The 121896-nt window shown below is 38.9% G+C and overlaps 3 protein-coding genes and 1 long non-coding RNA gene across 5 annotated transcripts; 2 read left to right on the plus strand and 2 right to left on the minus strand.

Moving 5' to 3' along the window:
• Window positions 1-12768: 12768 nt before the first annotated feature.
• XKR9 (XK related 9) lies at window positions 12769-39487 on the minus strand. Its single transcript, XM_022595239.2, has 4 exons — window positions 38367-39487; window positions 32854-33395; window positions 21497-21717; window positions 12769-15284 (listed from the first exon to the last, which is right to left on the minus strand). Exons 2-4 carry the CDS (start codon window positions 33123-33125, stop codon window positions 14656-14658), a joined length of 1122 nt encoding a protein of 373 aa, XP_022450947.1. The 5' UTR covers window positions 33126-33395; window positions 38367-39487; the 3' UTR covers window positions 12769-14655.
• Window positions 39488-41533: 2046 nt separating this feature from the next.
• LACTB2 (lactamase beta 2) lies at window positions 41534-77087 on the plus strand. The gene is made up of 7 exons (XM_022595243.3): window positions 41534-41757; window positions 47918-48081; window positions 53292-53418; window positions 64607-64785; window positions 66694-66842; window positions 70387-70468; window positions 71275-77087. Exons 1-7 carry the CDS (start codon window positions 41636-41638, stop codon window positions 71316-71318), a joined length of 867 nt encoding a protein of 288 aa, XP_022450951.1. The 5' UTR covers window positions 41534-41635; the 3' UTR covers window positions 71319-77087.
• Window positions 54881-84442, minus strand: LOC111185569 (uncharacterized). The gene is made up of 3 exons (XR_002647584.3): window positions 83464-84442; window positions 80892-80952; window positions 54881-63431 (listed from the first exon to the last, which is right to left on the minus strand). It is a non-coding gene; the product is annotated as an uncharacterized LOC111185569 (long non-coding RNA).
• Window positions 84443-91003: 6561 nt separating this feature from the next.
• Window positions 91004-119929, plus strand: TRAM1 (translocation associated membrane protein 1). Of its 2 annotated transcripts, XM_022595236.3 has the most exons (11): window positions 91009-91252; window positions 99141-99204; window positions 100904-101025; window positions 101141-101257; window positions 102655-102713; window positions 104386-104470; window positions 110564-110634; window positions 110741-110845; window positions 111663-111806; window positions 112155-112315; window positions 118358-119929. In XM_022595236.3, the coding sequence occupies exons 1-11, from the start codon at window positions 91130-91132 to the stop codon at window positions 118429-118431; spliced, it is 1125 nt and encodes a 374-aa protein (XP_022450944.1). In that variant the 5' UTR covers window positions 91009-91129; the 3' UTR covers window positions 118432-119929. The 2 variants fall into 2 exon arrangements, with proteins under 2 accessions (XP_022450945.1, XP_022450944.1); XM_022595237.3 differs by lacking the exon at window positions 111663-111806 and having other exon boundaries at window positions 91004-91252.
• Window positions 119930-121896: the final 1967 nt, after the last annotated feature.

The raw sequence follows: 121896 nt of genomic DNA on the forward strand, positions 1-121896 counted from the left end.
GGAGGAATGAAGAATTACTGTTTAATGGGCACAGAGTTTCTGTTAGAGATGATGAGAAAGTTCTGGAAGTAGATAGTGATGATGGTTGCATAACATTGTGAAGTATTTAATGCCACTGAATTGGATACTCAAAACTAGTTACAATGGTAAATTTTATGTTATGTATACCATAACAAAAAAGAGGATAATAACTTTTATATACTAGAATAATGCTTCATAAGGGGCTTTATAATAATGTACAAAGCTGGCTTCCCTGGTGGCACAGTGGTTGAGAGTCCGCCTGCCGGTGCAGGGGATGCGGGTTCGTGCCCCGGTCTGGAAGGGTCCCGCATGCCGCGGAGCGGCTGGGCCCATGGGCCATGGCCGCTGGGCCTGCGCTCCGCAGCGGGAGAGGCCGCAATGGTGAGAGGCCCGCGTGCCACAAAAAATAAAAAATAATGTACAGAGTGAAGGCTCCAAGGTATACATGCTGTGTAAATAACATATCTTACTTATTGACATGAAACTCCAACAGGAACAAAGACTAATCTGTTAAAGAGTAAACAAGTAAAATTTAAAATAAAGATCAATGATGATTCCCTTATCAGAAGCCTTAGCAATTTACAAACTAGTATGTGGGCAGTGTATGTTTTGCTCTTACTTAGAAGTAAATTGAATAAGAATGGATATATGTTGTCATCACAGAATTTGAAATAGCTATGATACCTGCTAAAGATTCATAACTGAATAAGTATTTTTAAGTCACTAGATTCATTTTGTAACAAGTACCTTAACAAGTGAATACTAAAATCTTTATTTGAACTTAAAAACATGAAGGAATATGGTGAAAACAAGCAAGTTAGAACACTAAGTCCTCTAAGGAGTTAAAATAAGCTGTGTTCTTTGAGCAGTCACCCTCTAAAATCGTGTCTTCCTAAATCTGATTCCTTTATAGAGTGTTTTTGATGATAGGCAATTCTTTGTTGAAAGTTAAGTGCTCTTTTATATGAATAAATAGAGAAGGCTTTGGTTTGAACTAATACATTATTTTGACAAATGTTTATTGGAAACCCAATTATGGGTTCATAAATCAGGGTTCTTTGTGGTCCATCAGGTAAGCTCACCAGTGCCACCAGATGTCACAGTACATACCAATAGGGTAATTAAAACAACTCCTTGGAATGCTGTCCCGCTCCTACACAATGACAGAAGGAAAAATAGCTTATTATCTTTAATTTAACTTACTAAAAATGTAAGTTGCAAGATGTCATGATCATACCATCCAGGGGAAAAAAAACATTTGTTTTCTATTTACTGTTGGATTAAAAGGACAAGGTTAAGGATGATGTACGATCTGTCAGACAGATGATTTTCAAACATTCCTCACAATAAAAAGGGGAAAAAAATCTCATCTGCATATATCCCATGACTGAACTATGTCCTTAGAAAACTGATTCCTTTTTCTTTTTTTCCTTCCCTTCCTTGTCCTCCACTCCCCTTTTAAAATAGCTGTTATTTCCTGAAGAAGTGAGTCCTGTTAACAACGCTTAGTGTACCTGGGCCAATACACATTCAGCTGTATCATTGCATGGACCTGAGCTGGATGAAAAATTCCTTGATAAAAGCTTATATTCTTCATTACCAGAAAGAAAACAGTTGGCAAGACAATTCTGGCAGAACAACAAACCCATTTCAACTGAAAATTGGAAAGACTTTTAATTCTCAAGACTTTTGGAAGTCCCTATATAGCCCAAATGTACTAATCATGAAAAGGGAGGGGATGAAGTATTTAATGAAAGCAGGCATTTGCATATTATAACCAAGAGTGGGAAATTTTCTTGACGTTTGATTTTCAAATCCCAGTGAAAGATGTAGAAAAATCAGACCTGAGTGATTAGCATAAACCTAAGAATTCTGTCTCTTACCAATATTGCCAAATTTGTTAAAACTATCTCTAACTATTTTAAATTTTTCCTTGTTATGTAAGTCCTTAACTGACTCAGTTTTGCTTTCTAGGTAGGCAAAGTATCTTTTCCTTTATAGAGAGAATGATACATATGATTTAAGATATTTGAGTATATTCCGTGACGGAAATAGAAATTTTATGGTTCCCTATACAATACAGTTAAAAAGGGCTTCTGCCCTTTTTGTTTACACATCACTATTTAGCAGTGGAAACTCAGAGATCTCTGCCTGTCACAAACTGCTAGACAGACCTCTACATAATTCATCCCTAACAATCACAAGTAACACAGGCCAGAACATCAGGGATTTGCCTCTTGACTAGCCAGGCAGCTCCATATGAAGTGCCAGTAGGGTAAGGCCACACATGCAGTGCTCTGCTATTACTCTAACTGCACTGCCCAAGCCTGCTGGCTTGGCTATTGCTGATAATATAAACAAGAGGGTGAGCGACAACTTAAAATGCTAACTGTTGAACTACTCTAATCTCAACCCCAAGAAATTATGTCATCAAGACTGACTGACTTAAAAAGGATACTGTCTAAATACAGCTGTTATTTGTGAAAGACAAAAAATGTTACCATTGTATCATAGAAAAGTGTTTAGAAAGATAGAAAGAACTGAAGTGGGAGCTGGGTCTCCTAGAGCATCCTAGATTCAAGTTATCTGAGCAGCTCCATTATGAAGAAGAGTTATGTTTAAATGGGTGCCTGAAGGGCCCTGAATTCCCACAATGGATCAAGGAACTGTCTTATTGGCTTGAGTTTTATGAATCTTCATAATGTCAGGCTAGTGGACAGTTGTCAAGAACAACACACTGCTGTGAATAGTGGCATGTCGGAATGAAGGGCTCCACCGAATCACTCCCTAGTGAAACTGTGAGAATTATTAAAAAGCAAGCAATTAAAGCCTCTGGAAGTGGTCCTAAATGTAAACAGCAAATGAAGAAACATCTGTTCAAGAAAACCTAAGAAAGTTTCTAGAAGAAAGGTGAGAATCTGTGGTATTTGAATCAAGACCACTCTCCCCACTCCACACCCGGCACAATGAAGCAGACACTCCACTCAAGACTCCTGCAGCCAGAAACACAGGGCTCCCTCTTAGCGCTTTCTTCCTGAGAGTTAGCAAGACTTCAGTTAGCAAGACTTCAGTGTTCCTCATCTTGCACCCAGCTGCCTGTGGCTGGGGATAAGTCTCAGGCAAGCGCAGTCAAGAGGTGGGGTCTCCCTACTTTCACCCCACTCCCACTTATGGAACTGAGGCAGTGGGGCTATCACACAGAGAGAAGCTTGCCATTGTCCCTCCCCACTCAGCTCCAGGGCCCTGGCTCAGAGATTTTACCTGGGGGAGAAGCAGTCATCAACAGATAGCTCCTGATCTCTTCCCATAGAAACTGACTTCATTTGCAACAGAGCTTGGAGAAATTAACCTAAGAGCACTCTCAAGAACAGTGGAGGCTGTTGATGAAAGGCACCTGGGAGGAGATTTCTGTGTGTAATAAAGAAAAAGCTTAGAGTAGGCTGGCTAATTTGCAGGAGAGAAATGGGCAATAAGGCAGCTAGGGGGAGTCTTTCTGGGGTCAGACAAATATCAAACACTGATCTCAGAAACTTTTCTGTCCAAAAAGCCATAATTTGATTGGATTCATTTGTAGAGCAATTTATGCTCCAGAGCATTTTTGTAAAAAGTAGAGCAACCAGCCAACGCTTAGTAGAGTTTTAACAGCTGAGCGTGGTCAGGGACAGAGAGGAAAAGACCCCTATGAGTGCTGCAGTCATCCCAAAGTGACTGTGGGCAAACCTAAAGCTGTGCCTAGCAGCATCAGAGGCTTAATACTGCGGGTGGAGGGTGGGGGAAGGATGACGTCACTAAAATGATCCAGCCAATCACTAAACAAATAAGCAAACAAATAACAATAACAAGCCTCAGAATGAAGGGACCAGTGCCCAGAGTTGCTACAACATATTATCTAAAATGTCTAGTTACCAATAAAAATTATGAGGCATGCAAAGAAACAAGAAATTATAACCCCCTACTCCAAAAAAGATAAAAGGCAACAGAAACTTCCTATGAGAGCAACCAGATGCCTGAGTCAACGTAAAAACTTTTCAAAGTAACTATTATAAATATGTTCACAGAACTAAAGGAAACCATATTTAGAGAAATAAAGGAAAGAATACTGACAGTGTTGTACCAAATGGAGAATGCCAATAAAGAGAGAGAAATTTTTTAAAAAAGAACCAAATGGAATTCTGGAGTTAAAAGTACAATAACTGAAATAAAAAATTTGCTAGAAGGGATCAACAATAGACTTGAACTACCAGAAGAAAAAAATGGTAAACGTGAAGACAGATTGATAGAGATTATGTAAGCTAAAGAACAGAGAGGAAAAAGAAGGAAGAAAAATAAACAGAGCTTCAGAGAAATGTGAGAAACCACTAAGCACACCAACATACAGATATAGGCAGTACCAGAAGGAGAGGTGAAAGAAGATCCATGACCAACTAGGATTTATTCCAAGGATTCAAGGTTGGTTTAGCATTTGAAATCAATTAAGGTAGTACATCATATCAATAGAACAAAAATCACATAATCATCTCAACCACATAATCATCTCAAAAGAATTTGAAAATAATACGTCACCCTTCATGATAAAAACATTAAACAAACCAGGCATAGAAGGGAACTTCTTCAACCTGATAAAGAGCATCTATGAAAAACCCACAGCTAATATCATAATTAATGGTGAAAGACTGAACTCTTACCCTCTAAAATGAGGAGCAAGACAAGGATGTCTGCTCTTACCACTTCTATTCAACACTGTATGGGAAGTTCTAGCCAAGGGAATTAAGCATGAAAAAGAAAAGGCATCCAAACTTGAAGGGAAGGAGTAAAGCTATCTCTATTTGTAGCTGACATGCTCTTGTATATAGAAAATCCTAAAAAATCCTACCACTAAAAAGCTATTAGAACTAATAAATGAGTTTAAAAAGGTTGCAGGATTCCAGATCAATACACAAAAATCAGTTGTATTCCCATACATTGGCAATGAACAATCTGAAAATGAAATCAAGAAAACAATTCCATTCACAATAGCGTCAAAAAGAATAAAATACTTAGGAGTAAATTTAACAAACACGTAAAATTTACACTCTGAAAACTATAAAAAATTGTTCAAAGAAATTAAAGATCTAAATAAGTGGAAAAACATTCTACATTCAAGGACTGGAAGATTTAACATTGTTAAGATGGCAATACTTCCCAAACTAATCTATAGATTCAACACAATCCCTATCAGAATGCCAGCTGACTTCTTTGACAAGTTGATTCTAAAATTCATATGGAATTGCAAAGGACCCAGAATAGCCAAAACAACCCTGAAAAAGAAGAAATAACTAGAAAGACTCACACTTCCCAATTTTAAAACTTACTACAAAGCAACAGTAATCACAACAGTGTGGTACTAGCACAAGGACAGACATACAGACCAATAGAATAGAATTGAGAGTCCAGAAATAATCCGATACCTCTTTGGCCAACTAATTTTCAACAAGGGTGCCAAGACCAGTCAATGGGGAAAGACTAGTCTTCTCAATAAATGGTGCTGAGACAAGTGGATAGCCACATGCAAAGGAATGGCACTGGATTCTTACTTCACACCATATACAAAAAATAACTCAAATAGATTGAAGACATAAAGGTAAGAACAAAAACTATAAAACTCTTAGGAGAAAACATAATGGCAAATATTCACAACCTTGGATTTGGCAAAGGATTCTTAGGTATGACGCTAAAAATACGAGTAGCAAAAGGAAACATTGATGAATTGCACATTATCAAAATTCAAAACTTTTGTGCTTCAAAAGACACCATCAAGGAATGGGAGCAAATATTTTCAAATCATATATTTGATAAGAGACTTGAATCTAGAACATATAAATAAACCTCACACATCAATAATAAAAGGACAAATAACCCAGTTAAAGATTGAGCAAAGATCTGAATAGACATTTCCCCAAAGAAGATATACAAATGGCCAATAATACCTGTATGAAAAGATGCCTGACATTATTCATCATCAGGGAAATACAAATCGAAACCTCAATGAGATACCATTTCTACCCACTAGGATAGCTAAAATCAAAAAGTCAGATAACAATTGTCGGCAAATACGTGGAGGGACTGGAACCCTCATACACTACTGACAGTAAAATGTAAAATGGTGCAGCTGCTTTGAAAAACAGTCTGGCAATTCTTCAAAGAATCAAACATATGACCCAGCAATTCCACTCCTAGGTATATACCCAAGAGAAATGAAAACATACATCTACACAGAAACTTGTACCAAATGTTTATAGAAACATTATTCGTAATAGCCAAATAGTGGAAACAATCTAAACATCTATTAATGGGCAACCAGATAAACAAAATGTGGTATATTCATACAATGGAATATTATTATACATAGAAAGGAATGAAGCACTGATACATGCTACAACATAAATGACCCTGGAAAATGTTACGTTAAATGAAAGAAGCCAATCACAAAAGACCACATATGATTCCATTCACATGGAATTCCAGAATAGGAAAATCTATAGAAAGTAGATTAGTGGTTGCCTAGGGCTGGGAGCAGTGGAAGGGAAGATGGGGAGGCCGGGATTGGGGAGGGTGGGTTATTAGTTAGTGTTCTCCAGAGAAATGAAACCAATAGGATGTGTATATATGGAAAAAGATTTAAGGGATTTACTCATGCAATTATAGAAGCTGATAAGTCCAAAATCTGAAGGGTGGCCAACAGGCTGGAGAAGCAAGATGAGCTCATGCTGCAGTTCAAGTCCAAAGGCCAGAATTCCCTTTTGCTCCGGAAGAGGTCAGTCCTTTGCTCTATTCGGGCCTTCAACTGGTTGGATGAGGCCCACGCATGTTATGGAGAACAATCTGCTTTACTCAAAGTCTACCTATTTAAATGTTAATCTTATCTAAAACCATCTTCATAGAAAACCCAAAATAATGTTTGACCACATATCAGGGTACTCTGGTGCAGCCAAATCTACACACCAATTAACCATCACAGGTGTGATAAAGGTACTGAAGTTCTTTTTGAGGTGATGAAAATGTTCTAAAATTGACTGTGGTAATGGTTGAACATGTCTGTAAATATTCTAAAAAACACTGAACTGTACACTTTAAGTAGGTGAGTTGTATGTGACATATCTCAATAAAGCTGTTAAAAAAAAAAAAAGAACAGACTACCACAGTAATTTTCCCACAATTTTTTAAAAAGTGCTTTTTATCCATAGACCACCAAAACACACAAATCACTCTCTGGAGTGGTGACCAATCAATTAAGAAACAGGTATTTACTAAGCCTTATCCTACCACCGTGCTGAATACATAGACAGCGCTCAGAAGTACAAACTGCTGGATTGATTAATTGCTCCGAAGAGGAATAAGATGACTTTCCTAGTAGTCTATTGAATGAGATATATTCACTTTTCCAGGGGTTCACAAAAAGTAACAGTACTTTGTTGCTATTGGAAACTCCTGAAAACTCTATGCAAAGACCTCCAAGCGGGCACAGAAATACAATCCCTGATCTATACAAGCTTATAGTCTAGTTAGCAAGCATACTGTTAGACACATAACAAAAACTATAAGTAAAACTAATGTTTAATCGTAAAGCAACCATAACTAAGGGGTTCTGTGGTCCAGAAAAATAAGAGAAATAATACTTACCAACAAATATTTAATGAAATCCTACCATTCATTAAGTGCATGCACACATCTACACCCCACACACACATATTCATGTATACTTCCAAAGGCCAGAAAATGATTTGCAATTTAAGCTTCATCCTGATTTCAGTACTAACTAGTTGTATTTAGCAGTCCCTGTAGATTATATTTTCTACATATCAGGAACAATACTTACCACACAAGAAAAAACTAATGAAAAACTAAGATGTTACATGCAAAAAAATTAAACTTCTTTGCCATATAATTCCAAACTTTTTATATGAGTATTACTGTTTTATACGTGTGGAAGCAATTTTACAAAGGTATAACAATGGCATCAAAACCAAGTTCAAAATATACTGCATGCTGGTGGAAGTATGTCAAAAATAGAAAATTTCAGCGATAGTTACAATCTATAAAATACTATCATATATAGTATCTCACTGATTTTTCACAGCAGCCCAGAGAGATAGTTGTATTATATAATTCTCGCTCTACATATATAGAGACTGAGACTTAGAGAGATTAAATCATCAAGGTCATCCAGGTAATAATGTCAAGGCACGGAATAACTCAGGTCTTTGGGCTTTCAAAGCAAAAAGGAAAAAGAAAACATAACAACACCGTGCAAACTACATCTTTTGATTTTTCTCTAGTCCTTTTGTACCATCAAACAATATATCTAGGAGAAAATAATTACAAATTCCCTATACTCTGTGAATCTTTATGTTCTGTGAATTGAGGTTAGTGTATACTAGGTTTAACATTTTTTTAAAAGTACCTAGGTCTCATTTTCACACAATAAAAAGTGCATGTCTTAAAACAATAAATACCACTTAAGTATAGAATTATCTCCATAACAAACTAAACCTATTATCAAAATGTAGTCTCTTTGGGAAACCACAAATTGTTCATGTTAACCCCCCAAACTACTAGGTATATATGCAAATGCCCACTTAGAAAAGTCCAACTTTTAATTTATTGTGATCACAAAACAGGCATCAGCCAGAGTTAGAATTGCATTATACTTCTATGACCCCCGCAATCATAAAGACAAGCTTTGATTTATATTACAGTTGAGAATGAGCCTCAAGATATTGTACAGGAAATTAATGTTTGGCTTCAGTTTTCTTATGGCTTGCGCCAATACTGTAACTGATAGCATAAACCAGGGAACCTATTAAGCTGCACATCCAATTTGTCTGTGGTTCCATTGCCCCCTAGTGGCTATTTTAGAACTAGTTATTAACAGTTAAATATAACTGTTGCCTTCAAAAGTCAGCAACAGTTCTCAAAGCCGGATGGGCAGATCAGCAGCATTAGCAACACCCAGGAACTTCTTAGACATAACAAAGTTCAAGCCCCACCTAAGACCTACTGAAAAGAAACTCTGTGGATGGTGTACAGTAACCTGTTTTAATGGCCCCTCCATGTGATTCTGATGTACACTAACATTTGAGAACCACTAGTCTAAAGGAAGCATTCTATTTGTATTTGAAGTAAATGTGGAAGTATATAGGCGCACGTAATGGTTAATGTTATGGGTTAACTTGACTGGGCTAAGGGATGCCCAGATAGATGGTAAAACATTGTTCCTGGGAGTGTCTGTCAGGGTGTTTCTTGAAGAGATCAGCATTTGATTTGGTGAACTAAGTAAAGCAAATGCCTTACCCAGTGTGCGTGGGTGTCATCCAATCTGTTGAGGGCCTAAATAGAACAAAAAGTCAGAAGAAGGGCAAATTCGCTCTCTCTGCTCAAACTACAACATCTATCTTCGCTTGTCCTCAGACATTGGTTCTCCAGGTTCTCAAGCTTTTGGAGTCAGATCATTGTTTACATCATTAGCCCCATGATTCTTAGGCCTTCAGACTTGGACAGAATTACACCACAGGCTTTCATGGTTCTCCAGCTTGCAGAGAGCAGATGGTGGGGCTTTTCAGCCTCCATAACCACGTGAGCTACTTCTTATAATAAATCCCCTCTTACAGGCATCCATATATATCCTATTGGTTCTGTTTCTCTGGAGAACCCTGACTAGGGCAGTGCATATGAGTGCTCTTTTATGAGACTATTGCTCATAATTATTCATAATTATTCCTAGGCCCTTCATATGTGCGGAATAATCTAGAAAAAGCTGACACTTAGTTGGTGGGGGATTTAAAAGTGCTATAAATCTATAACTGAATGATATAGAAAATAGGATAAAATGAATAAAGGTAAATTAATTCGATACTAAAAGTTTACTTTAAGAGCTGGCTAACTAGCCAAAACATCTGACCAGGATCCAGGATCCATGTTGGTGTGCTTAACCACTACATTGTTTCTTTGATATAAAATCAATGGAAAAATGTTTGTTGAATGGAATGAATATTCAAGCCAGGTTTGGATGGGGCATTTAATATTCAGACTCTTTAGTAGGTGTATATTATTTTCTTCCCATTTTTCCATTACATAAATTGCTACTTCCCATTACATATATTGTTAGTTGAATTATTCAAACTACCAGTGACACAACCTCAGCCCCATGCTGAACTAAGGCCAAAAAATATTGGGGCCAGACTTTTAAAAAATTGTTTTGTGGGCAAATGAGTAATTTAATAATAGTTTTAAAATCACGTTTAATTTAGTACAGCTCTAGGCTGCTGATGGTCAGTTCATCTATTTATCAGATAAAGAACAGAATGAAAGTAAACTAGACTTGACGTCAAAAGTTATGAGATTTGATCTGTGTGAACTTTGGTAAGTTACTTAAATTCTTTGAGGCTTGCTTTTCCCAGCTAAAGGGTAGTGATAATAATAATAACTATATTGCCCAGTTTTTTGTGAGGGTCAAATAAGTAAGGATATGAGAGGATTAAATGTTAAACAAAAGGAATTTACACATCATTTTAAGCAAATATCACAGAAAGAATACAAACATTACAGAAAGATTGCTGAAAATGTTACTGGTTAATAAAAAAGATGGGTATAACTCCCACTGTTTAAACTCTCTCACAAACAACCATTGTAAACTCTGGACAAAATATGAAAAAAACTACCTGAAAACACTTGACAGCAAAAAAGCAGGCAGACATTGGAAAGCAGTCAACATTGGGGAGAAGGAATGGCACTGAGTGAAGATAGACCCCAGTCAGTACACTGTGTACACAAACCCAGATAGAAAAGCTGCAGTCTTAATGGTTTAAAGTCCCAGAGGACAGAGTATGGAGTGATCACAGCAACTGAAAAGTGATGGTTAAAATCCTAGAAAGGAGACAGCCAACACAGAGACAGCCTCATTCCATATATTAACTCTTCCCCAATCTCTGACTGACTTTGAACTATATATACATGAGGAGTAGGCTCCAAGTAGTACACTGAAGGTTAAACAAATAAAGGCTGTTTAGAGTTCAGAGTTTAAAGTTCAAGTTAAATGCCTGCTAAAAAAAAAGAATACTCCTCTAAAAAACAAACAATCAAGAGGATTTAAAGTACATCACTCATAGCATCCAGGACACAATTCAAAATTAGTGGACATAAGAGGGAACAGGAAAATGTAACCCATACTCAAGAGAAAAGGTGATTAATAGAGACCAATCCTGAGATGACCCAGATATTGGAATCAACACGCAGGGATTTTAAGCATCTATTATAAGTATTATCAAAGATATAAAGGAAAACATGCTCTTAATAAGGAAAAATATAAAATCTTAGCAGAGAAATAGAAGCCATAAAAAAGAACCAAATGAAAATTCTAGAACATAAAAATATCTGAATTTTTTTTTAAAAATTCATTGGATGAGCTTAACAGATTAAATGAATGAATGAAAAAGTCAGTGAACTTGAAAACAAATCTAATATGAAGGACTGAGAAAATAAATTGGAAAAAAATGAACAGAGCCTTCGGGGTCTATGGGATAATATCAGTAGGTCTACCACGTGTTAGTGAAGTCCAAGAAGAGAGATAAAGTGATAGAAAGAATATGTGAAGAATACCAGAAACATTAAACATGGTAAAATGTACAGCTTCAAGAATCTCAGACAACCCCAAGTAGGATAAATACAAGCTATACCCATAAACATAGTAGTGAAACTACTGCAAACCAAAAACTAAGGTAAAATCTCAAAACAGCCAGAGAAAAACAACAAATTACATATCGAGCGACAATGATTTGAATTATTACTAACTTCTCAACAAAAACAATGAATACTACAAATTAGTTGAATTATCTTTAAAATGCTTAAAGGAAAAGGGGCTTCCCTGGTGGCACAGTGGTTAAGAATCCACCTGCCAACGCAAGGGACACACAGGTTTGAGCCCTGGTCTGGGAAGATCCCACACGCTGCGGAGCAACTAATCCCATGTGCCACAACTACTGAGCCTGCGCTCTAGAGCCCGCGAGCCACAACTACTGAGCCTGCGTGCCACAACTACTGAAGCCTGCCTAGAGCCTGTGCTCCACAGCAAGAGAAGCCACTGCAATGAGAAGTCCGCACACCACAACAAAGAGTAGCCCCCGCTCACTGCAACCAGAGAAAGCCTGTGTGCAGCAACAAAGACCCAACACAGCCAAAAATAAATAAAATAAATAAATGCATTTTTAAAAATGCTTAAAGGAAAAAAGTACTGTCAACCCAGAACCCTATATCCAGCAAAAATAATCCTGTAAGAATGAAGGAGAAATAAAGACATGTTCAGATAAAGGAAAAAGAAAAAAGAATTAATCATCAACAAACCTAAACAGAAAATGCTAAAAGAATTTCTCATGGCTGAAGGGAAATAACACATGGACATCTAAATCTTTAGGAAGGAATAAAGAGCACTTTCATTTTATGACTCAAAGTCTCTTGGTCTTTTATGACTCAGAGGTTCTGACTCAAGTGCTGCTAAATGAGCCTAACTTTTCCCATTTTTACTGTCTCAAATATACATGTATACATACACAATAAAACATGCAGAGAGAGGGAGAAATACAGTAAGTGCGATTCACACATACCAAGATCATGTGCCCAAAGTAAACTCTAGATTCTCTAACTCCTGCAAGAATAAATGGTTCTTCCACATTGCCTAACTTTCTCAAAGAGTAGTGCAGGGGACATCTGACACTCTATGTAGGTATATAAATATAACCACTTCTGTTATTCAGTATTTATTTGTTTCATTTAGTGTAAAATCAAAATTGAAAACAGTAAACATTCAGAAAGTCAGTTTCTATAAATGCTCAGTACGTAACCTTCTCAAGGAACATAACTCTATTCTACATTTGTTTTGTATCCACAACAGTACCTAACAGAATGCTAGGCACAGAGTTAATGCTTAACATACTTATTATTTTCTAATAGCTTTGGTAGTTGAACCCTTCTTCCCAAAAGCTATACAGCAATTTTATATTAAGTTACAAGACTAAATATAGAAATGGACATTTTTTTATCTTGGTGATAGAGAAGGCTATTGTTTGGGGACTCACTCATTAAGAGCTGACCCAAGGAAAAGAAAGGGTAAAGAACTGAAAAAGAAAGGATAATTCGATGGAAAATGTGTCATTATTTCCAGGAGTTCAACCTAACACAACTGGTTTACGTATTACTCCTAGGACCAAAATTTAGTTCTTACTAGAAGGAATAATACAGAAAACTATTTAAATATGATTTGGTTACTTCAAGTGGTTTCCCCATTTTTTAGTCAAGTTTTTGGGTGTTTTGTTGTTGAGTTGCAGTTATTTCTATATTCTGGATATTAACCCCTTATCAAATATAGACATTTCCCCAAGGAAGATACACAAATGGCTAACAGGTATATGAAAAGTTGCTCAATATCACTAATAATTAGAGAAATGCAATTCAAAACTACAATGAGGTATCACTTCATACCCATTAGGATAGCCACTATCGCCACAAAAACAAAAAACAGCAACAGAAAATAAGTGATGGTGAGGATGTGGAGAAATTGTCATCTTTGTGCACTGTTAGTGGGACTGTAAAATGGTGCAGACATTATACTAAAACGGTATGGAGATTCCTCAAAGGATTAAAAATAGGAAAACCATATGATCCACCAATCCCACTTCTGGCTATATATCCCGAAGAGTTGAATGCAGGTTGTTGGAGAAACATTTGCAAATCCGTGTTCATTATAGCATTATTCACAAAAGCCAAGAGGTGGAAGCAACCCAATGATGGATAAATAAAGAAAATGTGGCATATATATATACAATGGAATATTATCCATCCTTTAAAAAGAAGGAGGGCTTCCCTGGTGGCGCAGTGGTTGAGAGTCCGCCTGCCGATGCAGGGGACATGGGTTCGTGCCCCGGTCTGGGAGGATCCCACGTGCCGCGGAGCGGCTGAGCCCGTGAGCGGCTGAGCCCGTGAGCCAGGGCCGCTGAGCCTGCGCATCTGGAGCCTGTGCTCCGCAGCCAAACGGGCCGCGGCAGTGGGAGGCACGCGTACCGCAAAAAAAAAAAAAAAAAAAAAAAATGGTTAAGATGGGTTAAAACGGTCAATTTTCTGTTTTTTCTTCCTCTTCCCTCCTTTCCCTTTTCCTCTACTCAATCTGTCCCCAACTCAAAATATATTCACTGAATCAAGAAAATAGAGGAAAGAAGAATGAGTATCCTGCTCTTCTCTTCCTTTTATTTCCCCACTACGAGTACATCAGTTTTAGTTCAGAAACAATGAGGGAAAAGTTGGAGGGAAGTTCAATTCCAGCCTTCTAATTATGGGAATGAGACCATTTCTTTCAGTTCAGGCTCAAGATGGCAACTCTACCAGGCCATAGGCAAATATATCTAAGTACCCAAGATCTTCAAAACCAAGTGAGAAATTAACTTAGATAATAAGAACATTATTATACCCTCTAACATTCATAATTAATGTACTAGAACTGCCCTCAAATTAGAGAAGGCAAAAATAAGACATAACACACATATACACAAACTTTTTCTTTACTAACCAATGAAACAAAAAATAAGAAAACATATCTCTTAAGTGAATACCTTATTCCATTAGGAAATACTTCATTCTACAATCTCTTTGAACTGGTTTTCCATCAACTTCATCCAGTTTTGTTTCTTCACTTCTGTTTGGGTGTAAAGTCCCGTAATAAACAATAAGAAAAATAATTCCAAGGAGAAGAGTAAGAGCTATAGTGATGCTGACAGGTATAAAATAGTCTGAATTAAAAACAGAGAGTGGGTAAGACCAGAACACAATCAATATCCCCAATGTGGCCAATACCCTTACAATATAATAACAAGACATTGGACATTTGGTATTCTGTCCCTTAATATTAAAAAATGTAAAGACAAGAATGAATCCAACAACAATCCTGTATATGAATTCCATACTTATGGAAGCACAAAAATCAGTTTGTTCTTTAAATGCCCACAATATACCTAAAAACCAAAGAAATAACAACAGGAATAAAGCAATCTTAACATTTAAGAATAAAAGAAGCACAACACTCAACATCCAAGATAATAATGTAAACAACTTGTAAAAGAGATATACGAGTTTAGGACAGGGTCCATTAAGGAGGTTTTTATCAGGTAAGGATTTTCTTAAAGCTACTTGATAATCAACAGTCGACCAAGAAATAGCACAGCAAGAGACCATGATGGCTGCATCTACAAAACAAAAATTTTTTTAAGATATAGTTATAGGAATAATAATAGCAATATTAAATTACTATATGCCATACATGCTTCATCTGTATATACACACCCATAAACACATCAGGTACTTTATATACTGATCTCATTTAATCCTTTGAAATAGATATTAATATTCCTGTATTACATATGAGGGAATTAATGCTTAGAGAATATATATACATTTCTTGACCCAAGTCACACAGCCACCAAGTTTCAGAGAGATGAGATTTGAACTGAAATTTGCCTGATTCCAAAGTTGGTGTGCTTAACCACTACATCAGACTGCTTTATAAGATTGTGAATAAATTCACTGGACAAATTTTATTGAGCAACTGGTACAATGGAAACTGCATACTCTGGAAGTTCTCTAAGAGACTACAGTTATAGTCCTAGCTTTTCCAGTCTTTTTGGCTTTGACCTTGGGCATATACCTAATTCACTAGGAAATGACATCATGAGAGAGAAGAGGGCAGGAAGAAAGGAAGGGAGAGAGGTTAAACAGAAAATTTAATGTAAGTATGAGGTATCAACAGCTCAATTTCCCATATCTTTAAGATGATGGATCAAATGAACAAACACGATCTAAAACTTACAAATTTCTGTAGGCTTGGCACCTTTATCCCATTTTTTCCCCAACAAATAACAGAAAAGTAAGTTCATTACTACTTTGGAAAGGCATGTCATTAGCCCCACTCTCAAAGCTGGAGACTGAGATTAGCTCAAGATGGTAGAGTAGAAGGATGTGAACTCAAAGCTGGGGACTTATAAAACTGAAAGCAAAGATATTAGAGAATTAGAAGGAAATAATTTGGAGTAAAATAGAGAATGCTCATCATTCCCATTTAGCCTCACTGGAGGGCTATATATTAGGATAGGAAGGCAGACTTAAGATAGATCCTCTAGTGAAGACGATTATAAATGTCTTTGTCAACTCTCCTGGTTTTAGCATATACCACTCTGAACTGCAAAATTAGTTGGGTTTCTTTTCTTTCTTCTTTAATTCAAAAATATTTGAATTAAAACATCACTTTCCCTTAAATTTCCCTGTGATATCTTTTTTATAGTTGGTTTTAATTTCTACCAAACCAGTACATATACATTGTTTTTGAAAGTTGGTAAGTGCTAAAGAACTTATAAGAAAATAGCAGTAGACTGCTCTACCCCTTCTCACCTCTTAGCCATGACTCTCAGAAAAAATTACTATCAACTCTTCTACCTTTACTTCTGACATGTATTGCCATATTTCTAAATGAAACACATACTGTGTTATTTCTTAATTTATCTACTTTAGACTCTGATTATTAATTTCCTACGTGGGAAGGGGAAATTTTTGCACATGCACACATATATACACACCCTCCTTCCATTTTCCTCTCCCTCCTTCTACCCAAAAGACTAACATCACTATTTTTGGTAAAATCAATATTCAGTGTTTACCCTATTATGACTACATAAGTACAGCCTCTTTGACTGCTCAGCCAAGTACTACATTCTGATCATATTTCCTTTCTTTTAAAACTTTTCATTGTTACTTACTTTGCTTAGTTTTTCATGACTCTTATCAGTATTTCTCAGCAAATTCTTCAAATTAATTAATTAAACTCCCCTATATACATCTATTAGGGTTTTTTTGTTTGTTTTTTGTTTTTTAATAATATGATCCTTCTGCTTAAAGGTGGCTGCTGTCAAGGTTTGCTTCCTGTCTTCCCAGAACTTCCCTTCACCTCTCTTCAGTGCTGACTTCCTGTTTCCTGTTCCAATATTTCCTTCTTGCTTCGTTCTCACGGTTTGATCAAGCATTCTCCAGACATTCCTGAGAAAAGTTGTACCTAAGCTAAACTTTTGAGACCATGTATGTCTCAAAATGTCTTTATTCTACCCTCATGTTTGATACACAGTTTCAACAGAAATAGAATTCAAAGTTTAAAAATGTTTTCCATTGAAACTTTGAAGTCATTGATCTATTAAATTCTAATCTCAAGTGTTATGGTTAAGAATTTCAAAGCCATTCAATTTCCCTATCCTTAAATGATCTTTATTTTCTCTCAAATCTTCTAGAATCTTATCTTCATCTTTGCGTCTCTGAAATGTTATAATGATGGACTTGGTATGGGCCGTTTTTACCAACCTTTCAATCTAGTAACCCACATCCTTCGGAGATATGCTGTTTTTATTCTTTGATGGCTTCCCTAGAAATCACAACATGCATATTAAACATATCAAAGTTTAAAGTTAATCAGTATTTTTACCTCACAGGTAGATTTATCATGAAGGTAGTGAAGCTTAAATTTCAGGGACCTACACTTGCCCAGACTCCTTCCAAGCCTGGCAAAGCCCTGGCCATGTGTTCACTTTGTCATATATATTTTATAAAAGTTGGAAAAATAAGGTATTTTCATTGCAGTTGCTAAAATTCCCTGTCTCTTACTTTTCCTCTCTCCCATTTTCCCTAGGTGCATTGAAGCAAGCTGTGGTCATTTTGGGGATCTGGCTAAAGGGAAATTGAGTTGAGAATAGTTTAGGCTTAGGGGGATATGTTTACAAGATTTGCTTGAATAATTATGATTAGTAAGTAACAGATCTAGGATTCTCAAGTAGTTTGCCTGATCTTAACACTTCACTATCTTGCTGTCAACAGGCCTTTGATTCCTTAATATTAAGGCATGATGGTCTATCCTCATCCAGCTGGCACTATTAGTTTGACATTATTTCCCATTTCCCACTTACCTACCTGTTTCCAATATTTTTTCTCCTCATTTTGCTAATCTAATCTGTACATTATACTCTATCCAAAAGGAATTCCTTGTCTTTGCCAAACCACGCCTTTGCTTATGCGTTTCTCCCGATATGAAATGACCTTGCCCAATCACATCTATACAGATTCTTATTAATTTCTTCTGATTTGACATTACTGACACCAGTAAAGAAAACAAAAGACTCCCACTATTCACTAAAGGACACATTGACAATAAACAAGTGTTGTCAATTCAAACAGTATTTAAAATTAGTTACTTCATCAAAAAAAATCTTGATATACTCTGATCTTATACCACATTATTGAAGACATTGGTAGAGTTGTCCCCAAATGTGACAACAATCAAAAAATATACTTATAATATTATGAATACTTTGTGAAGTTGAAACTTCTCTAAATTAAAAATAAACAAAAAACTAATTTCTATTAACTATGCTAGAAAAAAAGATTGAATTTTTCTTTTCTCTCTGTGGAAATTATATCATAAAATCATTATCAAATCAAAACCCAATCAGAGTACACAGCCAAAAGAATTAGATAAAAGAGTATTAAAATCATAAAAATATATTACTTTTCTTTCTCTTGTGAAATTTGTGGTATTGGTCAGCTTTCTTATCCCTGTAATTTACTGTTCTTTATTTTCTTTTTTAAAAAATGCTTACTTTCATGTCTTTTATGAATTGAACTGTGTTCTTCCAAAATTCATATGTTAAAGCCCTAACCCCCAATGTGACTATACTTTGAGATAGGGCCTTTAGGGAGATAATTAAGGTTAAGCAAGTTCATAAAGGTGGGGCCCAAATCTAATAGGACCGGTATCCTTGTAAGAATAGAAAGAGATACCAGAGATCTCTCTTTCTCTCCATACACAGAGGAAAGACATGTGAGGACACAGCAAGAAGGTGGCCATCTGCAACCCAAAGAGAGTCCTCACCAGAAACCAACCCTACTGGCACCTTGATTTTGGATTTCTAGTCTCCAGAACTGTAAGAAAATATATTTCTGTTGGTTAAGCTGCCCAGTCTATAGTATTCTGTTACGGCAGCCCAAGCACACTAACATAATTCTGTTTTCCTAATATTACATTCTTCTTTTCAAAAATAGGGTCTAATTGTTTTTGTTTTACACGCAGATCCACTTTTGCTTTACCTTTCTCCTGAACTATACAAGGAATTTAAAACAGTTTAACTCCATCCATCTTCCACCTGACTTTCATGCTACTGCTTGTCTTCATTCTATCTTTTTCTTAGCCACATAGTATTATTTCTGTTTATGCAGTCAAGTTTCATTTAGAGGTAGGTAACTTCACTTTTACCCTGAGGAGGGTGACTTTTGGAGTGCCAGTTTTACGGATTAGGATTTTCTACCAGATGTCCCTCCCTTGTGAAGACCCTGAGTTTTGTCTCCAGTCCTCCACACCCTGGGAAGCCATCAAAACTGAATCTGCTTGTTTATAAGGTTCAGTAAAAACCCTCAGGGTATAAAGCCTTCACAGTCCTACTCAACCCTGCTGCATTCCCACTTTCATGCATATTTTTGCCTGTTGTATCAGATTGTTTTAAGCTTTTATGAAGACTTTTGAAAATACTTAACCAATTGTTTTAGATAATTTCAGGGGGAGAGTTGATTCAAATAATCTAGCCTTTTAGTGGTGGTGGAACTGATTTGAATAACCCAAGTTTTCTAACTGCTTTCCATCTCCTAAATATTTGTTGACATTTCTAATCTGCTATTCTGCTCTGCATTCTCTTTGTCCTTATGGGTTTATACTGTTTTTACTTGTTACTCTCCTCTTTAGCATGATTTCAGAAGGAACAAAGATAAAAGTATTTGTTCAGTCTTCTGAAGTAGTTCTATATATAAACTGATTTTTTTTTTACATTTTGAATTATTCTTCCTGATTATCAAAACAATACATGGTTACTGTAGAAAATTTGGAAATTCAGAAAAGTATAAGGAAGATGAAATAGATAAAATCATTCACAATCCCACCACACAGAAGCAGCCACAGTTAACATCAGTAGATCTACCATAATACAGGTTGTAAACTCTATATGCTGAACTTTAGCTTCAGGGACTAATAAATCCCAACCCACAAATTCTTTGCATCACAAGGAAAAAGAGGTCTCATACACAGTAGGTTCATTTCAGTGGTGCACTAACAATCAAAGTAAAGGTAAAAATATTAGAAGGGGCTACAATCTAGAGGTTTGTGGGAAACTGGGACCAAGAAGACTGTTTGGGGAAATGAAGTGTTCTCACAGGTGAGTCTAGCATAGAGGGAACTCCAGGGGAGAGGACAATCTGTTACTCTGAGGTGAATCCAAGTCTGCATGGAATCCTAGTCACTAATGAAAACTGGGACTATTTTTAGCAAATAAATAGTTCTTTTAACATCTCAAATTAAACACCTATTAAAAGATTTTCTTAATGGAAATACCAAATTGTCCTTTAAAAATGTACATTTAACCCTAATGAGGAAATCTGCTATAAAAGAGCAACATATCAACCGATTTGCAAAACTTTCATTAGTTTTGTAGCACTTGCACTTTCACCCAATGATTGCGATTCTGGAATTTACCCTATGGCTAAACTTCACACATGCAAAAGAATGCATGCATAAGACTATTCACTGCAGCTTTTTTGCAACAGTAAAATATTAGAAACCACCTAAATTAACATAAAGAGGGAGCCTCTTAAATAATTCATGATACATCCATAATTTGTAATACTATGCTGATAAGAAAAATAAATGAGGGCGCTTTTTCTGTACTGATATGTTTAGATCTCCAAGATATGTTAAGTGCAAAAAACAAAGGTGGCTTTTATGCTACCATTTCTATAAAAAAAAGAGAGAGAGAGAGAGAAGGAAAGAGAAAGATAGGCTTTTACATTTTTTTTTCTGAAAGAATCATCAGAAAGCTGACAATAATAGTTTGTTTTACTACTGAATGTAAAATAGTTGGCTGGTGGGAAGCAGCAGCATAGCACAGGGAGATCGGCTCGGTGCTTTGCGATGACCTACAGGGGGTGGGATAGGGAGGATGGGAGGGAGGCTCAAGAGGGAGGGGATATGGGGACATGTGTATACATATGGCTGATTCACTTTGTTGTGCAACAGAAACTAACACAGTATTGTGAAGCAATTATACTCCAATAAAGATCTGTTAAAAAAATAAAAATAAATAAAATGTTCAAAAAAAATAGTTTGTTTTCTGGGCAAAGGAAGGGAAAGGAAGAAGGGGGAGGGAGACAGTATACCTTTATATACCTCAAAGTACCTTTGAACCATGTACTTCTTTTTCAAAGAAAACACATAATTCTAAAAAGAAAAACAATAAAAATAATTCTAAAACCTGCCAAAGAGTTACACAGTTGACATAAAACATCAGTGGCATCCATCTAACACAGGCTATTAAGAAAGACCTACACTGAGTGAAATTTTCTTGACCATGTTCCAGAAGGATGTAGAGCTGAAGAGCAAGTTGTGGGCAGCCTTCCAGGTAGGTCTCAAATAGCCTGAGCATGCTCAAATCTGTCACCCTATCTATAACTTCTTTATGAGGATCGATGTGTTCTTCCACGAAGTTATCCGTTTTGCTGGTGTACTTGAAAGCCACATGATAACCCTTTTTCAAGGCAAACCAATACCTGTAAAGTAAACATGAATATTTATCTTCAGTAATAGATTCTTTATAACATGTGTGTTAATTTACATAATAATTTTGGGAAAAAAGCAACATGTGTTTAAGAATAGAATTTTCCCACAAACTTTCTCTACCACAAATTTCTCTCAACTATGTAAATATTTCATTGTAGCTTTATTGAGGTTTAAGCCTCCACAATTTTTATTGCATGTCTGATGTGCCAGTGTGTGCTAGCACTGTTAAGCATACATGGGCTTCTCTCGTCTTCACAGTTATTATGAGAGATGAGTAGGTATTATTCCCAAATCACAGACAGGAAAAGTTAGGCTGAGAACAGTAGAGTGATTTGCTGAAAGTTACGCAGAGAGGAAGGGGCAGACCTAAAGTCCAAACCTATATCTTATCATTCCTAGTCTTAACCACTATTTTCTGAAAGACAAACTGCAATTTCCACTTCATGCAATTTATCTTAACTAAAAGACAAATACATGCCCTTATGATAATGTCAAGGTTGAAGATGAGATTCAATCTTCTTTCAGTTTAATCTAGCAAATAATTACTGTTGACCCTTGAACACGTGGAGTTAGGGATGCCAACCCTCTGTGCAGTCAAAAAATCCACACATAATTGATAGCTGGCCCTTTGTATCCTCAGTTCCACATCCGTGGATTCAACCAACCTCAGATCGTGTAGTACTGTAGTCTTTACTACTGAAAAAAATCTGCATATAAGTGGACCCACACAGCTCAAACCCATGTTGTTCAAGGGTCAGCTGTACTCCATAATCTACAAGGTGCTAGGCTCTGTGACCATTACCACCCTGGAAAACATAAAATTTCAAAGACTCCTAAAACATCCTTGCTCAGGCTCTCCTTTACAAAGAATTTTTAAATGAACATGACTTATCATCATCCAAGTAAAATTAATAACAAAAATAACTGAAACACTTATTTCAAAAATATCTGAGGCTAGCAATAAGACAACCAGGATTCTAGCCCAAAGCTTATCAAAACTCTTTATCTACACCTCAGTTTCCCCATATATAAAATGAGGGCAGTGATATATATCCTGTTTCAACTTGCTCCTTCTGTCAATGTTTCCCATTTCAGTAAATGGCACTAACATGCACCATGTTGCTCAGACCAAAAATGTGGGAATAATTTCCAACTTCTTTCTTTTTCTCATACCCTATAAAACTTCCTCAGCAGGTTCTGTTGGTTCTTAGCTCTAACTTCAAATATATCCAGATCTAAACACATCTTATCACTTCCACTGCCTCCATCCTAGTTTCAGCAGCCAACATCTCTGGCCTGGATTACTTTGATAACCTCATAATTGGTCTCTCTGATTCTACTCCTGCTTCCTATACATCCTATTCTCTACACAGCATCTAGATTGAACCTGTTAACCATAATTTAGATGTTATCCCTCCACTCGAAATGTTCCAATGATTTCCATCATACTTAGACTAAAACACAAAGTCTTTACCCCATCTTACAAAGCCCTCCATAATCTGCCTTTCCCTCTAATTTTCCCACAATTTCAGTGTACCTTTCTTACTGTTTTTCCCAAGTTAAGGGCCTTTGTCTTTGCTACTCCCTCTTCCTGGAACTCTCCTAAACCCCAGAGATTTTGCAAGTTTACTCCTTAACTTCATTCAGGTCTCTATTCAAATACCAGTTCCTCACAGAGGTCTTTCCAGATCACACCATGCATCGCATTCTATCTCTTTATCCTACATCATTTTTCTTTATCATCACTTGACACATTTTTGCTTATCTGTACCTTCTCACAAGAATGAAATCTGCATGAAAGCCGGGACTTTGTTTTGTTCACTGCTATATCCTGAGAAACTAAAATAGTACTGGTACATAGCCGCTCTAAGAAAATATTTACTGAATGAATGAATAAATGAGAGCTCATGACAATCTTTCCATAAAGATAAAGAGACAGTAGATATGAAAGGACTTTGGAAAGTTGAAAGTAAAACACAAATATAAGATATTCTCATTTTAAACAAGATGTATACATATATGGGTATGCAAAGATTCTTCACCTAGCAAATAAAAATATATTTTTACCATCACAGTTTTAGAATAACATGGTCCATTATATTCAATGCGGACTAGATGCCAGGGTAGAATGTCTACAAAAATGATGAAGACATGACCTCCACTTTCAATGACCTTACAACCTAATAGGAAGGTCAAGCCTATAAACTGCTAGCTGCAATACAAGGCAGAAGAAATAACCACTCAACAGAAATGTAAATACTATGTTGTAAAAGTATAGGAAAAAAAATGATTAACACTGTCTAGGATTTATAGGTGAGATTTGTAAGTGAATTTATGTTTGAGCCTTTTCTGGGTATCTGGCACAATAGGGAGTTCCTGTATGTATATTATGTAAGACTGATATGTAATACAGTATGTTCTTAAAGGTATCTATCCTTTTAAAGCAGGAGGATAGATACTGCTAATTGAAAAACTTGAAAAATTCACAAATATTAACAAGTACATGCCTAGAACAAAATCAGTACAGACACATAGAGTGAGAAAGCCAGTAGAGTACAGTGATTAAGTGTACAGACTCTAAAAAAGCCAGGACGCTTGGATTCAAATCCTTGCTCCATCACTTCCTAGTGATGCCTCAGTTTCCTCATCTGTAAAAGGGGGTAATCATCATATCTACCTCATTGGGTTGATATGAGGATTAAAGGAGTTAATACATGTAAAATGTTTAGACCAGTAACTGGCACATGTTAAGTGGTATATCAGGGCCTGTTAAACAAACAACAACAACAACAACAAAAAAAGATGGAGCTGTTTACAGATGTGCACATTAATATTTCCAGTGACTTTAGAGAGGAATATTTTCCAATTTTGTAGCAATTAATAGCAAACCTATACAAAGTTCTGCTTATCTGAGGATAATTTCATGAGAAGGGGAGTATGAATATAATTTTTTAATCAATAGGATATTGTTTCAGTTTTATGGGAGAAATGATGAAGAGGCCAAAGAAAAAGAAACAGAAGGAGCTTTCTTAGCATATTTTATCACAATGTATTCTTTTATTTGAGATAAAGAGGAAACAGCTTCCAGTGATGAGAGATTCCCTTGTATCAAGCTCACCTTCCTACTGATGACAATGATAAATTACAGACAAAATATTAAAGAAAACAAGGCACTAAAGAGCAACCAAAAGTAGAAAGAAGGATGAGGGCACTTAACCCTTGAAAGAAGGGAACCACACTGCATGAGATGCATTTATCTGGCTTTTCCTCTACCAGCATCCCACAGTCCAAATGGCAAAAAGTAGATACAGCTCAAGCAGAAAGTCGAATTATTACTGGCTCAAAGAGTGAGAGAACTAAGGTTGAATCTGCCAGAGTGGTTAGAAATTAAGAGGGATCCTAGAAAAGAGGGAGCCACAGAGTAAAAAACCTCCCAAATCTGCATATACCCTCCTTAAATCCTTGGCCAACCCCTTACTATGTATATCTAGGGTGAGGCTCCAAGGAACTGAGGAAAAATGGCAAGAATGAGCAGAGATTTTGGCAGCTGTCTACCACAGGGAAGAGTTTGGAGTTTAAGTTCCACCAAACTGGAGGGGCTTGGTAAATACTTCAAGCATCCCACTGAAACGCCAAAAGGGTGATACGTTAGGAGTAAAGACCATACTTCAGGTCTGTAAGACTTCCCCTAGGACTAAGAACAAAAGCAAAATAGACCTTCCCTAGCAAAGCCTAAAGCAAGCCTCTGTATCATGTCAAGGTAATTTGCCAATAATCTAACTATGCTTTCTCTTCAACGGAAGATAACAGAAACCAGAGTCTCTACAAGGTATCAATCACAATGTCCACTACACAATAAAAAATTAAGTGATATGCAAATTTAGAGGAAAATGTAACTTACGCTAAAGAGCATAATCAGTTAATAGAAACATATCAGTTAATAGGAACATAGCCACATATGACCCAGATATTGAAATTAGCAAACAAAACACAGAGAGAAAAAATTAGTGAAAAAAATTAACACAACCTCAATAACAAAGGTGTAATTGAAGTTCCAAAAGAAACAGAGAGAGAGAATGGGGCAGGAAAAAAAAAAAACTTGACAACATACTGGCGAAAAATATTTTCCAAATTTGATCAAAAACAACATAAAGCTCAACGAACCCAAACAGAAAAAATAAAAACAAAACAATATGTAGGCCCAGAAGACAACTATATCAATAATTACAGTAATATATGAAATGTAAATGGATTAAAAGTTTCAATAAAAGATTGTCAAACTGGATAAAAAAATCAAGATTCAACTCTATATGATTTGGAAGAGACTCTCTTTAAACATAAAGACACGGATAGTTTGAGGGACTTCCCTGGTGGCACAGTAGTTAAGAACCTGCCTGACAATGCAAGGGCCACGGATTCAAGGCCTGGTAGGGGAAGATCCCACATGCCGTGGAGCAACTAAGCCCATGTGCCACAACTACTGAGACTACACTTTAGAGCCTGCGAGCTGCAACTACTGAGCCCACGTGCCACAACTACTGAAGCTCACGCACCTAGAGCCCATGCTCCACAACAAAGACAAGCCACAGCAATGAGGAGCCCGCGCACTGCAACAAAGAGTAGCCCCCACTTACCGCAACTAGAGAAAGCCTGCGCGCAGCAACGAAGACCCAACGCAGCCAAAAATAAATAATAAAATAAAATTAAAAAACAAAAAAGACACAAATAGTTTGAAAGGAAATCACAAAAAAATAGTTAGTATGGCTATATTAGTATCCCAGACAAAATAGATTTCAAATCAAGGAGTATTAACAGAGATAAAGAGTCATGTCATAATGATATAAGAATCAATTTTTCAAGAAGACATCTGAATGTACCTGATAATAGCATTTGAAGATACACGAAGCAAAAATTGTCAAAGTGCAAGGAGAAAAAGATAAGTCCACAATATTAGAGTGTTTTAACACTCATCTCTCAGTAATTGAAAGAAAAGGTAGAGGCCAAAAGAAAAAAATCAGTAAGAATATAGCAGATTTTAATAATATGTTTAATAATATGTTTAATAATAATATGCTTAATAATATGTTGATACATATTGCCCTAATTTATACATTTATAGAACACTACACTCAACAAGAGCAATTTACAAATTCTTTTCAAATGCACATGGAATATTCACCAAGTTAGACTATATGTTGGGCCATAAAACAAGTCAATAAATGTAAAAAGGCTACAATCACACTAATTATGTTGTCTGATCAAAACAACATTTAATGAGAAATCAACAACAATAAGATACCTCGGAAAATCCTCAAATATTTAGAGATTTAAGTAAAGGGCCCAGATCCTCAAGTTTCATAAATATTGCACCCTAGGAAATTTGAACATTACCAGATGACCTCTCTCTAAAGCATTTTAAATAGAAGAATAGGTAAGAAAAAATGTTCAACTATTTAATGCCCATTTAAGAAACTCCATAAAGAAGGGCCCAGGGACCTGCGGAAGGAAGGAGACTCATCTCCATTGTACTTTCTTTCACACGATTTGAACTTTTTTTACCAGTTATTTTAAAAGAGCAACAATAACTTCCATATTTTAAATAATACAAATGCCTTTCATATACCCATCAAAGGAAAAGTCTCCTTTGGCAAGGAGAAAGGTTTTATCACAAATAGTACATAAAATGGAAATACAGAAGTGTCATCTAATTTATATTCTGGAAAATGAAATGTTCTACTCCACAGACCCCTGAGCAGTGAGAACATACTTAGTAGCAACAGGCACTTACACCTAATAAATAATTCATGCTGACATTCCTTGTCTTTCATCTACCAACACAAACTCAATTTATCTATTCTGTAGGGAAGTGAATCTGTAGTTCAGTAAATCTCAGGTTTTTCCATACTTAGTTTAGACAGACCCTTGGATAATTTTCCCATTTTTATGAACTTATGTTTTAAATTAATTATGTTTTAATTTTTGCTCATTTCTCACTATTCATCTCAGTATTCTGCCACTTCCTGCACTAAGAAAATACAAAGAAAAAGAAAAACAAAAAGAGGGAAGTGTCTGTTTATCAAGAATCTGTTTATCACTAATAGCAAACCTAATTCAATTTTTCCTTTTCTTCTTTTTTTGTTTGAATAGGCAAAATATTCAAATAATTCAAACATTTTTAAAAAAGTTATTCGCTGAAAAAACTCCATGCCACTCCTATGACCTAACTACCCAGTTTTCACCCTCCCCTATGACCATGAGAATTCACGGTTACTACTTTCATGTGTACCCTTCTAGAGTTTCTTTATGCATATACAAGCAAGCGTAAGTATATATGCCTTTTCACCACTTTGTTTTACACAGACTGTAGCATATCATACCTGCTGTCTGCACCTTGTCTTTTCACTTAAAAGTACATATTGGAGATCTTTCCATTTCAGTACATAAACTACTTTATCATTCTTTGTAATAGCTATGTAGTGTGCCATTGCATAGGTATACCATAAACTCTACCAACAGACATTTCAATTGTTTCTAATATTTTGCTGTTACAAAGAATACTACAATTGAAAAGCTGTGCATATGTCATTTTACATGTCTGCAAGTACGATAAATTCCCAGAAGAGGAACCTCTGGCCTAAAGGTATGTGTATTTGAAATATGGTCAAACTGCCCTCCACAGGGATGGTGGGCAATCCATACTCCCATAACCAATCCATACTCCCATCAACAAAGTATGAGAATACCTGTTTTCCCATGCCTTACCAAGAGAGCGTATTATCATTTGGATTTTTGCAAGTCTGGTAGGTGAAGAATATCTCAGCGAAGTTTTAATCGGCAATTTTAAAATTATGAACAAGGCTTAGCATCCTTCAGACAACTTAAGAGCCATTTGCATTTCCTCTTCTCTGAACTATCCTCACTGTTTTCCCATGTTTCAATTGGGTGGATGACCTTTTTCTTTTTGACTTCAGAAGCTCTTTAAATACTAAAAGACTAGTCCTTTTTCTATTCAAAATTGCAAATATTTTCTCCTGTTAAAGCTGTTTTCCTTTTTGCTTTGCTTTTGTTTGTTTGGGAGATTTTTGCTTTTTTTAATTAGCATGCATTTTTTATTATCAAATCTATAATTTTTATAGCTTAGGGATTTTAAGTTATGGTTAGAAAGGCTTTCCCCATTTCAAGGCTATAAAGGAATTTTCCCATGTTTTCTTATAATATAAGTATTTTTACATTAAATATTTGATTCATTTGAAATTTATCCTGGTGTCTGGTATTTTACCTAGATGTATGGTCCATAACATGCAATCTGAAATTATCCCAACTCTAAAGTGAATCAAAACCGTTACTGTTCTTATGCTGCATATACTGGCCATTGCTTCCTCTTACTTCCATTCTGGTCAATTTCTACAATCTGTGGTCTGTCCACTTGAATGGCAAACAGGGGAAAAAACTATTTTCTTGTCCTTGTGGTTTGGGATTTAGTGTTGGGGGTTGGGGAGGGGTGGGGTGCCTAGTGCTGCTCCAGAAACAAAACTCTGCCAGTTTATCCTTTCAGATTGTCTTCTGGTTAGGAGGAGTTAGAGCACATGTTCTGTCATATCAAAGACTGAGAAGCTGAAGACATAAACTACAACATTTTAAAACTCTCCCAATACTGTACTCATCTCTATGTTTCTATCAATATACTTCTAAAGATTTCACCTTTATCACAGAACAGGCTAAACTCTTTTCAAGATCACGTGCCATGTTAGAGCACAGGCTAACCCTGAACTTTGTGTGAAGGTCCAGTTATAATTCACATATTTTTTTCCAAATGGCTACCTACTTGTCCCCACATCCCTAACTACTAAGCAAAGAAATCAGTAAGAATGAAGAATCTCTGTATGTACAAGGGAACTCCCATAAGACTATCAGCTGACTTTTCCACAGAAATTTTGCAGACCAGAGGGAGTGGCGCCATACAGCCAAAGTGATGAAAGGAAAAAACCTACAAGCAAGCATACTCTACCCAGCAAGGATATCATTCAGATTTGAAGGAGAAATATAAAGTTTTACAGACAAGCAAAAGCTAAAAGAGTTCAGAACCACTAAACCAGCTTTACAAGAAACGTTAAAGGAACTTCTCTAAGGAAAAGAGACCACAACTAGAAATATGAAAATTATGAAAGGAAAAATCTCATTGGTAAAGGCAAATATACAGTAAAGGTAGTAGATCAACCACTCATAAAGCTAGTAGGAAGGTTAAAAGATAAAAGTAGTAAAATCATCTATATTCACAATAAGTAGTTAAGGGATACACAAAACAGAAAGATGTAAAATATGATGTCAAAACAGTAAACATGGGTGGTAGGAAGCAAAAATGCACGGTTGTTAGAAAGTGCTTGAACTTAAACCATCATCACCTTAAAATAATCACTTATCAGTATAATGATCAGATTGTTATACATGAACCTCATGGTAATAACTAACCAAATATCTATAATAGATATACACACAAAAGAAGAGAAAGAAACCCAAACATAACACTAAAGATAGTCATCAAATCACAAGGGAAGAGAGCAAAAGAAGAAGAAAGAAGCCAAAAAGAACTACAAAACAACCCCCAAACAGTTAACAAAATGGCGATAAGACATATCTAACAATAATTACTTTAAATGTAAATGGACTGAATGCTCCAGTCAAAAGACATAGACTGGCTGAAAGGACACAAAAACAAGACCTGTATATATGCTGCCTACACGAGACTCACTTCAGATCTAAAGACATACAGACTGAAAGAGAGAGTATAGGAAAAGGTATTCCATGCAAATGTAAATCATAAGAAAGCTGGGGTAGCAATACTTGTATCAGACAAGATAGACTTTAAAACAAAGACTGTAACAAGAGGCAAAAAAGGACTTACATAATGATAAGGGGATCAATCAAAGAAGAAGATATAACAATATGGGTATACATATGTACCCAACATAGGAGCACCTAAATACATAAAGCAAATATTAACAAACATAAACAGAGAAATTGACAGTAACACAACAATAGTAGGAGACTTTAACAACCCACTTACATCGGTGGAGAGACATAAGATCCAGACAGAAAATCAGTAAGGAAACACTGGGCTTAAATGACATTAAACCTGATGGACTTAACAGATTATATATAGAACATGCCATCCAAAAGCAGCAAGATATACATTCTTTTCAAGTGCACATGGAACATTCTCCAGGATAGATCACATGACAAGCCACAAAACAAGTCTCAATAAATTTAAGAATACTGAAATTATACCAAGCATCTGTTCTGACCACAATGGCATGAGACTAGAAATCAACTATGAGAAAAGAATGCAAAAAACAAAAACAATATGCTACTAAACAATCAATGGATCACTGACAAAATCAAAGAGGAACAAAAAATACCTGGAGACAAATGAACATGAAAACACAATGATCTGTGGAACACAGCAAAAGCAGTTCTATGAGGTAAGTTTATAGTGATACAAGCTTACCTCAGAAAACAAGGAAAATCTCAAATCAACAATCTAACACGTAACAGTCATGTTAGATACAGCAAGAAGGTCTACCTTAAATTTGTTTGGAGTCCCAGAAGGAAAAGAGACAGAAATATGGTAAAGAAAATGTTAGAAAAGATAATGGCTGAGAATTGTGCAGAATTCATGGAAGATAATAATCTATAGTATCAAGAGAACCAGCAAATCCCCAGCAGGAGAAATAAAAGTAAATGTATACCTGGATATATCATAAACTTTAGAAACCCAAAGATAAAGAGAAAAATCATAAGAGCAGCCAGAGGGAAAAAAAGAAGACAAAATACTTTTAAAGAGCAACAGTAAGACTGACATTTAACTCTTCAATAGTGACAATGGAAACAAAAAGATGAGAGAATATAATATACAGAGAGAAAATAACTACTCATCTAGAATTCTACTGCCACTAAAATCCTTCTCAGGAAAGATGGCTATTAAAATGGCCCAACTTCAGGGCTTCCCTGGTGGCGCAGTGGTTGAGAGTCTGCCTGCCGATGCAGGGGGCACGGGTTTGTGCCCTGGTCCGGGAAGATCCCACATGCCACGGAGCGGCTGGGCCCGTGAGCCATGGCCACTGAGCCTGCGCGTCCGGTGCCTGTGCTCCGCAACGGGAAAGACCACAACAGTGAGAGGCCCACGTACCGCAAAAAAAAAAAAAAAAAAAATGGCCCAACTTCAAAACCTAACTGTAGCAAAATAATACGTTATCCTCTTAATATGTCTTTATTTTTTTTACACCAGTCTTTAAACTTTTATTTCACACCATGCAAGGTCAATTATAACATTAAAAAGTGACAACAGCTATAAGCTGCAATTTTATACATTGTAAATGTCCATTTTCAAAAGCTGAATTACCATGTTGCCATAACAGCTAGGCTTCAATTCAACTGTTTATACAGATAAAATTTACTATGAAAAACAATGATTTTATATCTGTCTTTAATTCTTCTCTTTACCTTTAATATATATATCGCTTTGAACAGAATTAAATCTCTTAAGATAATGAAGAAAAGGTCATATGAAATTAGGTATATGGAGAATCACAGAATTCTCAAGGCTTATTTAGATTCTATTTCCTTTAACCAGAAAACAGGCTTTAAACAACATGATTCTTAAGGTTGTTTTTAGTTCTGTGGATGATTCTGTACCAAGCTAACCACATGGTTACTGCGTTACTGCAGTAAAAATTTCACTTCATTAAATCAATGGTACAATTAACTTAAAAAATTAAGTGCTCTATCAGAGTTGCAAGTGAAAGGCTATATTTACATAATCAGTCTTAAAATATAAAATAGATGAGAAAAGATTCACAAGACATAGAAATGAGTCCTTTTCCTTCTCATAAAAAAGTAATAACATATTAGAAAAAGTAACTTAATTAGGTAAATTAAAACATTATGTTAATGAACCTGGAAAATTCTGAGAGTTCAATGACTCACACAAGCTCTGCTAGTGAGAAGCAAGTAACCCTTGTGCTACATGCAAATAGGGAACCTTTGTACATTTGACTACCCAGATACAGAAAGGTAGCTTCTGTCTGAAAAAAGAATAATAGTGTTAATGATCAAAAGTATATGCTCACCTTGTAAAAACTCCTCCTTGCAAGCAATGAAGTAGAAGAAAACAATGCTGACTTTCTTGGCCTGATTCCTTTAAATCGTCCTTGAACCAAGAATAACTAAAACACTGGACCACAAGTGTTCCAAAGAGCATAAAGCTCACTGTTAAAATACCGAAAACATACTGTCCCTCATAGAAAAACCTGACAGACACCCAGATATCCACAATTAAATCAGTTACATAGATTATAATGCCAAGAACAGACATCATAAAATTTAACTTAGTATATTTCATTATGAATCACTATATCTCTTGGTTATCTGCCTCCTTCTCTCATACAAAAAGAAAAAAAAAGAACAAATATTAGTGCATCCTTTCGTGTAGCACTGAATTTTAATTTCTACTCCCTAAATCTATTTAAAAGAAAGAATAAATATTATGAAATTGGAACACTAAAACCAAAGTGACTAATTTTAACTTTCTTTTCTAAACCTCTAATCCAGTTGTTACAAGGCTTTATTCAATCTTCTGTCTCACAGTGTTCTTCATTACAGCTGCCAACACCTAAAATGAAACATCATAAAAGATGCTAAAAATCTTGAGTATAGTATTAAAAACCCTAGGCCATGACTTTATCAAAGTCCTACTTTTTCTAAAAATAATATATTACCACTAAATATACTTTTTATAACATATAGCTTTGGGAAAGTAAAGTGTCAGAGATATACTTAATAGTTGACAACTTCCTCTCAGACTACTTACCTTTTAAAACACATAACCTGCTCACAAAGACATTTACCACAGGACCATTTATAGTGGCAAAAAACTGGAAATCATCTAAAAGTGTCAACAAAAGGAATTAATAAATAATGGTAGAGTCATAAAATGGATTACAAAGCTACTAAAAATATATTTAACAAAGGTACAGTAGCTGTGAAAATTCTTAATATGCTTTTTTTAAAGCATTTTTTTAAATTTATTTGTTTAGTTAGTTAGTTTTGGCTGCATTGGGTCTTCATTGCTGCGCGCGGGCTTTCTCTAGTTGCAGCGAGCGGGGGCTACTCTCCGTTGCAGTGCACGGGCTTCTCATTGCGGTGGCTTCTCTTGTTGTGGAGCACGGGCTCTAGGCACATGGGCTTCAGTAGTTGTGGCACGCGGGCTCTAGGGCACAGGCTCAGTAGTTGTGACACACGGGCTTAGTTGCTCCGCGGCATGTGGGATCTTCCTGGACCAGGGCTCAAACCCGTATCCCCTGCATTGACAGGCGGATTCTTAACCACTGCGCCACCAGGGAAGTCCCGAAAATTCTTAATATGCTTTGATACAGCAATTCCATCTAAGAATCAAGCATAGGGAAATGCTTAGAAATGTGCAGAAAGATATATGCTCTTTGCAGAACCTTTTTTAAAATAGCAAAAAATTGAAAACAACCCAAATGACAACTGAGAAGCCTAATTCAATAAATTATGGTACATCCGTACTAAAGAATACACCATGCAACCTTTAAAAAGAATGAAGTAGCTTTGTATAACCTACTTTGGAAGATCTAAAGACACATCAAGTGAAAAAAGCAAGTACCAAAAGGATAAATATAGCATATTGCAATATATGCTTCCTAATTATACATGGAGAGGAGAAAGGAGTTGGGAGTAGGAAGCAAATGCAATTTTAATCCTTTAAATATTCTTTCATATTGTTTGAGTTTTTTACAACAGACATGTACTAAGGTATTATATAATTTCTTAAAATAAAAACAATAGTAAATGATATTTATAAAGAATTTTGATGACTGGAGAAAGTATTTATTCTACTAATAATAGCTAACATTTACTTACCACTATGTGCCAGGCATTGAGCTAAATGCTGTACATAAAATGTCCTCATTTAATTCTTACATCAAACTTAGGAGGTAGATATTACTATTGTGAGCCCTATTTTATAAACGTAAGCTGAAAAGCAATCCGCAGATGAGATGTGTGTGACTCAACAGTGGTTTCTTTAACTGTCCTTTTTTTTTTTTTTTGGCCATGCTGTGCAGCCAGGGATCGAAACCATGCCCCCTGCAGTGGAATCGCAGAGTCCTAACCACTGGACCGCCAGGAAAGTCCCTAATTAATTGCTAACATTTCATACAAAAATCTAGAATTTTCCCTGCTACTGAAAAACTCAAAGATCTGCTACAGTAGACTATCATTCCTTCATCAGCAGTGGGCACCCTCCAATGGCATAGGCTCTCTCAAGTTCACCACAGTAGCCAGCCACCACACTTCAGTCATTTCAACAGCTGGGTCTCAATGCCAATTCACCTACCTAATAGCTGTGTGGCCTTAAATATGCTCCTTTACCTCCCTTTGTCTTATTTTCTTCCTCTGAAATATGGAGATAATAATGGTATATACCACAGAGGGTTACTGTGAAGGTTAAGAAAGATAATATATATAATACATACAAACCTCTAGAAAAGTACCTGGCATAGTCAGGGCTTAATAAATGTTAGTTATCATTATTATCTTGCCTGTCTGCCTGACATCTGTAAGCGTCTGCATTTGCAATCTTTGACTTCATTTTAAAGAATGTTAAGTGAAAAAATACTATGTTATAATCTCAAAGCTTTGAAAATGCAAAGGAAATATGACTGGAGAAATACAAAACATGTTAGCAGTGATTTTATCTGGGGAATTAATGGTATTATAGATGATTTTTTTCTTCTTCATTCTTTTCTATATTTATGGGCTGAATACTTTCCCCCCAAAACTCATATGTTGAAGTGCTAACCCTCAATGTGACTGTATCTAGAGATAGGTCTTTACGGAGGTAATAAGGTTGAAAGAAGTCACAAGAATGGGTCCCTAATCCAATAGGACTGGTGTCCTTATAAGAAAGGACACAGCAAGAAAGGAGCCATCTGCAACCCAAAGAAAGAGGCCTCACCAGAAACCAATCTTGCTGGCACCTCGATGTTGGACTTTCAGTCTCCAGAACTGTGAGAAAAATTAATTTCTGTCATTTAATCCACCCAGTCTGTTGTATTCTGTTAAGGCAGCCTGAGTAGACTAACACCCTGTGTTCTATAAAGAACATTTATTACTTTAAAAACTAGGAGGAGAAAGTGTTACTTAAAAAGAACACACAACCTAATACTTAACAGTGTTCTTGTCATTTTAGCACTTTTAAGTATTTTGTTTAAAAGTCTTCAGAATAATATTAAAAGATATTTCATTCTTCTTACAGAAAAAAACGAAAGCTCATTATCACTACTTTTCCTGTCAAGAATGTTGTGGCCAAACAGGATGGAAAAATAATTTTAAAATCTGAGTATTTCCAATCTAGCAGGCCACGAATTTCCCTGCAATAAGTTTCTAATCTTAAAATGAAAGACATCATGCCCAGTATAAGCATGGAGCTTAGGAGGATGAGATTTAATCAAAAGGTTCTGTTTAATTGAATATTTACTTAAACCTACCATGTGCTATTTTAAGCTCTTGAGATAGATCATGTGACAAAAGAGACAAAAATCCCTGCCATTATGGAACTTACATCCTAGCAGAGAAAGATAGTCAATCAACGATAAAAATAATAAGTAAATTAGGTATCATATTAGAAGGTGATAAGCACTATAGAAAGAACAGAGCAATGTTAAGGGAAATCAGGAGTTGGAGTAGAGGCAGGTGCACCACAGGTTGCAATTTTAATTAGAATGGTCAGAGCAGGCCTCACTAAGAAGGTGGCATTTGAGTAATGAAATTAGCCATGTGGCTGTCATATGAAAAAGATTGCCAGGTGGAAGGAATAGTGAGTTCAGAAGTCTAATGTACTAGATTTTGAGCATGTGGAACAAAATTCCACAGAATATTGGCAGATGCCTTAACATGGTTATATTGGATGTGTTTAATGTGTACCCAAGTCCTGTTTTAACATCATTTAAAAAAATGTACTTTCCTAAGCTTTACTATCTAGGAAAAAAAATATTGCCATATATAGTAGAAGAATAGATAGTAAGAATAGTAGCTACCACTGCTGAGTATTTTCTATGTGTGAAGTGTTTTACAAACTTTATTTTATTTAATTCTCACAAATTTCTATAAGAAGGGTATCATTGGTCCCATTTTACAGATCATGGAACTGAGGCTTAGAGATGTTGGTATTTAGGTGAGTTATCTCTAATGAGTAAACTGATTTCAATATACAGGCACACCTTGGAGATACTGCGGGTTTGATTCCAGACCACCACAATATAGCAAATATCGCAATAAGTGAGTCACACACATTTTTTGGTTGCATATAAAAGTTATGTTTACACTATACTGTAGTCTATTAAGTGTGCAATTCTGTCTAAAAGGCTGTGCATTAAGTGTGCACTGTGTCTAAAAAAATGTGTATACATTAATTTAAAAATACTTTATTGCTAAAAAATGCTAACCATGATCTGAGCCTTCAGCGAGTCAAAATCTTTTTGCAAGAGTAAAAGTTCACTGGGACTTCCCTGGTGGTCCAGTGGGTGAAACCCCATGCTCCCAATGCAGGGGCCTGGGTTCGATCCCTGGTCAGGAAACTGGATCCCACATGCCACAACTAAGAGTTTGCACGCCGCGACTAAAAGATCCCACGTGCCGCAACTAAGACCCAGCGCAGCCAAATAAATAAATTTTTTTTTAAAAAAAGAGTAAAAGATCACTAATCACAGAACACCATAACAATATATAACAAATATAACAATAATGAAAAAGTTTGAAATATTGCGGGAATTACCAAAATGTGACAGTGACACAAAGGGAGCAAATGCTGTTGGAAAAATGGTGCTGGTCGACTTGCTCAATGCAGGGTTGCCAAAATCTCCAGTTTGTAAAAACCACAATATCTGAGAAGCACAATAAAGCAAAGGGCAATAAAACGAGGTAGACCTCCATGTGTGCATTTCTTAATCACTCTCCCCACAAAGAGAGCTTCCTTTACCTGGCATGTATAAGGAAAACACTAGCCATTTTGAGACAAGATTTACAAGATGGGAAAAAATAATTTCTAAGAAACTTAGAAATTGCATTACTGGCAGAACATCAGACTCAATAAACTAATCTGATCTGGCAACTTCTAAATTCCTAATTTAGTGAAACAGAACATAACGCCAACTAGAAGGAAAACTACACAGCAAAGTACATAATAAACATAGCAGCTCTCATAAAAAAGGGCCTGCAGCTCCTTCAGTAACCACATAGTTGTATAACTTGCATGAAGGATAGTTCATCTTTATCCCTACACTTGATCACTGTTCCAATACCACCTTAGCAGAAATAATGCCACCTACAAAATTTGACTTCAGTTAGAGAATTCAGGACACTTACTGACGTAATAGGACAGTTTCAATACAATTTCATTCAGAGGTCAACCCAGCTATGTGGCTACCTGGCTGCCAGCCAAAATACATAACCTTTGCCCACTGTAGATGATCTCTTCACAATAAAGAAGATACCTGAAAGAAATACAAACAAGCAGACTTTCATTTATCAGTCAAATTTAACATGTAAAATACAGGCTTACTTGTTACATATAAGAAGCCTTCTTTAACTCAAAGTCCCTTCTGGAGAATCTTCATCTTGGGAATCTTTCATTTCTTCTTCACTGAAAATAAGCATAATTAAGGGATGCGTAAACCTTGAACGTCGAAACTAAAATGAAACTGAAATCACCTGTTAGTCATATGTGGGATTTTCTAATCCAGTGATAACAGAGTCTGTATCATTGTGACCACAGTACACTCCTTTTTAACCATCACATTGGGGGAAGGAATTACATGGCTCCTTTTACAGGTTGACTAGGTTACAAGCCTTTACTGTATTATCAATTAAGTTTTAAGAAGACACAACTTGCCTCACAGTATATCTAAGTGGACAATTCATGTTTGAAAGGGAGAGAGAGATTCTTGAATCTGAAATACTCTAATAAAGAATTTATCATTAACAGAGCCTACTTATTTTTTCAAACTGTATATACCTTCTCAAACCCTATGCCCCAAGAATATATGATTGTTGGTTTCTATTTCGAAAATAAACACTACAGTTCTTCTATTTCCAAGCCTTTGCTCAAGTTATTTACTATTTACTTCTACCTCCATCTTCCTGAAGTCCTATCAGTCTTTAAGAATCAGCTCAAAACCCACCCCCTCTAAGTTTTCCGAGATCTTCCCAATCAATTTGATTCTCTCCCTCCTCCTTGCAATCCCATCACTTCAGCTATACTTCTCTAGGATTTACCCACATATGTTTTAAAATAAGATCATATACATCTCCTTCCTGGTAATACACCTCTAGAAAGCTAACTATCTTATTCATTTTAACACACACCCACACGTCCACAACAGTAAATGTAACTGAACAGAATGTAAAAATCATTGGTCTTATTTGTTGGGGAGGAACTTAAACTTCAAGTCTCATTGCTAAACATATTCACAAAGACTCAATTTTCTCTCTGTAGCCTATATCTTTCTTCTGAGCCCAACCCATATATGTCTGTAGATTTCTTTATGGGGATATCCCACAACCACCTCAATTTAAACTAGTCTAAAACAAGTTCATTACCTACCCTCTGTTCCTCCTCTTCTGCTAGTGTCTAATGTCTCCTTCTATGACCCTAGTCACTTAACTTTTAAATTATTTGTTGGGCCCATTTCTTCATCTACCCAGTGAAGAGCTTGACAATGAATTCAATGAAATCTTGATGGAAGGCACAAGGGAAATTTTAATTTAAAAAAAAAAAAAAAAGCTAAGGGACAAGAGAATGGAGCTGCCCATGTAATCAGTTCCACCCTCTTTTCAAAGGTTTGCTGACTTTCCAGCAGAGAATTTTTAGAAAGGGAAAATAGCTTCTTGCCTGAAGAGCTATTAACAGATAGCAGACAAATAAATAAATATTGGTAAGCTGAAAATACCTGATGTAGGGAATTTTGATGGTTATTCCAAGCAATTTTTAAAGGACTTATTGCTTGCCTTCCCGTTGCAAAGGGGATAATTTACATGATTATTTCAATGAAGGTTTTTGAAACACAGGAAGAAATAGACCTTTGAGACACAGGCAAAGAAATCTGTCACACATAATCCAGGTGTGTTTTCAAGAAATCTGGAGTATTAAACTGATGATTTGTAAAATAAATACTGTATAAATAGCAAGAGTCCTTCCTTCAGGAATTCCTGACAAAAAAGGATGTTAAAAATGCATGTCCATGTTTATTGCTAGTAAATAAAAACAAAATTAATCTTTGTATATTAAAAAAAAAATGCACGTCCAAATTGTAGAACCACAGGCATCTCATGTGTCAAGTTCTCACTTGTTTTGAAAAAGGGGTCTGGGGTGCCGGTTACATAATTGCCATAACTGGATACAAGTGATCATGGGATCCGTGCATTTCCTTTTAAGTACACTGTAACTCGACTTTTTTTTTTAATGGGGAGGGTTAGTTAACACTGGGGTAGTTAACGCTCAGCGGATTAGAAAAGGACTCCTTACAAAGATAAGTACTTCACGTCCTGGACCCAAGCCCCCAACACGCAGGCCACCCTGCTTCTCTGGGTAGGCGAGCGGCACGAGGCGGGAGAGGAGCTCCCTGAATCCGCGGGCACGGGGCAGGTGCTGGCGCAAGGCAGCGAGACGAACAAGGCTTCAGACGCAGGGCTGGGCTCACAGAACGCTCACCTGGGCAAGTCCCCAAGTCTCCGTCTTGCGTTTGTGAAGTGGGCATAAAAATAGTGCCTTCCCTCTTCACGTTGGGAAGCTTAAATGAGAGAATGGCACTCAGCACAGCAGCAAGCACTAAATAAACCTTCGTTACTGCTGTTTATTGTAAAAGGACACACACACACGACACACAGGACACACACAGGACAACCACACACGACACAGGACACACACAGGACACACAGGACAGCACACACAGGACATACACACGACACACAGGACACGACACAGGACACACAGGGCACAGGACACACCACACACACACACGACACACACACGACACACACACGACACAGGACACACAGGACACACACACGACATAGGACACACAGGACACACACACAGGACACACACATGATACACAGGACACACACAACACACACAGCACACACACAGGACACACGACACACAGGACACAGGACACGCGACACACACGACACACGACACACACACAGGACACACGACACATGACACACACACACACACACACACACACCCTCACCCTCGCCTGAGAACCCGACGAGCGATCCTTCCCGGGATTTCGTCCTCAGTAACTAACCCCAAACCCCTCGCTCCATCACAAAACTTCCCCGGTTAAAAGGTCTCTCGTGCACTTGAATGAACTCGCCTGCCTGGACACAAACTACTGCGAAGGCACCACTTTCTATGACAGGCAGCAGCGCCCACAGGCCGGGAACCCAGCCTGACCTCGGGGCGCCTCACACCACACGCCCACGAACTCCCTCGCGCTGCGGCCCGCGAAACCTGGGCAGTGTCACGTGGCCGCTGGCCCCGCCCCTCGCGCAGCAACCGACTCCCCTCCCTTCCCGCGCCGCTCGCGCGTCGTCACGTGCTCGCGGGCCCCGCCCGCGGCACAGCGGCAGATTTCCCCCGCCCTTCCCTGCGCCTCACGTGACCTCTGCCCCGGGCTCAGTAGCCGAGACACAGCCCGCTCCGCACGCGCGGCGTCACGTGACAGCTGGCCCTCCACCCACCACCCACCCCCCCAACGGCCTGGTTGCTTGTTCCGCGCTCCGGCGGCTCTTCTAGTTCAGCGCGGGCGAGCGGCAGAGGGGGAGATGGCAGCCGCCCTGCAGCGCGTGGAACGGCTGTCCAGTCGGGTGATTCGCGTCCTGGGCTGTAACCCGGGCCCCATGACCTTGCAGGGCACCAACACCTACCTGGTGGGGACCGGCCCCAGGTAAACGTTTCCCCCCCACAACCCCGCATCCTACACACCGACCCGCGGGACGCACGGAGCTGGGGCTGCGATCGCTGCTCGCCGCGGGCGGAAAGGCTGTGCGCCCGCAGCCGGCACCACGGCGTCTCGCCCCAAGCGGGCGGGACCACCCCCAGATCACGACCACCCTGGGTGGTCAACTCTCTAACTTACAGCTGGCTAATGAAAAAAACCACTTCGTGGTTTTGAGACCTAATTTACTTTGCATGATATTGAATGCCAGGATGAGCGTGTTTAAGCTGTTGAGAAACTAGAAATCGCCTGGAGTTAATCCAGGAAAGCGTTTACTTTCCACACCTTTCACTGGTGTTTGGCCCGGAGTTTAACTTCGCTTCGCAAAAGCGATTCGTTGTGCTGAGGCCTTTTTCTTAACTCAGCAGCAGAGGGCAGGATTTTCTTGCTTCAAGTTGCTCGAGTCTGTTGAAGAGTCCCCTAGCTCTTGGGAAAGAGAAGCTAACTTTGTTTTTGTTGCTGTTGTGTGGCCTTATTTAAATTACTCTGCGGAGGGAATAGCCTGTCTGTATTTCTAAGATTTTTCTCTTGTTCAGATGCATTCTATTTTAGTGGAATTATGCAGACATGGGAACATGTGATTTACTGCACAATAAGTGCATTGAGCAATTTTTGTATGGTACTTAGTCTTTAGTATACTCTAGATAATAGAAAATGAAAATAAGATATAGTTCCGCTTCAGCCCAGAATTTAATTGTTCAGCCCAGACGTGTTACAATTAGTAAAATATAGTTGATTACTAAAAACGGTTTAATAAGTATAGTTTATTGGGCTTTCATTTGAAGTATCCACTGTATTTGCCTTTTTCCAGTAAATCACAATTTTAGAAGCAACAGGATGGAGGGTCTGGAAGTACTGCACATCAAGCAGAAAGCAACAAGTTGAGTCCAGGGTAAACAAGGCAGGGTCAGAGCTTTGAGCTGCTTCCGGAATCGAGGAGAAGAGAAAATTAAGCAACAAAAATACCTGATATCTGGCGTAGAGTCTGGGTTAGCTGAGACTCCCTCACCCTAGGAAGTCCATAGATATGCTCTTCACTTTTCAGTGTGTCATCTTAAACGAGCTCTAAAAGACAGTACCTAACATGAAAATGGCATGTAGTCAAAATTATCCTAGAAAGTCTCTCAGGAAAACACTATGTTGGAGATCAGTGTACTCTCTCTGTAAGTTCAACACAGCCTGCTTTTCTTCCAGCGGTGAAACAGATGGCTGGTTCTGTTTGAAAACCAGATGAAGAAGTTGGCTTAGGTTTAGGGGCCGTGTTGTATGAAAAATCCATACTGTGTCTTTAAACACTAGAATCACACTCTGCGTGGCAAGGTGCTGGTGCTAAAAGACATGAGGAACCTGAAACTGATTGAGGGAAGAGCAGATTCACAGCCTTCCATCTTACACTGCTTAGACTTCTACCCACATAAGCTTAGGGAGTGGAACGGCCAGTGGAATCACTCATAGATGAGAGAGAGGTGATGGTGAACCCATGTAGTTGAACTAGAATAAGTTGATGTACAGATGCTGCTGCTCTGCTGTATAAAGTAGATGTTAGGTGGCTAGGAATGAATATTAGTTGGGTCCAAGTAAGTGGTTCTGATAATGGTATCCATCTGTTCCACTAAGATCACAGGTGCCTCCTGTATCACTAAACCCAATGGCATTTTTCCATTCCCATCTTACTTGAACTTCAATATCTTTTGATGCTATTTACCACTCCCTCCTTGATTTGCTTAACACCGCATTCTCCTGGTTTCCTCTCACCTCTCTAGGTACTCTTATACAATTTGCTTTCTAGAATCATCCTCTTCACCAAGTATTTTAAGTATATGAGCCCTTCACAAGGCAATCCTACTCTTTCTTCTGTTCCCATTGTTATGTTCTTTACCTAGGGGATCTTGTCTACTTCCTTGGCTTCACCTGTTTTATTCATTAGTAACTCCCAAATTTATAGCTCCAGTGTAGACAAATCCAAGCTTCATCTTCAGACTAGGATAGCCAACTGGTTTCTTAAATCTCTAGTTGGAGCCTCACAGCCACTTGAAACTCATTGTTTCCCACTGGTCTTCTTCCAGTCATCCAAATCTTGGTAAAGAGAACCATCCCCACATTTGATCAAGGCAAATACTTACGTACCCTCCTTGACATTTTTCTTTGCTTCCTGCACACACGTATCCAAGCCATTAAGAAGATCTCAGCATTTTCACTGCTGTCACCCAGTCCAAGCCAGTACAACTCTTGCTTAGGCTTTTAAAGTAGTCAGTCTTTTCTGCATCTACTTTTGTCCCTGTTCAATCCATTCTCCCCCACGTAGCCAAAGGAGTATTGTGGGGTTCTTGTTTTTTGTGTTCTGGTCTCTTATCCTGCAGCAGGGTAGCCTAGCTTATTCACTGGCTAGTTTCAGGGTTCCAGTGGAGTGAGAGGAAGCACGGAAAGAAAGACCTGGAGGCTGAGGCTTACGAATGGCAAGCCATCACTTTCATGTCAGTCTTTTCAGTAGGAAAACCCAGTGTAAGTCCCTACTCAAAGGATGCGGAAACAGACTGCCATCCTTGATGGGAGGAGCGTCAAAGTGACATTTCAAGGGACATTATTATACGTAGGTGAAACATGAAACTTTTTTTTCCTTGCAGTATGCTTAAAATGAGGTCTGTTTGTAAAGTAGTAATACAACTTGGTCTTGATTAAGTTGCCCTTTAATAAAACACCTCTGGTATTTTTAAAAAGTTTTTGGAGACATAATATTTCTTACAGACTCTTTTAAATGTTATTTGATAAAAAAGAAAGCCTTCATTCATAGTAGAAACATTTCTAAGTGCCTACTGTGTCTCAGGCAATATACTAGGAGTCTCCTATGGACTTGGTAGAAAAAATACACACATAACAATAGTTTTGCTTTCACTTGGCTTGGCGAATTGTAGATACCATAAATCAAATAGCCCCCAGGGAATTCCCTGGTGGTCCAGTGGTTAGGACTCCGTGCTCTCACTGCCGAGGGTCTGGGTTCAATCCCAGGTTGGGGAACTAAAATCCCACTGGCTTCAGTGTGGCCAAAAAAAAAAAAAACCCCAAAAACACATAGCCCCCAAAATGGATATATAATTTACCATTTGACGAGGCCGATGAAGAGTAAGTCTAGAGTTCTGGCACCGTATAATTAAAGATTTTAATCTAGTCACTGTGGAGAGGTTTCGTAAGGGTGTGGCAATTCAGTTGACATCAGAAGTCACAGAAGAGATGTGTCTGGCTGCATTTAAAACTTTGTGATTCACCAACATAACAGAGTTGGATTTTTTGGAAAATGGAAACTAGAAGGCCTTGAGATATTCTGATCTCCGATCTGTCATCACCCTGAGTCAAGCTTCTCTCCCATCCCGGCCACATGGGCTCTATCCATTCCGCCTCAGAGCTTTCATGCCTCCTTTCCTCTCTGTCTCCCACTTATCCTTCTCTTCACCCAGCCAACCTCACTCATCCTTTAGAGCTCTGTTAAAATAACATTTCCTCAATAAAGCCTTCCCTGACGCCTTACACTGTGATAGGTTAATGTAGTACACTGCCTTAGCATTCCATACTTGTCATGGCCCTTATGTCAATAATAAAATGATTTTTTGTGTGTAGGGAGAAGCTTAAGGTATTTCCCCAACTCCACTCCCCACTAGAATATAAATTCAATGAAGGCTTATTCATTACTATATCTCTGGCACCTAGCACAGAGCCTTGTACATAGTACAGTAAATATTTGCTGAATGAATGAGCATTCTCTTTTTCCCTTCATTTGCTCTGTTAGGATTCTATTACTGCTGGATAACTGCAGTTTTAACCAGTCTTCCTTCCTCTTTCTGATCAGCCCATAGATGCCAAATGAATTTCCCTAAAGCACTCAGACTTACTGTGATGCCTAGTACAGAGGTATTCAGTAAACATTTGAATGGACCAATAATAGCTAGGTCTTCCAAAGAGTATTTCCACATTCCTCCTCTGCCTAGAACCTCTAAAAGATGGAGTTTTAATCTTTACTATTAAAATTGTAAATACCTTGAGGGTGAGTATACTATTTCTTCTTAATAGGAAAAGGCAGTCTAGTGGACTAGTTGGGGTTAAGACGCTGGGCTCTGATTATCAGGTCCCAGTACCTGGCTCATGGCTGTTGATAAGACAGTCGATTTCACTAAGCGTCAGATTCCTTATCTATACAGTGAGAGTTGTATCGTACCCACCTCAGACGGATGTTATGAGGATTCAGTGAAATTTAAGTGAAAATTCATACCCAAAGTACTTAAATTCTAGAACGGGGAAAGCACGTCAGCTATTACTTTACTCACTTTTTCCTCCCTTATAACATCCAGACAATACTGGGTTTATAGTAGGTGCTCAGAAAGTACTTAATGATTTTGTAAGAGGGACAGCAAATTGACAGAGACCATTTAATAGCTATCTCAATGTTGATAGAAAATACCTAATTGAGAAAGTTGATGCCACTAACTCCCGTTAGTTGAAGAATTTTTTTCTCCGTTCACGTAGCAGATTGTTACTGCATGCCAGGCCCTGTGCTCTGGTGAATAAATTGGTCACAGACCTGTACAGGTTCTTCTGCACTCTTCTCTTGTCCCCTGGATTAGCATAACTCACATTTGCAAAATGACATCCTAAGATAGGGTATTGTCTGGGCTGTGAAGGACACAGCCCACCTAGAGATGACAGTGTCTGATCCTCTGCACTAATTCTTCACAGACATCATTGATAGACTTGCTGTTTGTTAAGGAGGGAACAACCTTTTTTTCCATTTTACAGCTGAGGTTGGACTTACGCCACATGAAGAATGATTGTAGGTGCTTCCCATGTAGTCCACTTCCTCCAGAGACCCACAGTGTGTCTTGAATGGACAAGTGACTGTGCAACTGAGTCCCCCTAAAGCCACGTTTCCTTACCGAGTTTATGACTAATCTCTCTATCCAAAACTTTATTCCCTTTCTTGTCCCCTCTGCCCTCAGTCCTGTGCTACCTAAATATTCATCCACCAGAGTCAGATGACTAAAATTGCTGTAGTCAACAACATCGTTCATGTACTAAAATTGCTGTTACAGGTGTCATCATTAACATACAAAGTCAGGTTGTTTCTCCAGGGCAAGATGGGTTTTTGTCTTGCAAGAAAGGCATGGCACATAGCAGATCATTCATAAACAGTTACTGATGAATTAATACACAAATAGAATGACTGAAACTTCGCATCAAGATGAATCATCTCTCCCCCAGTCTGAATTCGGGAGCGATTCCTGTGAAACAGCATGAATTTAAGAAGCCAGTGAATTGGTTCTGGAGGAGGAAAATGTCACCCTGATTTCTTCCAGAAAACTTCAGAGAGAAAGACCATCATCCCATAAAATAGTGAGAAAGGGCAAACAAAGTAGAAGGTGGGTTCAGAACCACAAGCAGAAAAAGATAACTAATGAGGTGGTCTGAGTAGAGAAAGGAAGCAGCTCAGAGACTCCCCGACACTTCCTTGCTGCCTGCACTTTCACGTGAGGCAGCCCGTGTAAAACTTCGGGGATCGGTTTTGTGTATAGTGCAGAAGACTGGGTTTCCTTAGGGATACCATCGAATCAGATTCTTTCATATCTCCGAGACATTTGAGGATGTTGTAAAAGATCTCAAAGGCAGCGTGGATAAAAGCGCGTCTTCTGGCGCCAGAATACCTGGGTGCAAATGTTGCTTCTGCCCTATCTTTGCAGAGTAACCTTGGGCAAGTTACTTAATTTCTGGGTATAATAATGAAATGCCTACTTCAAAACGGTGTTACGAGAAATACAATTGTTAAAATATGTCAGGTCCTTGGAACAGTGCCTTATCTCTTTCAAGTGCTATGTAAGTGTTGAATACCATTGCTATTATTCCTTGTTCAGACTCACATTTATAAGTTTTTTTTCAGAGAACTTTCTGAAGGTGAGATGATTATAGTTAAGCTGAAATAACATGCAGCTGCTTTTCAAGCACGTTGGAAGCAAGGCAATTTGAATTTGTGTGGTTTCTTAAATGTAATGTAAATTATCTGTGTGAGAAACATGCTGATACAAACTCTGTGTTCCGACTGTATGATTATTTTCCATTTAATTTTCAGGAGAATCCTCATTGACACTGGAGAACCAGCAATCCCAGAATATATCATCTGTTTAAAGCAGGCTCTGACAGAGTTTAACACAGCCATCCAGGAAATCATAGTGACCCATTGGCACCGTGATCATACCGGAGGCATAGGAGATATTTGTAAAAACATCAATAATGGTAAACAGAAAACATTCATTAAGCTCACTGAAGAAAACTGTGTCTTCGGAATAATTTACTTCGGTTAACAGAGCTAAGTAAGCTGGTAAACCATTTACTAGCTTACTTACGTATTTAAATGGTACTTTCAGAAATTACTGTAACTTGAACACTATCCCCAGTTTTAACAGAGGAGGCAAGGAAAGGTCCTATTTTCTATTTCAGATCTCTTTGCCCTCTTATTTTTCCCCTTTGCCCAGTGATGAAGAGCAGTTTTAATTTAGTTTGCATGACAATTACTATTTCAGATTTAATAACTAACTACTGTTGAGCACTTACTGTGTGCCAGGCACTGTGCTGAACGTTTGGCCTGAGTACTGTGAGGTGGTATGTTCTTGTCCACATTCTAAATGTGACCTCACGTCTTCCATAACATAAGGCAATTACCACAGTAAACTGAAATACTGGGGAAAGATCATTGTATTGATAATTCTCTGTCCCTGAAACCTATTCAGTACTGACACCTTACCATCTCCCTTATTCCCTCATCCCACCGTCACACACATAGATTCATCCATACATACATACATTCATCCATTCGTCCATCCATCCATCCATTCTTTCCTTTAGTGAATACTGGAGGCACTGCTAAATCCAGGTGCCATTCTTGGCACACAGGACCTAGCAGTGAGCAAAACAAAGACCGCCTTCATGGAGCTTCGTTCTAGTTGGAAAGGTAAATGGTAAATGAATCTTAGGTCAGATGGTGACAGGTGCTATGAAGAAAAATGAAGCTACATGAAGGCAAGGGGGGAGAGAGTAAAGCGGAGGAGGGTGGTAGCAGTGGTGTCTGGGGTGGAGGGAGAGGGGGTGAGCTGTACGGTATCTGAGAGGAGGGCACACCCAGCAGAGGGCATTGCCGGGGCAGAGACACTGGAGTGGGACTTTGTGTGTGTCCAAGGCACAGGAAAGACAAGGAGGTCAAGAACGTTCATTCACAAAAGGGATGCATGTAAACATTCGACTAGTATTTTTTAATGTTTGTAATTATCTTTTTAGGCCTTGAGACTATAATTGGGACACCAAGATATTCTCAGGCACAGCTCCCAATATCACCAGGAGGCCCATTGTAAAGACCTGTCTCCCCTCAGTCTCTTACCCTCTAACCTCCTTTCTTCCAATCCGAAGGGACTGCCCTCCACAGGAAATCACTCTGTCTTAGTCTGACCTGTCCTCACCTTTCTTTCTCTTGTCCATCATTAAATTTTGTGAATTAAAAAACTATGCCGAGGATCCTTAATTAGCTTTGGGCAGCTCTTTTAGCATGCAGGTCAGCTTGAAAAATTGAAATGTTTATGGCCCCCTTTCTCTCCTTCATAAATCAGCTTTATTGAGCTTGAATTTACATACATAAAATGTACCCATAAAATGTATAGTTTGGCAAACACCTATGTGACCACTCCAATCAAGATAAAGAACGCTCCCACTACCCCAAAGAGAGGTCCCCTCATGCCGCTCTGCAGTGATTCCCCCTCCAGCTCCAGCAACCACTCATCTGCTTTATATCACCATAGATTAGTTTTGCCTGTGTTCTAAAGTTTTCTAGAATGGAAGGATACGACATCACTCTTTGGCTTCTTGCACATTAGCATCTTGTTTTTGAGATTCACCCGTTTCATGCATCAGTAGTTTGTTCCTTTCTTATTGCCAAGTAGTAATCCATGGTAGAAATATACCACCATTTGTGTATCCATTCACCTGTTACTGGACATCTGACCCACTTTCTTTAAATTAAAAATTAAAATAGTTTGGGGTTCCCTACAAATAATGAATATTTATATGATAGATTACCTATTATGTTGATTTAAAGAAAATCAAAAAGAAATTTGACACTGCTTCATAGCCATGAAAACTTTAATACTTGTTTGAGAAGTGGCTTGTTGTGTTTCATTCTGATCTTTATTGAAGCTAGACCAGCTACATGCAGACCTTGAGTTCCTCAGCACTGAAATTGTTCGGGTGTACCTTTCAGGATCTCTCCCCCAAAGTTCCATGTATTTCTTCATTCTGTAAATCCTTAATCACTAGCATTCTTGTTCCATTTTGCTTTATAATTTCTTTTTATTCCATATTTTAATAGTTTAAATTTTTTATAATTTTGTTTAACTATTAGTATGGCAGAATTTTTCAAGTACTTTACAATGCTAACTTCCTGTGTTTTGTTTTGTTTTGTTTTTTGCGGTACACGGGCCTCTCACTGTTGTGGCCTCTCCCGTTGCGGGGCACAGGCTCCGGACGCGCAGGATCAGCGGCCATGGCTCACGGGCCCAGCCGCTCCGCGGCATGTGGGATCTTCCCGGACCGTGGCTCGAACCTGCATCCCCTGCATCGGCAGGCGGACTCGCAACCACTGCGCCACGAGGGAAGCCCACTTCCTGTGTTTTTACAGGCCACACCAAAATTATGAATGCCATTTATAAGATTTCTATGGGAAGTTAGGGTAACTCTGAAGTAATCTGCCTGCAAAAATTTAAAATATGATCAGTGTGTGATTTGGGAACTCCTAGTGGCTTACAGGGAGCCAGAATTTTACCAGACATGAGAACTGTATAGCCCCAGGGTGCTCAAGTTTTTTGTTTTGGCTTGGTTTTGGGTAAATCTTGTAAAATATATTTTGTTATCTAATTATTATTATTTTGCAGCTGAAGTTGGGCCTTTGCCATGTATTTAACATCCGAGCCCTAGGAGTCAAATGTTTGCTTCTTGCTATTCAATTAGAATGTTAGAAAGTATTATACATGAGCAATATCACGTTTGTATCAGCTTAAATAATTAGCATTGGCAATGATATTATAATCCATAAACCTTAACAAATGACTGAGGGTTTCCTCCTGTTAAAATAATTACACAATAGAGACGGAAAGTTGATAAGTGGTTGCCAAGGGCTGGGTGAAGGAGAGAATAGGGAGTGAGTACCATTGGGTATAGGGTTTCGGAATGTTCTAAAATTTTATAGTGATTATGGTTGTACAATTCTTTGAATACGCTAAAAAAAAAACTAACAACAGTGAATTGTACATTTCAAAAGGGTGAATTTTATAGTATGCGAATTACATCTCAATAAGCTTTCATTTAAAATAATAACTACTATATGATTGATTTCAGCATGCCCTTCTCCATCTTGCCTGTGTAGATTGCTCTTGTGAATAAGATATGTGTTTTCAAATTTGCACATAATTTTAAAAACCGGCACGGAGTTATTTTATAGTGTGAAATTTGTTTTGTAATTTTGAGGCAGTTGTGAGTTTTTGGGAAGGATCATCTGCCTCATAACTAGAGATGTAGTGTCTCCACTTCTTTACTGAAAAACAAAATTATGCAGCTCACAAATAAAAACAAACAAAAACACCTTGCTATCTCACTCTAAATTGAAGACAGCCTTACTGTGTAACGTCAGTTCCCAGAATAGCATATTACTTTTTGCTTCAGCCTCTCAAGATACAAAGCAATGGAATTTGGCACTGGAGAGGGAAGGTCTAGTTGCTGTTGTTTTATTTTTATTATATTTGTGATATTTCTATCCTTTATCCTTCCTACTAGCCAGATTTCTATGCCTTGTCAGTTTTCCTTTGCATGTGTTTTTCTCCCTCCGCATTTCCATTGACACCACTGTAGCCCTAATGCTCCTTACCTCCCAGCAGGGTTATTGCAGTCACCCCGTCCTGGTCTTTCTGATCTCTCCCTCTCCAGTCTCCCCATGTACAGCTGCCATACTAATCCACCTATTAACACTATTTCAGTTTCTTACTAAAGAGTGTATGGTAGCCACATACTGTAAAGTTTAAATCCCCCTGTTCTCTGAAAGGCACTTTAAGGCCCTCCATGATCTGAGCTCACCTTACTGTCCCACTCTTTCCAGTCAGGGTTTTGCTTTAGGCAAGTTGGTAGCATTGTTTGGCACATATGCCACGCTCATCCTCCTTTCTCTGCCTTTACTAACACTGTTTCCCTTACCTACAGGTCTTTCTCTGAACCCTTTGCCATCTTTCTAATTGTTTCTCCTTTCTCTAAACACCTGCTGCTTTTATTAGCTGAATTGTCCATTTAGTATCCCTTAAGTGGGACTGAGTATAGTTCTCTAATTATTGCCTGTTTGTGTTTTATTTCCCCCAACTACGACAGTTTTTAAGCATTTTGGTGTCATGGTCCTTGTATTCACTGTACATAGTATACTGGTTAGATGACTGCCACTCAGCTATTGATTGGTTAAGTAATTGATTTTCTTTGTGTCAGTGAGGGTACTATGGGTTACATTTATTTTAATGGTTTCATATCTTAGCCCCGGGTTTGGGGCTTCCTTTCAGCTTTCACAGAAAGAACTTTATACTATTATCCTTTTATTATTAAGTACTGCCGTGATGCCATAACCTCTTTTATTCTGTGTTAGGCACCTAGATAGGGAAAAGTTCCCAGTTTGGGTATTACTGCCTCTTCAACACCCATCTTTTTTTTTTTTTAATCTTTATTTTTTTTTGGAGTCTAGTTGATTTACAATGTTGTATTAGTTTCAGGTGTACAGCAAAGTAATTCACTTATAGATATACGTGTATCTGTTCTTTTTCAGATTCTTTTCCTATATAGGTTATTACAGAGTACTGAGTAAAGTTCCCAGTGCTCTACAGTATTCAACACCCATCTTGATCTCAAACCTAGCTGAGACTGTGAAGTGCTACTTCCAAATTTTTATATAAAAGAGGAGTGACGGGCTTCCCTGGTGGCGCAGTGGTTGGGAGTCCGCCTGCCGATGCAGGGGACACGGGTTCGTGCCCCGGTCCGGGAGGATCCCACATGCTGCGGAGCGGCTGGGCCCGTGAGCCATGGCCGCTGAGCCTGCGCGTCCAGAGCCTGTGCTCCGCAATGGGAGAGGCCACGGCAGTGAGAGGCCCAAGTAACGCAAAAAAAAAAAAAAAGAGGAGTGACTACAAAAAAACAAAGGCTTTTATGTAGACCTGGAAGGACATGAGAGAATAAAAAACTCTTTCGTTAAGGTGGAGGAAATAGTTACCATCCCAGAGATATGCTGCTACAATTCATCCCATTTTCTGTTGCCTCTTACCGTTAAGATTTTTTGCAGCCAATCTCAAGTGTTCGCCGTATGGAAGTTGATCTCTTAAAAGGCTAAGTTATCATTTAAAGTGTGACTTAATATATTTTACGTGTTTTGTGACTAGACAGTACATACTGCATTAAAAAACTCCCACGGAATCCCGAGAGAAAAGAAACAGTAGGAGATGGAGAGCAACAGTATGTTTATGTGAAAGATGGAGATGTGATTAAGACTGAAGGCGCCACACTAAGGTACGTGAACGTCCTTAAGACACGGAAGGCGGGGCTGGGGGGGAGGGGTCTGTGTATATGTGTTGTAAAAAGACAAGACATATTTGCTTGTCTGAGTGAAAATACCTCAGCAGATCCAGAAGATCTGCTAACATTGGTTTCTCTGGGAAGAGAAATTGGGTTGCTTGAGAAACAGTGGAAAAGAGGAGTTTTCACTCTATCTGCCTTTTTAAAATTATTTGTTTGAATTAGTTGATTACCTTCTTTTAATAAATTAAATTTTAAAAAATAGATTAGCATTTCCTGCTAGGGTGATTTAGGGATTTCTACCCATCAGTTAAATTCAGGGTTCTCTCGTGCTCTCACTTCCAAAAGGTGACCCATCCCTAAAGTAAACACGTTACTGGCCAGACCCATAATCCCCCGTGACCTATCTGAGGGATTCAAAAGGGTGTTTCAAACTCGTCAACTTTGAATCTGAACTAATTCTGGTTCTCTCTCCCCCACAATCTGTACTTGTTTTTTGACTTCAGAACATCTACTCTCTCAGTACTTAAGATTTTTTTTTCCTTCTAAGATAGAAGCTGACTCCTCTTCACCCGCGTACTCCCCTGCATCCCTCCCCGCGGCCCTCCCCATCTAATCAGGTTAGTTCTGAACCTCAGAAATATTTGGCAATGTCGCCTCTCTTTCTCCATGTCCACGACCACTACTTCTTGCTCAGTCTTCCTGTCTGCAGGCTCCCCCCTTTCCAATCTGACCTTCATTCCCCGTGTCAGTTGAAGCCTGGAACAGCCCTCACTGCACACAAGGTAATGTTTGTTCTCCTGACCGTGTCACAGTCTGGCCCCAGAGTTCTCTGGTCTTCGCTCCCATCACTCCCCTCACAGGCATAGTTAGCAAGGACGCTCTGTGCGGCCGTGCTTTTGCTCGTGCCTTCCCCTGTACTAGGCATTGCCCCTTCCCCACAACTCATCTCCCTGACAGACTCTTATCTGTTCATGCTTCAGACCTACTCCACATGTTACTTACTTCAAGAACCCTTTCCAGGCATAATTCACTATTCCCTCCACTAACTTTCCTATAACCTTTATTATTTTGTATTAAATTGTATTGTAAGTTTTTTTGTATGTAAATACCTGAAAAGGTAATCAACTCCTTAGCTTCACAATATTAGTTAATTCTAGTCGCTGTGGTCAACCAACCCAGAAATGCATAATGGCTCAAACATGAAAGAAGTTTACTTCTCAGTCACATAAAGTCCAAAACGGGGTGCTGACTAGTGAGTGACCCTCCTGTAAGTAAGGTTTCAGGCTCCGTGCGTCTTGTGATTCCATTAACCTCACTCCTTGGCTTCCGAGGTCGCCGTGCTCACCTCCATCAACCCAGCGGGTGGAGAAAGAGCATGAAAGGGATCTTACCTGGAAGGTTTTCACAGACCCGGCCATCTCTTGCATTGGCTATAAATTCAGTCATGCACCACTCCTGACTGTGCAGAGACAAGGAAATAGAGCTTAACTTCGTGCCCAGGAAAAAGAGGGAATAGGTTTGATTACAAGCTAGCCACTGTGACACAGGCAGGTCCCAGATTCATCTTTAGATCCTCAGTCCCTGGCACTTAGGAGGTAATGGGTATTTATCCTACACATAGTAAATTTACTACCTCCAAAGAGGCGAGTAAATGAACAGAAGAATGAGAAAGAGAAAATAAGTCATGGGTATCCATGCCACCTTTCAAACCAGCGTTCCCTTTTCTTCAGTATGCAGTGATTGACAGAATTTAATTTATAAACCAACTAATTTCTGGGAATATGCTTTAAATGCTCTTGTTGAAAATATGATAGTATCTCGTATAATTTGCTCATGGTACCAAAGGAAAACAAACATCATACAGCTGCTACTTCAAAAAGTATTTGGTATTCTCGGACAATACAGAATTTCGCCCATCACACACCAGACCTAGTGAAAATGAAAGGGGTCGAGACAGTAGGTGGTTCCTTGAGTCTTCTGTCTCAAAGGCGTGGGTATCACAGTACTGGCTTATCGGTTATCACAGAATTATGGATATTAGATCTATACCTAATTGCGGATTAAGAATACTCAGTGCTTGGAAGTTACTGCCACCCATCTGCCATGAACAGACCACATACTTTAAGCTTTTTATTAGAGTATCCAAACAGAAAAGCGTACCTATCATCCGTGTGCAACGGTGAGTTGTTACAAACTGAACAAACCCTATGAGCAACACACAGATCAAGAAACAACAATATGGTGTAGGTACAGAGAACAGAGCAGTGGTTACCAGAGGGGAGGTGGGGGCGTGAAATGGGTAAAGGGGATCAACCGTACCGTGATGATGGAAAATAAATTGGTGGTGGGGAGCATATTGAAGTAGAAATATAATGTTGTACACGTGAAACGTATGTAATGTTATAAATCAATGTTACCTCAATTAAAGAAAAAAAAATTTTTTTTAACCTAAAAAAAAAGTAGGAAACAGTATCAGTGCCCCAGAGCCTCCCACATCTTGCTTCCCGTCACCACCCCCTCTCAGTGGAATACTGTCTCAGATTCATGTAGTGAATTGATGCCAAGGAGCTCCATATTATATGAATTCTATTTAAGTTTTGTTTTACTGCCTTCTGATTAAGATAAAGTATGAGAACCTTATCTATTTTAAGATTTGGGAGGAAAACTAATACAGAGAATCAAAAAAGTAAACTCACTTTTTTAAGGAGACTTTGTAAATATTTTCCCAAAATATGAATTCTTTTTTTTTTTGGTGGTACCCGGGCCTCTCACTGTTGTGGCCTCCCACTGCGGAGCACAGGCTCCAGACGCACAGGCTCAGCGGCCATGGCTCACGGGCCCAGCCGCTCCACGGCATGTGGGATCCCCCCGGACCAGGGCACGAACCCGCGTCCCCTGCATCGGCAGGCGGACTCTCAACCACTGCACCACCAGGGAAGCCCCAAAATATGAATTCTAATTACGCTAAAATCTGAATAAAATATTTAATTTACTGATGACCATGGCTTCCAATTTCCATTTTTATCAAGTCAGTAAAACCCAATTATTTTAAATATTAACAAGAAGACTCATTGTTAAGCAAAAGTTCTGTAAGAAGAAGGTTAAAATTTACTAAGTCTCCAAGTGTTTGATGACCAGTTTATCTTTTTTGCTTGCCAATTTTGAAAATAAAAAAATACAAAAGAGAGATAATATCCACCAAGAACCCTTTAGTAAATAGTAGAAAGTTAGCAAGGTTTTTCAGTAAGGATTTGATTCTGGATGTAACTTTCAGGAATTTTCTAGTGAACTAAGTTTAATTTCTCAGAGAAAAATCAGTCCAACAGCTTTTGTTGACTGCTCTACATTTTCTAAGACAGCCATCGTTACAAAGTCTGTCTGTCACAGAAGTGGCAGAACTAGATCAGTGCTCTACCTGATGCATGGGAAGGCCACCGCTGCAGTTCCTCGGATCTTTCCTAAAGCACCTCTGATGTCATTTCCTTTTCCCCTCCTGCCTATGTGAAGAGAATTTTAACACAGTTTTTATGCAAGTTAAAGCATTAGCCACGCAGGTGACTGAAGAATTGGAATTTCTGATCCCCTGATTTAAGAAATCTTAATTGCCTTCAGCCTGGAAAATATCAAAGAAAGCCATAACTGAGCTCTGGCATGGAGAGTGGGAGGGGAATAATAAAGGAGGCGTTGCAGGCACATTGACGGATAAGGCAATTTGCAGACCCTGAAAAAGAATGGTTCTCCCAATGAATTTTTGTAGATTATAAAAAAAAAAAAAGATTGGGTTCTGCCCATAAATGCATTCTATGTATGATTGTTCATAGGATTGGCTATAAGATAGGATACATACCCACACCTACATATTTTTTTCCATGATGGTTTGATTTACATGTAATATGATTCAGCTAATATCTGTCATATCATATAGATACAATAAAAAGAAGAAGAAAAGAAAAATTTTCTCCTTGTGATGAGAACTCAGGATTTATTCTGTTAACTTTTTTACATATCATACAGCAGTGTTAATTATAGTCATCATGTTGTACATTATAAGCCTGGTACTTACACTATAATTGGAAATTTGTACCTTTTGACTACTTTCCTCCAGTTCCTTCTCCCCTCACCAAGAACTTTATTGAACAACGTATTCACCATTTTGTTCCACTACCTTCTGCCACTTTTCAGGCAACTTCATAATTCCATCTTCCCAAAACTTTTTATTTTTTTGAGCAAAGAACTGTACCAGGTGCCACTTATAGTCTTCCAGGGAATTGAAATTTTTTCCATTAAGAGAATTTTATAAAGACTGAAATAAATGGAAATCTGAAGGTGCAATGTCTGGTGAATACAGCAGATGAATCAGAACTTCCCAGCCAATCTGTAACAGTTTTTGCCTGGTCATCAAAGAAACATGCAGTCTTGTGTTATCCTGATGGAAGATTATGCGTTTTCTCTTGAATAATTCCGGATGCTTTTTATCAAGTGCTGCTTTCAGTTGGTCTAATTGGGAGCAGTACTTGTCGGAATTAATCGTTTGGTTTTCCAGAAGGAGCTCATAACAGAGGACTCCTTTCCAATCCCACCACATACACAACATCACCTTCTTTGGATGAAGACCTGCCTTTGGTGTGATTGGTGGTGGTTAATTTCACTTGCCCCACAATCTCTTCTATTCCACATTATTGTACAGTATCCGCTTTTCATTGCCCGTCACAATTTGTTTTAAAAACAGAACGTTTTCGTTACGTTTCAGTAGAGAATGGTGTGCAGAAATACGGTCAAGAAATTTTTTTCTCTTCACGTATGTGGAACCCAAACATCAAAGCGATGAACATAACCAAGCTGGTGCAAATGATTTTCAGTGATTGATTTGGATATTTTGAGGATGTCGGCTATCTTCCGCGTGGTATAATGTTGATTGTTCTCAATTAATGTCTCTATTTGATCGCTATCAACTTCAACTGGTCTACCCGACTGTGGAGCATCGTCCAGTGAGAAACCTCCAGCACGAAACTTCGCAAGCCACTTTTGACACATTCGATCAGTCACGGCACCTTCTCCATACACTGCACAAATCTTTATTTGCATTTCAGTTGCATTTTTACCTTTCTTGAAATGGTAAAGCGTAATATGCCGAAAATGTTGCTTTTTTTCTTCCATCTTCAATATTAAAATGGCTACACAAAAATTCAATTTTGATAAGTTTTTTCTTAATGCATGCTGATATGACAGCTATCACAATACAATCTAACAAAACTGTTTTGAATGAAGTTAAAGACAACAAGTGCTATCTTATGGGAAAAACTAACGAACTTTTTGCCCAACCCAGTAATTTGCATTTGCCTGGTGGCTAGTAATCTTGAGCATCTTTTCATGTCCCTGTTGGTCTTTCATGTATCTTCGTCGGAAAAATGTTCAGATCTTTGGTCATTTTTTAAATTGGGGGGTTTTTTTGCTATTGAGTTGTATGAGTTCTTTATATATTTTGGATCTTAACTCCTTATCAGAGACATGGTTTGCAAAAATTTTTCCCATTCTGTAGATTGTCTTCACATATTTTTTTTTTTTTTTTGGTTCACATATTTTTATAGTTGCTGGAAATATACTTCCTGGAATCATTTTCGTATAACATCAAATACTTTCATTAACAGGTTGCAGCAGGTTAAATCAGACAAGAGATGATTTTTAACATCTCTTTAATATTTGCCCTTGGAGCAACTATAAAATCGTAATTGTTTGCAATATATAAAGCATACACTTAGAAACCACAAAAGCATAATAGTTCTTAACGTCAGTTCTTAATGCCTTTCAAAAATAATTGCTCCCATTACACTAGTGTCTCATGTTTTTGTACCTTATATCTGTTACATTTTTAGCAGATTTTTTAAAGACTTTACATGTCAATATTTAATATTAAAGAATTTGATTTTTTTTGGCAAAGGAGAAACTCTTCTAAGTTATAGTCATTTCAATTTTTTTAATAGATTTATTTATTTTTATTTTATTTTTGGCTGCGTTGGGTCTTCATTGCTGCGCACAGGCTTTTCTCTAGTTGCGGCGAGCGGGGGCTACTCTTCGTTGTGGTATGTGGGCTCCTCATCGCGGTGGCTTCTCTTGCTGCAGAGCACAGGCTCTAGGCGCTTGGGCTTCAGTAGTTGTGGCACGTGGGCTCACTAGTTGTAGCGCACGGGCTTAGTTGATCTGAGGCATGTGGGATCTTCCCGCACCAGGGCTCAAACCCGTGTCCCCTGCATTGGCAGGCGGATTCTTAACCACTGCACCACCAGGGAAGCCCTCAGTTTTCTTACATGCTATTATTTCAGAGTTGAATTTTGTCATATGTCTTTGCAATGTCTAGGAAGATGATCTTACCAGCTTTCTCCATAGCTTTATTATTATTTTCAGGGATCTTATAATATTGAAACACCCATGCATTTTTTGAATAAACTTTATTTGGTCATGATGTTATTTTTAAATTTGCTTTTGAATTCTATTTGTTAATATTTTAGTTAATATTTTTATAACAATATTCATTAGTGAGATTGGGTGGTAGTTTTTTTGTGCAGCCTTTATCAGGTTTGGGAGTCATAAATTTTCCTTCTTTTTCTATGCTCTGGGATAGATTGTAGTGAAATTATCTGACTTTTAAATGTTTGTTAGAGTTAACCCATGAAAATACTGAGCCTTTAGTTGCTAATGATAATTACACATCTTTTTAGTGACCCTTTATTGTCACTTACTAGTAATATGGTCCTGTGAGTTAAGCTTAGTGCATATAATTTAAGCTTCTTTGTGTACTTTTTATGGATTCTCTTTTTAATACAAGAGTAGGCTTTAAAAAGTTATGTAATCTAACTTACTTTGTTAAAGGTTTACTTATCATTATGACTTCCAGAATCTAAAAACCAAATTTGAGGGACTTCCCTGGCAGTCCAGCGGTTAACACTCTTCGCTGCCGGTGCAGGGGATGCAGGTTCAATCCCTGGTCGGGGAACTAGGATCCCACATGCCGCATGGCACAGCCAAAAAATTTTTTTTTAATTTTTTTAAATAAAAACCAAACTTGAAAATACATTTGGATCATTAGGTAGGCTTCTCAAGGTCTTGAGGAAGAGAGGCACACAGAATTACCTTTGATGGTATGGCTTTGTTGGGCAGAAAAATACAGTTGCTCGTTGATATCTTCTCACCAGTTTTGTTCTGTTTCATTTACTAAAACCCCTATTATTCTGTTAGAACTCTTAGACTCGTCCTTTAACTTTTTTTTTCTCCTATTTTCTATCTTTTTGCCTGTTTGCTGTACTTTCTGGGAGGTTTTTATCAGCTTTATCTCGTAATCCTATTTTTTTCATTCCTCTTCTCACATTTTTAACTTTCAGGAGCTCTTTTTGCCCCTAAAGGCTCCTTTCATACTATCCTTTCTTGTTCCATAGTTGCAACTTCTTATCTCTCTGAGGACATTACAGTTTTTTGTGGGGCAGTTTTTCTGGGGGCTATCGAGGGGAGGTTTGTGGGAGGGTTTGGAAATTTCCTTCTTCATAATTTGTGGCCTACAAACTAGTTTGTTTTTATTTTCTCTCCTCAGTGTGAAAGGCTTTCTTCAGATGCATAGTGATGTGGTATTTACTGATGTCTTCTAAGGGAGACCTCAGAGCTATTGGGAGCCCTGTAGGTTGTGAGCCTCACTGTAGGGTCATCTGGATGAATTGTTTAGTTGGGGAACCTCCAACATTGGAATCTTAGAGTCTTTCTTCCTGAGCTGGTAAAATTCCCAGAAGAGACTCTTCTAAGCTTCATGTTGGATAAAGGCCTGGCTGCCAGCTTTACAGGAGCTGAGTGTGGAAAGAAGGCTTGGGGAAATGCATATATTCACCCAGTCTTCCTGTTTTCAGGATTATGTCACTACCTCTATCTGTGCCTGTGTTTTACCCTCTTCAAAAATTAAATCTCCCGTTTTTTCCCTTAGCGGGGTTGGGGTGCTTGTCAAACTGCTCAAAACAGGAAGAGAATCTAAAGATCTGAATGTTTGTTACATACACTCTCAGCAAATCCTTGTTTGGGCCTCCGCTCTCCACTTCACCCTCTGCTTCTGCTTTCCTGGTGCCCCACGTCCTGAGACTGGAGAATTCTGCAGTGTAAATCTGGTTGGGTCTCAGCTTTCACCACTGCCAGTGTAGACTTCAGTATTTTCATGTCTGATCAGTCACTTCTCACTCATCTGTCTTCTTTCTAGCTTCTAAAATTTTATTGATATGGTCCATTCTCCTCAACCCTGTGGATTTATGCCATTTTTCAAATATCCCTTTATGGTAATTTTATTGATGTTTTAGGAGGAAACAAAAGATGCAGGTGTTCAATCCAGTCTTTAACCAGAAACACACTTTCAATTCCTTAATAGTAAATCCAAACATGCAATTATATTTGCCCTGTCTTCCCCCCAAAAAACCCATCATTGAGAAAATTTATTTAAAGTATTCCAAGCACATAAAAATCCAATACTATTTAGAATAGGCAAAGAGAAGGATAATTAACCTCTCAAGCTAAATAAAATATAATTTAAACCTTATTCCATCAGACACTTATTGCTATCTCCTGTGATTCGATTATCTAGAATGTAAAAAGAATGTGAAATGGAAAGATTAATGCTACCCACCCCATACTAGGAGAAGGATTAAGTGTGTAATGCCTGTAAATCCCTGAAGTCAATGCCTGGCACGTGGAAAGCAATATATTAATATTAGCTACCACTAAGTACTAAGCACGGGAATATAAAGATGAGAATACGACAGGAGTCCTGCCTTTTAGGAGTTCATAGCCTTATGAGGTAGAATGGTAAACAAACAAGAAAACAATGTGAAAACTGCCATAATAGAAGTAAAATTCAAAGTATAGGAGTAATAACAGAAAAAAATGACCAGTACAGAGGGTTGTCTGTATGTGGCTGAGAAATCAAGAGCTCTGCAGAACAAATTACTTAGACTTAGTTTTGTTTTGTTTGTTTGTTTGTTTTTTGGCTGTGTTGGGTCCTCGTTGCTGCGCACTGGCTTTCTCTAGTTGCGGAGAGCAGGGGCTACTCTTCGTTGCGGTGCGTCGACTTGTCATTGCGGTGGCTTCTCTTGTTTCAGAGTACGGCCTCTAGGCACGAGGGCTTCAGTAGTTGTGGCACGCGGGCTCAGTAGTTGTGGCACATGGGCTTAGTTGCTCCGTGGCATGTGGGATCTTCCCGGACCACGGCTTGAACCCGTGTCCCCTGCATTGGCAGGCGGATTCTTAACCACTGCGCCACCAGGGAAGCCCCCTAGACTTAGTTCTTTATCTGGCTTATTATTGGTATAGTCATAAACCTTCATGTAGGAAATTCCCTGGCGGTCCAGTTGTTAAGACTCTGGGCTTCCACTGCAGCGGCACAGGTTTGATCCCTGCTTGGGGAACTAAGATCCCACATGCTGCACGGCGTGGGCGAAGGAAAAAAAACAAAAAAAAAACTTCATGTAAATATAAATAGGAATTATTGAAATAAAAATATTTGTCATGCTTTAAAAGTATTATCATAGTTTTATTTATCAACAGAAACAAAGTTGGAGAAGAGGACAGAGGAAATAAAAGTATGTTAATTTTTTTATCTTATATAGGGTGAAATCAATGAAAACTGCTTTGTTCTTTTTTTATATATAAATTTATTTCATTTATTTATTTTTGGCTGCATTGGGTCTTCATTGCTGTGCGCAGGCTTTCTCTAGTTGTGGCGTGCCGTGGCTACTCTTCATTGCGGTGCGCGGGCTTCTCATTGCGGTGGCTTCTCTTGTTGCGGAGCACGGGCTCTAGGCGCACAGGCTTCAGTAGTTGTGGCTCACGGGCTCTAGAGTACAGGCTCAGTAGTTGTGGTGCACGGGCTTAGTTGCTCCGCGGCATGTGGGATCTTCCCGGACCAGGGCTCAAACCCATGTCCCATGCATTGGCAGGCAGATTCTTAACCACTGTGCCCCCAGGGAAGCCCCTGCTTTGTTCTTAAAATTTTTAACAAGAAAGAAAAAATAATGTTTCTTTTAAACTTTTAGATTACCACTACTAAAATAAAATATTTACCATTTATTAAGCATGTAACTTTGTGCCAGATACTATGCTAAGCACTTAAATGCTCATCCTGAATCTCCCAGCAGTCCTTTAAGACACATGCTATTCACATTTCAGTGAAAAACTGACATTAAGAGAAGTTAATTTGCCCAGTTTTCTTACATCTACTTAAGTGTATGTAGCTTACAAATCACTAGGAAAAAAAAAAAGACGAAAGAAAATGCAGTCCATATAACCTAAAGTGACAGCAAGGAAGTCAAAAAACCAGAAATCTTGAAAGTTAATGACTGAAGTGAGTAAGACATATTCATTATGGGGGAAGGAGGAGAGAAGGGCAATGTAAATAGGAAAACTATTCTGTTAAAAAAAAAACTCTGAGACCAAATCAAAAAATAACAAAAGCACCATTTTTAAGGATGCTCATTCAGTGTTACTGTTGGAGGAAAACTGCCCACAATAGGAAACTAAATGAATTGTGATTCACACATATAGTGAAATACCATGTAAGCATTAAAAATCATGTTTTAGAAAAATATTTAATGATGTAGGAAAATACAGTATAGTAAGCAAAAAATTCAAAAATCAGGTATTAAAGCAACATGACAGTTTTGTTTTTAAGATACAAATATGCAAAGAATCCAAAAATATATATCCTTAAAAACATATGATCCAGCAACTCCACTTCAGGGTACATATCCAAAGGAAACGAAATCATTATGTTGAAGGGATATCTGTACCCCATGTTCATCACAGTACTGTTTATAATAGCCAAAACATGGAAACAACCTCAGTGTCTATTGACAGATGAATGGTGGTCCAGTGGGTAAGACTGTGTGCTCCCAGTGTAGGGGGCCCAGGTTTTATCCCTGGGCAAAAGTATTAAATTTGCACTTCAGAGTGAGAAATTTGATTTAGCTAAAGGAGAGAATTTTCTGATGATAATTTGCAGTGGGCCACAAGAGAAAAAGGAGCTATTTTAAAAACTTACTGACATCATTTATTCATGTCTTGTCCAGAGATAAAGACAGAAAATAATTTACTTCTCAAAATTTCTTCTAAGCCTAAGAGTTCATAACTGTTACTATTTCCTCTTTCTTCTTTCAACCAGAGTTATATACACACCTGGCCACACTGATGATCATATGACCCTACTTTTAGAAGAGGAAAATGCTCTCTTTTCTGGAGATTGCATCCTAGGGGAAGGAACAACCGTGTTTGAAGACCTCTATGATTATATGCGCTCCCTAAAAGAATTATTAAAAATCAAAGCTAAAGTTATATATCCAGGTGGGTAATATTATTAATCTAGCAAACCATTTGTGTCAAATGATGAGGAAGATTCATTTTGGTTTGTCTGTGTGTGTTCTTTGTGGTTTCAGCCTTGAAGAGATACATATAAATTGCTTCTTTCTAAATTACACCCCTAAGTCTTGTCTAGCAATACAATTTAAAAGACCGAGAGTTGTATTAATAACTTTTTTAAAAGATATGAGGGTTATTTTTTAACATCTGCACAGCTATTAATAGAACTATTAAACAAATGAAATAAACTTACTGGAACAAGAAACTTTTTTTCATTCCGTAAGCTATCTTCAGTTTTGTTAACTTGATTTCTGTTGTGGACTACATTTTAGCCATGTAACCAACCTTGGGTAACATTTGATGTCTGAGCTTTAGTTTTTTAACTCACTATATGGAAATATCAATAGCTTCTATATCAACTGTAAAATTGTGTATTTATTTCCTTTCTCCAGAAAAAGAAACCTGTTGTTAGTATATTAGCTATCACTGCCCTGCTTTACAATACGAATCTCTCCTCCATCCTGAAAGCTAAGAAAGATACAGTACCCAACAAAGGCCCCCAGAAGGAAAAAGAGACTCGATTACTTAATTTTTTAAGTCCTTCCAACTTGTTCCTAACCAAAGGGCCATGGAAAGATCTGTAAATACAGTGTCTTCAGTACCTTCATATTCTCTCATGAGTTCCCACTGCTGAGGGGATAGGAAACATACAGTGAGGCTGGGCATTTGGATTAATATTGTGACATAAAAGGAGTGGAGGATGACAGCTATTTTGAAAGAGAAGACAGTAGACATTTGATGCATCCACATTGGAGCAAAGCTAATGAGAGCCTGCCCGGTGCAGGTTCTTGGAGTGTTGGCTTTAGTAAATCCAGTGATGGCTTATTGGCACAGCAGGACCTCATATGTCAATGACGGTCTATAGCCATAGCTACCATATATTAAAGCCTGCTACCCTACCCGCCAGGTACTGTGCAGGGACCTTCACAGAGCGGTCCTCACAAAAACCCAGAGAAGCAGGTAGCTGAAGAAATAAACTCGGAGATTCATAGACTATCCCAGCCACACAGCTAGTAAATGATAGTCGGTATCCTAAAGCCCATGCTCTTTACCTAACAGGTTTGTCTGCTTCTGGTATTTTGTTCTCAGCCCTCTTGCAGACTTGTGTAATATATTCATTTTCACTGTCTTAAAGAGTGAGTAAATTCCAATATAACTTTATCCGGGTTATCAAGGTTTCTGAATTGCTAGCCTATACATAAGATTGTTACGGTTCTCCTGTGGTTCTTGTGAATTTTTAATAGCTCTTGGTCACTTACATGAAGCTACCTTTTACACCCCCTTTTCAATCTTTGATAAGCATAGTGGTTAAGAGCACAGAGTGGTTAAAAGCTCCTGAATCAGAATCCCAGCTCCACCCCTTCTTAGCTGTGTAACTGTAGGCAGATTATTCACCCTCCCTATGCCTCAGTTGCTGCTGTACAAAGAGGATAATTAAAGCATCAGTACCTACTTCATGGGATTCTTGTAAGGATAATGTATATTAAGCATTTAGAGTAATGTCTGGCAAATAATGAACACTCTGTAAATATTACCTATTGATACTGTTGTGGTTACTGTTTTTATTGTTAAATTTTTATTTTCTAACTTTTAATGAACACAATAATATCTTATGTAGATTTTCATATAATTCTCTAATGGTTTTTGGCATTATATGTAATTTTTAGATCTCTTATTACCTGTATAGTTTTCCAGATAATTCTTATTTGTCGTGTATTTAGTATGCCTTTTCAATATACTATATGAAATATTTTTAAATAGAGTAAATTAACTTCAGTTGTACTTAAAATTTTTTATCTGGTTGAAATCATTTTTGTAATTATTCTGATGCAGGACATGGCCCAGTAATCCATAATGCCGAAGCTAAAATTCTACAATACATTTCTCACAGAAATATCCGAGAACAGCAAATTCTTACATTATTTCATGAGAACTTTGAAAAGTCCTTCACAGCAATGGATCTTGTAAAAGTTATTTACAAGGTAATTTTCATTTATCTTATTTGTTCAAAGCCACAATTTTAATAGAATAATCTATTCAGCAGACTATAGATGTGGTAAACTCATCACATCCCAGAGCAAAATGAGTCTGTTAACATTTTTTTTTTTTTTTGTTAACTTTTTAAGTAATGTCACTCGTATGGATTTGAGACCATCAATCTCAACTTTCTAGAACACAGAAGTTAGACAAACACTGGCCCGCAGAACAAAAATAACCATCCTGAGCCGTTATTAAGCCTTTTATACTCCACTCTGTAGGGGAGACCATTGCCAACAGCCTGGCGGTTAATCTTTGTTATGATTTGTGTATTATTCTAGCCATCTTGATGATCTGGTGTCCTGACCGGCAGCAAGTAAGGGGCGATCTGCTAGAGACAGCTACTGGGATAACAGCAGTGAGAAGTAGTAGCAATGCTAACAATAGATTAAAAGGAGGAAGGCCATGAGGAAGAGCATGAGTAGAGTCACTTAGTGTAGAGAGAAAGGGCCCCTCACTCAGTGGCCTCTGAGCACATCACTGCGTGACAGCACTGTGTGGCAATCCATCAGTATAATTCAGTTTTTCAGCAAATGTTTATTAGATACCTGCTTCGGGGTTAAGAATGGAATAAGATTATCTGGGTTTTAAAACTCCCACTACCATAACCTGTATGGCCATAAGATACCTGAGAGTATAACTAAAGATGAGCTTGAAAAGGAACCTGGGCCAGTTTCAATTAGTAAAGGACCATAATGTCCCATGGGCCTAATTTATCAAAAACCAGGTATCTCAGTGTGCTTTGTTTTAAAAGGGAGGAATGAATGATTAAAAGGGCTGACAATAATAAGTGCCAGGAGCAAAAGGGCAATGTAAATGTTTAAATTCTGCAAAAGAGTTCATTTCCTCATAATACTAAAGTTTAGCCACTCTAGACTATACACTGAAACATGGGTAGTTTTTTCTAACCCAAGTACAGACAGCAGAACTCTCTGATAACCCTCACAGATGGGTCATCCAGTGACTATGCAGGCCTCAGAAATGCTTGTTCTGCATTCAGAGATGTGTTCACTGCACACATGTGTGAAGCACCTGTCACATATAGAACAGCATTAGGTATTGCAGAGACATTTATTCATTCCACAGATGTTTACTGAATGCCTTCATGTGCCACACACTGGACTAGGTGCAGAGGCACAAAGATGACTACAGATCCCTGCCCTCAAAGGACTCATGGATTAGCAAAGACAGACATGTTAAACAGATTCTTGTAATTCCGGCCGTATCATAATAGCTCCCATTTTTGAGCACATTACTATGTGTTAGACACTGTACTAAATGCTTCACATTTACAATTGTAATTTGAAGTACTTAATTTCAAGTACCTTGAATTTTCACTGCATAAAGATACTGTTATTCCAACTTAACAGATTAAAAACAGACTCAAAAAGTGTGAGTTAAGTAACTTTTCCAAGGGCACAAAACTAGCAGATGTCACACACTCAAATGTCAGAAGTCAGATACTCAAATCTTTTGTTTTTCTATCACACCAAGCTTCCTGCAAGGCCCATACACAGTACGTCAGGGCATAAAGGAAAGAGGAGTCATTTCTGCCTGGTGAAGATGCAGGGTGATGAGGCTTGTCCAGAAAAGCTTCAGAAACTTAATTATTGAATTGGATCTTGAAGGAGTGAGGCCAGAGTACAGGAGAAGAGAAGTCATTCTAGACAGAAGGAAAGATGTGTTCAAACACTGGAAGTCACAAAAGCATCGTGTGTGTTTGAAAACCCACAAAGAAAACGCATCTGACTGGAGCCCAGAATGTATATTGTAGATGGGCAGGGAGGGGGTCCCAGGAAATGAGGCAAGAAAGGCAGGCATGGCAGGTCAGGGGAAGCCCTTGGTTGCCATGCTAAAAAAAATTTGGGCTTCAGCCAATAAGCTGGGAATGACCACCCAAGGATCTTAGGCAGGGAGTCACATAATTAGACCTAGGAAATCACACTGGTGGATATAATATATGGTACTGGAGCTTCAGGGAGTTTGGGGTTGGAGGTTTCTGCTTGGGAATCATTAACACATGATGTTGCGGTGACAAGTTGATCAAGTAAAAAGAGAAGAGAGTCAATGATACAATTCATCATGAACATCAGTATTGAAGAGAAATCGGGAAAGAATATCCAGGATGAAGATGAAATCATAAGAGGTAGAATAACCAAGGGAAAAGAGATGAGTTCTTCCAAACGGACAGACTAGCCAGTTGATTTCAGGTAAAATGAGGACTGAAAATAATTCTTTGAATTTTGATTAAAATATAATTCAATGATCTTTGCAAAACATTTTCAGGGAGCTGAGAAATGGAGATAGTAAATTTAGTCAAGAAGCTTGACTTCAGGAAAATTCTTACTTAAAGAATATAAGGGGGCTTCCCTGGTGGCACAGTGGTTGAGAGTCCGCCTGCCGATGCAGGGGACACGGGTTCGTGCCCCGGTCCGGGAAGATCCCACATGCCGCGGAGCGGCTGGGCCCGTGAGCCATGGCCGCTGAGCCTGCGCATCCGGAGCCTGTGCTCCGCAACGGGAGAGGCCACAACAGGGAGAGGCCACAACAGTGAGAGGCCCGCGTATCGCAAAAAAAAAAAAAAAAAGAATATAAGGACACAGATACTGTATGTTACCACTTGTAATGTGGAACCTAAAAAATACAACAAACTAGTGAATATAACAAAAAAAGAAACAGACTCACAGCTATAGAGAACAAATTAGTGGTTACCGGTGGGGAGAGGGAAGGGGGAGGGGCAATAAAAGGTTAGGGGAGTATAAACTGTTATGTATAAAATAAGCTACGAAGATAAATATATTGTACAGCACAGGGAATAAAGCCAATATTTTATAATAACTAAATGGAATATAACCTTTAAGAATTGTGAAGCACCATATTGTACTTAACATTAATATTGTATATCAGGTATACTCCAATAAAATTAAAAATATATATTTAGAAAAAAGAATAAAAGGAATATTTATTTTGTTTACCATTCAGATAATAGTTGTCAGTATTACATTAGTAGCTTGGCAAAAATAAAGGAAAAATTGTAAGTTTTAAGGTGGAAACATACATACTTTTAATAAAAATGTGCAAAGACATTATCATGTAACCTAATAAATAGACCATAGGGCCAACTGTCTGTAGAATCATCAAAACTACCTAGAATAATTTTTGTGTTTATTTATTCATTCATTTATAAAATATTGAGTTCCCACTATGTGCCATTTTGCTAAGCACTGGGTATTCAGTAGTGAACAGATGCTGCTACTGTACTGTCTTTATGGCGCTTACAGTCTGTTTGCCTATAAGTATATTTCTAATAATAAGGTGACTCAAAGCAAGACATATATAAGATGAAACAGTGTTGATTATTACTCTATAAAACTGTATTTGAATTAAGACTGTATTATTTTGCCTTTTTTCTTTAAAAGTTTCAAAAAGATTAACTCTGTTCTTTTTTTAAAAAGAAATGCTTTACTTTCACTCTCATTTTTCTTTTAGGATACTCCTGAGCATTTACATAAAATGGCCGAACATAACCTCTTACTTCATTTGAAAAAATTAGAAAAGGAAGGAAAGATATGTAAGTATTCTTCCAAATTTTAGTTCTTTTCTTACCAGCACTTAAAATATTTGTTAACAAATGAACTAGTTTCCTTTGAGGAAAAACACCACCCACCAGAGTTCTCCATTGAATGTCACTGTAAGTTGGAGAGACAGTCACTAGGAAGGGTCAGGAGCAAAAGGCCAGGGGATCACAAGTTAGAACAAAAGCTTCCACAGGAATGAGAATCTCTCATGGGGGTTTCAGTCCTCACCCACCAGAATGACAGTCACAGGCATGTAGCAGGAAGAGAGCTTCTCCTCTCCCAGACCACCCGACCACGAAGGATTTTACATGTATCGATTAGAAGATTTGGGAACATCCAAAGGTCTAGCAGCAGTAAAGGTAGCAAACTCAAAGATATTAAAGCAGTAATTCTATAATTGTTCCCTAGTGTTAAGTTAATTTGTCAAGTTAATAATCTTAGAAGTTTGATCCTTAAAAAGCAAGAGGTGGGCTTCCCTGGTGGCGCAGTGGTTGAGAGTCCGCCTGCCGATGCAGGGGACACGGGTTCGTGCCCCGGTCTGTGCTCCGCAACGGGAGAGGCCACAACAGTGAGAGGCCCGTGTACCGCAAAAAAAAAAAACCAAGAGGTGCAAAGTTGGACTTTGTGTAGAAGCTTCAGCAACATCTTTATATGTACCCCCCCAAGAAAAACCCCAGCTTTATATTGAGCAAGAAAATTATTTTAGGAATTAATGGTTTTTCTAGTTACAAGCTAACTTAAAATCTAGTGATTTGCTCATCTTTTGTTAAATGTTTACTCTGTAATTTTCTTTCCACAGTTAGCAATATGGATCCTGAGGAGAAATGGAAAGCTCATCTTTAGTTTCAGCTTAAAGAAAGAGTTTGTTGTTTTGTTTTTAGAGAATGGTATGTTTTGTTAACTATTAATTATTTACAGAGAATATAGCGTGTGGAACATTGAAAATAATCCTAAATATACTTTAACATCATACTTATTCTAAAGTATGTAACTTACATTTTACACCTATAATATTAGCTATTTGTCTCCCCTAGGTCTTATAACATTTTACCAAAAATTCAAAATCCAACAGTTTATCCATTTTCAGTACATAAAATAAGTTTCTTTTAAAATAATTTATGTCATTTAAACTGGATATTATTCTTAGAGGTTATTTATCTATTACCAGTGGTCAGTAATACTGTTTTTTCTAGCTGCTTCAATTAACAGCACAGATTTCAGTGTAATCCTTCCTTTTCTGCAACCTTTGTCTATATCTGTAGATTACAGGCTTGTTTTCATGTTTCTATCAATTATATCATGTTTATATTATCAGTTCTATACCTTTGTAGCATGTATACTTTCTCATAGTGGCATCCTACAAGTGATTCATGTAAATCAACTTCTGGTAATAGAAAAATATTAAATTCCCAATTAAAGTCATTGTATATAAATAATTATTTCTGTAATCCATTAGTACAACCAACTTACTTTCCAAATTTAGGTTTTCATATATAGTCATCAACATATATATGAATTATATACCAAAGTTTTTAAAATTAGAATATCATAAGACAGAATTTTTTATAAGAAGTGTTTATAAATAGTGGTTAGGGGACTTCCCTGGTGGCGCAGTGGTTGAGTCCACCTGCCAGTACAGGAGACATGAGTTCGAGCTCTGGTCCAGGAAGATCCTACGTGCCGCGGAGCAACTAAGCCCATGCGCCATGACTACTGAGCCTGCACTCTTAGACCCCATGAGCCACAACTGCTGAGCCCGTGTGCCACAACTACTGAAGCCCACGTGCCTAGAGCCCGTGCTCTGCAACAAGAGAAGCCACCACGATGAGAAAACCACGCACTACAACGAAGAGCAGTCCCCGCTCGCCACAACTAGAGAAAACCCGCGCACAGCAACGAAGACCCAGTGCAGCCAAAAATAAATAATTTTTTAAAAAATAGATAAGCAACAAGCATATCTATTTAAAATAAATAGTAGTTAGGGGGACTTCCCTGGTGGCACAGTGGTTGAGAATCCGCCTGCCAATGCAGGGGACACAGGTTCGATCCCTGGTCCGGGAAGATCGCACATGCTGTGGAGCAACTAAGCCCATGTGCCACAACTACTGAGCCCGTGCTCTAGAGCCCATGAACCACAACTACTGAGCCCGCGTGCCGCAACTACTGAAGCCCGCATACCTAGAGCCCATGCTCCACAGCGAGAGAAGCCACCGCAATGAGAAGCCCGCGCACTGCAGTGAAGAGTAGCCCCCGCTCGCTGCAACTAGAGAAAGCCCGCGCGCAGCAATGAAGACCCAACACAGCCAAAAGTAAATAAATAAAATAAATTTAAAATAAAAATATATAATGAGATGTCTTTAAAAAAAAATAGTAGGTTCTAAGGTAGCCCACCAATGCTTATTTAACCCATAAGGTTGCCAAATGACTACAAAAATGAGCTCAGAATCCTGAAAGTATACTTTCTTTTCTAAAGACTTTATTAAAATTCTTTAAAAACTTTCTTTAACATCCTTACTCTTCCTGCCCCTTTTCCAAAGGCCCCTAGGATTTTCATACCATTCTAAACTCTGGAGACCTGTTGTGTTCCTGAAACCAATCCATATTACAAAATGACTGTGAACTCAACAACAAAAAACAAACAACCCAGTTCAAAAATGGGCAAAGGACTTGATAAGACATTTGTCCCAAGAAGATATGCAAATGGCCAATAAGCACATGAAAAGATGTTCACCATCTCTAATCATGAGGGAAATGCAAATTAAAACCACAACGAATTAGGGCACAGGGATGAGAAGGGCATTCTGAACTGGGGGAATCGCATACACAAAGCTGTGGAATCACTGTCTTTCTAAGGTACCATGGCACACTTTAAGCTGCAAGTGGATCTGTTGAAAGAGGGGTGATGAGGGAAGGTTATGAAACTTGGTTCTTGAATGAGTCTAGGCAACTGAGCTTTATCAAAAACAATGGCATCCACTAAGTATCTGCCTTGTGTGGGTGCTGGGCCAGACGCTGGGGCTGCAAAGGGGAACAAAGTTGCATCTCTGCTCTCAAAATAAGCTCATCTGGTTGTGGAGACACACAGTTACGATATGCAGTAGCAGTAAGTTTGTTTGGAGTAAAGGAAGAGTGTGTAACCTGGTTGGGTTACAGAAAGCTGCTTAGAGGAGGAGCCTACACCCAGTCGTGAAAGATGAGTCAGTGGCAGCCAGGTGACTAAGTTAGGGGTATCTGGGAGATGAGAAGATTGTTCTAGTTGGAAGAAATAGTGTATGCACATAAACAGGTGGCAAAGCATCACGTGGTTGGGGAACTAATTAATGTGACTAAACTACACTGTATAGTATTTGTGGGTTGAGGTCATAAGGATAAGAAGCATCTCATGGGAACACAAACTCACAGGAACCAGTGTGCTGTCGTCCAGCCACACGGGATGGATATACACGATTTAGCAACTGGAAAGCAGGTGGTGGTCCGGGACAGGACTAGTATTATTCTGTTGTCTCCTCAACAGCGAGTTTGTCCCCGACCATGATGGTAATTTTGCTCCCCTTTTTGTTTCTATCACTCCAGCCAATTACTTTACCCCCATTCAATACACCCAGAGGTTGTAGATTACTCATAGCTTCCACTTACTCATCTTCTATTTACTCAAAAGTTTTTTCATTCTCCTTATCATCACCTCTGCCCGCTCCCCGTAATCCTTCAGCTTCTGTTTTGCAACCACTGAGTAGCTCTCTAGGTGTCTCAGGTTCAGATCTCCTCATACAAGAGGATCTGACTGGTGTAATTAATCTTCTATATCCCTTTTGGAGAGCTCTCCCGCCATCCTGTCCTATATGTTAGTGACCAGCCCTTATGGTAACTGCTCTAGACCAATCATCTGGGACCATAAGAGTCCCAGGAAATTTTATCCGAAGGGTACCCCATTCGACAGAGGCAGTACACAGGGTAAGTATTCTGAGATGGCCTTTTCAGCACGGTAGGGGAGGGAACAAAGGAGCCAAAGGAGTCTCAAAGGTAGTAGAAGACAGAGTAACAGATATGAGAAATATTTAAGAAGAGGAATAGAACTTAGGGACCTATTAGGTCTTGAGGGATGGGATCAGGTGGAAAGGAAGAAGCCCAGTAGAGCTATAGATTTCTGGCTTGGGCATCTGGGTAGTTGCTGAATTGATAACCAGGATTAGGGAATACAGGAAATGGGGTACATAGAGTGGGTAAGGGAGGGACGATGCATTGTACTGTAGATGTGAGTCTGAAGTACCAGGGAACATCCAAAGAGAGATACCTGGTAAGCACTTAGATATACAGAGCTGGGGCTAAATAGGCTATATTTTGTTGCAGGTTAGTGTAAGCAAAAGGAAAGTTGGTTGGCACAGCTAACCAACCTGAGAAGGTTGAAGGTGAAGCCAGGTTTGTGAATAAGAATGAAGATTTGGATCCCATCAGTACAACCCCAAACATCTTTTTTTTTTGGTGGTGGGGGGTGGTCAGAGCCTCCACAGCAGACTGGCTCCTTCACATGGTGAAGGTTACGGGCAGCTGTGGGCTCATAACCAGCAGGGAAAGCTAGTTCTTCCAGCTTCAGTTTGGAAAATCCTAGGGGAAGGACTCGATGACTTGTACTGGCTCATTACCCATACCTTGGACCAGTGTCTGTGGTCAGGGAAACATGAGATTCTGTATTTGGCCCAGCTTTGGTCACATGCCCGCCCCTGTGGCCACAGTGGGTGAGATCTCTTCTCAGATGGAGAAGAGGCTCAGAGAAGGGTTTGGGACCAGTACTGATTCCTTCATAAATAGCTTTCCCTTCTTTCCAGTGTGTGTGAAATAGATGATAAATAGAGCTCTCTGCGGTAGCTCACTGGATGCCCCGGCCAACTCTGTGAAACCTGAATCTTCTCTGTGTGTTTCTGGGAGACTTTCTGAGTATTTTTAAGTTATTTGCGAGTATTTTCATATGTCCAGGTTGTCACTTCAAGAAAAAGTAAAATTAATAACGTATATGGGAAAAGAATCTGAAAAAGAATAGATATATGTATATGTATAACTGAATCACTCTGCTGTACACCTGAAACTAACACATTATAAATCAACTATACTCCAATATAAAATCAAAAAATTTTTAAAAAAAGAAAAAGTAAAGTTGACTAGTAGCAGGGAGGCTGGAATCCTAGAGAAAATGAGAAAAGATTTAAGTGCGGGTGTATCTTAACTCTGCCAATGCTGAACTTCTGCACCCTCTCCCTTGCCAGTCTCCCTTGCTCACCAGTGCAGTGCACCAGCTTAAATCTTGCTACCAATTTCCAGGCATTGTTGGAGCAGGAAAACTCATCAGTCTTTTCCCCCTTTTCCATTCTGGGGGGGGGGGGGCTTAAAAGGATACTTGGTTTTGTTGGGGAAAAAAGTTCCATGTTTGAAATATTGACTGTGAAAGTCTTAGTTCCAGCCGCACTGATGCTGGGCCTTTTGAAACGTTTGGAATTAAAGCGGAGAATGGAGGAGGGGCCTATATAAGTGTATTTACTTGTGTATGCAGGCAATATCTCTGGAAAAACACCCCCAAAATTTAAAAAAACAGTAACATTGGTTACCTCCCAAGAGGAGAACTTATGGGTAGCTGAGGAACCGGGGATAGGACCGGAAACATCACAATCTACCCTTTTATATCTTTGGACTTTTGAATTATTTGAATGTATTGCTTATTCAAAATATAAATAATAAAACGTCTTAATCAAAAGAAAAAGCCTGAGTCTGTCTCATAGAATCTACTGGGCTAGTCTCCCAGAACAGAGGGGAGGTACATGCCCACTGGGAAAATGGTAAGTTGATCTGCACCCCAATCTACAGAGAAGCTTAAGAAGGCGGTCTGGGTTAGAGATTAGGATGTCACGGCCCTGAGGTTGCCATGAAAGCAATGGGTAAATGTACACAACCTTGGGGTGGGTACAAAGGAAGAGAGTTGGCAAGGACGATTAAGAAAGCTTGATCAAGGGCTTCCCTGGTGGCGCAGTGGTTGAGAGTCCGCCTGCCGATGCTAGGGGACACGGGTTCGTGCCCCGGTCCGGGAAGATCCCACATGCTGCGGAGCCACATGCTGCGCCCGTGCGCCCGTGAGCCATGGCCGCTGAGCCTGCGCGTCCAGAGCCTGTTGCTCCGCAACGGGAGAGGCCACAACAGTGAGAGGCCCGCGTACCGCAATAAAAAAAAAAAAAAAGAAAGCTTGATCAAGGATAGGATAATCACTGGGAGAGAGGCGTGACAGCAACCAAGAGAGGCATCCAAAAAGGGACAGTCAACAGTGTTAAATGAAGACTCTTATGTGCTATTTATGCTTATTTTATCCATTATTGAATTATATAACATTAAATTCTCAAAAAAGTGGCTGCTGCTGACCAATTTTATCCTGAAAGACTGCTCAAAAATGCTAAAATTCTGAATCCCCAGCAAATCCATATTAAAATCCATTAACATTATAGGCAGTTTTTAAAAGCATATTAAGCATTATTGTTTGAAAATTAATTTTTGGTACTGATTTATGGCAGATGGATCACATGTTTATTGCCATTCCTTTCCAAGACCCCCCCCCAAAATAATATATATTAAGTTTACAGGGGTAAAGATAAAAAATAATAGTAAAAGATATAAACCTGAGAAGACCGTCCAAGAAGAGATTGCAGAGATTTTAATCAAATTTTGAAAGACAGCAGATAGAGTCAGGGAAGTGATAAAACTATAGCCGAAAATTGGGGCTTCCCTGGTGGCGCAGTGGTTGAGAGTCCGCCTGCTGATGCAGGGGACACGGGTTCCTGCCCCAGTCCGGGAAGATCCCACATGCCGCGGAGCGGCTGAGCTCGTGAGCCATGGCCGCTGGGCCTGCGCGTCCGGAGCCTGTGCTCCGCAACGGGAGAGGCCACAACAGTGAGAGGCCCGCGTACCACAAAAAAAAAAAAAAAAAATTGCTGCAGGAGGGAAGAGGGCCACTTCACCCTAACAACCCCTTGAGAAGATGAGGAGTTGGAGGCACCAGATGCTGCAGAGGTGGGTACTGCTCTGCTCTAAAACTGGGATTGGGGACTTCCCTGGTGGCACAGTGGTTAAGAATCTGCCTGCTGGGGGTGGTGGTGGGATGAATTGGGAGATTGGGATTGACATGTATACACTGATGTGTACAAAATGGATGACTAAAAAGAACCTGCTGTATAAAAAAATAAATTTAAAAAAAATCCGCCTGCCAATGCAGGGGACACAGGTTCGAGCCCTGGTCCGGGAGGATCCCACCTGCCGCGGGGCAACTAAGCCCGTGCACCACAACTACTGAAGCCCGCGCGCCCAGAGCCCGTGCTACGCAACAAGAGAAGCCACTTCAATGAGAAGCGTGAGCATCACAACGAAGAGTAGCCCCCGCTCGCCTCAACTAGAGAAAGCCCGCACACAGTATCGAAGACCCAACACAGCCATAAGTAAATAAATAAATAAATAAATAAACACTTTTTTTTTAAAACTGGGATTGGTGAAAGCTTTTTTTTTTTTTTTTTTTTTTTTTGGCTTCACACGTAGCATGTGGGATCTTAGTTCCCTGACCAGGGATTGAACTCACACCTCCTGCATTGGAAGCGCAGTGTCTTAACCACCAGGTAAGTCCCCATAGTGAAAGCTTATTATGTGCAACAGACCCCAGTGCTACACAGCCAGCCAACCACCACCTCAAAAAAAGAGACTGAAGTTTATTCTTGGAGGTGAAAGGTAGAAAAAAGTTAAGCAAAAGTCAGAACAGTAGACCTCCATTCCCCTTTCCTCACCTGTCCCCAGAACAGCAGCTTCCAAATAGATGAATGCCAGGTAGAAGATTGGAAATTTCATCTCAAGAGAGAGAATGATCTAGAGAAAAAACCTGCACAAGCCCTGCTCACAAGACCCTAATCTCGTCAGAGACCTCACTTTGAACCATTGTTATAAAACCCCTCATCAAATCCTCCCAGGTTGGGGGGAAAAAAAAAGAAAAAACCTGCACATACAGTTATATGTGGGTTCTCCAACACAATGGCCATATCTCCCTACAATTTGACAAATCTTCTCATACACTCACCCACATATACAGTTTCCAATCAGTATCTCTTAGTATAAACAGAAATCAAACATCAGAAATGATGGAGCAAAACAAGCAAAAGTAAAGAAAAAAGTCAATGTAGAGAAAATTTTTTTTAATTATTAGTATCTTTAGAGAGATAAGGGAAAGTATTATAATTTATAAAATAAGAAAGATTACTATGAAAAGTAACTGTGAAAAAGTCTTGGAAAATAAAAATATATAACCAAAATAAATAGAACGGTTGGAAAACAAAGTTGAGAAGAAAACAACAACAAAGATGGAAAAGAGAAGAAAAAAGACAGAAGACTTTAAAAGGAAACCAGGAGGTACAAAATCAAATAGGGGTCCAGAAAGAAAATAACTGAAAATAGGCAGAAATTATCAAAGAAGAAATACACGAAGATTTCCCAGAACTGAAGGACATGAGTCTTTCCATTGAAAGGGTCTACTTAGTGCTCAACAGTGTAAAAAAAGATAAAACAATCCATACCAAGTCATACCATTTCAAAATTTCAGAATATCAGAAATAAAGAGAAGCCCTTAGAAGCTTTCAGGCTATGGGTGTGGTGGTAGGATTGGTGGTTAGAATCACTTAGAAGGAAACATGACTCAAAATGGCACTGACCCGTGAGCCATGGCCGCTGAGCCTGCACATCCAGAACCTGTGCTCCGCAATGGGAGAGGCCACAGCAGTGAGAGGCCCGTGTACCGCAAAAAAAAAAAAAAAGAAAGAAAGAAAATGGCACTGGCTTTTTAAATGTAACAAGGGGTTTTAGGACATAATGCCTTCAACTGTCTGAGGGAAAAATTATTTGTGTCCTAGGAGTTTACAACCAACCGAATTATCAGTCATGTGTCCAGGTAAGGACTCAAAAAGTGTATCTGCCATGCACCTCTCTTTAGGGAACTGCTGGATAATGCACTCCAGAGAAACAAGAAAAAGGAAGGCCCACAGGTGCAACAGCAAATCCAATACAGAAAATTGTCAAGAGTGAGTTCTAAGGGAATTCCCTGGTGGTCCAGTGGTGAGGACTTCACACTTTCACTGCCAAGGGCCCAGGTTCAATCCCTGGTTGGGGAAATAAGATCCCACAAGCTGCACAGCACGGCCAAAAACAAAAAAAGTGAGTTCTAAGACAAAGGGGTCTCCAAAGCCTGCTCCATATTGGAGTAAGAGGAAGCGGAGGCTTCAGAGAGCGATCTCCAGGGTGGAGGAAATGAAACATTATCTGGGATGGTTGAGGCTTTGGGGAAAAAAAACTGCTGGTAGTCAGACAACAACTCTAGTTGAGCAACTGAAACGACAATCAGTTAATAGAAAACTATACTGGTGGCGGAGGGGGGAAGTGAGGCAATCATTGATTCCAAAAAATAAGAATGATGCTAGGAAAGAAATAAGTATGAAATACTATCTGACTCTTCAATTTTACATAGGCAATAACGTAAACACTGATTAAAAATTGCATTACAGGATAATGGAGGAAAGGAAATGGGAGGTCGAGAATGCTAAATCATCGCCTGTGATAACAGAATGTCAATTCTATTACCCATTTCTTCCTTTTAGTGAGACCAACATCTATTCTAATGGCATATGATGCAGCCCATGCTTTTAACATTTTCCCAAGGGTTGAAGAAAATTTTTCACTGAAAGAAGCTCTCTGGTTTTATACCACAGAAGTGTTCCCAGCCTACTTTGTGGAAGTAGATTAATCCTGCTTCTTTCCCCTGCTTCAGTTTTCAAAAATGGTGAACATGCTGACCACAAATGGTGTATCTCAAGATTTTATATCTAAACCTGAAACTCTAAGGAATATTGTTAACCATCCATTCTCTTGGTGCAAAACTATGGCCTTGAGCCACTTCCATCACTATCAAGTGGGGTACTTATTACAAATAAGCAAATTTCTGGTCCCTAACCAGATGTGCTGAATCAGAATTCCTGAAAAGGACCAAGGAATATCATTTTTCCCACTGACCCAGATAGTTCTTTATTCACACGAACAGAATTATAATTTAGTATTATGTTGTTGGTTTTTATTTTATCAAAGGTCAGTGTGAGATCCACACATAAAAAATTTCTACCCGTTTGTTTTTTTTTTAATGCTATTGAGGGCATTGTGTATTTTATTATTCAGTGTTCTTCAGTGTTCATGGAACGAAATCTCTTTCAGATTTCAGAGCTAGAAAAAAGTTTTTCTCTCCTATATGAACTGGTCTATTTCCTTTATGAGACTAGGGCTTGTCAAATTGGACTATTAGAATCACCTGGGGAACTTTGAAAACATGCACAGCTTCCCAGATCCCAAGCCAGACACACTCACCAGAATCTCCAGGTTAGGGAGGTTCCATGTGAAGCTGATAATTAACCATGTTTCATACACTCTGCATGGGACAAACATCTAGTTAATTCAACATGTTCACATTTTGCCTTGACTTCCTGGAAGCTAGTCTTATAGCAATTTTTCTTGGAATCCAACTTTTAATATAATCATTGTCCTTTTCTTCCCCCATTTTATTACTTGTCTTATTTAGTATGTTTTTAAAGAATTTCAACTTCAGAGGAAATAATTTCTAATAATACTGTCCTTTGGACCAGCACATTCCTTGCAATAGCATTTAAGCCTAAAATAAATTCGTTATTAGGATTAAAGAGTGAAAGAATGTTGTGAGCTTTTAAAAGTTTCATCATCCAGAGTTTATGGAGGATTCGTGGGAAATTACTGTTAGAAAAGTGCTCTGAAAACCACTGTTATTAAATGCTATATATATAAAATTAAGATCCTGATCGCCTTTATAGTCCCTTTGCTACAGGCACCCCCAAGACTAAATTCGTTGCTCTTCTTTCTTCTAATTCACCACCTCAAAGAGCTAATCCATTTTAGTCGTGTTAACCATCATCACCAAATGTATACTTGAGCTTGAATCTTTTGCTGTCTGCAGGGACTCTTCATGTAGCTATCTCCCAAAGTCCAGACGTCAATGTGAAGAAACTCAGTATATCTAAAAGTGAACTCTTCTGCTTACTCCACAATCCCATATTCCTGATTACCTCTCCTTCCCAACTCACCATTTGGATAAGTAGCATCACCATTCCCCCCATGTGCCCAGCTGAATCTGTCCTTGGTCACTCCTACTTCTTTCAAGCCCCACACCATTTAGCAGGGCAATATTTATAATATAGTTTGAGGATGTAGATGCGATCTGAAGACCAAAGAAAATGCTGGTGGGTATGAGAGATGCCCAGGAGTGATAAACTGCCTAGGAAATGAAAGGGGCTTGCTTCACAGGAACGAAACCTATCGTTTCTCTCACATAGTCTCAGGGATTTATCCCTTTCTCTTTTCTTCCCTGGCCTAGTGCTCATTTCCTGAGTTAAAATAAACTACTAATTGATTTCCCAGTATGTGGCCTATTCCTGTTTCCATTCATCATGGTGGTGGTGGTGATGCTTTAGTAATATTATTTGTCCGATCAATTCCTCATCTACAGAAAAAGAATGATAATGGTACCTAACTCAATGAGTTGTTGTATTAAATGTTCTTTGTGTTTATCACAGTGCTTGGCACCCAATAAATATTAGTTGCTATTATTTTGTTGTTGTTGTTAACAGAACACATTCACATATTCCCTTATGATTATTTCACTTGGACTTAACACCAATTAAGCTCCATAAAGCACCATATTTACTTTTTAGTAAAATCTTACCATAACTTTTAAAAATTCACATTCTTCATCTTGGGAGTTAACATTTAATAATTGTAAAATCTTAAACAAGTTATTTTACTGAGACTCTGCTTCCTTATTTGAAGTAGGGAAAACATTATGTTCCTGGTTGATATGAGATTAAAATTAATAATGTATATATCAACGGTGTTTGGGGGACCGCAAAGAACTGTACACATTTTAACTGTTTTCACTCGTGCTGTAAGCTTTGTCTTTGAGCACAAGGGCGGATGCAAACAAGGAAACAGCTCCAAAGAATCCCTGGCCACCACCCCAAGACCTTGGTTCTACTAGGCACCGAGCCATACACCATTTTTCTGATGGCTACAAGACATCATGTCAGCTCCACCAGTCACAAATTCCCTGAGGTATAAGACCTTCTAATTTTAGAAGCAGTTGAGCAAAGCATTTTGCACAGAACGATGCTCTCATCATTTCATTCTCCTCAGGTGAAAGTGATCTACTGGGTGACCTCCCTGGCAGAGGTGAGTCTCCAGTTACTTTGCGAAGCATACCCCCAACCTGCTGCTGCTGTGTCCTCGTGTACCCATCTCCCCAGGAACCACCTACCTATCGCCATTTTCCTGTCTGTTCATGAGAACTAAGACCCTCTTGCAGGCGAAACAGATTCAAAGTAGGACCACTCCTCTATCTGTGTCTGCTGAGTTTAGTTCAGAAATCCATCCTACTACACATCTTCAGAGTCCTTGGCTGTTGCCTGAAATACAAGCCATCTATTCTATCCCATCCATCTAGTCTTCTCATTCACTCATGGTCATACTACTGTTGGATTTTTCTCCCCTGACCCAACCACCTCCTGCTGTTCCTCTACCTTTAGAACCTTCTCACCATGTTCCCTGGGACACCTATGTTGGTTCACATTCTTATTTGCCCAACACCCCTTCCTCTGCACCTTCTAATAATAGACTCACTTACTCTACCCATGGGAAATGCATGTGACCAAGATAGGCCGCGTGACCCAGAAATGATCATACAACCAAGCCAGCTTTGTCTAGGTCTTCCTTTGGGATTGTTCTGATAAAACTTGCAAGTGACAATGTTCTCTGCCATGTAAATAAAGTCCATTGACTATAGGGAAAAATGAAGCCAACCTGAAACAAAAGACAGAAAAAAGATACATTGAGAGAGAGTCCTGATGAGGTCAGGTACCTGGTTCTAGCTCCCAAGGTCCACAGAGCATCCCAGTTCCCCAAAGCTTTTCTTTTGAATCTGCTGAATCTTGTGAATCTTCTTTTCAGTCCCCTGCAACTAGGAGAGTTATAATAAGATAATCCAGTCCAGTATAAAGAAACCCCCTACATCCTCCAACCCTGCACCAAGCATTCCCTTAACCAGCTGCTTAAACTGTGTCCTAGCCCTCCCCTCAAACCACCAAGCCCCTTTAGTGGGGCTGACAGTCTCCTGTCCAAACCCCTCCAGGGCCACCCTGTTCCTGTGGCCATCTTTCCCTCCACCCTTGTGGCTGTCACTCCCCTCTCATTCCTTCAAAACAGGATTGTGCCTCACTGTCTTCCTGGCACTGCCCTTCCTGATCTCACCACAGCGGGGAAGAACCTCCACTCAGGTCCATGACTGCTTTGTCTCTGCTGACCTTGCCTTGTCCCTCCTTCGTTTCCGTGTGAAAAGAGGTGTCCCCTCCTATGTAAAGTTAATCCTCTACCTATGTTCTGGAGGATCCAAACCTTCAAGACCTCAGTCCATCAATTTTCCCACCTCTCCCCATCTCCCCAGTGTCTTCAACCTCTTCCTCTTTTCCCTTTTCTCGTATCTAAACACGATCAACTGTCACATCATTCAACAGCAAACACAAAATATACCTTAACTCCCTGATTCCTCTTTAGTGACCTACCCTGCTCTCTCCTCCCCTTTGAAGCTAAACTTCTTGAAATCACTTACACTTCCTGTTTCCATTTTCACACTTTGCATTCACCACTTCCTGAAACTGATCTCTCATCTATCAGAGAAGCATTAACTCAGGCCCTTGGTGTGCTAAACAAAGTGAGACTAAATAAAGTTATAGTTTAAATAAGGATAGACACTCCATCTTGGGTTCCTTAAGCTTCTAGAGGTCAGAAGATCACAGTCCTGCCCCTAGGGGGACCCAAGAGTGATCTGGCTGGGTCACAGCCTTTTCATTACCAGTTGGCTCTCCCTCCAAGGGTGACGTGTCCTCTCTTGACAATCTTTCCTAAGAGTAACAACACTGCATTATAAATTTGGCTTATAGTTTCCATAGCATTAAAATTTATACTCAAGAAAATTATATCATTTCCAACTATTAAAGCAACGATTTCGCTTCCTCATAGAAATACAATTTCTTCCTCACAAGACGAGCGCAATTTTATATTCTTAAAATTTACTATAAATGATTTAACAATAGCATGTAAACAGATAAATGACCCGTTTTTGTTTTGTTTTGTTTTGTTTTAATGGGCTTTGTGTTTCCATCAGAGCAGGAACCAGTCTCTTCAATGGATCAGGTTGAGAATCATTGCTCTCTGGAAGTTCAGGGTCATCCTGGTAAGTGAAGCTCCTGGAGTACTATTTATACTGAAACAGAATGGGTTTGTCAGACAAACAGGTTGCCAGCCCTGGGACTTTGGGCAAATTACTTAACCTCTCTGAGCCTCAGTTTCCCCATTTTTAAATTAGAATAACAACTATTCATAGGGTTTCTGTGAAAACTAAATGTTGTAACTTATTTGAAAGCAAAATATCAATACCTGGAACACAGTAGTCATACAACAAACATTAGTTTCTTCTTTTCCATTCTTTTGTCCCCTAGGAGCTGTTGAAATCCAACAGTCCCATTTTAGTTCTTCCTTTTATTAGGCACATGCTTGTTGTACTTACTTTCGCATCATCTCAGAACTGTTTTTTTCCTTTTCACATACGTCTTATGCGACCAACTAGAAACAACCTCTTTGGGGGCAAAGATTGTCTCTCCGTTTCTTTTATATTTCTCATAATTACAGCAACCCTATGCCACAGATTTTCCTGGATAGACCCAATTTCAAATAGTCTGCTTTTCGTCCTTTTTTAAACTATTAAAAATATCCTGAGAATCCCAACATTTCGGGATCCAAGCTACATTTGCGGAAACATCACTTACCCACAAGACAGTGTCTGTACACATAGGAGCCAGCACCACACTGGACACGCAATAGCCTCCAGAGCTGGACACACCTGAGCAATCAGTCTGCTGAAGAGAGAACTCCAGAGCCCTGAGGGTCTCCTTAGACCACTTTCCCCACCACCATGACCCACCTTCAGAGGATTTAACGGCAGTCCTCCCTCCCTATAAGCTTCTGAAGCAGCCCATCCTAAAAAGGAAGCTAAAATTAGAATTGATTCCCCACTTTCCCTAAAAGACCATCTGCATAGTTGCCCCATGCGGCAGGACCCTTTCCACCTTAGTCTCCTTGGAGGCGAACCTCCAGGTCATCCACCATCACCACATTCTCTCCCCCTCGTGGCTCTTCCTCCCCTGATTTGACTTAAGCTAACCTCCCCCCACCCTTCCACTGCATCCCCTAGAACCCCAGCTGTGTCATCGACCAAGCCCTCCACAGCCTCCACCCTTTTCTGCATAGTTTCTTCACCCTCTTGCACCTGGGGCCGCTCTCAGTGGAAACTGAAACCTGCCTCCCCCGGAGCATCACGAGGCAGCTGCTCTCCCGCCCACCCCAGCACGCAGCAGAGCCCAGCGGGGGAGTGGGTGTGCCCATGCCCCTCCCTGCTGCCGACAGAGAGCTCTCCCCCCTCCCCCCAAAACGCGCGCTCTTCTGGAAGCCCATGCCCTCCAACTACACCACCCACTCACTACCCGCGGCCCCGCGACCGTCACCCGCTCACCGGGCTCCTGACCCCTCTTCATCCTCTTCACTCGTGCCGGATGTCTGCGCCCGCGCCCTTCCCCTTCTGCTCCCTGAGTCCCTCCGGGCGACAGACCATCCATAAAGCGCGTGGAGGGCGCTCTCCCCTCCTACTGCCTCGACGACTCCTTGCTTCCGACGTGCGCCCTCCATTACGCCCTTCCCGTCTCATGGCCGAGGACCGCACGACCTCAGGACTCATCCGCAGCACCCCACCCTCTGACCACTTGCTCTTTGGCCAACTAGCCCCACTCCAACCATCTTCCACCCCGTGGGCGTCCCCAATTCCGAGGCCCCAGCACTCTGTATCTGAGGATACAGAACTGGCAAGGAACAGATGGCACCCTCGGAAGGGCTGAGCTGGAGAGAATTTCATGAAAGGCCTATGGACAGAGGAGCGGGCCGGCTGAGAGAACCAAGCAGAGATAGGGGAGCTCCCGGGCAGCCCGAAGACGCAGGGGAGAGAAAGAGGTACTGAGCCCAGCAAGAGCTGGCACGTGAGAGAAAGGCTGACAGGGGCTGTGGCCACCAGAGAACACAGGCCCAGCCAGAACCATCATAAGGCCAGGAGGGATCAAGGGAGGATAAACCCCCAAAACTCGCTTCTGGTTTTTGGCCAGTGCCTTCCATTGGCTGAAGTCAGAGGGCCAGGGAGCTTCAGTGATGCGATCTGAAGAGGTCTGCCTTTCACAGCAAAACAGGGTGGATTGCGGGTGGAGGGTGACCAGGTAGGAGAAGCACAGCCACCTCCTCACAGCCCTGGCCTATTCTGCAATTCCCCTCAACATCCTTGCCCCTCTGTCATGCTGGCCTGGCAGACCCCAACTCTCTGCCTTCTCCAGAGCTGTATCCAAGCAGGGGGATGGGACCGAAGATAATTATGGGGCTCTGCTTACTAGTCTCACTTTAAATGCAGGTCCTCAAGGAGGAAGCACTGCTGTCTGATGACACTCCTCTAATCCATTCACCCTCCCACAGTTTTACCCCTTTTTCTCCTCAGTCTCCAGTATACTATCCCCACTCCTGATGATTTCATATGTTACTGAGAAAATGGAAACAAGAACACAACTTCATCTAGCCATTCTTAACCTATCCACAAACTCTGCTCTCCTCTGGTTACTGTGGGAACCCCATCCCTGTTACGGTGGGTGCCTGTACTTGTATACAAGATGCCATCACCTCTTACAGACCTGCAGGTATCTCCTGCAGAAGAAACTTCTTGCTCTAATGAGTCATTCTCTCTGCGTGCAAACATAAAATAGATCATATCCATGGGGAAGGACGGGTTGGGAGTTTGGGATTAGTGGACACAAAGTATTATATACAGAATGGATAAACAACAAGGTCCTACTGTATAGCACAGGGAACTATATTCAATATCCTGTGATAAACCGTCATGGCAAAGAATATGAAAAAGAATGTATATATACATGTATAACTGGATCACTTTGCTGTACAGCAGAAATTAACACAACATTGTAAATCAACTATACTTCAATAAAATTGTTTAAAATGGATCATATCCAAAAAGAAAACAAAAACTTTCCCTAGACCCTTCAGCCCCTCTCTAACTACTTGCCCATTTCTGTCTCATCTTATAGGAAAAACTCCTCAAATGAGTTGCTTATACACATGCCTCCATGTTTCCACCTCCCACTCTCTCGAAACCCACTCCAATCAGCTATTTATTCCTATCATTCCAAAGAAAACACTCTCTTGAAGGTCACTAATGATCTTCATAGTAAGCTAGGGTCCTAGCAGGAGCAAATGGCACATTCAAAGTGGGTAATTTGAGGAAATTTTCACAAAAGGACTCTTCAGAAACCACAAGGGATACTGGCTGTAACCATGGAGTGATTCAAGGGGCCAGAGGAAGGAGCAGGTAGGTAACTGAGCCTGAGAGAGAGCGGTGGGAGAGGACCTCCTGGCAAAAGCTGTGACTTTCTCTGGAAGATGGCAAGAGTGCATGGCGGGAGCCCCCAGCCCCTGACTAAGCAGAGCAGTACTACAAGGACCCACCATTTCTGCCCAGTGTGCTGAAGCGCCCTGCTGGGCTGGCCGAGATGTTCTCAGGCTGCACCTCAGCGTGAGGTCTTCCTGACGGGTCCTCCCTCCTTCCTTTCACAGGTGTCAGACAGGCTTCGTGGTCTGCAGCCTTTCCCTACCGACTCCTCTCCCATTTATTTTTCACAAACGTTATTGATGACGAATCCCTTACGATTCTAACTCTGTCTTGGCATCTGTTTCCTGGATAACCCACACTGCCACAAACTCACATCCTCTGAATTGCCAAGTCCAACGGTCATCCCAAGTCCTACAGCTGTCCAGAGTATGGTAGGTTTCATGCAACTAAAAGAACACCAGTGGGGGTATTTTCTCACAAAAGAGTGAAAAATAATTAAATTTTAAGGTTTGAAAGAGTCCATTTCAGTTTAAAAACTCACTTTAGTGGAACAATTAATTTCCAAATGACCTAGAATATTTCCATGTCACCCTTCACCAAACAAGTCTTGAAAATACCCATCACATTGGTAATGACTTGTTTATTGTCTTCCATTCCAGGTATACGAGTTTCAAGAACAAAAACTAAGTCTTTCTTTGGGGAATAATAAAAATGTTCTGAAGTTAGATTATGGTGGTGGTTGCCCAATTTTGTAAATATACTAAAAATCATCAAATTGTACTCTTGAAATAGGTGAACTATGTGATATAAATTATATCTCATTAAAGCTATTTTTTTAAATGCAATTGAGTCATTAGAGATGGCCACAGAAGTCAGTAAAGGTTTCAGTGAAGTCACCTGTGAATGAGATTTGAAGGAACAGTAGGCGTGGGGTGTGTAGATGAGGGGAGAGGAGAAAACATCCCAGACAGAAGCAGCAGCAAGCACAAAGCCAGGGAGAGCGTGGGAAGAGAGCAGACTATCGTGTGTATAGAGTGGGAAGCCAGTAGTGCTGGTACTAAGAGATTGGGGCCTATAGAGGAAGGGTTTGAGCATGTCTGGGTAGGCAGAAGCCAAACCATAAAGCACTATTTAGTCATGCTAGCTTCCCATAAAGGAAAAGGGAAACCACCAAAAAAATTTGAAAAATTTTGTTAGAAGCATCATTCTAATATGAAATTGGAAGGTGATTTGGAGGTAGGTAAAACTAGTAATTGTTTGATCAGAAAGTAGGAAAATAATAATAGCTAACATTTGGGACCTCCCTGGTAGTCCAGCAGTTAGGACTCCTTGCTTCCACTGCAGGGGGCACCGGCTCAATCCCTGGTCAGGGAACTAAGATCCCGCAAGCAGCGTGGCCAAAAAGAAAAAATAATAACAATAATAGGTAACATTTATACCTAACTCTCTACTAAGCACTTTCCTTGAATCATCTCATTTAATTGCTAAAGTAGGCTACAGGTACTACAATTATCTCCTTTTTATTGATGATATGGTTTGCTCCCTCACCTCTTCAAGTCTTCAGGCAAATGCAATTTCCCACACTTTCCCTATTCCCCTTGCTTTATTTTTCTCCAGGACCCTCATCTCAATTTAAGACATGTTTCACTTTTCAAATCTTGTGTAAAGATCCTCTTCCCATACTAAAATGAAAGCCCATAAGAATAGGTTCAATTGTACTTTTCCTTCATTTCTATATCCCCAGTGCTTAGCATATGGTAGCTGCCCAATAAATAGTTTTTTGAATGCATGAATACATAAATAAATGAAGAAATCGAATCTCATGGAGATAAGTAACCATGATCATACAGATAATGAGTGACAGAATTCTGACTTATAAACCCATGTTCTTAAACCACTAAGGCATTCACCAGACTTGTAATATTGTAGGTGAGCAGTGAGTCCCCTCCTGAGGGTGCAGCAGTGGGAAAGGGAAGGGGGGACTCAGTGGCCTTGGGTTTCTTTGGTAATAGTTTGGATATGGAAGGATGCTGAAAGGGATCAGTCCAGGATGACTCTGGTTTCTAGATTTGGCAAATAGGTAAACAGTGGTACAATTCATCTGGAGAAAGAATACAGGGAGTCTTGGTTTGGGCAGAAATATGAAAGAGGAAGACATGTCTAATCCACAAACTTTTAAAAATCATCTCCCTAGATTACCAAGAAGTGTCGTTAATAATAAATATGAAGCCAGTAAACCCAAACTTATGAACTTACTTCAGTCACATGCCCGTTGGGGGATGGGGAGGTGAGACCAAATAGGAATTGTTCCTTTTTGAAAGCTAGTTCAAGGCTACAAAGAACAGGAAACAAGTCCTCAGGCGTGTTTAAAATAACTCAAGTTCACTTTTAAGGCAGCTGCTAAAACCGAAGAATGCCCCTACCCTTATGTAGTTAAGCTGTACTCATACGTTTAGGTTATTTTGCTGGTGGCAGTGGCTTTCAAGAAGTGACAATCAATGTGGAAGCAGGCACTGACACCCAAGGCCAGGGTGGCACAGAGGGCGGAAAGCACGCTTGCACCCGTGCACGCCGTAGCACGTCGCCGCCCTCTGACCGCGGCGCGGATTCAGTCTGTTTAGTAACCGCAGGAAGCTCGCGCCTCAAACGACTCCCAACCCCAGCCCTGGAGCGGAGCAGGGGAGGCGCCGCTCAGGTTTCTTACACTCGCCCGGCCCCGAGCGGACGGCCTCCGCTCCCTAGGCGGCGCTGTGGGCTCGCAGGGGCGGCCGCGACACGAGAGAGCGCCGTCTCCCCAGTGCGCATGCTCGCCTCCTCTGTGGGCTTGCCTTTTTTTTTTTTTTTTTTTTTTTTTTTCCGGGCGGCCCCGGCGGCTGCGTACTGGCTGTGGGATGGGAAGTGAAGCCCCAGCGAGCGGCAGCGGCGGGGCTGTGAGGAGCAGCCAGGGGGAGGCGGCGGCGGCGGCGGCGAGTCGGTGAGCAGCTGGGAAGAGCGGAGCCGGGGCGGAGCACCTGCAGGCACGGGCGACGGCTTCACCATGGCGATTCGCAAGAAGAGCACCAAGAGCCCCCCGGTCCTGAGCCACGAATTCGTCCTGCAGAATCACGCGGACATCGTCTCCTGTGTAGCGATGGTCTTCTTGCTGGGGCTCATGTTCGAGGTGAGCCCTGCCCGCGCCCCAATCGCCCGCCCGCCGTCCCCTCCCCGGGCCCCGGCTGCCAGCTCAGCCCCTCGGCCCGGGACCGCGGGGGACCCCGGCGGGGGGTGCGGGGGGAGGTGCCGGCCGCCTGGCCCGGAGGAGCGGGCCTGCCCCGCCCCGCGCCCTGCCGGCCTGGGGCTGCGGAGCCCCGGGAGCCTGGCCGCCGTGCGCCCGCAGGGGCCGGGGCCGCCGCGTCGCCCCCTCGGCCGTCACGCACGCCGCCCTCCCGCCGCCGCCCCCTCCCACCGGCCGCGCCGCGCAGTTCCTGGTTCCCGCGAAGGGTTACGTGGCAGCCGGCGAGGGGCCGGCGGTCGGCGGGGGCGGCCCCTGAACGCCGAGCTGGCTGCGGGCGGTGGGCGGGCTGGGCAATGGCTGGCGCGCCCGGCTGGCCAGGCCGCGGGGGCCGGAGAGCGCTCGGGGGCGGGGTCCGCGGCGGCACCGAGTCTGGGGTGAAACCGACGGAACCCGGCGTCCGCTGCCCACTGGAAGGGCGGTGGCCGCGGGGCAGCGAGTGATCTCCGCGGGATCGGAGCTCCGAGTCGCACCCACCCGATTGTTTTAACTCCTGTCTCCCAAGCTGGTATTGTTATCAGTGATGGAACTTTTTGCCCCAGCGCTTGCTCTTTTCTTAAGGAAACAAGGTCTGATACAGAAATCGGGGCTCTGAACAGCAGTGCCGAGGCGTCGGATAATTTTCTTTTTGTTTCTTGAAATAGGAGAGGATGGAAATGTCAGGAGTGTGTAAATTCTCATCCCACGTAGCGAGTATTGTGATGACTTACTTAACAGCTGTTGAATGTGGGTATAAACTTTGCAAGGTGAACGTGTAACATTCTACGGCTTCCTTTCCCTCCCTCCCCAGTACACACGCCCATTCCTTATCTTCTTTCCCTTTTTAATTTTTCTCTGTAGCTCCTGTGCCCCACCAAATACACTAATTATTTTACTTATTTATTGTCTCCCCGCTCCTGGAATGTAACCTCAGTGAGGGCAGAAATTTTGGTTTTTTCCTAATCTATTTCCAAAGCCTAAATTTAGGAGATGCTTACAAAATATTTGCTTAATGAGTGACATTAAGAATTCTTGAGAAAAGCTGGTGTAATGAGAACTGCCAGTGACCGAAAGTTGAATAAATAGTTTAAATGGAGCCCATGTGGGTTTTTTAAATGTTATGATTAGGTAACTTAATAATTTTTTGCTTCTCTTCAAATGGACTTTTCTGGATCTAGATACAGATTTTTTGATTCTTGATAGTGTCATTTACGTCCACCTAGTCCACTGCTAAGGAGGTAGTGGGTATCCTGAAAGGGAGGGTAGAAGGGAACTAACATATGTCACATTGTTCGATTTAGGCTGGGCCTGTGCTACTTACCTACTGAATGACCCAAGGCTAAGCCTCAGTTTTTCTGTTCTGTATAAGGAAATAACATCACCTGTGCTGTTCTCACAGCCATTGTTTGCAGAGATCAGATGATATGGTGAGAAGGCATCTCATGGTTTATACAGAACTACATGAATGTATATAATATTAGAAATGCAATGCTAAACATTTGTACTCTCTTTCTGAATTTTATACTTGTATATACTTTCTGCTTTGGTGTTAGAAGTAATACTTTTGTGTGTACAATATACTGAACAGTTCCATAAAGCTTGCCATAACCCGTCTCCACGTGGTAAGAATCCCTGTTTTTAAAGATATAATTTAGGAGTAATATTACCTTCGAGGTGTATTTGCAGTGTGTTGAATGAAATGGAATATAAATCAGAAGTGCTGACACTTAGAAATGTTATAACGTTGCTTTTATGTAAAATATTTCATGTTCTTTTACCACATTTCTAGAGAAGTTCACCACCTGTACCTTGCCTCACATGTCAATGATTTTTTAGCAGTGAGTGGATTTTCACCTTTACATCCGTAAAATTTATCAATTTAAATAGACACAACAAGATCTAAATAGAAGTTTTTAAAGTCAGTTCAAAAAAGAATGAAGTAGTAGACAGAAGGAAGTTTGTGCAGGTTGTATTACATTTTTCTTAACCATATGTTAAAGTTTTAGGAGTTGAAAGCATGTTATCTACCTATGGGAAAAAATTCACTGGATTAGTTTTGCTACTTGACTTTTAAAGTAATTGCTGTGGGGCTTGCCTGGTGACGCAGTGGTTAAGAATCTGCCTGCCAGTGCAGGAGACACGGGTTCAAGCCCTGGTCCAGGAAGATCCCCCAGGTCTCAGAGCAACTGAGCCCACGTGCCACAACTACTGAAGCCAGCGCGCCTAGAGCCTGTGCTCTGCAGCACAGGAGAAGCCACTGCAATGAGAAGCCTGCGTGCAGCAATGAAGACCCAACACAGCCAATAATTTTTTTTAAAAAAATTAATTAATTAAAAATAATAATAAAGTAATTGCTGAATCTCAACGTTAACGTAGTTATAGAATGACAGTATTTGTGCTAGAATAATAGAGAAGTTAACGTTTTTGCAACAGAACTGTTCAGCCTTTTGTGTAAAGGAAAGGCTTTCCGACATTGAGGAAATGTCAGAGGATTTATGGTGAAATTGACAAAGCAATAACATACTGTATTACTAGCCAAAATGAAGAATCAATATAGACGCTGAAGCTAAAGGGAGTTAGGGCTCTACTGCTTGCTAACTGGGTGGCCTAGGGCATGTCATATAACTTCTTAGAACTTGTTTCTTTTTCTGTAAAATAGGGCTCATCAGATTACTCTGAGAATTAAACTAAGTTTTATAATGGCTAGTTCAAAGTGTGGCTTACAGGTAGCTTAAATGGTAGCTCATTATTCCTTAGGTATTTATCAAAGTCGAAAAACAGAAGACAGCATTTTTTTTTTTTTGGCTGCATTGGGTCTTCGTTTCTGTGTGAGGGCTTTCTCCAGTTGCGGTGAGCGGGGGCCACTCTTCATCGCGGTGCGCGGGCCTCTCACTATCGCGGCCTCTCTTGTTGCGTAGCACAGGCTCCAGACTCGCAGGCTCAGTAATTGTGGCTCACGGGCCCAGTTGCTCCGCAGCATGTGGGATCTTCCCAGACCAGGGCTCGAACCTGTGTCCCCTGCATTGGCAGGCAGACTCTCAACCACTGCGCCACCAGGGAAGCCCGAAGACAGCATTTTTATGTGAGAAAATGTTCTAACAGTTAGCATCTAAAGAGATTATATATACTAATAAGGTTGATAAAGCAATAGTTTGTTTGGGAGATATGGAAGAGTTTAATTTCCAGGGAAGTTCGTGTTATCAAAAATTGCTGTGAATTTTGAAATCATGCTTTTAGTACAGACAGTTTCTGTCCACATACTGCACATCATGGTCTATAATGAATGACTGAATATTGGAGTTAGGAAAATTTAACAGTTGAAAGATGTAAAGATACTTGGGAAGCTTTCTGAAAGTGAGGATATAGAAGAGGAGTTAGGGGTTTCCACGAGGAATATTTTCTTCTGGGAGGGATTTACTTTTCAGAGGCTCAGGATTCCAGGTCGTTTGTGCCATGCCAGGTTTGGGGGACCTTTACAATTTCTATGTAGAACAGTCTTGGGGGTTTGTTTTATTTTTAAGCATGGCTTATCTTAATGCCAACATTTTCTTTCCTCCTTTTTTTTTTAAGAACTTAATTTTATATAAGCTGGTGAGAAAATGGGATTTGATATTCAGAAATTGCCTTTATCTTTGAGACACCCAGTCAATGTAGTAGTCACACTTCCCTTTGACAAGTACAAAATAGTTAACCTCTCTGTATGACAAGAAAAGATACCAAACCCCAGCTGCTGAGCACTAAAGAAATATTATGATATTCATGATACTCCATACAATGCAGAATTAAATAACTCATTAGAGTCGTGGTAACCTGTTTAATATGTATCTGAATAAGCCTCATATTTTTCTTATAAATGGAGAGCAGTGCTTTAAACATCCAAAATTGTCATAAACTCATTTTTACTTTTGAGTACGTTGTATATTTCTGGAGCATATTTTATTCCAAACTAATTTGTCTTACTATTGGTTAACTGTAATACTAGTTTAACTAAAGCAGTGCTGGCCATGGTATGAGGCTTAGGACCCCTAGAAATGGCTAAGAGCATGATTACTGGTTTAAGTTTTCTTCTTTTTAAAACATTTTTCTATAAACATTTTTAGGGTGTGTAGTTTGTATTTTTCCTCTTCTTATTCCGCTTACTGTCACATGCCAAGCTAGCTAGAAGCCGGATTTTAATTTTCTTTGGAAGCCTAGCAGTAAAGGATAATCTAATTTTTGTTGCTTGGGGAATTTGATATTAAATTTATCTTTGAAGAATTTCACTTGTCATTTGTAAAAAAAACTTAAAAAGTTTTTTTAGCTATGGTAGTGGTGACCTCATATTCTAAATTAGAAACAGGGATGTGGAGTGTGTGTGCGTTTATATATGAAATCTAAACAAAGATATTAAAACATAAAATTTAGTAATCAGTCAACTTTATTAAAAAGAATCACATGAAAGCAGTGTTACCCTGGAAATTCATGTCATTGTTCTGCTCTCACGTATCCGTGTGAATGACCCAAAATGTAATACAGAAAAGCCGTGCTTGCCTTTTCTAGGCAAGTGATCTTTATGTATCTACCCAGTGAAACAACTCACTGTGGTGGCCATACCCTGACTTTATCTCACAAGCCTGCCATACTTCCAGATCCTGAATTCCGGAACAGCAGAACTCAGCTGCAACCTGCATGTTGTTCATCTCCCCACGTCTACTGCTCGTATGCCAGCTCTCCACCTAGTCCAGGCTTTTGTGGGGCCTGGTCCCCTTTCCTTTTCTCCAGTATACTAGCCCCTTGTTGCTTTGCTTTTCTTCCTGTAGACTTTAACTACTGTCCACACTCTCCCCAGGCCCTCAGCTCCCTTTCCCTCTTGGTCTGTCTCCCTACTTGGCCTGCACATATCCACCCGTGGGTCCAGCCTGCCATCTGCCTTTTCCGTGCCTCCCATTTGTGGATTGCTCAGTGTTGTCAGAGAAAGTCATGCACTCTTGCTGATAGATAATATTACAAGTCAAAGGTTTCTGACCTCAGACAAAGGTAATACCCGGGGATCTTTTTACTTTTCCCTGGCCAGCTCCTTTGCCTAAAGGAACTATAAAAATACTCATCGTTTGAGTCCCCAACTATGCTTAACAGATGACATTGCTTTTCCCCCGCCACAGGGAATTTCTTCAGTTTCTTGCCTTTTTTTGAACTTATCTATCTCATCATTTTTACCTTCTGCCTGCCTGATCTAAGAGGAAAACTGCTCAAGATCAACCTTAACTCTATCCTTATATTTCACCCCTACCAGATCTTTCCATCCATTATGCCCTTACATGTTAAATTCTCCCTGTTCCCTGGTGCCTTTGCTGACTGCCCCCGCACCAGCTCAGTGCATCCCATCACGAAACGACATAAATCTTGACCTGGCATCTGTCGCTGGGAACCCCTTTGTTCCCCTTGTGCTCTGCACTCCACTGTGAGGTTGCTTTTGCTTTCACTTCTTCATTGGAGTCACTCAAGCTGCGACCACTGATGACTTCTTAAGTCGTCCGGTCCGTTGCGCTCTTTTCCTGACACATCTCTATTGAAACTTTGACTTTATTAACCACCCCTTTTTAAAATGTTTCCCCTTTGGCTTTGGGGGCATCTAGCTCTCTTCCTTTTCTCTCTGCCTCTCCTCTCTGATCATTTCTTCTTATTTTGCCACCAGCCTTTTTCTCTGCCCTCTCCGTGGTTCTGTTGGTGTCCTACTTCTCATCGAATCCTGTACACTCTCTGTAGAGGATTTATATACTTGCACAGCCTCGACTATGTACCATGTACTGCCTGTAAACAGAGACTTCCAAATCCTTAAGCCCGGGTCTCCCTGCAGAGCTCCAGGCGTAGGCCTTACCTACCTGTTGGTCTTGCCACCTGCATATCTCATAGAAATCTAAGTTTATATAAAGTGCAATTTCTTCTTTCCCTCAGACCTGCGGTTCCTCCTGTATATTGCACGTTTTTATTAATAGTATTGCTTTTCACCCAGTTGTTGCAGCATCAGTACATAATTTGATTCTGTCCTGCTAACCAAGCCTTATTCTGCCTCAAAAGTTCCGCCTCTACCCACTACTACTGCCTTCGTTCAGACCTTATTATTTTTCACAGGGTCTCTTGCAAAGCTCGTACTTGACTTGCATCCTTACTCCAATTTATATTTTATCTAGTATTTGTTCAGTAATATTGAACAATCGCCTAATAAGTGCCACACACCATGCTGGGCTCTAAGCATACAGTGATGAGCGGAAACAGACATGCTCCCAGCTCTTACGGAGACTGCTGTCTGTCTAATGGGTGAGACAGCAGTGATTAACACAATCACGCCAAGAGTATACGTTTTGTAAGAAAGGAACACAGGTCTCTGAGGTAATCTAACAAAGGAAATGACCTATCCTAAGAGACGGGGAAGGCTTCCTTGAAAGGGTGTAGTTGACCTGAGATCTGAAGTGGAGAAGTTTTCCAGCAGTGTTTTAGATAACACTGCAGGTGCATGGAGCTATGGTGGGAGGAGTGCAGGAGGCAAGGGATGGGGCAGAAGTGGCCGGACAGGGGCTGGAGAAGCAGCGGCCAGACCACAGAGTTTGTTCTTATCCTGGAGAGAATGGGAATCGGTGCAGGACCTTTGGGGTGCGGGTGGAGGGAGGATGGGTGTGGGGAGCGGCGTTAACATGACTGGGAGGGGATACTGATTGCCGGGTGGAGCGTGGCCCCCGAGGGGGCTTGAGAGGCCAGCACTGCACCCCAGTCAGCGATCTTTCTGAAAAGCATGAATAACTTCCCCCTCCCCAAAACTGTCTGGTCGGGCTAAAATAAAATCTAAACTACTAAGCTCAGCAAACTAGGTCCTTTCTAGCACTTGGTAACTTTTCTAGGCCTTTCTACCCCTTCCTGATGTGTGCCCGAGCCTGACCTCCTGTTTACTGCTCCTTGACCTTTGTGCTTCTGTTTCTCCTACCTGTGCTGCCCTCTCGGTCCCACTGGGTGAGCCTAGGGAACTTTTCTCTTCCAACAGGAGACAGCTTCTGCACCACATCCCCTGCGAAGCCTTTCCAGAGCATGCCTCATTCCTCACCCCAGGAGGAAAACAAAAACAAAAAAAATGCTTTGGTTGTTTATCCTCAGTTCACATTGGCATTGATTCTGTGGTATTATAGCAATTTGTTTACCTGTCCTCCAGACTGGACTGAGTTGCTAGTCATCAGGATTATACCATTCCTTTGTTATCCTTTCTTGTCTAGCACAGTGCCTGGTGCCTATAAATATTGAGTAAGCGTCCCATTTTTCTGTTCTGACCACTTTGCTTTTACTAGTAGTCAGGTCAGTTAAATATTTATCGACAATGTAACTATGCCAGGTGTGTGGGAGATTAACACACACCACAGATCCTACCTTTGATCTACCTTTTGTCATGGTAACTGTGCTTCCTTTTCTTTCATAAATTTACATTTAAAATTTTTCTTGATGGAAATTTTGTGTTCATTGTACAGGTCTAGAGTAGAGAAACATTATTTGTCAAAACACTGTTTACTGGAACTGCAGTATCTCTTTTGAAATCTTAAAGTTAGGAGTGAATTACACAATCCCATCTAAACTTCAGACTACACTGGCGAATTATGTTAACTTTCAAGATCAACCCCTTGGTGATCGGGAAGTCCAGTCGTGCCTGTCAGGGTGCAGCTGGAACTAGGGTGCCCTTGGTTCTTAGATGTGGGGACAGAATTTGGAATGTTTTTCCCCCCGATTTGCTATTTGGGAGAGGGTCACAAATTGACTTGATCTTTTTTTTTCTTTCTAGATAACAGCAAAAGCTTCTATAATTTTTGTAACTCTTCAGTACAATGTTACCCTCCCTGCAACAGGTAGGTAGTTTTCTTTTGGAATTTTCTGGTTAAGAAGAGTTCAGTAGGACAGACTTGGAAATCTCCATGAATACTAGGTTCTTCATTATTTTCACAGGTCTCATTCGTGATTAGACTGAATATTATTTTGATGATTTTGTAATGCAAAATCTGATGTTTTTGGTTGACTTCACCCTATATATTGTATGAAAATCAGTTTTTATGTGTTTAATGTTTATTGTGTATTTTTGTAAATGGGCTTAAAATTCCAATGAAGAACTTTTTTTTTTTTTGCCTTCTCTTCCCTCTGATCTTTTCATAAGAAAATCCTAAGAATAGATATTTTACATTTGTCTGAAGTGTCTTTGTTCAGTCAAGGTTTCTAAAGGCCCAATGTTCAGGTTCCGTTTTTCTGACTTGTACGGGTTCTGTTTTGGACCCGTAATAACAACCCTCTTAAGCCCATTTTATTTTTCACTTTTTGGTTGTGCTCTACCGTCCTATCAGTTATTTGATTAGAGAGAATGTCAATAAGTGTCTGGTAATAACATCCAAACTACACTTTCAGGTTTTATTTCGAAAAGTTTTTCTGAGTGATGCTATGTGAAAATCAAGTTGTTATTGAAAGTTGATTGTAGTTGAATACAGTAATATAATTAACTAGCATGGGGCTTCCCTGGTGGCACAGTGGTTGAGAGTCCGCCTGCCGATTCAGGGGACACGGGTTCGTGCCCCGGTCCAGGAAGATCCCACATGCCGCGGAGCGGCTGGGCCCATGAGCCATGGCTGCTGAGCCTGCGCGTCGGGAGCCTGTGCTCCGCAGCAGGAGAGGCCACAACAGTGAGAGGCCTGCGTACCACAAAAAAAAAAAATTAACTAGCATGGGTGAGGAGTGGGGTATTCAGTTAACAAAATATTATCATATTCAGGTGGTAAACTTGCTGTGAGCCCGGAGTCTCTCTATTTAGAATGTAAGATCTATTATACAACATGGAGTTGGGTTTTTGTTCAGTTATATCATTTTGTAAATATTTGATGTAGTAACTTAGATATCACAGTACTCAGAACCACAAAGTTGTTTTGAAATTTGAGTATGCCAGAAAAAAACAAAGCTCTTTTATCAATTCACAAGTATTTGATTAAGTCTTGTTCTGAAAAAATCTTAGCAATTTTAAAGATTGAAAACAATTGTAGCAGTTGCCTCTGTCTCTCCTGCTTAGAATTCAAAACTAAATCAAATTAAAGTTAAGTCAGCTTTTCCAGCAGAATCATAAATGTGGTGTCTAGTTTGAAAGTAGAGCTAGAAAGCAGAAAGTTTCAAAAGTTCTTTGAAAAGACAGGCAAATGTGCTAAGTATAACTTTAATACAACCTAAGTATAATCTAACCCCTATCCCTGGGGTAATATCAATTTTACAGTCCCCAAGGATCTTAATGTGGCCTCCCCTTCCCTGTTCTCTGGTCTTTAATGGCTGTAACTAACATGTGTCAAGTCTTTGTAAATAATTTCTGAAGCTTTAGACTTCTAGATAGTCTCCTCAGTTTTCATTGTTCCTAAGACTGAAGGTGTCCAAAAGCAAATTACCATGATGTTTCTGTAAACTTAATTATTAGGTTAGTCTTCTCTTGTTTGTTTCCATAACTATGTTGTACTTAAGTGCTGTTTTTATAATCTTATGTATATTTTTGTGTATGTGTGTCCTGTCCTTTTTGACCTTCAGAAGAACAAGCTACTGAATCAGCGTTCCTTTATTACTATGGTATCAAAGATTTGGCTACAGTTTTCTTCTACATGCTAGTGGCGATAATTATTCATGCCATAATTCAAGAGTATGTGTTGGATGTAAGTATGCAATCTTAGAAATCTATACTTTGTAAAATACTAGCTCTCCATACTATGATAGTCATATTAAATATATTTTATAATCTTAATTATTAACGATTGTTTTTATTTTTAGAAAATTAACAGGCGAATGCACTTTTCCAAAACGAAGCACAGCAAGTTTAATGAATCTGGTCAGCTGAGTGCATTCTACCTATTTTCTTGTGTTTGGGGCACATTCATTCTCATATCTGTAAGTATGTACTGTGCTGAAATTCTTATCTCTCAAAAGTATTTAATTATATACCCAGAACAGAAATTGATGTCCTATTTTTAATGCTCATAAGCAAACCCTGAACCTTAGAAAAATTCCTTGTCTCTTGTTGTTCTTATCTAAGATTAGGAGTTCTGCTCTTGAACTAGTATAAATCAAGTTTCATCAGTAAGCTTCTCTTTTAGTTTTTATACAGCAAAAATTGCCAACTATGTTTAATGTTTCAGAAAGCCTTACTCATTTTTAGTTGATCTGAGTGTTGTCTTCATATCTTGTAGTCATTTGCAGGTATCTCTGTATTAGCAAAAAGGGTAAATTATCAGTGATACTTTCACTGGGTTACATGAGTTGTAGTGTTTCCAGTCATTTCGTTCTTTAAAAACAGTCCAGGTATTTTCTGAGCAAATTAAAATATTGATTAACTTTCTATTAAGGCTATCTAAACCTTTAAGTGTACCATTCTAACTAATGAGGGGGAAGAGAGTATCTAATATTAGTAAATATCAGTCCTTTAAGTTTATATGAACCCCAGAGTTTACACATTTTTGAGTTTGTCAGGACACAGTATTTTTTTTTTAATCGCTATGTTAGAGATGAATAAATAGGTAAAGTGAATTTTCCAGGGTATGACATTTATGGTTGGAGATAGACTAAAACTCAGCCTTTCAGTCCAGTGCTTGTTCCTTTGTAAACTGCTGCTTTAATGATACTTTATAGATACATTAAAGTTCAGCTTAAAATCTTTCTTATACATTAAAAAAAAATTTTATTGTTGATGTACAAAAGTTCTATCTTACACATTTTTTAAAAAACGTGAAGGTGTTAAACTTCTGTGGGAAAATATTAAGGATAAGTTGCTTCAGGATTTTTTTTAATATACATATGCAGTAATTCTCACTAAATAGATCTGGTTATCTAAGAAAAAGACGTGGTTATTATGTGGACATAACCCTGTAAAACTTGGCAACACCTTGATCTTCTGTCTCCTGTCAGGTGCTACCTCTTTCTGAACCCTTTGCTTGATTACCCAGGACAACATTCATCCCTCCAGTGGCTGTTGTAACTCTGTTATGCACCATCACTGGTTTTTGGTTGTGTTATGTTTGTTTGCATATGTGTCTTTTTTACTCTACTGGATTGAAGGAATTTCGAAAGCCAGGAATTATGTCTTATTTGACTTCAAGTCACTCATATTGATTTTCACTTCACTAAAGTAAGCAGTTTGACTGAATGGAAAATAACTAAAACATCTAAAAGGTTGGACTTCAATGGAACTTGAGGTGGAGAGATGTAAATGTGCAAGGAATGAAAATACTGTCTTACTTTCTAAGACGTTTCCATGCTCATTAAGCTAATTTTTGTATCTTCTCTCTTAGGAGAACTATATCTCAGACCCAACTATCTTGTGGAGAGCTTATCCCCATAACCTGATGACGTAAGTCATTTTCAGCAGGTTTTTCTTAGTTAAGGACCATCGTCATGTCACTTTTAAGCAGGATTTGTTCTTGTTATTCTCTTTAGGACCTTAGGGAAATTCGTACAATAGGTATGTCTTTGGCAGTCTCACTGCCATAAGGACAAAAAATTCCTGTGTGCTTTTTTTCATGTATATAATCTTTTAAGCATGTTTATTACCTTGAGAAAACTGATTTTTAACAGTAATCCTAATTTAGTCCTCTGTCTCCCCTTTCTTTTCCCTAACCCTTCTCGTCACTTCTCCATCTTCTACCTTCTTTTGCTCCTTTTCTTTGCTCCAGTCTCTTTTCACTCCTTCCATTTCTTACTCTCTTACGCTATAAGCTTGAGGATAGGGACTGTTTCTTTTTTATTTTTATGGCCCCCAGGGTTTCTGTACAATGCTGTAAGAAGCTCAGGGGTTGCAGAGTCAGCCAGCTAAGTTATTCATTCTTCAAGCCCAGCTCTAGAACATCTATTCCATATTTTCCTTGCTCCTTTAGCCTATATTGGCTTCTGCTTTCCTGAATTTGTCATTTTGGTGTGCAATATTTTATGTTTATCTATACATTGTCTTGGCTGTCTTGTAACTGTCTCATTTATGTAAGTCTTAAATTGTGCCCATGCCCACCAAGGCTATATGTACCTTGACAACAAGAAGAACTGTCTCTTTTTATATCATTTGCTGTGCCAGGCTGTAGGTGCTTATCAGGTAGAAAGTAGTCAATAAATGTGATATGAGGACTGGTGAAAAAGTATGAAGGGAATAACATGACCCTGCAATATTACCATACTCTGCTGAGCCATTCTGACTTTTAAAAATTGTTAATTCAATGCACTTTTGTAAACTGGAGATATAAACATCATATTTATGTGGGACTGTATCTTCCCCCCCTCCCCACCCCCCTGGAATTATTCAGATTGGCTTTGTGTTTTCTGCTTTAGACCTCTGGAGGAGAGGGGAGGGAGAGCAGAGAGAAAGCAGAAGATCTGGAGGGGTGTGATGTGAGGAGGAGACTGGACTCTAGACTGAATATGATATGTCTCCTGGGGAGTCCGTCAGTGCCTTATTCTCCTCTGGAATCCTGGTTTGCCTCCACATATTGGGGGCTCTCAGTGTCTCAGCCTGGTAGAGTTACCGTATTTCCCTAAGAAAAAATCGAGTGATTGTTTGAAATTGGGATTATCCTGGTTTCAGGTGCTGGTTAATCTATGCACCTTCACTTTTCTATCCATCTTGTTTGCCCTTCCCACTCCCCTTTTGACAAAACCTTACCGATCTGTGATTTGATTCCCTTAGAGTCATGGTCCGTATGTCTTCAGTAGCTGACAGGCATACTCTTCAGTATTAAGTAACTAATAGACAAGGGCCTCTGTTTCCTCGCAGCTCGCTTGCATGTTCACAGTGTTCTGCAGATCATGTCTCTGCTTCTGCTGTTTAATCCAGAGGAGCTGACTGATGCTGGGGGGCCGGGGGGCCGGGGGAATTGGCTGTTGGAGAGTACGGTACATGGAGTATCGTGAGGGGACCTGAAGTGATAACACAAAAGGTAGCTACTTAGTACATCCTGATTTCCAGTGTTTGTTTGTACTTTATTCTTTAAAAATGGTATGCTTTAAAAGGTATTTTTTACTTTCTTGTGTTGGTACAGATTTCAAATGAAGTTTTTCTACATATCACAGTTGGCATACTGGTTTCATGCTTTTCCTGAACTCTACTTCCAGAAAACCAAAAAAGTAAGCAGGGGTTTTATAATTTTAAAAATTGTCTTTTGCCTTTTTTTGCCTTTTTTGGAAGTCTTTTTAAAATTATTTCCTCATGTCTGTAACCTCCCTCTCACCTCAACTCTCCCCCCACTATTCTCTCACCTCTCTCCTTTCCACAGAGACTAAGTATCCTTAAGTATTTATTAAAGAAACCTTCAGTCATTTTAACTTAGAGGGGGATTTTACATTTGACATGTTAGTTTCTCATTTTAAAATTATGTTAGTGGTAATTTAAAATAATTTAAACAAATTTTGCAATGTAATGTTAGTTTTGTGTTACTGATATTCTTAGCAGTTTCACAAGCGAGACCAAAAGGATTAGATTATTGTACAACTAAATTGTACTGTGTGTAAGTCCCAAAGAAAAATTCAGTATTGAGAAAAGTAAACCATAGTTAAATATCCACCTTGAATTTTTTCCTGGTGAAATAGGTGGGAAAGATGTTTGTTTGTTTTGTTTGAACAATGAGTAAACCACTGGAGCACTACAGTAGCCTCCTGTGTAGTTTTACCCTCAGTACTTCTGAAGTCAGGCTTCTGTGATGTCACAAAGTAAACTTTATTTCCTTTATTTAACTCTTTCTCCTCTAAAAACTCTACTAGCTCCCTGTTGCTTTAAACTAAAATAAAGCTGCTCACCTGTGCTCTAAGGGTTTCTCCTGTCTGTGCCTCCTCCCCTGGTCCCTTTTTCTTCCACTCTCTCCTTATGCCTCATTCACACTGACATTCTCTAATTTTATAATCCCAACACACCAGTTCTTTTTTCTGGAATACCTTTTCCCTCTGATAAATTAATCAAGCACTTTTGTTCTCTTTTTTGGGGGGAGAGATTGTTTAAATATTCCTATATATGAACTGATACGTGGGTGGGGCTGTGGATAAAAGAAGTCTGATCATGAGTTAACCACCAGAAAGTTGGGCGATAGGTACCTGGGGATTCGTTATACTGTCTGTTTGTTGTATGTATTTCACATTTTTCCATGTTTAAAACACTGTTGTTAAAGTCCCCTTACTTTGAGAAGCTTTCCAAAATAGCAGAGCAACCAATCCATCCAGCAACCATCTTTCCTCTGCCTTCTCAAAAGCCACAAACACTTATTTCTGTACATACTCTGAATAGTTAATTCATGAGTATAGGCACTTGATTTATTATTGTGTTGTGTCTGTGACTTTTCGTGTCCTGTGTGTCTGTCATCATTGATGTTGTCTGCCACAATTAGGAAACACCACCGTGTTTCTAAATTAGGCCGTGTGTACAGTGTTTTTCTAGTTGATTGTAAGGATTAGGATGAAGGTGCATAAAACCTTTGACTTAGAACTGTCTAAAGGTAAAATTCTTAGGCTCACAGTTTCCAATAACGCTTCCATATTCAGTAAGCACCTACTGTGAACCATACATGTCCCATAGCTGCACTGTCCAAATTGGTACCCACAAGCCACATTTAAATTAACTCAGCAAAAACAAAATTCACTTTCTTGGTCACACTAGCCCGATTACAAGTGCCCATTCACCACACGTGGCTTCACGGTCTGCCATCTTGGATCAGAGATAGAGAACATGTCCATCATTACAGAAGGTTCTGCAAAGCACTGCTGAGACTATCATAGTTCCTTGATGTCTTAGTACCATGGTTCCAATATTTAAAGCTTTCTTCGTGTACTTTTTATACCTGTGGACATAATACCTCTGGGTTTCATTATTAATTCATGTGTCTATATCTTGTTCGTTGACCATGTAAGTAGGGAGGGACATTTCAAAGTAATTGTTCATTTTCATTCTCAAAGCTCTTTTCTTATCAATTCCTGCCAGATGGCATTTCTCCAGAAATGCAATCTTAATTTTTATGGAATAATTTGCATAACTTAGAATTTAACTGAAACTATTTTTAACACCTACATATGACAGTCGAAAGTAACTGTTGCAAGTAATTAACATAATTTGAAAGTAACAGCTGCATATGTGTTAAACAGTTTCTTAAAATTTACTCTATCAAAATTGTTTTTGGAAGAACTCTTTACTGGAAAAAACTAGTACAGTGATTGTTTTGAACCGATCCTACAGAGAAATGAAGAAAGGAACACAGTAGCAGTTCAAGATGTGTGTTAGGCACAAATAACTCAGTTTCTTTTAAGAAGGATATTATAACCACATGTAATATGTATGTTTCAATACAACTAGTCCTCTCTTTTTGCCCATAAGAGGATTCAAAATGTAATTTTTTAGCCAACTTGAATATATGAAGTTTCAGGGAAGTGTGGATGAAATAGCCAAATGTTTTATTTCTAATATCAGTTTATTTGGTTTAATTATCCATACATATAATTGTATATCATATAAAGTATAATAAATTAGAAAAATGCTTTCTCCTACTTCATGAGGGTTATGTCCACCCTTCAACTTTGTTGTTAACATCCGTCCTTCATCACTCGAGCTGCTCTTTGACTCATCTAAGTCCGTTTTTCCAGAGTACATCATTACCTCTGTCTTACTTATTCCTCCACTAGACCTCTCTAAGCATTTAGAAGTGCCATTGATTGAGGTTTCTCAGGCTGTGTATCTTACCCAAACATTTATTTGTTGTTCAGAATAAAGTAATTGATACAGATCCCTGTAGTATGAGAGCTTTGAAAAAATTTACACATGAGACAGCTCCATCTGTTGTTTAGGGGCAAATCTTTGCCTTATATTTGGGCATATATGTGATATTCAGTTTAAATTTAATTTTTCAGTACAGTGTAGTTAAGAAAAGCATTTTCTTTAAAAAACAGAAGTTTACTAAAGTATATGGCTGACCTTTTTAATAAAAACATGTTGGAATAACAGCTGAAAATGTCACCTGAAGTTATTTATAATTTTAGAATTTGTTTTGATTTAAGTGTACTATGTTTATTAGATTTTCCATGAAAAATGAAGCTATCAGAATTTTAGGTCATCACTCTATGACATCACCCTTATATAAACTACTTGAATGTTAGCGTTAAAGATAGATACGAACTTGGCAATGCTTTTCTAATAATTCAGTTTCATTATATATCTTTTTCATTCAAGTATAAAAAAAGTTTGCTAATCTTTAAACAAACAAATACACAAAACCTCATTTCTGGCTCCTGGTAACAAAATCATAGGATGATGTGTGAAAATGTCTTGAAAAACCAAAATCGCCTTTTCTCGGCCATTTTTATATTCATCTAGACTCTAGATTCTAGAACAGTGGTGAACTGCCCGTGGATGACTTACTGACTCCCTAATTGAAATGTAACGTGGCCAGTGAACTGATATGTGCCAACATTTCACCCAGCCTTCTCTGTTCTCCCTGAGCCCCAGGGAAACGTGTAGGCCCCAGAGACCCTGCTGCTGGGCAAGGTCTTTTTTGTTGGCCATAGACATGTAAGCCCCAGAGGGGCTGTAACCCCATGAGGATTGAAGAATGTCAGAGGAGTCTGGCCTAGAACAGGACTGCTGAAAGCAGCCATTTTCTAAGTGAAATCTAGATAAAATTTGTCATTTTAAAAGTCACACTACATCATGCATATTACCTTTGTATTGTTACTGTGGGAATGCCTTTAGCTCACGTTCTCCACCACTTCTTGTGGGCTCTTCCCTGTCACTCGTTTATTTTGACACGCTGTCTCTGGTTAGGCTTTGAGTATGCAAACATTGCTTTAGAGACACTGGTCAGTTTGTATAAGGCGGACGTTGCTGTTACTTAGAAAAAGGATTAATACTCTGTCCTTTTGAAAGTTGAAGGGACTATTGTAAAAGCTCTTGCTAGGCATTTGATGGTTGTGAAGATGGAAGCTGTGATGGTAGTTTACTTTCCATTATTGACTCATCTGGTCTGCTATCAGAAAGGCAGGGCTGAAATGCAAAATTGAACCTGAATTTAGGGAAGAAGCTCTGGATTTTTCTTTACCTAATGGCAAGCACAACCTTGCCTCAATTAGGTTGAGATTTAAGGACAAGAAATATAAAAGAAATGGAATGGCTTTTTGAAATGTAGTGTGTTTGTAATTCATAATAGTGTTTTTTGTCAGAGAGGAGAAAAGATAGGCATCTTATGTTCTCTGCTAAATGGCGTATTTTTAAAACTTATTTGTGTTTCTTCTTAAAAAAAATCTTTTTTTTTTAATCCTCCCAAGCAGTTACACTGCTCTGGTTTTTCCAGCAGTTATTCCAGCAAATTAGTTTTTTACATCGATTTACGCAAGCTGTTATGTAGTAAAATGAGTTCAGTGTTCAATCAGCAATTAAAAAACAAAAAAGCTTTTATTATAAGTATTGGGGGTCCCCCTAGTGTTGTTTTCCCCTCAGAAATTTGGAGCATTGTTTAACACATCTGAAGGAAGGAATATGGCAGTATTTCCCATATGTAGTCACTTATATGCCACCTCGCTGCAACTTAAAATGTTTTATTTAAAATTATAATGAAAGTTTGTTTTCTTGTATACTATCTAAAATCATTTTGTGCAGTGCCAGTGATATACACACCACATAGCATATCAAATTGCAGTTATAACCCTACAGCTGAGCTGGTCTGAAATGACTATAAGAGAACGAAGAGGCTTTCTTGTGGTTGAACTTCACCACGTTGTCTCGACACCTTTCTCCCTCTCTCCTTTGGTAAGGAGAATTAGTTCATTGGAAGTTTCAAAATTATGTGGAGAGAATCTTCAGACAGCCTATTTTCAGAGATACTTCTCTCTCCAGTTGGAAACTCCACTGTAAACTTGGTATTATGTCTTGGGAGTTTTCCCTGAGAGACCCAAAGTGTAGGACTCTATATAGTTCTAGTCAACTGTTGTATGTTCTACCTTTCTAACACTTGATCTTTGTAGCATTCTTACTAGAAAAGAGTTTTTAATTTCAAAACTATACTTGTAAACTCTACTCTTTCTCAGTAGATTTGGTCAAGTAACTCCCTACTTGAAATGTAGGTGGCAAAGAGAAGACCAATAGAGACCTGTGCTCAACTCTGTTATATGCCAGAGATGAGTCTAGTGAGGTTCCAGATGAATGCAGCTCAGTCTGCCAACATCAACCACCATTTTAGTCATTTTAATTAGAGCTGCAGCACATGAATAGTACTAACCAGGCTAATAGAGCCTTGTAATATATATTTGACAGGCTAATAGAGACATATATATATATCAATATATGTGGTAAACTGCCAAAAAAAGAGAGAGCAGAAATGAGAGGTAGAGGCATTTCATAAATTAACAAGTGTTTATTGGGCCTATCACTGTTCATATTTTGCAAACATTTTTTACTGCAAGCCAAGATGAAAAACTAGAGTTTATATCATAATTCTGTGTGTGTGTGTGTGTGTGTGTGTGTAATATCTGGATTAAAATTTTCATGAAACAATGCAATGAGCTATACACTCTAGCATTTTTTATTCTATTTCATATTTCAGAACATGTTAGGGTGACCCTCTACATCGATTTCATGATTCACTTGACTTATGTCTTTGAAAACCACTGTTTCTGAGATAACCAGGTCACTAGGGACTATGGAAGAAAAAAAGAGAAGCAAAAGTAAAATCTGGATACCTGGCTTACAGGTTATTAAGAGGAGAAAGAATATACAAATACATGGTATCCTAAGTGAGAAGATAAATTTTAACCTTCGATTTTAATGACTTGACTGACAATGAAATGAAAGGGACTAAAAGCATGAGCTAAAAAATGTGAATACTATTTAGGTAAACAAAAGCACCTCTGCTGGTATAAACATAGCAATTTTAATAGTACAAGGACATTATGGTTATTAATATTGTGTCATTTAATAAATGTTTATTATGAAAAGAACCACTCAGTACTGAAAGGGATTTGGAGTTCATCTGATTCAGGCAAACCCAGCTGTTACTCACATTTAGATGAGTAGCTGAAGCCAGGAGAGGTTAAAGAACTGCGGCTAATTGGGGTGAGCATTCAGGAAGGGTGCGGGGCAGAGCGGCCTTCAAGTCTTCCTCTGTGACAGTGCATTTTCACTCTGCCACACTGCTCCTAAGAACGGAAGTGCTTCCCCATGTTTTAATCTACTGTGCAATTTTCTGTTTACAGGAAGATATTCCTCGTCAGCTCGTCTACATTGGTCTTTACCTCTTTCACATTGCTGGAGCTTATCTTTTGAAGTGAGTTGGGATTTTTCTTGGGTGTGTATATGGACTGGGCAGATCGTATGCTAATCTGTCTTAATTCATAATTAATCTTTTCATTTTAAATGTGTTTTTTTAACAGCTTGAATCATCTAGGACTTGTTCTTTTGGTGCTGCACTATTTTGTTGAGTTTCTTTTCCACATTTCCCGCCTGTTTTATTTTAGTGATGAAAAGTATCAGAAAGGGTAAGTTGTTGAGCCATTCTATTTCTTGTGTAATTAAAGTCAGTGCCTATGTTGCCAAGGACCATGCTATTGGCGATTATATTGTTTTTTATAACCTGTTAGTAGCAGCTTTAAATAAAATGACCCTGTTTAGCTGTTGATGTTGGTATTTTGTTCTCTAAAATAGAATCGTTCTTAGCTAGAGAGATACTGTATTGGAACTTGTAATTTTGAGGGTTGAGGGTTTACTTTTCTGATATAACTTCTCCTATCTTGTTTAAGTGCACGTTTTTCTTTTGGAGAAGGAAGAATGAGGAAGAATGAACTTTCAGAAGAAATTGAAATAATAGATTATAGAGCCTTAAAGATATTAAAATACTTTGATGGGAAAATTGAACTGGAACAGAATTGAAGTGATATGACTTGTAAAGAGTGTGAGGCCTTTAACAAAAAAAAAATAGTAAAACTGGGACTCTCATGAGAATTGAGTACACGGCTTTTGTTTTATCCAGCATTTTCCAAAATTGTTCTATGTACCAGTAGTTCCGAGAATCATTAATAGTTGTTACACACACACAAAAAAAGATCAGCTAAACAAAAAATATCAAACATTTCTTTACTGGACTTCTAGAACCTGAAATAATGCTGATATGTTATATATCTTCAAGAATGTGATATAATATGAAGCATTTCCCTAACATTCTATTTCAGAATCCTTTTTGCAGAACAATAAGAAATGCTGTTTTAATATGCATTTACTTAACAGGAATCTGATTTCTACTAGGATCTTTTCTTATCTTTGCAATTCTGCGAATCTGACTTGTGACATTTTTCTCAGATTTTCTCTGTGGGCAGTTCTGTTTGTGTTGGGAAGACTTCTGACTTTAATTCTTTCGGTACTCACTGTTGGCTTTGGCCTTGCAAGAGCAGAGAATCAGAAGCTGGATTTCAGTACTGGAAACTTCAATGTGTTGGCTGTTAGGTAGAGTTGATTTAATATTTTTCTCACTTTGCACTACTATATAGTATGTATTATCAGTTTACAATATGAATCATCTAAAAATAAAGGGATAAATACAGGGGTTAGGGTAAATATTCATTCGATTTGATTTCATACCTGTTAACGATTTCATGTCCAAACTGAAGTACTAAAGCGTTTATTTAACTTCTGGGATTAATCGTTAGCAGGATAATTATTTATTAACATAATCTTGTCAACTTAGTGGGAATTTAGCACTAAGTTAATCCTGTCAAAGCAGGATAGACGGCTTTATTCAATGGCGTTGTTGGGGTGCACTCTGACTCTCCGTTCATTCCTTCACATTCTCAGAATCGCTGTTCTGGCGTCTATTTGCATTACCCAAGCATTCATGATGTGGAAGTTCATTAATTTTCAGCTTCGGAGGTGGAGAGAACATTCTACTTTTCAGGCACCAACCGTGAAGAAGAAACCAACAGTGACTAAAGGCAGGTCTTCTAGAAAAGGAACAGGTTTGTATTCAGTAAGCAATGAAAACCTTGAAGTAGGAAACTTTTTTTTTTTTTAATGTTTTGGGGTTTTATTTATAATCTTGTTAAGACTTAAAATCTTATAAAGGAAAGTTTATTCTACTTATTAGCAAAATTAGAAACAAAATCATTTTCCCCCATCCTACAGTTTGTTGGTCAGTTATTCTCCTCAAAAGCTGTCCGCTGAGTTCTCTCTGACAAGTTTTCCAGACTTGATGACTTTGACCCACTATAGACCAATGTGGACATGGGCAGTTTTAGTGAATAACTAACCTCGAGAGTGATTGTACTTTCAAGCATCTTACTCATATTTTAAAAACAAAACCTTTTTTCAGCCCCTTCCCATCTGCCCTTTAGTCCCAAGAGGAACACCTTTTTTTTTAATAACTTCTGATTGTTTGATCCTTCATCTTTGAGTCTGCATCTCACCTCTTCTCCTTCTGGCTTTTGATTGAAAATGCATTGACAGTGGAGTAATTTTTTTTCAACTTCGAGTGTTCATAGTTGGAACTGTAACACAAGGAGTTCCATTTTAAAATATATATCAACTGTGCTTTGCTCCTTATAAGTCTTTATAGCTGGTAGTTTATGTCCTCCGGTCCTATCCTTATTCAGGCTTGTATCAGCAACTCTTGACCCTTTGCGTGTCATATGAATTTTACTGCATCTTGGTCAGTTTTCACATACACAAATAGCTTCACTGGGGTATCAGATTGATATTACATTGAATCTGTAGATCAGCTGAGGGAGAATTGAGTATATCAACCCATGAATATGATATATACCTCCCACTTATCTAGATTATCTTTAATTTCTCTCAGTAATATTTTTTAATAACTGCTTTATTGGAATATAATTCACACACCATAAGTTCACCCTTTAAAGTGCACGTTTCAGTGGTTCTTAAGTATATTCACCATTAGCAGTCATTTTCCATTCCCTCCGTTCCCCTGCCAGCCTCTTACCTGTTTTCTGTCTCTGTAGATTAGCCTTTTCTGGATATTTCCTATCAGTGGAATCATACAGTATGTGATCTTTTGCAGCTGTTTCTTTCACATAGCATATTTTTAAGATTCATACATGTCGTAGCATGTACCGATACTTCATTCCTCTTTATGGCCAAATAATATACTAGCGTTATGTATATACTGTGTTTTGCTTATCTGTAAGTTGACTGACGGTTGGGTTGTTTCCACTTTTTTGGCTACCGTGAATGATGCTGTTAACATTCACGTACAAGTTTTTGTCTGAACGCCTGTTTTTTGCTGTTTGGGATATATAACTAGAAGTGGAATTGCTGGGTCATACGATAGCTGTATATTTAACATCTGGTGGGAACTACTAAACTGTTTTCCAAAGTGCACCATTGTACACTCATTGTTTTGCGTGTTGATATCCAGTTGTCCCTGCACCATTTGTTGGAAAGACTAATCTTTATTGAATTGTCTTGAAAATCAGTTGATCATAAAAGTAAGAATTTAATATTTCTGGACTCTCTATTCTAGTCTCTTTATCTCTATGTCTATTCTCATGCCTTTGTCTTGATTACTATAGCTTTGTAGTAAGTTTTGAAATCAGGAAATGTGAGTCTACCATTTTTATTTTTTTCATGATTTGGTTATTCTGGGTGCCTTGCATCCATACGAATTTTATGATCAGCTTGTCAATTCCTGCAGAAAAGCCAGCTGGCCTTTGATATGGATTATCTTGAATCTGTAGATTGCTTTGGGGAGTATGAACATAGATGTCCTTCCATCTTTTAGGGTCTTCTTTAATTTCTTTCAATTAAATTTTATAGTTATCAGTGTATAAGTCTTGCACTTCTTCATTAAATTTATTCCTAAATATTTTATTCTTTTCAATGCTGTTGTAAATAGAATTGTCTTCTTAATTTCATTTCTGGATTGTTCATTGCCAGTGTATAGAAACAGTTGATTTTTGCATAATGCTCTTGTATCCCACAACATTGTTGTGCTTATTAGGGTTTTTAAATTTTACTTTACTATTTAATTCTAGTACTTTTGTGGATTCCTTTGCATTTTCAGTATACAGGATCATGTCGTTTACAACTAGAGATAGTTTTACTTTTTCCTCTCCAGTCTGGATGCCTTTTATTTCATTTTCTTGCCAAATTATCCTGGCTAGAACCTCCAGAACAATTTTGAATAGAATTAGTGAGAACAGATATCCTCATATTATTCCTGATCTTAGCAGGAAAACATCTAGCCTTTCACCATTAAGTACGATGTTACCTGTGAGTTTTTCCTAAATGGGCTGTTTCAGGTTAAGAAAGTTTCCTTCTGTTCCTACTTTGTTTGTAATTTTTATCATGAAAGGATGTTAGATTTTGTCACGTGCTTTTTTGTGCAACGATTGAGATCACCAAATGGTTTGTGTCCTTTATTCTGTTGATATGATGGATTATATTAATTGATTTTTTAATGTTAAGCCAACAATGCAGTCCTGGGATAAATCTCACGTGGTCATGTATATAATCCTCTTTAGATGCTGCTTGATTTGGCTTGCTAGTATTTGGTTGAGGATTTTTACACCTGTATTCATAAAGAATATTGATATGTATTTTTTGGTAATGTATTGATTTTCAAATGTAAATCCAGTCTTGCATTCCTGGCATAAACCCAAGTTGATGATGACAATATATCACTTTTGCTGGATGGGTTTTTTCAATATTTTGTAAAAATAGGATTTTTTGCATCTGTGTTTATGTAAAAGATTGGGCTATAGTTAGCCCTTTTCTGGGGTAATATCCTTGTCAGGTTTTGATACGAGTTATGCTGGCTATATATAAAAAGTATTGGGCAGTTTTGTCCTTCTTGTAATATTTAAATGTTTGGAAGGATTCACCACTGAAGCTGTCCAACCTAGACTCTTCTTTATGGGAAGATTTTTTTTTTTAACTACATGTTCACATTCTTTAATAGATAATAGGATTATTCAGATTTTCTATTTCTTATTGTTTCTCTTTTGGTAAATTGTGTTTTTCAAGGATTTATCCATTTCATTTAAATTTGCAAAATGTATTGATGTAACATTATTCATAATATGCACTTATTAATGCCTGTAGAACAGCAGTGATTCCCATCTTTCATTTCCTGTGTAAGTAGTTTATGCCTTTCTCTTTTCTTCTTCCATCAGCCAAGAACCAACATTTGTCTTCTTTTGCTGATTGTCTCAGATGTGTCTTTGATTTCTGTTCTTATTTCCCTTTCTTTGGGTTTAATTTGCTGTTTTGTTATTTGTGGTTTACCTTGTGGAAATAAATCATTGATTTTTCATCCCTTCTCATGAATTACTTGCAGTTAAGGTCAAACTTCCCTTTCAGCAATGCTTTACCCTTATTTCACAGGTTTTGATATATCTCTTTCATTATCATTCAGTTTCAAATATTTTATAATTCCAGTTGTGCTTTCTTCTTTGACCCATGGATTATTTATAAGTAAATTGTGTAGTTTACAAATACTGTATTTGGGCATTTTCTAGGTTTTGGGGGTTTTTTTCCTACTGATTTCTAGCTTAATTCCACTGTGGTTAAAGAACATACTCCGAATGATTTCAATTCTTTGAAATTTGTTGATACTTTCATTATGTCTCATCCTGTGTTCAGTATTGATGAATGTTCCATCTGGACTTCAGAAGGATGTGTATTGTGTGTTTGTTGGGTATTCTGTTCTGTAGGTAGGTGTCAGGTCCATTTGTGATGCCCAGGTTTGTATCTTTACTGACTTGGTGGAAGGAGTTCTGCTTGTTCAGTCAGTTAGTGCAAAAGGTATTGACCCATTTCTTCTTGTAGCTTGTAAGTTTTTGCTTTAAATATTGTGAAGATATGTTATAGGTATATCAAAATTCAGGGTTGTTATATAAATCCCTGTGGGATTTGTCCTTTTTTATTGTCACATGTCCATCTTCATCTCTAGCTTGTCTGAATTTACTCCAGTTCACCGACTATCTTGTGGTAAAGTGTTAGCATGCTCTATCTTTTCCTGTGTTTTTCTACTTTAAACCTTTCTTTGTCCTTAAATATAAGTTGTGTCTCTTGTAAGCAGCATGTAATTGGATTTTAATTTTTTCGTCCAGTCTGACAAAATTATCTTTGTTTTTTTGACAGTTATACTGTGATGTGCCTGGGTTTGGTTTTCTTTGCATTTATCCTGCTCGGTGTTGTGTAGAGCTTCCTGAATCTTGGCTTGGTTTCTTTTGCCATTTTTGGAAAATTCTTCACCATTATTTCTTCAGATATTGCTTCTGCCCCATTCTCTTTCTTCTGTCCTTCGGGGATTCCAGTACATGTGTTAAACCCTTTTACCCTGTCCTTTTATATCTTTTCGTGCTTTTTGCATTTTCCATCCTTTTTTTTCTGAGTTTCAATCTGAGCATTTTTTTCTAGTTCACTCATCTCTTCTGTTGGGCCTAATCTGCTATTAAACTTTTATTAAATTTATATTTTTAGTTACTGTATTATCCTGTCCTGGGATTAAAGATTTTTGAGTCCTTGGATGAAATTATCTCTCTTTTCATTTATTTTTATTAATCATTGTTCTTGTAATATCCCTGTGTGACAACTCCAGATCTGGATCACCTGAGGATCTATTTCTGATATTTCTTTTTCTCTTAGTTTTCAGTCATTTTGTCTTGTTTTCTGGTACACCTGATATATATATATGTTTTTATGAAATCACTTTTTGTAAAACTTTAATTTCCGAGACATTTAAAAAGTCACACTAAAAGTATCACACTAAAAGTAAAACAAACAAGACTGACAATTTGTAAACAAAACACTCTGCAAACAAAAATAATTTGCCAGTGCATCCAAACATTATTTTTAAATAAGCAACATTATACCAATTTTTTAAAATTTAAAAAGCCACCACTGCATGTATCCTCATACTTAAAAAAAAATTATTGTAAGAATTCTGGCTTTATACACTAAATACTGTGCTAACAATATAGAAGGCCACTTGGGGCTTTCACACGATGTAAGCCTGTGTTGTTGGCACATAAGGCGGTTACTGAGGCCACAGGGAGGCCGACTGGGCTCCAGCAAAGCCAGGCAGAAGCCAGTGCCCCTAAGGTCAGGTTGAACACTGAATGTTTTGTGTAAAAGCATGCAGAGGCTCTGGATGAATTAGTAGAAGCTCTGGATCATTCTGTGTGACTGAAGCTGATCTATTTCCAGTTTGTCCTCATTCCTAGGACATCAACTATTTCTAAGGGCTTTCTTCTCTGGTGGGCCCCAAATTCATATTTTTGTCTCCCTGTCATTGTGAGACTTCCCAATTCTCTCTGTAGCTTTATTCTTTGTTAGGAGTTACTTTCTGCTGGATTTTTCTGAGTCTTGCTTGGTGCGTGCACGTTTAGTAGTTGGCAAATACCTTGGGGGAGAAATACACTTAGCTGACTTGGTTTTTTCCCAGTGCCTTCAAATAGCCATTTTCGTGTTCGCCTTTTGTGGATCTTTTTGGAGGGAGGGTTGGTCTGGCATCAGTTATTCCATCATGGCTTGAAGAAGGCGATTATGACACTCTTAAACATAAGAGTTATCATCCTAAACACCAATTTTTTAATGTGTTGGAAAGAAACATATCCCCAAGAACTTCCCTTGTCTGCTGTCCAGTGTGAAAATGTTCCTTTTTTTCTACCAAAAGTATTGCTCTGCAGACTATTTTATAGTTCTTCTAATTGTTTTTAGAGTTTCTGTCTTCTCTTTTTTCCTACCTTCAATAGTAGTTACTTTCCTTTTTTAACTATTTTTTTAATTGAGATGTCGTTGACATATGTAATTACTTTTAATTTGCTGCTTTCAGTTCATTGTGTTTAACATGTTATCAGGTTTTATGGTTGGTTAAATACTAGTAAAGATTAAGCACTAGTAAGTAAGTTTCACCTAAGGGCATAAGAGTATATATTAGGTTTTAAATTTTCTTTTCTGAGGGTACCTTTATGTGTAAAAGATAATATTATTTGCACTTACTTAGAAAGTAATCCTGATTTTTTTTCTCTTTTCAGAAAATGGTGTAAATGGAACAGTAACTTCAAATGGAGCAGACTCTCCCCGTAATAGAAAAGAGAAATCTTCATAATGAATTATAATCTAATTGATTAATGTCCCCAAAGAAATCTGCTTTTTACTATATCTTTCAGCACTAGAGATTTTTTTCTGTTCTTGAAAATACAGTTTGTGCTCTTTGATTCTTGCTACTATTGTTTCATGCATTTTTTAAAGGGCATTTGAGGGGAGGATGATTACTATGAGTGAAAAAAATACTTCAGCTTAGACTAAGCTACCTGCCTTCAAAATAGTTTAGGGACCACCACCGTATTTTATTTTATTTTGTTTTTTATCTTTCAGCATTTTTCTAATGATTTGAAGAGAGAACTATTTACAAAAATTCTACATACCAGTGATACAATTTCTTGCTCTCACCAATTTTTTATATTAGCAAGATGGCCTGTTCCAGCAAGGCCATATTTTTTAAGTTATCTTTCAGGGCAAAATGGAAATAATATAAAGTTGGATGTCAAACTTTAATATGTTTTCAGTGTTCTCTAATTTTTAGGAATTTTTGTAGCCTTTACACTTGGGAAAAAAGATTTGTAAATTCACCAGAATACTTGTGTGCTTTATTTTTTAGTGGTTGTTAATGTTATTTACATCCCCATTTTTTTAAGGGAGAAAAAAACATACTTTTGGTTATGGCGTATGAAGATTTATTGCCATATATAGTGAATCAAAATATATTAACATAAAAGTACTTGTGAAGTAAAATCTTTCTTGTGCATTTTCAACACTTGTAAACTGGAAATCAGAAAATTAAATATTTACTATAAAGAAAATTTTAACATAGCCCTTTTTGATATGTTTATTAATAATAATTCTTAATGGGGCTTGTCATAAGTTTGATACGCACAGCAGCTTAGAAAAATACTGTTTAACCTGAAAACTCTTTTAAAAAATCATGCCTACTTGATTTATATATATAAAAAGATGTCAATATTTGGAAAACATTTAATGCACTAGCCTCAAATTGAAAATTCAGGTGGATAAATAGTCTTACAAAAGACAATGCTTTATGTTATAACTGTAGCTTTGGTCCCATCCTTATCTGAGAAACATTTATCTGTATAAAACATATTTTTGGATAAATATATATATATATTTGTATCTCTGTAGAAAGGCTCTAAAAAACATTTGAGTAAAATATTTGGTTCCCTTTTCTATAATTATCCTTTAAAATCTTTATAGCTCTATTTGGGTTTTTGTCATCTTTACAGGGCATATATCACTCCTTGCAATGTTCACATTTCGCTCCCCACTTCTCACTTTTGTCACCAGCTAATGTTTGCGCCATTTTTAGTATAAAAGTTGCAGACCTGATAGGTCTGCAGTTTAATCAGTTGCCATGCTGCTAGAAAGTCGTGCTTTCTGTTTCCAGCTGTTTACCTACTTCCTGGAAAAAGTAGTAGCTCTCTGTAGCATCATGGAGTTTCAGTGGAACCAAATCTCTGCCATTAAAAACTGGCATTATATTGAACTATACATTGAGAAATCAATCCGAATAAAAATTTTTACTTTCACAAGACGTATCTTGGATGTTTTCTTTGTTGTTAGCAAATTTTATGCTATTTTTAGTGTCTAATCTCATTAAAATGTACACGTTGAAAGAGTGTACTTCTGATAAACATTTAGAACAGCCTTTCTTTCCTAAAAAGTGTGTTCTACCAAAAAAGATGATTAGTTTCATATATTATTAATGAGGGCAACTGTGAGAAAAAGTGGTTTATAACCAAATTCAGGGACTATTGAGTTAAACAAACTTAAAGGTGTCTTTTTTACGGCAGGACACCTAGAATGACAATAGCAGGGACACAGCATGCAGTGTCTCCACACTCATTTGAGGAACCTTCTTTCTATGAAATTACATACAGCATATGCTATGTGTTCTACAACATATGCTGTGGGTTTGGGGGGTGGGGGGAAAGCCCTTGGTATGTAGTTAAAACTTTACAAAACACATATATACACAAGTGTAATTGTAAATAGTAAGCCCTAGATCCCCTCCTCCGAGGAAAGTCTCTACGGGCCCCCCAGATCCTGCAGAGACTGCTGCTGTCACCCGGCCTCTGGTCAAACTTTGAAGACTGATGGGAAGCATCACGGTAGGACCATGAGCCAGGACAGCTGTCTTACTGAGTGACCTTGAACTAGTTGCTTTGCCCTTCTGGGGTCGTCCTTCCCTCCATAAAAGGGGGGATATGGCTGTGAGTAGTCCAGGTGGACTATTCTGGAACAAATGTATTAACTACATTCTTCTAAAATTAATCGTACACAGTCCTTAAATTCAGAACTAATCCTGGAGCAAAGCTTGTATAGATGAGGAAACGGGAGAGAAATGTTTTGTTGCACAGACGGCAATAGCCATTGACACCCTATATTTCCAAGGTGTTGCCAGATGTTTTCACAGAAAACTGGTTCTGCTGCCTGTCTACACGTGGACGCCTATAAGAATGGATTGATACTGACCACCTGTTTGCATTTTTTAAAGAGTGGCCTTAAAAGTAACCCTGGAGGAAATTCAAGGTAATGCTCAGACAGATGTTTTCTTCCCAAAGATCACCCTAGGTGTGATAGGTAATTCAGTTAAGGAGCATCTGCTTTAAAACTTCACAGGTTTGGGAGTTGCAGAGTAGACATTAGCAAGTGTCGGAAGAATTAAAGACTAGTAACCTAGGGCCTGAAGAGAGTCAAGGGGGTTGGACTGAGTGTGTGTTTTAGAAGCCCTGGGTATACAGACCAACACACTAGGATGAAAGGAAAGGCAAAAGGCAAGTCTACAGTATAGCATAGGGAACTATATTCAATATCCTGCAATAAACCATAATGGAAAGTATATGAAAAAGAATATAGGGATTTCCCTGGCGGTCCAGTGGTTAAGAGTCTGCGCTTCCACTGAATGGGGTGTGGGTTCGATCCCTTAGTCTGGGAACTAAGATCCCACATGCCGGGTGGCATGCCAAAAAATTTTTTAAATTAAAATTAAAAAAAAAAAAAAAATATATATATATATATATATATGTATAACTGAATCACTTTGCTGTACACCAGAAACTAACACGACATTGTAAATCAACTCTACTCCAATAATAGGTCCATCTGGTTACTGAGCACTGTGTAAAGCCGTTAGCCATCTATGGAAGGCAGCATCCGCTATGGCTCAGCTCTATCCTGTGAGGACAGCACAGAACTCAGTATTTACAAAGACAACTAGTTTAAGCATGACTTGCTTTACAAAAAGCTGCACTAGGTATCTGTGTGTCACACGTCAACCAGTTTTATCCAATACCATTCAAAGAAAGGCTAAGCCACTTTGTCTAGCTTAACTATTTTTAGTGAAAAAATTATTACTGTATTTGCTTAAAGGTAAAATCAAACATTTTGTGTTCTGAAAACAAGCAAATCAGAAAAGAAATTTAAGAGGCTTAGGTTCCGTCACATAACTACTAGTAACCTAACTTTGACTTTATGTCAGCCAAAGAAAGAAATCTCC

This window comes from Delphinapterus leucas, chromosome 17 (assembly GCF_059928025.1).
Source record: "Delphinapterus leucas isolate spDelLeu-1000000601 "Yukka" chromosome 17, BTC_Dleu_Yukka2, whole genome shotgun sequence".
Classification (NCBI taxonomy): Eukaryota; Metazoa; Chordata; class Mammalia; order Artiodactyla; family Monodontidae; genus Delphinapterus; species Delphinapterus leucas.

Bases quoted from the DNA above. Each gene is read 5' to 3' on its own strand.
- XKR9 (XM_022595239.2), bottom strand. From the start codon at position 33,125: ATGAAATATACTAAGTTAAATTTTATGATGTCTGTTCTTGGCATTATA. The intron at 21,718-32,853 runs GTGAGCATATAC...TTTACTTTACAG, and splicing joins CAAGGAGGAGTTTTTACAAG to GTATTGGTTTGCCTTGAAAA. The intron at 15,285-21,496 runs GTAGGTCTTTCT...TTTGTTTTGTAG, and splicing joins TCAAGAAAATTTCACTCAGT to ATGCAGCCATCATGGTCTCT.
- TRAM1 (XM_022595236.3), top strand. From the start codon at position 91,130: ATGGCGATTCGCAAGAAGAGCACCAAGAGCCCCCCGGTCCTGAGCCAC. The intron at 101,258-102,654 runs GTAAGTATGTAC...CTTCTCTCTTAG, and splicing joins GCACATTCATTCTCATATCT to GAGAACTATATCTCAGACCC. The intron at 111,807-112,154 runs GTAGAGTTGATT...TCACATTCTCAG, and splicing joins TTCAATGTGTTGGCTGTTAG to AATCGCTGTTCTGGCGTCTA.
- LACTB2 (XM_022595243.3), top strand. From the start codon at position 41,636: ATGGCAGCCGCCCTGCAGCGCGTGGAACGGCTGTCCAGTCGGGTGATT. The intron at 64,786-66,693 runs GTGGGTAATATT...ATTCTGATGCAG, and splicing joins AGCTAAAGTTATATATCCAG to GACATGGCCCAGTAATCCAT. The intron at 66,843-70,386 runs GTAATTTTCATT...TTTTTCTTTTAG, and splicing joins TTGTAAAAGTTATTTACAAG to GATACTCCTGAGCATTTACA.